The sequence below is a fragment of the Hemitrygon akajei genome, chromosome 3 (assembly GCF_048418815.1).
Source record: "Hemitrygon akajei chromosome 3, sHemAka1.3, whole genome shotgun sequence".
NCBI classification, from domain to species: Eukaryota; Metazoa; Chordata; class Chondrichthyes; order Myliobatiformes; family Dasyatidae; genus Hemitrygon; species Hemitrygon akajei.
In genome coordinates, this window is record NC_133126.1 from 187,426,729 (window position 1) to 187,546,892 (window position 120,164).

A 120,164-nucleotide genomic window follows, 5' to 3' on the forward strand; every position below is an offset into this window, starting at 1 on the left:
ACCACATGGGTTTCCTCCCACAGTCCAAAGCTGTGCAGGTTGGCCAGTTAATTGGTCACATGGTGTAATTGGACATTGCAAACTCATTGGGCTGGAAGGGCCTGTTACTGTCTGCTATCTCTAAAATAAAAATGAAAATCTATTTTTCCTCCCATGAAGGACTGAAGGAGTGCTGCCCTGTCAGAGGTGAAAATTTTTGGATGAGATGTTAAACCCAGGCTCCATCTACTGTTCCACATGGACGCAAAAGAGTGCATGATGCTATTTTTAAGACAAATAGGGCATGGCCCTTGGTATTGTGGCCAATTAACATCATTTTTTAAAAAAAGACTATTTATTATCGTGTTGCTGTTTTGTGGGACATTGCAGTGCTCCTGATTTTATTCATCACCATAGTGACTGCAGTTCAGAAATACACAATGTATTAACAGGCTGAGAAAGGCATCACAGCAATGCAGATTGAACGAGCTGCATGATAATAATCTGTATTTCGGTGCCAGGGGTTTCTGGCAAGCTAACTTTAGCATTCCATTATAGAGCTGGATAAAAATTTGGGCAGCCACAACCTGATTCTGGCCAGTGCTGAGGAGATTAAACCGGCAGTCATCAGCAAGAGGTCACATAGGATGGTACAAAGGTTGGAGAAGATTTTATTGGCTGGGACGACTGTGTGGAGAAACTTTATCATGAAGGTGGGAATGTTAAGTGTGATCTAGAGAAATGAGTTGAAGTCTAATGCAACTCTGGGGGCATTTTACAATGTTGTATGAGATAAACTGTTGAGCAGAATCGTAAGGTACGTACTGTATGTGTAACAGTACCAAGTCCACCCTCATAATATTGCCTGATTCTTTTTTGTCTCATCTTGCCTTCTGATGGAAATCTCAATCATAACCTTGGTACTTGTAGACAAATACTTTACTGTTCTCCAGAGGTGGTCTATCTAACACGGACTGTGTACCCCTTTAAGAATTGTATCATGTGTTCAATGGTTACCTGCAAATTTGCTATGAATGCTTCAGTGTAGATCTGGACAAAATCAGCCCGTTGTGTGGAATTAAACCACAGGAAAGATGTTTTCCCTCATAGCAGATGTTTGTTTAATGAAGAACAATGTCACGTAGCAATCTGATATTATTACAGGGCCAGCAACTCGAGTTCAATTCCCGCTGCTGGCTGTGAGAAACCTGTATGTTCTCCTGTGATCCTGTAGGTTTCCTCCAGGTGCTCTGGTTTTCTCCTATTTTCCAAAGATGTATGGGTCACATGGATGTGATTGGGCGGTGTGAGCTCATTGGGCCAGAAGGGCCTGTTACCGTGCTGTATCTCTAAATTAAAATTAAATGAAACCATTGCTAATTGGAATCAGTATTTCCAGTATCTTGAAATCAGTTACTGAGGCATAACTCTCATTGTATACACTCTGAACTTTACACACACTCGGACCACAGTGCTGATTTGCATTGTTTCTTCTGCTTTATCACCTCTGATCTTGCTGATGTAGATTGACACTTTGTAGAGCAAGACCTTGATTTCAAACTACTTTTGACATACTTTTCCAAATCCTCTGTAGCATCTCCCCTCCCATCCTGACATTACACTAACATATCTGCTTGACTCTAATTGTGGCCTCTTGCAACTCTGGTTTTGATTGGTCTGTCATTGGTGGCTGTGCCTTCAGCTCCAAAATTGCCTGGCCTAGCCTCTCTATCTCCCTCTGATATCTGGATATCTGTCAGTCTCTTAGAGATACAGCACAGTAACGGGTCTTTTGAGTCCAACAAGTCCACACCACTGAACCATGTGACTAATTATCCTACTAACCTGTACGTCTTTGGAATACAGCAGGAAGTCGGCAAACATTCGGGCTCTCACGGCCAGACTATGTAACAGTTTCTTCCCCCAAGCTATCAGACTCCTCAATACCCAGAGCCTGGACTGACACCAACTTACTGCCCTATTGTCTTGTTTATTATTTATTGTAATGCCTGCACTGTTTTGTGCAGTTTATGCAGTCCTGGGTAGGTCTGTAGCCTAGTGTAGTTTTTTTGTGTTGTTTTACGTAGTTCAGTGTAGTTTTTGTACGGTTTCATGTAGCACCATGGTCCTGAAAAACATTGTCTCGTTTTTACTATGTACTGTACCAGCAGTTATGGTCGAAATGACAATAAAAGTGACTTGACTTGAAACCCAAAGGAAACCCAAGTGGTCACGGGGAGAATGTACAAACTTCTTACAGACATCAGCAGAATTAAACCTGGATCACTGGCGCTATAATAGCGTTACGCTGACTGTGATGCTAGCGTGCCTCCCCAGGGTGTTCCTTAAAGCCTGTTCTTCAACGACTGCCTTTGGTCACTGAGCCTGAAACCTGTTGAGGCTCACAGCATTGAAACACCCAAAAGGGATTTTATTACATCAAAGGCTCTACCTGAATTCAACAGTATTGTGGGTTTGAGTCTCTTCCCAGAGTCTTAAGCACAAAATCCAGTTTGTTATTTCCCAAGCAGTACTGTAGGAAAGTTGTGTTGCCACAGGTGACATCTTTTGGTGTAAAATATTACACCATTGCTCAATCTCTGCACAATTTAAAGAAGGGTAGCGGGTTTTTCCCACTGCCTAACCAATCCATTCAATGTCTGCGGCGTCCGAAGATGACAGGAGACCTGTGTGGGAGAGTTTTTAAAGTGGAAGAGCCATTGCGCTGGGGCATTTCCGCCCTCTCGACCTCAGAAGTTTGCCTCCAGTGGTACAAACAAGCACCGTGAACTGGGATCTTCCTTGGATGCAATGGATGGCCGTGACGTCTTCTGTGCCTCGTCATGCCCTTCGCTCTCCACGGAGCGTTGCAGTACCGCCTTGCTGGCCGTTGGATCTCAACCGCCGAATCCGTCAGCGATGGCTTCGCACGCTAGGACAGGCATATCCCTAAAACACCAGGGTATGAGATTCACCGGACACCTTCACCCGGTTTAGCCCGCCTGTCGAAGCAGTCTACTGGGGTGTGGCCGCTGTCGCATGCGAATAGCTGCTTGGAGCCACAGGTGAGAGCAGAGTGTCCGGTGGGGACCAGAGGTGAGTGAGCTGTCCCAGAATGGACATGACAAGCCCCTTCACCAGAGGTGCTACCCCTCCCAGAACACCCCAAACACCCCTAACCAATGCCTACCTCCATGTCACAATTCCAAAGGTGGCAATATAGCTTTTATCAACTCGCTCTTCTACATTCAGAGATTTTCCATATTTCTGCTTTGAAACATTTGGGGTTATGGAAGATGCTGTGTCGAAGTCCCAGAATCACAGCGTTAAACAGAACAGAAACAGGCCATTTGGACCAACTCGTTAGTCCCCAATCTGGTTGCATTTGCCTGCATTTGGCCGACATCTTTTTGAACTTGCCCAATCCGTGCACCTGTCTGTAGCGTAGTGTGGGCCTCTATTAGTCTCAATAGACCATGGATTTGCGCCTTGGAAAGTTTCCAGGGCGCAAGCCTGGGCAAGGGTTTTTTTTGTGGGAGACCGGCAGTTGCCCGAGCTGCAAGTCTCCGTTCTCCACGCCACCGACGTTGTCCAAGGGAGGTGTGGTGAACTAGATATACCTGTCTGACTGCTCCTGTGGCTCCTCCCAAGACCCTGCTGACTACCCCTGTGGCTCCTCCCACAGACCCCTGTATAAAGGCGACTGTGGCCTGCTGCTCTCCCTCATTTTCCCCAGGATGTAGTGTTGTTCTTCAGTCAATAAAAGCCGATATCTCACTTCCTAAGTCTCGGCGTGAGTTATTGATGGTGCATCAGGAGGTGCATTAGGCACCTGTCTAAAAGGCTTTTAAATGTTGTAATTGTTTCTGTCTCTATCACTTCCTCTGGCAGCTCATTTCAGAATCAGGTTTAATATCACCGGCATATGCCATGAAACTTGTTGTTATGTGGCAGCAGTACATTGCAATACAGTACATAATAATAAAAATCTAATTTGCAGTAAGTATATATACACACACACACACACACACACACACACACACACACACACACACACACACACACACACACACACACACAATTACATGTGTAATGAAAAAAGAGAATAAAAAAGTAGTGAGTTAGTGTTCATGGGTTCAAAGTCCATTTAGAAATTGCTGGCAGAGGAGAAGCTTTTCCTGAATTGCTGAGCTTGTGTCTTTACACTTCTGTACCTCCTTCCTGATGGCAGCTTGTTTGTGAGTTTCAACATGCTGTTTGGACAATCTAAACGCTGACCCAGTTAGACTGGAAAGGCATGGTGTTGAGAGTCGGGTGAGGTGAGATTGCTCCGGTTGCCGAATTGATTTGGAGAGGTTGAGAATGGCTTCTCCGGCAGCAAAATCTGGGCCCGGAGCGATTCGCCATGGCGGGGCCCAGTTCCCAGTGCGAGGCACGGACAATTTAAACGCTGGTCCAGATAGTCTGGGATCTCCTCTCTCCGCGATGCTAAGGATTTGAGACTGCCCCCAGGCGCCGTGCTTCCTGTCTGCGAACGGTGGCCACTTCATTAGGTACCTAATAGACTGTTATTGTTGCTGCTGTCGCTGCTTGTGTTGTTCTGCTGGTCCATGTGGACCTGCCACGTCAGTGCCAGAATATATAGTGACACTTGCAGGCTGTCCCCCAAGCACTTCCTTTAGCTGTGTTGGTTGTTAATGCAAACAACTCATTTCACTGTTTGTTTCAACGTCAAAGTGACAAATAGTTGAATCTGAGTCTGAATCTTATTGAGTCATAGATTCATACAGCAGAGAAACAACGCTTTCAGCACACCCCGTGCCTGCGGACCCTTTCGCCTGTTGATATTAATCCCGTTTATCTGTGTCAGGTCTCTGTCCTGCAGTGCCTTGTCTGTCTGAATGTCTCTCTGAAAGTTCCTTAAACATAATAATTTTATCAATTCCACCTATTGCTTCAGCAGCACATTCCAGATATCAGGTGCTCTCTGTTAGTTAGCATTCTGCATCAGAGCTGAAGACACACATTTTAGCGGCCCAGTGACAGTGAAGCTGGTGATTAGCCTCAGCTCAGTAGTAACCCCCTCGCCTCTGTGCTCAGAACACCGAGGCTTCCAGACTCATTTAGGAAACCTGGAGTGTATACTCAGTGGCCGCTTTGTTAGGGGTCTCCGGTACCTAATAAAGTGGCCACTGAGTGTATGTTCGTGGTCTTCTGCTGTTGTAGCCTGTCCATTTCAAGGTTCAGCATGTTCCACGTTCAGAGCTGCTCCTCTGCCCACCACTGTTGTAATGTGTGGTTATTTGAGTTACTGTCACCTTCCTATCATCCTCCTCTGACCTCTCTCATTAACAAGGCATTTTTGCCCACAGAACTGCCATCCACTGGATTTTATTTTGTTTTTTGCGCCATTCTCTGTAAACTCTGGAGACTGTTGTGGGTGAAAATCCCAGGAGATCAGCAGTTTCTGAGATACTCGAACCACCCTGTCTGGCGCCAACAATCATTCCATGGTCAATGTCACTGAGATCACATTTCCGTCCCCATTCTGGTGTTTCATCTGAACAACAACTGAACCTCTTGACCATGTCTGTATGCTTTTATGCAGTGAATTGCTGCCACGTGATTGGCTGATCAGATATTTGTATTAACAAGCAGGTGTACAGGTGTACCTAACGTTTTAGGAACAGGTTCTTTCCCTCCATTATCAGATTTCTGAATGGACAATGAACCCATGAACACTGAACGTATAAAGTGGCCACTGAATGTTTAAAAGCAAGGATGTAATGCTGAGATTTTATGAGGCATTGGTCAGACTGCACTTGGAGTATTGTGAGCAGTTTTGGGCCCCTTATCTAGGAAAGGATAGACTAGTACTGGAGAGGGTCCAGAGGAGGTTTACCAGAATGATCCTGGCAATGAAATGGTTAATGTATGAAGCGTGTTTGATGGCTCTGAGCCTGTAGTCAAGTCAAGTCACTTTCATAAAAAAAACAACTACACTAGACTACAGACCTACCCAGGACTGCATAAAGTGCACAAAACAGGGCAGGCATTACAATAAATAATAAACAGGACAGTAGGGCAAGGTGTCAGTCCAGGCTCTGGGTATTGAGGATTCTGATAGCTTGGGGGAAGAAACTGTTACATAGTCTGGTCGTGAGAGCTCAAATGCTTTGGTGCTTTTTCTATAATAACAACCCCTCTCATCTATGTCAACACCTCTCATCTGCCATTTTTTCTCAACATGCTTTTTACCAGATGGCAGGAGGGAGAAGGACATCTTCAACATCTCCCTGAGCAGCGCCACCATTCCAACGTGCTTCAAGGACGCCACCATCATCCCTGTGCCGAAGAAGTCTTCAGTGTCCTGCCTCAGTGACTACTGTCCCATTACACTCACATCCATCATCATGAAGTGTTTCGAGAGGCTCGTCATGAGGCATATCAAGACCCTGCTGCCCCCCTCACTGTACCCACCGCAGTTTGCATACCATCCCAACTGCTCATCAGACGATGCCATTGCCATCACCCTCCACCTGGCCCTAACCCACCTGGACAAAAAAGACACATACGTTCGGATGCTGTTCATAGACTTCAGTTCAGCATTCAACACAATCATCCCTCAGAAACTGATTGGAAAGCTGAGCCTACTGGGCCTGAACACCTCCCTCTGCAACTGGATCCTAGACTTCCTGACTGTGAGACCTCAGTCAGTCTGGATCGGGAGCAGCATCTCCAACACCATCACACTGAGCACGGGGGCCCCCCAGGGCTGTGTGCTCAGTCCACTGCTGTTCACTCTGCTGACCCATGACTGTGCTGCAACACACAGCTCGAACCACATCATCAAGTTCGCCGATGACACGACTGTGGTGGGTCTCATCAGCAAGAACGATGAGTCAGCTTACAGAGAGGAGGTGCAGCGGCTAACGGACTGGTGCAGAGCCAACAACCTGTCTCTGAATGTAAACAAAACAAAAGAGATGGTTGTTGACTTCAGGAGGGCATGGAGCGACCACTCCCCGCTGAACATCGACAGCTCCTCGGTAGAGATCGTTAAGAGCACCAAATTTCTTGCATCCTGAGCAGCTGCATCACTGACTGGTTTGGAAATTACACCATCTCGGATCGCAAGACCCTGCAGCAGATAGTGAGGTCAGCTGAGAAGATCATTGGGGTCTCTCTTCCCGCCATCACGGACATTTACACTACACGCTGCATCCGCAAAGCAAACAGCATTTTGAAGGACTCCACGCACCCCTGTCCTGTATTCCTGGAGTTTAGAAGAATGACGGGGAATCTCATTGAAACTTAATGCATATTGAAAAACGTAGAAAGAGTGGACATAGAGTGGATGTTTCCTATAGTGTGGGAATCTAGAACCAGAGGGCAGAGCCTCGGAATAGAAGGACATTCCTTTAGAACAGAGATGAAGAGGAATTTCTTTAGCCTGAGAGTGGGGAATCTCTGGACTTCATTACCACAGACGGCTGTGGATTCCAGGTCATTGGGTATATTTAAATTAGAGTTTGATAGGTTCTTGATTAGTAAGGGTATCAAAGGTTACCTGGAGAAGGCAGAAGAATGGGATTAAGAGAGATAATAAATCAACCATGATAGAATAGCGGAGAAGACTCGATGGGCCAAGTGGTTGAATTCTGTTCCTATGTCTTATGGTCCTATATTAAATGAATTCTTCACCTCCAGGTCAATCTGCATCACCTCTTTTGGGGAAATACTGTATGTAATTTTAGCCCTGAGTATCTCTATTTTATAACACTTTCCAGGGTTTTCCTCTTTACTGTGTGGGTGCTGCCCTGGTTTAATTTACCAAAATGCAACATTTTTGCACTTGGCCATCTGCCATTGATTGGCACACTTTCCCAGTTTATAGATTCATGGACTCATTGAGTAATACAGAATAGAAACAGGTCCTTCGGCCCAACTCATCCAAGGTGCCCAGTTAAACCACTCCCATTTGCTTGCTTTTGGCTAATATCCTGCCAAACCTTCCCTATCCATGTTCCTGCCCCAGTGTCTTTTAAATGTTGTTAATATACCTGCCTCAACCACTCCCACTGGCAACTTGTTCTATTTATGTAACATGGAGAAATTGCCCCTCAGGTCCTTTTATAAATCTTTTTCCTCTCGCCTTAAGCGTTTGCCCTCGAGTTTTTGATTCTTTTTTCTTGAGAGAATGATAATATGAAGTTTTAATTCAAGTCTTTCCTAACAGTACAGCTACTGTACAATCTCCAGTGCCAAAATGATTTAAATTGTGAGTTATGTCAAATGAGTTGTTTTATAAAGCCGGCTTACCTGCTGTTTATATCCAGCAGCTACTGCCGATGGACACATTTCTTGGCTGTTAACTAACTGATTACAGTTTCTGGATCCTGCAAAGTTCCCATTGGACTTATAACTGGTGAGTAAGATTTCCAGTGCTAGGTTAGAATCAGAATCAGAATTAATATTACTGACATGCATTGTGAAATTTGTTTTTTTTTGCAGTAGCAGTACAATACATAAAGAACTTAAAATTACAATTATATAAGAAGTGCAAGGAGAGAAAAAAATAATGTGGTAGTGTTCATGGGTCCATTGTCCATTTAGCAATCTGATGGTGGAGGGAAATAAGCTGTTCCTAAAATGTTGAGTGTGTGTCTTCAGGTCCCCGTACCTCTTCACTGAAGATAGCAATGAGAAGAGGTCACATCCCAGGTGACTAGGGTTCTCAATGACAAATGATTCCATCATCAGATGTCCTTGCGAAGAAAATGCTCTGCCCTGAAGAACAAGAAAAATTGTGCTGTGCTGTTTTAAAACTCTACCATTTCGTGATGAGCTTTATTTTTAACTTTAACATCTCGCTGTACTTCAACAGGTAGATAGTCGTCTGGGGTTCATTTTAAAAATAACTTGTCACCACTGTTATATTTGTAACTCCAAGTCATTAAACTAATTGAAAGAAAAAGATGGAAGTCTGAAATGTGAGTCTAATTTCATGTTAACTTTAAAGTGAGGCACACACGTATCACACGGTGGCATGATGAAGTATGCCATTTACGTACTTTTACATATACTCTGTAATGCATTAAAGAATGCTTAATTCAGTGGGAAGAAGACAGCACTAGCGAACAATGTGGGCAATGGTTATATCTTTCAGACAGTTCGCAAAACTACTTCTTTTACTTCTTTCAAATATGATTCTGCCTCTGTTGGAACCTGCGAATTACATTTTGATGTTATGTCTTCAGGCCGTCTGATCCGGTACTTTGTTGACTGAGGGAATTTGTTGTGGGTTTGTACAGACTGTGCGGTCTGGAGACTAAGAAGCCTGGGGTTAGGGTGCGAGACCATGATCGACTCCATTTCTCACCGATCTTGCTTATTAAAGAGTTGGACAAAATTGAGATCAAAAGATGAAAGTGGGAGGTGAGCGGGTGTTCAGCACCGACTGCCTGTATTTGACTGGTCTCTCTCATGTACTTTGATGGTAAATTTATTTTGAACTTTGATTACTAAATTACACAAGACATTGCAGCTGAATGGATTGCAGGGAATTACTAATATTAATTTGACTATACTGAGAATGAATATAAGCTGTTTAATGAAATATCTTCCCTTCCAATGCTGCAGAATTTGGTCATCACTGCTGCAGTGTTGTCGCAGGAGCTTATCAGTATTAAAGCAATTTTTAATTAAACCTTCACATAGTGGCCGTTTACTGCCATCTATAGGTGAAACGCCAGCATTTGAAATGTGAAAGGGAGATGTGGACCATACAAAGCAATTTTAAAAGGCTTGAAATTGACTTATAATCTTTTTATACGATCAAGGATTGACAAAGCCATCTATTCGGGATTCGCTTGGATTTAGCTCTTTATCTCATAAAGCTTGATCAATCTGGACTGATATTGGATTCAGAAGACTTTGTGTTTATAATCTAAATGCTGTTGAACCTCTTTGATGCAGTTAAGCTCATTACTGCAGATTCTGCGGCAGCTGACAAGGTTGGGTGCCAAGTTTTCATTTCAATTACAACTAATCTGTTTTGAAGGAGATGCAGATGAGGTATTAGAGTTGTAGAGGACGCGACATTGCAACCACTTATGTGGTGAATAGGAATATACACTCAGTGGCCACCTCCTGCGCCTCAAGAAGTGGCCACTGAGTGTTTGTTCGTGGTCTTCTGCTGCTGTAGCCCATCCACTTCAAGGTCTGATATGTTGTGCATTCAGAGATGCTCTTCTGCGCACCACTGTTGTATCGTGTGATTATTTGAATTACTGTCGCCTCCCTGTCAGCTTAAACTGGTCTCTCCATTCACCTCTGACCTCTCTTATTAGCAATGCAGTTTTTCCCACAGAACTCCCGCTCATTGGATATTTTTTCCCCCGCAACATTCTCTGTAAACTCTCTAGAGTTGTGCATGAAAATCCCAGGAGATCAGCAGTTTTTGAGATACTCAAACCACCCTGTCTGGCACCAACCATCATTCCACAGTCAAAGTCACTTAGATCACACTTCTTCCCCATTCTGATGTTTGGCCTGAACAGCAACTGAACCTCTTGACCACGTCTGCATGTTTTTATGCCTTGAGTTGCTGCCTTTTGATTGGCATTTGCATGAATGAGCAGATGTAGAGGTGTACCTAAAGTGGCCACGGAGTGTATGCTGTTTCTCCTTCTTGATCCCTCACTATTAGACTGACTGGCTGTTGCTAAATCTGGATGTATATAATTCTTGGAGGTTCCATTCACATGGCCCCTTGTCTCCAACTGCCCTTCCCCACTCTCCCACTAATATCACCAACACATTCAGACTCATGAGGCAATCCCTAGCCACATTCAATGTCAGGGTTACAGAGTCTTCATTACTCGTAGAGCAATTCAGGCCTGACAGTCAAATCGTACCTTCTGCTTCATGCCCAAGATGTTTAAAACAAATGACCAAGAGATATTCAAAAGAACTTTTTTTACAGAACACAAACACTCTATATTTAATGTTGTTCCCTGAGTTTAACAACATGATTTCTAGAGGAGGCCATTTAGACTCTGGAGACTGCTGCACCATTCTTGTGGTCGGAGTAGTGGGAGAGTATTGGGTTCTGTATCCACAAAGCTCCAAACTCAGAAGCAGATTTTAAACCCTGTCCAAGATACTGTAGGTATCTACGGGTACCCTCACTCTAGGGAGGTTGTATTGGATCAATCTACTCTTCAAGGGCTAGCTTACCTCTGTCTACCCACTGTGGCAAGGTCTAGCTGCCAATACCCACTGCTTGAGTGGTGGGTCCCCGTCCCCTACCAAGGAGCTAACAAAGTAGATTTATTTATTTATTGAGAAACAATGCCGGAATAGGCCCTTCTGGCCCTCGAGCCACGTCGCCTGGCAACCCCCCAATTTAATCCTAGCCTAATCATGGGACAATTTACAACGACCGTGTTGGGGAGGAAGCATTAAGAAGAGGGACGCCTCACGTCTTAATAAGCTGGTAAGGAAGGCGGGCTCTGTCGTGGGCAAAGTGCTGGAGAGTTTAACATCGGTAGCTGAGCGAAGGGCGCTGAGTAGGCTATGGTCAATTATGGATAACTCTGAACATCCTCTACATAGCACCATCCAGAGACAGAGAAGCAGTTTCAGCGACAGGTTACTATCGATGCAATGCTCCTCAGACAGGATGAAGAGGTCAATACTCCCCAATGCCATTAGGCTTTACAATTCAACCGCCAGGACTTAAGAACTTTTTAAAGCTATTATTAATGCTTTTTGAGATGGTGATTTAGATGCATATCATATTTTTTTTTACTGAGTTAAGTATTGTATGTAATTAGTTTTGCTACAACAAGTGTATGGGACATTGGAAAAAAGTTGAATTTCCCCATGGGGATGAATAAAGTATCTATCTATCTATCTATCTATCTATCTATCTATCTATCTATCTATCTATCTATCTAACCTACCAATCGGTACGTCTTTGGATGAGGGAGGAAACCGGAGCACCCAGAGGAAACCCATGCAGTCACGGGGAGAGCGTACAAACCCTGAGCAGGCAGTGGCGGGAATTGAACCCAGGTCGCCTGTACTGTAAAGCATTCTGCTAACCACTATGCTACCATGCTGCAAAGATTAAAAATATCTATATTTAATTTTACACATTTAAATTCAGACAAATAATTCTGAACATACATTTAACACCAACAGAGTATGTCTAATTTATAAAAGATTTCTGAATTACAAAGGATTACAAACTACAAAGAATTTCTGAACACAGGTATAGTTCCCAAGATCTAGAAAAACGTATCAACAAGTTTCAGATGAACAGGGTATCCTTTGTAGAAACTGAGGTTTGAGGAGTGAATTCTTGTTCTTTCTGTGTTTGCCTTGTCATTCTAAACAATCCCAAAACTGTGATGGTAATTATACAAATTTGTACTAGATATCACTGCATGTGATGCTTTCCAGACACATCTGCTGGGACAAATGATCTTAAAGCTTCTGGCAGAAGAGATCAATTAATGTTGTGAGGGCTCGCTCCCTGAGTACTCACAATCCCACCTTGTAACCATGTTTCATACACACGAGAAAATCTGCTGATGCTAGAAATCCAAAGTAACACACACAAAATGCTGGAGGAACTCAGCAGGTCAGGCAGCATCGATGGAAGGAAATAAACAGTGTCACTCCCCAACTCTTCCTGCGCTACATTGACGACTGCATTGGTGCTGCTTCCTGCACCCATGCTGAGCTCATCAATTCCATCAACTTTGCCTCCAACTTTTCACACTGCCCTTAAACTTACTTGGTCTTTTCTCGATCTCTCTGTCACTATCTCTAGAGACAGTCTGTACACTGATATATTTTATAAACCCACTGACTCTCACAGCTATCTGGACTATACCTCTTTCCACCTTGTCGCTTGTAAAAATGCCATTCCCTTCTTTCAGTTCTTCAATCTCCACCATTTCTGCTCACAGGATGAGGCTTTTCATTCCAGAACTACCAAAATGTCCTCCTTCTTCAGAGAAAGGGGCTTCCTTTCCTCCACCATCAATGCTGCCCTCACCTGTATCTCTTCCATTTCGTGCACATCTGCCCTCACCCCATCCTCCCACTGCTACACCAGGGATTGGGTTCCTCTGTCCTCACCTATCACCCCACCAGACTCCACATCCAGCACATAATTCTCCATAAGTCCCACCATCTCTGATGGAATCCCACCACTAAGCGCATCTTTCACACCCCCCCCCCCCCCACCGCCACATTCCACTTTCTGCAGGGACTTCCATGCAATTCCTTACTACCTTCCTCCGTGTGTATTCTCATTTAGACTGCGGGTCTTAGAAATTGAACAATTAGGCTCCTTCAGTAGTTTGTAAGGACAATCTCTTTGGATGACCAATTGAAAATCGCAGCATTTAAAACAAAGTATTTCAGAATGCGGTATGAAATGATCGATTTAATAATAAGGTACTTCACACTTAACACTAGGGTTTGCTGTGTTGTGTATTAATTTTGTCCTGCCTTTATAAATCTAATGTTAATAATCTTGAGTATTTCTAACTCTGTGGCAGCCAAGATCCCCACCTGAGTTTGTCCCATATGTCTGAGTTTACCCCATTTCCCTCTCTTCTCACTACTACCATCAGGCGGGTGAGGGGCAGGAGTCTTGGACCCCACACAGCAGTTCCAGTAACAGTCGTTGCCCTACAACCATCAGGCCCCTGGACCAGTGGGGTGGCTCGGATCGCCAGAGTGCTGAGCCGACTCACTTTCAGGGACTCTGCTGCTCATGTTCTCAGTATTATTTATTTACTTTCAAAATTATTGCACAATGGGTGCTTGTTGGTCTTCATAATGTCATGGATTCTATTATTTGTCTTTATTAAATGAGTCACATGGTTGTATATGGTACACATACTTTGATAATAAATTTACTTTGAACATTGAAATTTATATATAGCCAAATTAAATTTAATTGTGGAGTCTCATTCCTAAAAATATCAGATTCTTTTTCTAATGTTTCATGTGTTTGTCCCAACCTCCTTTCTAGTAATCCAATATTTTTCTTTATTTTGATGTTCCTGATTTAATATTGTGTTGATCCTCCTGAATTCACTCGCCTCCTTTTCCCTTCTCGTGTTAACCTCCCAGTTCATGGCTGATTAAGGAGATACCTCGTTGGTTGCCCTGTTCACTCTGCTCCAGGTATCCATCGCAGAGGTATTAAAAGCTCAGGAAGCTTGTGAGAATTTGTTTTTACTTACTTACCCCTCCACTTATCTTCGATTCATCCGCAGACTTTGCCACAAAGCCATCAATTTCATTATCCAAATAATTGACAAACAATGTGAAAAGTAGCAGTCCCAATATTGACCCCTGAGGAACATCACTAGTCACAGGCAGCCAACCAGAAAAGGCCCCTTTTATTCCCACTCGCTGGCTCCTGCCTGTCAGTATCCATGCCAGTATCTTTCCTGTTACCTCATAGGATCTTATCCTGTTAAGCAGCCTCACGTGTGGTACCTTATCAAATGCCTTCTGAAAATCCAAGTTAATGACATCCACTGCCTTTTCCTTGTCCACCCTACCTGTTACTTCCTCAAAGACCTCTAACAGATTTGTCAGGCATGATTTCCCTTTACAGAAACCACGGTGAATTTGACTTATTTTATCATTAGTTTCTAAGGACCCGGAAACCTCATCCTTAATAATAGACTCCAACACTTCCCCACTCTGAGGTGAGGCTAGCTGGCCTATGGTTTCCTTTCTTTGCCTTCCTCTCTTCTTAATGAGTGGAGTGACATTTGCAATCTTCCAGTCCTCTGGGACCATACCAGAGTCAAGTGATTCTTGAAAGATCATGACCAATGCATCTGCCATCTCTTCAGCAACCTCTCTCAGGACTCTGGGATGTAGTCCAACTTGTCCAGGTGACTTATCCACCTTAAGACTTTTCCGTCTGCCCAGCCCTTTTTCCTTTGTAACAGCAATGGCACTCACTCCTGCTCCCTGACACTCATGGACCTCTGGCACACCGCTAGTGTCTTCCACAGTGAAGACAAATGCAAAGTACCCTTTAAGTTCATTTGCCTTTTCTTCCCCCATTACTACCTCACCAGCATCGTTTTCCAGTGGTCCAATATCAACTCTTCACATAACTGAGGGGGGTGGGCTGGTATCACTGGAAGTTTGAGAAATCGATGGTAATGTCCCCCAACCCGCTCACCCTTTTCTGCATTCCCTATCCCCTTTCCCCTCCCTCACCTCACCTCATGTCTCCAATCAACTTCCCAGTTCTCTACTTCATCCCCCCCCTCCAGGTTTCACCTATCACCTGGTGTTTCTCTCTCCCCTCCTCCCACCTTTTAAATCTACTCCTCAGCTTTTTTTCCCCAGTCCTGACGAAGAGTTTTGGCCTGAAACGTCGACTGTACTTTTTTCCATAGATGCTACCTGGCCTGCTGAGTTCCTCCGGCATTTTGTGTCTGTCGCTTGGATTTCCAGCATTTTCTCTTGTTTTTGAGTTTTGCACAGTACTGTATTTGTCAATGTGTATATGACATGGTGTTTTGATACTCTTGCAGAATTTGAGTTACTTTGTGCGCTCTTTGTAAGGTCCAATCATTTGCTGAGTTTTCAGCAACTTATTGATCCAACCCTTTTAAAAATACTAGGGAAGAGAAAGTTGAAGCAAGGTTCCAGTAGTAGCAGAAGATGGGATCAAAGACCAGTACCAAGGAGTTGAGTATTTGAGCTTGCCAATCCTTTGTCTCCCAACACAACAGGGTTGGTCAGTTGTCGGCTATTGTCAGACAGAGTTCTGCGATGTCCCGGCTTTAGTAGAACGGAACTGTGCCATTCCAGTCAACTGCAGCTCCTTCCCACTTGGTGCGAATGGTCATCAGCACTGAAGGGGTCCTCTTCTCGGGATCATCTTCCTTCCCATGCATCCCCTCTTCCCAGTGATGAGAGTGAGTATCTGCAAGATGAGGGGGAGAAAGAATACCATTTGAGAATTCTGTTGGGAGTGTGAGGGAATCAGGACAGAGACACAAAGAGCAATCATTGCTGAGCTCCTCACATTGGGAATGGAATCAACATTGACTGCAAAAAATGAAGTTCCAAGATGTAGTAAAGAAAGAGGAGGAGAGAAAAAAAGGATTGAGCTTTTCATAGAGTTATAATGTCATTGAAAACTACAGCACAGGGACAGGCCCTTCAGTCCATCTAGTCTGAGCCGAACCATTTAAACTGCCTACTCCCATTGACCTGCACCTGGACCATAGCCCTCCTTACCCCTCCCATCCATGTACTATCCAAACTTCTCGTAATCATCGAAATTGAAATTGCATCAAAGTTTTCTCTCATGTCCCCTTAAACATTTTACCTTTTACCCTGAACTCATGACCTCCAGTCCTAGTCTCACCCAACCTGAGTGGAAAAAGCCTGCTTGCATTTACCCTCTCTATACCCCACATAATTTTGTATCCCTCTGTCAATTCTCCCCTCAACCTTCTACGTTCTAGGGAATAAAGTTGTAACCTATTTGACTTTTCCTTATGACCCAGGTCCTCCAGCCCTGGTAACGTCCTTGTAAATTTTCTCTGTACTCTTTCAATCTTATTTACATCCTTCCTGTAGGTAGGTGACCAAAACTGGACACAAAACGTTATTCGTTTTCACACCTATGTCAGGATGTCCTGATGTATTCTGTGGGACTTCATCACGGTCCAGCTCATTGAGTCAGCACAGAAACAGGCCCTTCTAGTCCATGCCGAACTGTTATTCTGCCTCGTCCCATCAACCTGCATCTGGGCCATAGTCCTCCATTCCTATATTTATTCAAACTTCTCTTACATGTTGCACTCAAACCCACATCCATGACTTCCGCTGGTAGCTTATCCGCACTCTCACCACCCTCTGAATGAAGAAGATCCCCTGTAGGTTCCCCTTAAAAATTACACCTTTCAACCTTAACCAATGACTTTTACTTCTAGTCTAACCTAACATCAGTGGAAAAGGACTGCTTGCACTTACCCCAGTATATACCTTTATAATTTTGTATACCTCTAACAAATCACCCCTCAACCTCCTATGGTCCAAGGAATGAAGTCTTAGCCTTATGTAAGTGAAGTACTGAGAGATGTTTGCAACATTATAATGTGGTGAAGTTAATTGATTCTGCTGCATTATTTCTGAATTGCTTCTCCCGTCACTTACACTCTCATCCCCAACTCATAAGTTTATAGGATTGTCAACCTCAATGAGGTCGCATCAACAGCAGAGAGCATGTCCGTTCTGAACTGGTGATGCTGGTTGAAGCATTAACTTTAATAGGGCTCCCCAGCTCTTCAAAACAAAGCTGGAAGATCGTTTATATTCACCTGAGAGGGCTAAAGCAGACCCTGGTCTAATGTTCCATCCAAATTTCATTGTATCGGACAGTGTAGCACTCCCTCTGCACTGACCAGGTCAAGAACTGCTACATCCCTTCAACCACTCCATTCCTGAACCCACCAGAACAACACTAATTATTACAATTCAGTAATACTGTAACCGCTTTGATCACTTTGCACTAAAATGGATTTTAATTATGTTCGAATTGTGTTCTTACGTAAAAAATTGCAGTTGATCTACGTTTAAGATTTTCTTATGAATTCTGCTTATATGATGGTATATATGTAATGCCCTGGTTCACATCTTTACTGTTATGCTGTAGAAATTTCACTTAGCCGCTCTGTAAGAGCTGTCCTGCTCTCAGCTTGTTTGGGCTATTGTTGAAGATAAGGGATGATGTGGGATGTGTGCCATCCAATGAGTGGGAGGTTTGCTTGGTGAGGGACAGTAAGGTTGGGCTTGGGGCTTTGGTTCGAGAGGAGATGAGAGAGAAGACACTGGGGAGAACCAGTTGTAGCATATGATCTGGTGGGAGACCCGTTTGTCCGGGATGGATTGTGAGTGGCGTTCGGAAATGTGGCGTGTGATTTCACGTTGACCGAGGGCCCAGCGCGTCAGTGACAGAGAAGTTCAAGATGATCCCCAACACGTGCATATTTGACTGTTTAATTAGAAGGGGCTCTTTTCTTTTTGTTCTTCTTCGCTAACCCTTCAGTTAAGATTCATAAGTTTATTTCCTTTAATCGTATGCAGGGCACTGTCTGTTATTTCGTGGCACTAATTTGTAACGGGGTAGCAAGTGACACAGCACCCTCACAAACCGGGGTTTGGGGTGGGATTGAGCGCGGCTCAATCTCACGAGTTTGACGAGGCCAGAGATTGCCTTCCCTAGACTTACACAGCCAAGGAAACCAAGGTTGTTTCATATCTGTGATGCTGCTACAAGTACATTCTTTATTGCACCTGTGCATACATATACTTGTGTACAAGACATAGGAGCAGAAATAAGCCATTTGGCCCATCAAGTCTGTTCTCCTCTTCCGTCATGGCTGATTTATTTCCCCTCTCAACCCCATTGTCTTGCCTTCTCCCTGTAACTTTTGACACTCTTATTCATCAAGAACCTATCAATCTCCACTTTAAGTATGCCCAATGACTTGGAATCCACAGCCGAAAATGGAAATGAATTCCACAGATTCACTAACCTCTGGCTAAAGAAATTCCTCCTCATCTTTGTTCTAAAAGGATATCCTTTTATCCTGAGGCTGTGCTCTCTGGTCTGAGTCTCCCCCACTAATGGAAACATTCTCTCCATGTCCACTCTATCTAGGCCTTTCCATATTTGACTGTCTTTAAGGAAATTTCACCCTTGTACTTCAATGAGTATCAAACACTCCTCACTCTTGCAAACCCTCCTCTGGATCCTCTTCAATGTCAGCACATCCTTAGAAATGGGACGCAAAATTGCTCACAGTATCCAAATACGGACTGATGACTTCCTTGTAGAATCTCAGCATTACATCTTTACATAAGCTTGATTCTGTGCTCAGGATCCTGGGTTCAGAATGCAGCCCACCAAGCCAAAGCTAACAAGAGGTTTAAGTTGAATGGAGTAGTCCATACCTATTGTTAGTGTGACCAATTTTGTCTGTGAAGGCTGGCCGGTGTAAAAATACAAGTCAAAGACGTGTTCCATTTTCCAGTTGGACAGCAGCTGTCTCTTTGTGCTGAAGAAGACGCTGAAGGCATTGTTGATGTTACACAACCAGATCGGCAGCTTTGGAGTTTTCAACATGCTTCCTACCTGGAAAAACAAAGTCACCAAGGTCACTCTAAAGCCATTCGACCAAGTGGAAAGATAAGTATACCCTCCCTCTTTTGTATGTTTTACACATTCAATACGGTAGTGTAATGCTTCACTGTACCAGCAATCCATGTCAAATTCCCACTGCAGCCTGTAAGTTCTTCTTGTGACTGTGTGAGCTTCCTCCAGGTTCTCTGGTTTCCTCCCACAGTCCAAAAACGGACCTGTCAGTAGGTTAATTGGTCATTGTGAATTGTTCCGTGATTAGGCTAGGGTTAAATCAGGGGATTCTTGGGTGGCGTGGCTTGAGGGGCCAGTAGGACCTGTTCTGTCCGCACTGTATCTCAATAAATGAATGAAAAATAAATAATAAACACAGTAAGGTACGCGCATGGAACCTGGTTCCATTGATCCATTCAATAAGTACCTGGAAGAGTATTCTTTCTGTTGAGCCGTTCCCTGAAGTGTTGCTGCAAAGGTCACAACTGAAGGTTAATAGCTAGAAGAAATAATTCATATGTCGTTCACAAAGACTGATAAAGCTGTTCTAATGGTGTAGAACTGTCTGTAACCAAGCATAAGGATGACTGGCAAAGCTGTTCTATTGCCAAACAAATGGTGTAGAACGGTTTGTAATCCAAAGGCCTTTCAAGTTCAAGTTTAATATTCATTCAGCCATACAAATGCATACAGCTAATCGAAGCATCATTCCTCTGGGGCCAAGGCTCAAAACACAATACATCCCATCACACACTAGTTACAACAGCACATACAGTTACAAAAAAAATATTAGCCCACGTCCCTCAGTGGCACGGTCTAAAGATCGGTAGTGCATGGGATGTTGTCCCGGAGCCACATTTCTACAAGAACAAGCGCACAGCAGTTCCTCGTCTCGCTCTGATGCACTGCAAATGAATGCAATCTAGCTTGTCGTCCAATGGGTGAACACTGGAGAGCGGCACTGACAGGACGGGCCAGCTCCCAACCCAGCACAGATCCCAGCGTTCCTGCCGGGCCTCTGCTCTCTCCCACACCGCCTTTGGACCAGATCAGATTGGACTTAATTGGGATGAGTAGCGTGTCTAATGGTTTTTGACTGTGTCAACTGAGTCACAGTATCCTACAGCAACGAGGGAGGCAATTTGTCCCATTAAGCACATAGAAGCCTCCAGAAAGACTTAGAAAGAATAGAATATTTATGACATAGATACAGTCCATTTCAATTCATCACGTCTGGACTGGTTGGAGAAGAGCTGGCTCTCCTCCTCTAACCTCCTAAAAGTCGCTCAGGCCACTTCAGTTAATTACAAACAGAATGAGGGTTTATATAACCTCACCCTTTCAGGCAGCGAGTTTCAGACACTCTCCTCCCGCGGAGTGAAAGAAGATCTTCTCACCTCCTCCCCAATCCTCCCACGTTTTAACTTTATGCTCCAAGGTTTTTTACGGCACAGTTAGAAATTGAGAAAGTAAGCCATTTTACTGTAATCTCCCTCTTCATTCCCACTGTGTTCACGGAGGCTGAACACAGACTGGAGCAGGAGTTTCCCAACATTGACCGAGAGGTCCATGGACCCCAGCTTGGGAACCCCCAGGTTAGAGGACCAGCATCTGGGTCACCCACGACCTGACAGCAGGAACATTGAATTCCAGTTCAGAGTTAATTTATTATCCAAGTACAGATACGTCTCCAGTTCCTAGTAACCTGCTCCTCCTCTGTCTCTTTCATTCTCCATCTGATCAGCTCCCCCTCCTCCTGCCCCAGCGCATTTCACCCGGTTCCTTTCCCCTTTTCTTCCTCCACTCATCACCCCCACTCCTCCCACTGATTTCCCTCCCCCACTGATCCTATCTGCCCTTCCCACCTACCTCATTTGCTACCATGCTCTACCTTGCCTTCCCATCAGATTTCATCACCTTCATCCCTTTGTGCCTCCACATATCACCTCCCAATATGTCTATTTCCACCCTTTTTGCCTCCTTCTGCCTATCAACCCTCCTCACCGTGGATCCACCTATCTCCTGACATCCCTTTCCCTCACCTCCTTAAACTTGCTCTCTCCCCTCTGCTCGTTTAGTCCAGATGAAGAATCTCATCCCAAAATGTCAACTGTTCATTTCTCTCCACAGAAGCTGCCTGACCCACTGAATTCCTCTGGTGTTTCGTCTATTGCTACAAATCCCAGCATCCGGAGTCTTTTGTGTCTTTATTTGCAGCATTGAAAAAGGCCAGTGATATGATCCACGTCACATCTCACGAGCTGAGAGTCCAATTGGCCTCTGGTGGTGACTTACCAGTTGTTCAGTATTGAGCATCACAGTAGGGTAGCGGTTAGTGTGATGTTCTACCGCGCCTGTGGTCACCGATCAGAGTTAAATTCCGCTGCTGTCGGCAGGAGTTTGTGCGTTCTCCCTGTGAAGTGTGGATTTCCTGCGGGAGCTCATCCCTCATTCCAAAGCCATACAGTTTAGGGTTCGTAGGTTCTGGGCATCCGAAGTAAAGTGACACTTGCAGGCTGCCCGCAGCACATCCATGGACTGTGTTGGCAGTTGACACAAGACAACGCATTTCACTGTATACTTCGATGTTTTGATGTACGTGTGACAAATAAAGTTAATCCTCAACCTCCTGCCTACACAGGAGATCTGCCATTTATGAATCTGCAGACTTGTGCTTTGAGCTAACCCTGAGATCTCTCAGGCTAGAATCCAACTACTTGAGCCAAGGCAGATAAGACCTGACTCTATGCACTGTCATAGAGACATACAGCATGCCCAAAGACTAACAGGCCCTTCAAGACCATGCTGACCAAGATACCTATCTAAGCTAGCCAGAGTCGCCTGTGGCGAAGAATTCTACAGATTCACTACTCTCTGGCTAAAGAAGTTCCTCCTCATCTTCGTTCTAAAAGGACGCCCCTCTATTCTGAGGCTGTGTCCTCTGGTCTTTGACTCTCCCACCATAGGAAACATCCTCTACACATCCACTCTATCAAGCCCTTTCACCATTCAATAGGTTTCAATGAGGCCATCCCTCATTCTTCTGAATTCCAGTGAATACAGGCCCAGAGCCATCAAACACTATCTTCATATGACAAGCTATTCAATCCTGGAACCATTTTCGTGAACCTTCTTTCAACCCTCTCCAGTTTCGGCACATCCTTTCTAAGATATGGGGCCCAAATTTGCTCACAACACTCTAAGTGAGGCCTCAGCAGTGCTTTATAAAGTCTCAACATTACATCCTTGTTTTTATGTCCTAGTCCTCTTGAAATGAATGCTAACATTGCATTTGCCTTCCTCACCACAGACTCAACCTGCAAATTAACCTTTAGGGAATCCTGCACAAGGACTCCCAAGTCCCTTTGCACCTCAGTTTTTTGTACCTTATCTCCATTTAGAAAATAGTCCACCCTTTCATTTCTTCTACCAAAGTGCATGATCAAGTGCAGGTCTAAGTCCTACTGTAGCCTCTCTACTTCCTCAAAACTACCTGCCCCTCCACCTATCCTCACATCATCTGCAGACTTTGCAACAAAGCCATCAATTGCATCATCCAAATCACTGACAGAAAATGTAAATGTAATCGGTCCCAACACAGACCCCTGTGGAACATTACTGCTCACTGGCAGCCAGCCAGAAAAGGCTCCCTTCTTTCCCTCTCTTTGCCTCCTGCCAATCGACCATTGTTTCATCCATGCTAGAATTTTTCCTGTAACACCATGGGCTTGTAGCTTGTTAAGCAGCCTCATGTGTGGGACCTTGTCAAAGGCTCTCTGAAAATCCAAGTACACAACATCAAGTGATTCTCCTTTAATTACCCTGCTTGTTATTTCTTCAAAGAGTTCCAACAGATTTGTCAGGCAAGGTTTTCCCTTGAGGAAACCATGCTGACTACGGCCTACTTTATCATGTGCTTGCAAGTACCCTGAGACCTCATCCTTAAAAATCAACTCCAACATCTTCCCAACTGGAGTTCAGACTAACTGGCCTATAATTTATTTTCTTCTGACTCTCTTCCTTTTTGAAGAGTGGAGTGATATTTGCAATTTTCCAATCTTCTGGAAGTATTCCAGAGTCTAGTGATTTTTGAAAGATCATTACTAATGCCTCCACAATATCTTCAGCCACCTCTTTCAGGAACTCTGGGGTGTACACCATCTGGTCCAGGTGACTTATCTACCTTCAGACCTTTCAGTTTCCCAAGAACCTTCTCTCTAGTTATGGTAACTTCACTCACTTCATGCCCCCGACACCTGGAACTTCCACCATACTGCTAGTGTCTTCTACAGTGAAGACTGATGTAAAATACTTATTCAGTTCATTCACTATTTCATTCTCCCCCATTACTACCTTTCCAGCATTGTTTTCCAACAGTCCAATATCTACTTTCACCTTTCTTTTACACTTTATGTATCCGAAGAAACTTTTGATATCCTCTTTAATATTATTGGCTAGCTTACTTTCGTATTCCATCTTTACCTTCTTGACATTTTTAGTTGCCTTCTGTTGGTTTTTAAAGGCTTCCCAACCCTCTAACTTCCCACTATTTTTTGCTCTATTAGATGCCCTCTCTTTGGCTTTTATGTTGGATTTGACTTCTCTTGTTCGTCTGCACCTATCTAAGTCTTCCCTATCCATGAATCTGTCCAAGTACTTCTTAAAATATTGCGAATGTACCTGCCTCAATCACCATCTCTGGCAACTCATCCTATATACTGACCATCCTCTGAGTAAAAAAGTTGCCCCTCAGTTTTTTTTAAATCTCTCCCCTCTCACCTTAAATCTACACCCTCTAGTTCTTCATTCTTTAACCCTGGGAAAGGGACTGTGCATATGCCCTCTTTCTCTACCCATCATGATTTTATACACCTCTGTAAGATCATCTCTTGTTCTCCAACACTCCAGTGAGTAAAGTCCCAACATGCTCTACCCCTCTCTGTTGGCTTGAGCTAATAGAATTCATAGGTCAACTGAAGGGGTAGCCAATCACGACCAACGTAAGCAAATAGGGGCCTATATAAATGCGAGCATTCCCAGAGAGAAACACTTAGAACTGCGCACTGAGGACATCGCCTCGACTTTTGATGAAATGTCTGCAAGCTAATTGCCAAGCTCGGTAAACACTGCAAAATCAAACTTCACTGATTATGTTATAACAGGGATAACAAATCTATTTGTCATTGAAAAATGGATTTACTGTTAGACCTGTGGACAATAATTTTGTTCTGTAATCAGGGTCTTGTCTGTTACTGAATTACATCTTCCCGGAGCCACCATTCTGTTACCAAAATGTAGTTTTACTAATTGTCTCATCAACTGAGAATGTAAAAGCTGTATCAAACCTCTTGCTCAAGGAGAGCAGCTTTGACTGGTCTCCTGGTGTAACCAGTTTTAAATAAATCACCCGTTATTTTGAACACCAACTCTGTGTGAACTTTCAGATTGCTCCTACACCCTGTAAATCCCCTTAGCAATTAAAAAAAAAGTTGAAAAAGTACAAGGTAAATTTATTATCAAAGTACACCTCTGTCACCACATGCAACCCTGAGATTCACTTTCTTGTGGGCATACTCAATAAATCCATATTCGAGTAATAACCATAATAGAATCGATGAAATTCTGCCCCAACTTGGGTGTACAACAGACTGAAAATACAGAAAGTTAAAAAAAAAAGCAATACATGAGATGAAGAGTCCTTGAGGTGAGTTTATAGGTTGTGGAAACTGATGGGGCAAGTGAAGTTATCCCTTTTAGTTCAAGATCCTAATGGCTAGGAGGTAATAATTGTTCCTGAGTGTGAGAGGGGTGTGAGCCTTGAGGGTCCAGTTCCTTCTTGCCGATGACAGCACGACCTGGGAGGTGGGCTCTTTGATGGTGGATGCTGCTTTCCTGTGATGGTGCTTTGTGTCGATGTGCTCAATGGTGCAAAGGGTTTTACCAGTGACGCACCAGGCTGTATCCACTACTGGGCCATTCCCAGCTTAATTGCATCCTTCCAGTAAGCAGAGTGACCAAGAGTGAACACAATGTTCCGTCTGCGGTCTCGTCAACATCTTATCCGTTGGGTTGAGGTCAGAATTGTTTCGCAGGTCCTTGGATTGGAGCGGGCTGGGCCTGGAGCCTCTGGCTTATTACTGGTAGTAAGGGCAGGAGGGCAAATACTAGTCGTGGGACCCATAGGCGCAGGAGCTGGTGGGTGAAGTGAGGGCACTATATTTGCCCTTACCGAGACAGCATTCGTGTCAACAGTTCAGTTAATAGCAATAAACCTAGGGATCTGATGACACTACTGTTGTTTAATGAATCACAGGTGGTGATGAGTCAGTGTATGGTAGAAGGATAGGACACCTGGTAGGGTGATGCACCACAACAACTTCTCCCTCAATGCTGGTAAGACTGGGGAGTTGATTGCTGATTTCAGCAAAGGGAGGGAGGCAGAATACAGGCCTGTCTACATTGGAGGATTCTTGAGCACTAAGTTATTTTATTTTTTTATTTAGAAATACAGCACAATAATAGTCCTTCTGCCCCATCGAGCCTGCGCTGCCCATTTAAGGCCAAAATACTAAAAGACGTAGGATCAGAATTAGGCTATTCAGCCCATTGAGTCTGCTCCATCATTCCATTATGGCTGATTTACTATCCCTTTCAAACCCATCCTTCTGCCTTTTCCTCGTAACCTTTGGCACCCTGACTATTCAAGAACCTATCAACCCCTGCTTTAAATATACCCAGTGACGATGGCCTCCACAGACCTCTCAGGCATTGAATTCCACAGATTTACCATTCTCTGGCTGAAGAAGTTCCACCTCATCTCTGTTCTAAAGAGACATGTTTTTGTTCTGAGGCCTTGCCCCCTGGTCCGAGACTCCCCCACTATGGCAACACTTGTGGGATGCCCCCCAGCACATCCTCGGACTGTGTTGGCTTTGATGCATTTCACTGTATTTTTCAATGTTTTGATGCACCTGTGACAAACAAAGCTTATCTTCATCTTTACTATTCTGGTGAGGGGTGTTTGTGTTGGAATGCCCTGAAGTTTGTCCCAGAGTTTTTGGTGCCCTTGGATTACTGGAAGCACTGGCAGAAATCCAGAGACTGTGTACAGTTTCTACTGTGTTGAAGGAAGAGATCAGACATTTAGCATAGCTCTTTTGAGATTGGTTTATGACTGAAACTTGGCACCTGATAACCTCCCTCAGAAAAATGTGAGCATGCACTGCACTATTAAAGATCTGTTGCAATTCTTGAATTAAAAAGGTGCATATGTGACATCCCACAGTTTTGCTGCATAAATAATTCATTAATTACATGCAGAAAGTCTGTCACCAGACTTCCATTGATCCATAAAAGGAATGCATTGCCTCATTAACACATGGCTCTTCAGCTCATTAGCTTCAGGCAACTCGTTCAGCAATCAGTCCCTGTCACACAATAAACTGGAATTTGCTTTGAGTGCCCGGCCTTTCTAAACCATATGCAATGGTGCCTCAAAGTGGGCCAATGCCATGAACTGGTTGTTCATTATACTTTGAAGAATGTCCTGATGAGAATTCATAAGGAAGACCGGAGAAACTTGCTTACTCTGACCAAAAGCAAAACTCTGCAGATGCTGAACATCTGAAATAAAACTGAAGATGACTGAAATGCTCATCAGGTTAGGCAGCATCTGTGAAGGGAGAAAGAGGGTTAATATTTCAGGCTGATAATCTCTCATTAGAGCTTATTCATTGAACACTACAGCACAGAAACAGGCCCTTCAGCCCATCTACTCTGCCTAGTCCCACTGACCTGCACATAGACCATAGATCCTATATTCCTCCCATACATTACTTTCCAAACTTCTTAGATTTTGAAAGTGAACCTACATTGAACACTTCCACTGGAAGCTCATTCCACAATCTCAGCATTCTGAGTGAAGACGTTCCTTGTCACGTTCAACTTAAATACTTCACCCTTAACAGATGATTCTATTTTTAGTCTCACCCACCCTCAATGGAAAGTCTCCTTGCATTTACCTTATCCATACCCCTCATAATTCTGTATACCTCTTTCAAATCTCCCCTCATTCTCCTACGCTTCGGGGAATAAACTCCTAACCTATTCAACTTTTCTCTACAACTCGGGACCTCAAGTCCTGGCAACATCTTTGCAAGTTTTCTCTGCACTCTTTCAGTCTTATTGATAACTTATTTATTCATTGAGTCGTAGAGTGTGGAGTACGCTCTTCCGAGTCACGCAACCCCACAACCCCGATTAACCCTAACCTAATCACAGGACAATTTACAATGACCAATTAACCTGCCCAGTACGTCTTTGGGCTGTGGGAGGAAAGCAGAGGATCCGGAGAATACCCACGCATTCCACTGATCGGACAGAGAGCCTCCAGAACGGTGCTGGAATTGAACTCTTGTACTCTGGAACACCCTGAGTGTAACAGTGTAGCACTCACTGCTACATTATCAAGGCACCTTTCCTGTAGGTATGGGTAGACGATCGGAACTACACACAGTGCTCCAAATTAGGCTCCACCAAAGTCTTATACAATCCCAACATAACATCCCAACTCCTGTACTCAATACTTTTGATTTATGAAGGTCAATGTGTCAAAACTCCCTCTATGGCCTGATCTGCCACTTTAAAGGAATTATGGACCTGTATTCACAGATCCCTCTGTTTTACAACACTCCTCAGTGCTCTTCCACTCACCGTGTGAGTCCTACCCTGGTTTGTCCCACCAAAGTCCAACACTCCACACTTGTCTGCATTACACTCCATCTGCCATTTTTCAGCCCATTCCCTCCAGCTGGCTCAGATCCCACTGAAGATGTTGCTAGCCTTCCTCGCTGTCTACTGCATCCCCAAACGTGGGGTCATCCACAAATTTGCTGATCCAGCATACTACATCATCATCCAGATCGATGATATAGATGACAAGCAACCACAGACCCAGCACTGATCCCTGCTCGTCACAGGCCTCCAGTCAGAGAGGCAGCCATCTTATCTTGCAAAGTCAATGTCTAGTCCAATTTACTGCGTCATCACTGATGCCAAATGACTGGCCCAACCACCCACGCGGGACCTTGTCAAAGTTGTGTCGACCTTTTAGCCTACTCCAAGATCAATCTAACAGCTGCGTATTTAATACTTGAGTAATCTTGCTTGATATTAAGCATTTTTGTTCATTTAAATAATTAATTATTGGTTATATGTATAAGTTCATGAATTACATATGTCATCACATTACAACGTGATGCTGTATGCCTTGCCTAAAGTAAGCACGGAGTGGAACTCACATTTCGGACTGCCATGTCTTCCTTGGAATTAGCTTAATGTTTTGAAGTTACAAAGCATAACACTAACCCTTCCCTCCCACATACCCTTCCATTTTTTTTTCACATACTGTATAATATTTTTAAGCACTTTAGCAGGTTGTTTCTAATAATATATTATGCTTTTAGCACTTTGAAATATCTTATTTTATCCATTTTGCTGACTAAAAGCAAATTGGTAGTTCACTGAAAGAAAGGTCGATTTAGTGGCTCTTGGTTGAGATGGGAATGTAGAGTAAGACTTTTATTCCTTTTAGAGAGCTCAGAAAAACCAGATACCAAGTCAGATTCAGAGTTATTTATCACACGTACTGTTAAATCGAAACATACAGTACTATGCCATAGTCTGAGGCAAATATAGATAGCTAGGGTACACAGTACTGTATCTGTCAATGTGGAGTGGAGAGCCGTAAATCTGGCAGGAGAAAATGTTGGGAATGGTGAGGGTGGAGCGCTGGTGGAGGGGTGTGGGACGGATGGCAGAGAAGGTGTGCCAAGAGTGGGGGGACATGTGGTTGGCGCGGGTGTAGGCACACCCAGTCCTGAGATACCTGACGAGGTCAATCGATTCCAAACAACTGGTTTATTGATCATTATAAAATGTCTCTCTTGTGCTTCCTGCTCCCTCCCCTCTCCCTTTCCCCTTTCCTATCCATGATTCCCCTCTCCCTGCCCCCTTCCCACTTTCAATCTACAATAGAGACTCATATCAGAATCAGGTTTATCAAGTCAAGTCAAGTCAAGTCTTTTTTTGTCATTTCAACCATAACTGCTGGTACAGTACGCAGTGAAAATGAAACAACGTTCCTCCAGGACTATGGTGCTACATGAAACAACACAAAACTTACATATGTCATGATTTCCCTTGTGGAAGCAGTACAGTGCAATACATAAAATTACTACAGTACTGTGCGAAAGTCTTAGGCACCCTAGCAGTATATATGTGCCCAAGACTTTTGCACAGTACTGTATAGAGAAATGCATTATTTGTGTTAACAACCAACACAACCCAAGGGTGTGCTGGGGGCAGCCCGCAAGTGTCGCCACACATCCTGGCCCCAATATCACATGCCCACAATCTTCAGCAGAACAACACAAGCAACAGCAACAAGATAACGAGATCCAAACAAGCACCTTTCCTTCATCCCATCCACCCATCCCCACCGACACACCTCTAGCCCCAACACGTCATTACAGAATCAGTTTTACAACTGTAAAGAGTAAGAAGTTACCTGTGGGAGCTTTTCGTGGTCCAGTTCATGCCTGTTCCAGTAGAGATAACCCACATCACTTCGGGCAAGGATTCCATGTTGTGGATCTTTCAGCAAGGCACCCTGGTCATCATATTGAAGATCTCCATTGAAAACGTTCGGACTGGCTCTACCCGTGAGCATCAGGTTTATAAGAGCCTGGAAAGCAAGAGAAAAGATTCACAAGGATGTTGCCAGGACATGTAAGGAGAAGAGATTTACCAAGATGCTGTCTGGGCTGGAACGTTTCTGTTGAGATGAGAGGTGATCAACTTCCAGTTCCAGGGTGCGAATATCCCTGAAGGTCCAACTGGGCCCAACATTTTGATGCAATCACAAATAAGGCTATACAGCAGTGTGCAAAAGTGTTTGGTACATAGAGATAGATAGGGAGCCCAAGACTTTTGCACAGTACTGTAGTTGTCAACGTGGAGCAGAGAGCGAGTTTGTAAATCTGGTGGGAGCAAAGGATGTTGGGAACAGTGAGGGTGGAGTGCTGCAGGAGGGGTGTGGGAAGGGAGGCAGAGGGGTGCAAGAGATGGAGGGTGGCACGGGTGCAAACGCACCCAGCCCTGAGACAGCAGGCCAGGTAATTTGATTCCAAGCAATTAGTTTATTGATCTTTACAGAATATCTCTCTGCTTCCCGCTTCTCCCCTCTCCCTTCCCCTTTTCCCACCCATGATTCCCCTCTCCCTGCCCCCTTCCCACTCTCACTCCACAACAGAGACCCAGATCAGAGTCAGGATTACCAGCACTCACATGCGTCATGAAACATGTTTTTTTTTGCAGCAGTACAGGGCAGCAATATATAAAGTTACTACAGCACACTACAAAAGTTTTAGGCAATATATTGCCCAGGACTTTTGTACAATACTGTATTTTATTAGGAGTTTGAAGAAATTTGATATGTCACTAACGATCTGGCAAGTTCTTACGGATGCACCCTGGAGAGTATTCTGACTGGTTGTTTCACTGTCTTAGTATGGATGGGCCAATGCACAGCAGACGGACGTAGACTCAGTCAGCTCCGCCATGGGCACTAGCCTCCTACCAATTACACCAGTCTCCTTAAAATCATCCTTCTTGTATTAGCTGTTTCTGCCCTGGGAAAGAAGTCTCTGAAGAAGAAGAAGAAAGCCCTTAACTTCGAGTGGAGTCATCGGGACGCTGTTGTGACACCAGTTTATTAGCAGGCTTTCTTGTTTCTGTGAGGCCGAGTTGCTAGCTCGACGCTCGACCCAGCACGGATGGAAAGCGTGCAAGGGAGCCGGCTGGATTCGAACTCGGGAGCCCTCGCTCCAAAGTCCGGCGCTGATGCCACTACGCCACCAGCCGGCTAAATAGTCTCAGCTGTCCACTTTATCTGTGCCACTTATTATCTTATACACCTTCCCATCTTCCTCCACTCCAAAGAGAAAAGCCCAGCTCATTCAACCTTTCCACATTTCCGATTTCATTAGAAAATGTTATTTTTTTTTAAAAAACTACACCATTTGTTTTCTCAATATTTCAATATTTTTGTATTTTAATATTTTGTCTTCCCAGGTGTCCTGGGTGTAACTCGATGTTTGCTTGGTTGGTAAGGGGATTGAGAGTTATGAGGAGAAGGCAGGATAATAGGGTAAAAAAAAGTCAGCCATGATTCACCTATCACCTTTTCCATTGAGGTTGGGTGAGACTACAACTAGAGGTCGTGGGAGTGTGGAACGAGCTGCTAGCACAAGTGGTGCATGCCAGCTGGATTTCAGTGTTCAAGAGAAGTTTGGATGGTAGGGGTATGGAGGGCTATGGTTCCGGTGCAGGTCAATGGGAGTAGGCAGTTTAAATGATTTGGCAAGGAATAGATGGGCCAAAGGGCCTGATTCTGTGCAGTACTTTTCTCTGACTATGACTGAATGATAGTGCAGGTCAATGGGCCGAATGGCCCAATCCTTCTCCTATTTCTTCTGATCTTGTCTTTATGAACTCCAAGGACATTTGAAGGCAGTACAGCAGGCAGAGCTGCTTCCCCACAGCTCCAAGTGCTGTCCATGTGGAGTCTGCAGGTTTTCCATGTGACCATGTGTATTTTTAACGGTCTAACAAAAGCAGACTGGTAGATTAATGAGCCATTAAAGTCGCAGTGGAGATGAGTGTTAGCATCTGAGCGAGGGGTTTAGGGTGCTGGTGGGAATGGGGGGGGGTCAAATAAATTGGGCTGGGTGGAATGATTGTAAGAAGGGGTGATGTTTAGCATGCACTCAGTGGGCCAAAGGTCCTGTTTCCATGTCATAGCTACATGACCATATTCAATGGGTCCAGCTACTCTGACAGTCCCCAAGCCAGTATGTGGTGGGGGGGCTAAATCTGTGCTGAAGCTGCTTCATTTGGGCACACAGGATTCTGGGAAATGTTGACTGGATGGATACAAGAGGCCTTTTTCTCAGTCTGGACCTTAGGAGTGGACTCTTTTTGAATGAAATAGGGAGATATAAATAGTACACGCATGTTAAAATATTGATACTTACTTGCCGACAAGTGAAATTCCCCAGGCTTAGCTGCAGGAGATGAGAGGTTGTATGGTCCATATCCTTACGAAGCCTGTAATGAACAAAATCATCAGCAGCTCATTAAGCCTCCTCCACAGGAAAGAGTAAGCTCCCTCCACTGTACAATGTTCGCTACATCAATCAGACTGCTTAAGACTGTGAAGCAGCGAATTTTAAAATTAGTGGTGCATTCTTTTTAGTGTCTTTTTTAAGGAAGACATTCATTGCCTCTTACTGATAGCGAGGAAACGTTAAAATGAATCACGATTATATTAAGTATACATGTCACCTGCTCTACTGCCACCAGTTTGTGGCCATTAATGAAAGAAAACCCTAAAAGCACTTGTGAATGTAATGTCCCATGTCTGAAAACTCTACCTACAATGCATCTCCAGGTATCTACTTAGCAAATCTAATCTAGCAAATTTCTACTGATGTACAGTACCATGTGGAGCCCTGTCTGATTGCATCGCTGTCTGGTTTGCAGGCACCAATGCACGGGATGGGAAAAAGCTTCAGTGGGTTGCAGACTCATTCACTTCCTTCATAGGTACAAACTGGCCACCAAGGACATCTTCCAAATGTGGTCCCTCAAGAAGGCAGTGTCCATCATTAAGGGGCCTCACCACCTAGGACATGCTCTCTTCTCATTATTACCATCGGGCACGGGAGGTTGAAGACACAAACTCAAAGTTTTAGGAATGGCTTCTTCTCCACTACCATCAAACTTCTGAACGGTCTATGAACCCATGGACACTACCTGGCCATTCCTCCTTGCACTCTTTAACTTTTTATTGTAACATACAGGAATTTGTTGAGCCTGAACTGTATAGGGGCCAAAAAACAACACATTTCATGACTTTTGTTGTCAGTGAAAATAAACCTGATTCTGATTCAATGTAACATCTTAGGGCACAGGAGTGGTTAAAAACATTTACTCTTTCAACAAGGATTCAGTAATAAACTAGTGTGCTTTTTCCTGTTCTTCTCCATTTCTTGATCGAACAATTTAATCCTTTAGTGCAGAAAACATGCTTGAATTAGTCCACATTGGCAAATCCTTACTTTTCCAGAGTCCTTGAGAAGAGTAAACTGTACAGGAACAGAATGACTCCATGACTTCTTTCGCCTTGAAACTAATCGCAAAGAAAGTCAAAAGTGAGTTGACATTCATACGTGAACTTCACAATTTCATAAACACATTATAATAATGTTCTAACTCTTCCAACTGTGACTCTGCATCTATTCTTCTCCAGTCCTGATGAAGGGTCTGGGCTCAAAATGTTGACTATACTCTTTTCCACAGATGCTGCCTGGCCTGCTGGGCTCCCCCAACATTTTGTGTGTGTTGCTTGGATTACCAGCATCTGCAGATTTTCTCTTGTTTATTATAATGTTTGTAGTAAACGTTCTAAAGTTGTTCGTTTTTCATCCTTTCAGCATTTATCTGGGTGGTGGGGTAGAGATGTGTCTCTACCAAAGGAGGTGTGAAGTGCTCCTTCCCTCTGTATGTCACCCTTGGCCAAGGGTTCCCAAACTTTACAATGCCATAACCCAATACCGTTAAGCAAGTGATCCGTGGACTGCAGGTGGGAAACTTTACTTTATTGTCACCAAACAATTGATACTAGAGCATAAATTATCACAGTGATATTTGTTTCTGCGCTTTGCGCTCCCTGAAGTACAAATCAAAGTAAATATAATAAAAATTTAAATTATAAATCTTAATTAGAAAATAGAAAAGGGAAAGTAAGGTACTGCAACTCAGGTCTGGATATTTGGAAGGTACGGCCCAGATCCGGGTCAGGATCTGTTCAGCAGTCTTATCACAGTTGGAAAGAAGCTGTTCCCAAATCTGGCCGTACGAATCTTCAAGCTCCTGAACCTTCTCCCAGAGGGAAGTGGGACAAAAAGAGTGTTGGCTGGGTGGGTCTTGTCCTTGATTATCCTGGCAGCACTGCTCTGACAGTGTGTGGTGTAAAGTGAGTTGAAGGATGGAAGATTGGTTTGTGTGATGTGCTGGGCTATGCTCACTATCTTCTGCAGCTTCTTCCGGTCTTGGACAGGACAACTTCCATACCAGGTTGTGATGCACCCTAGAAGAATGCTTTCTATGGTGCACCTATAAAAATTAGTGAGGGTTTTAGGGGACAGGCCAAATTTCTTCAGCTTTCTCAGGAAGTAAAGGTGCTGGTGGGCCTTCTTGGCAGTGGACTCTGCTTGGTTAGACCAAGTCAGGTCATTTGTGATATTCACCCCGAGGAACTTAAAGCTTTTGACCTGTTCCACCTGCGCACCACCGATGTAGATGGGGTCATGCGGTCCTCTACTCCTTCTGAAGTCAACAACCAATTCCTTCATCTTGCTGATATTGAGGGATAGGTTATTGTCTTCGCACCATGTCACCAGGTTCTTAATTTCCTCTCTGTACTCAGAATCATCATTACCCAAGATACGGCCTACAATTGTGGTGTCATCAGCAAAACTTATATATTGAGTTCAATGGAAACTCCCCCTGGTGTAACATCTGCTTAGCCCCCCCAACCCCACCACCGTTCAGGGCCACATGAAATCATGGGAGCAGGTGGTGGATGGTCATATGAGCAGCCGGTGCATATCACAGGTCCTGGTTATGCGACCACTGACGTCAGGCAGACAATCTCTGAAGAGTATTGAAAACGGCTGGGGCCACTGATCTTGTAAAGACACTGCCCAGAAGGCAATGGCAAACCACTTCTGTAGAAAAATTTGCTGAGAACAATCATGGTCAAAGACAGACTGAAGACCATGATGCCTACTTCATATGACATGGCACACACTGATGATGATGAGCATTTACCATAATTAAGCTTTTAATTAATTTAAATAGTTCCATGTCTTCTGTAAGATAGCAAGCAGAGAATACTTTAGGGTCAAATTACCTGCTGTTGTTACAAATATCGCAGCTCGACTTTTACTATTTGCCTTCAGGGCTTCGACAGCTTATTGAAACACAATAATAAAAGCATTTCGAAAGCAACCATCAAGCTCTCAGGAGAATCTGAAGTCATTGTTCCAATGCATGAAACAGAACGGCCCGTGTATGTGGGTGGGAGGGAGGGAGGGAGGGAAGTATGGAACCTGATTTGCTGTTGTCGTTTTGTTTCTTGGTATATTTATTGTTATTTATTTACCATCACGGTAACAGGCCCTTCCAGCCCAATGAGGCCACGCTGCACAAAAAACACCCAGGTGACCAGTTAACCTACTCTTTGGGATGTGGGAGGACACGGGAGCACCCAGAAACAATTCATGCGGCCACGGGGAGAACGTACAAACTCCTTACAGTCATCATCAGGAATTGAACCGGGGTGATACGCTAACCGTTATGTGACTGTGCTACCCAGTGTTCTGTTGTTGTTCTGCCCAGCACGGTGGGCGTGCTATGTTAACGCTGGAATGTACGGCAACACTTGCGGTCTGCCCCAGACTCATCCTTCAGTGTGCGGGTTGTTTCCACAAACAATGCACTTCACTGTCTAATTTTATTTATTGGCCATACAATGCAGAGTAGGTCCTTCCAGCCCCTTTGAGCATTGCCACCAAAGCAACCACCCTCCTCAACAAACCTGATTAACCCTAACCTGATCACTGGGTGATTTACCACTTAACTTACCTGGTATATCTTTAGACTGTGGGAGGAAAATGGAGAAAACCCATGAATTCCACAGTGAGGACAATAGAGAGACTCCTTATAGAAGGGGACCAGAATAAGAACATAAAATTGGGAGCAGGAGCAGGCCCATTAAATCTGCTCCGCCATTCAACAAGATCATGGCTGATCTGGCCACGGACTCATCTCCACCTACCTGCCTTTTCCCCATAATCCTTAATTCCCCTACTATGCAAAACATCTATCCAACCTTGTCTTAAATATTTACAGAGGTAGCCTCCATTGCTTTATTGGACAGAGAATTCCACAGATTCACCAATCTCTGGGAATTGGACTCCAAACTCTGAAACGCCCCAAGCTGTAACAGTGTTGTCCTAACCGCTATACATGTGATGAGTGAATCTGAATCTGAAGAAGCACCATTGCCAGTTTGTGCTCCAGAAAGTCCAAAACAGAGCAATGGAATATTGAGAGGATAATCTGCGAAAAGAGGTAAGTAAGGGCACTCTGAAGAACCAAAGGGCCTATTTCTATTGTACTACTCAATGGTTCCAACAAGCTACCCACTGAACCATGGAGCTACAAGAGATTTGTAGATGGTGGAGTTCTGGAGCATCAACCAAGATGCCAACAGTTAAACTTTTGTTGTACTTACACAGTGTATGTGCTCAGTCACAAACTGCTGCAGCTTTGCCTTGTCAGTGAAGTTAAAGAGCTGGAGCTGGGGAGAAATGAGAACAAGGTGTGACTGATTTACAGATAACCTGGAAGGGAGTTAGGTGTCACAGTGGTCAGTGGCAGACTCCCACGTAGAGAAGGAAACACGAGATTATAGAGGAATGCAAACAGAGCATCAGAGGCACGAGCGAGCAACGCCGCGAGACAAATCATTCCATACAAATGCAATGACTATGCTCCAGTGCTAAACGAGAGTCCTCTTTAAATAATCGTAAAATGTGGGAAACCCGTGCCAGTCGAGATTAAACAGAAAGCACAAGTGCTTAACAGGTCTAGTTAAGACAACAATTAGTAAATACAGCTGCTTAAGAAACTGACAAGCCCAATGCTCTCCGGCAAGCCACAGGGCTTGTGACACTAGGGGTAAGTTAGCAAAAGCTGCTGGGAGCAGGATTATCACCAAGGTCTCTTGCCACCCACAAAGTTGTTGAGAGGTGGATGAAATACCAGAGAAATGGGATGTCGCAGCAACACTAGGTCAGTTACTAGTTGATCCATGCTTGAGATGGCATCATTGATGTCTGTGAGGTTCTGGGAACCTTATGTTGTCATGGGCAAAGGATGGAGGTGAATGCAATTGCTCTAAAACTCAGGACAGGCAAAGGGGACAAAACATTTACCGGTAGCTTATATTTTCACTATTATTTCTCTACCTGTGTAGGTATAGAACATCTCCTGATCCTAGCAGGTTCCAATGTCAACAAAATACTTTAACATTAAAGAAACATTGTCACAGGGAATAAATTTAGGTTCACCAACTTGTTAAAGAGATTAGTTTAATAAAAAAACATTTTTGAAAGCAGTTGACTGAGGAATTACATTTGCCAGGAGGTTGGTGTAATTTTCACATTTTTTTAAAAGACGGTATAGTTTGAATAAATCTCTGGTACGGTTACATCTCTCATTCTACCTTGTCAGGACCTTGAACATTATTTGTCCACCTGCACTGTGCTTTCCCTGTTTCTGTATCTGTAACTGTAACATGATACTGAAGTTTGTGAAGAAGTGTGGAAGTGGAGAGAATGTTTTCTATAGTCTAGGACCAGAGGGTAAAACTTTAGAATAGGGTGTCCCTTTAGAACAGAGATGAGGAGGAATTTCATTAGCCAAAGAATGGTAAATCTGTGCAATTCATTCAAGTCATTAGGGTTACTTAAATCAAAGGTCAATAGGTTCATGATTATTAAGGCCTTCAAAGATTAAGGGGAGAAAGGAGAATGGGCTTGAGAGGCATAATAAATCAACCATGATGGAATTGCAGAGTGGACTCGATGGGCTGAATGGCCTAATTCTGCTCCTTTGACTCATGGTCTTATTCTACATACTTTAATTGTTCTTCCTTTTGTACTAACTCAGTGCACTGATGTTTGGAAATGTGCTCAGCTACTCTTTGTAATTCACTTCTCTGGCTTTTACTTATTTCTATATGCTCCACGTCATTGATATTAGTCACCATGTGTGTGCTCAGTGGCCTATTAGATGTACCTGTACACCTGCTCGTAAATGCATATATCTAATCAGCCAATCATTAGGCAGCAACTCATTGCACAAAAGCATACATCCATGGTCAAGAGGTTCAGCTGTTGTTCAAACCAAACATCAGAATGTGAAAGAAATGTGATCCAAGTGACTTTGCCCACATTGGTGTCAGATGGGGTGGCTTGAGTATCTCAGAAACTGTTGATCTCCTGGGATTTTCATGCACAACAGTCACTAGTGTTTACGAAGAATGGTGTGAAAAAACAAAAGGACATGCAGTGAGCACAGTTCTGTGGGTGAAAACGCCTTGTTAAGGAGAGAAGTCAGAGGAGAATGGACAGACTAGTTCAAGCTGACAGGAAGGCGACTGTAACTCAATTAACCGCACGTTAAAACAGTGGTGCGAAAATAGCATCTTTGAACACACAAGACACCAAACCTTGAAGTGGATGGGCTACACAGGAGAACACCATGAATGTACACTCAGTGGCCATTTTATTAGGTATAGGAGGTACATAATAAAGTGGCCACTGAGTGTGTAATGGTGTCTGACATGCCAACTGCAAATTCAAATAAATTATTCTGCTGGAAATGCATTTTGATTACAGGTCAAGTAGAAACAGATTAATCTACACTTCTGGCATCATTGAGAAATTTAATAAAGCACATGAAATATTCCCTGCGGTCCTGTGCTCGTGGGGAAAATAAACACATCTATTTGCCCAATGTGACAGAATTATTGTTCACTTACAGTTTAATTTGTTGACTTTGAAAGAGGCAAATCACAGTCAGCATGCTCCAAGTTTGCAGGCTTTATTTTGTTATTAGAATTCTGCAATTTAAAAGTCGGCTGCCTATCAAGATTGTGGATGGAATATTTCCCTTTGGTTGGGAATCAGTGAAGTGTTGCATTGGATGGGATTTTTATGTGCAAAGAGATTGCCAGATTTAAATGTTCTGCAAGCACAGCTCAGATTGCTGGGCTCTCTCCTGCCACTGCTGATCTACATCTTAACTCAAACGTGCCCCAGGTTTTAGCGCCAAAATTGCTAAGTCACAGAATATTTCGGCAGGGAAGGGTGGTACAGTAGTGTGGTGCTATTACAGTGCCAGCGATCAGTTCAATTCCCACTGCTGTCTGTAAGGAGTTTGTACAATTTGTACTGTTCCGGCCACATAGATGCCATGGTCAATGAAACACATCGGTCCGAGAAAGAACTCAAGTGCCTCTGCTTCCTTAGAAGGCTAAGCAAACTGGAAGTGGGGGTTTCCCCCGATCCTCCGAGTTCCTCCCACTTTCCAAAGACGTTTGGGTTGGTAAGCTGCAGGTAAGCTATGTTGGTGTGGGAAATTTGGCAATACTTACAGGCTGCCCTCAGCACATACTCGACCGTGTTTGTCATTGAAGCATTTCACTGTGTGTTTTCAGATATATTGGACAAATAATGTTACTGCCCGTTACGCCACTGGTGTTTAGGGTCCTCCATCTCTGTCTGTCCATACCATTGCACGCAGAAGTAGAAGGATTCTTCAAAGCTGTTTCCATAATAATTTTTTTGACCAGTCAGGGTTGACAGCCCTGAGCTGAACCTGGAGGGTCCTTGGGCCTCTCTTAGTCTGGCCACTCTTCTCTTTGGCCTGTTTGGCATGGGTGAACCTACCAAGAGTCAAAGCACAAGGCCCATATCTCTCTGTGTTATTGAGGCACGCAAGCCTCCATCCCTACGACAAGGTCGTAGTCCTCTTGGAGGAGCGGACAAATAAAGCTAAACTTTACCTTCAATCTTTGGATCATTTGACCTGTTGTGTCTGTGAGAGATCTATGTGAGAGCAATGCAGCGAATTCCATTCCACTTCCCTCCCCGCACCACCCTGCAAACCACTTCCTTTCAGATACTTATTCAGTTCGCTTTTGAAGAACACATTTGAATTTGCCTCTGCATCTACCAGTGCCAGTGCATTCCTCAAGCAGGTTAACTCCCTGTCATTGAGTCAGACAGCACAGAGGCAGGACCTTTCATCCCCCATGTCCACATTCACCATCAAGGATTAATTTTACATTAGTCATATAAGATGATAAGGGGCATAGATAGAGCGGACAGCCAGCGACATTCCTAGGGTGGAAATGGAGATGCATAATCTTAGGGTGAGTGGAGGAAAATCCAGAGGTGGGTATTTTACTCAGAGTGTGGTAGGTGTGTGTAATGTGCTGCCAGGGGTAGTGGTAGAGGCAGATACATTCCATAAGACCGTGAGACATAGTGGCAGAATTAAGCCATTCTGCCCATCAAGTCTGCTCCACCATTCTATCATAGCTGACTCATTTTCCCTCTCAACCCCTTCCATTTTTTAAAGTTTCATTTTTTACCAAGAGAGTTATGCCACCCCCTCTGCCTACCTGTCTGTCCTTTCAATAGGATGTGTATCCTTGGATGTTAAGCTCCCAACTATGATCTTCTTTCAGACATGACTCTGCGATGCCCACAACATCATACCTGCCAATCTCTAACTGTGCTATGACATCATCTACCTTATCCTGTGACATATATATTATATTAGGGATATTTAAGAGACTCTTAGATGGGCATGGGTTTGATAGAAAAATGGACGGCTATGTGGGAGGGAAGGGTTAGATTGATCGAGTAGGTTAAAAGTTGTGCCAAACTTTTAAGCTACCCTAAGATCAATCTTAGATTGTTGTGCTGTTCTATGTTCTAAAGAAACCAGGTACTAATATCCACAGCTAACAGCTCACTATGTGTTAGAGTATACAGCACAAACTGTACTCTTCCTCTGCATGTTGACTTCGTGGATACAGGAGGTCATTGTAACTCTCCGGCATTACTCTCTTACACCAGCAAACAGAGACAGATTCCTCTTCCAGGAGTTAAGATATCACATACAAATTAAATTAAATCAAAGCTCAAAGTAAATTTATTATCAGAGTACATATCTGTATGTCACCATATACAACCCCGAGATTAATTTATTTACAATCATACTCAATAAATCAATAATAGAATAATGACTGTAATAGGTTCAATGAAAGACTGCACCAACTTGGGTGTTCAACCAATGTGCAAAAGACAATAAACTGTGCAAATATGAAAAAGAAAAAATAATAATAAATAATTAAGCAATAAATATTAAGAACATGAGGTGAAGAATTATGTTGTATGAAAATTTCCATGATGGGGCTGGTGAATTTATCCCCTGTGATTCAGGAGCCTGATGGTTGAGGGTCAATAACTGTTCCTGAACCTGGTAGTGTGAGTCTTGAGGCTCCTGGACCTTCTTCCTGATGGCAGCAGTGAGAAGAGAGCATGCCCTGGGTGGTGGGGTCACTGAGGAAGGATGCTGGTTTCTTGTGACAACACTTCGTGTAGATGTGCTCACTGGTGGGGAGGGCTTTACCCATGATGGACTGGGCCATATCCATACTTTTTGCAGGCTTTTCCAATCAAGGGCGTTGGTGTTTCCAGACCAGGCTGTCATGTAGCCAGTCAATATACCCTCCACTACACATCTATAGAAGTTTGTCAAAGTTTTAAATGTCATGCCTGTATCAATAGTGTTGAGTTGGAGATGGCTGAGAGCTTCAAATTTCTGGATGCAAATATCACCAACAATTTGTTCGGTTCTAGCCACATAGTTGCTATGTCCAAGAAAGCACTCGTATGCTTCTGCTTCCTCAAAAGGCTAAGGACATTTAGATTAGATTAGATTAGCTTTTTTTATATCACATGTACATCGAAACAATGAATCATTTGTGTCAACTGCCAACTCAGTCCAAGGGCGCTTGCTGGGACCAACCAGTGTCACCCTGCTTCTGGCATCAAAATAACTTGCGTACAATTTACTAACCCTAACCACACGTCCTCGGAATGTGGGAGGAAACCGGAGCATCGCTATGTCAGGGACAGCTCCTGTTCAGAGACACTGTCCTTTTATATACTATAATTAAAATAAACACTTGATCTTCCAGTCGTGGCCCTTGCACTTCACTCATCTGCCTGCACTGGACTTTCTCTGTAACTGTAACAGTATATTTGGCATTCTGTTTTCTCCTGCTTTTGTACTACCTCAATGCGGTTATTTAAGATCTATCTATCTAGATGACATGCACATTAAAAGTTTTTCACTGTATCTTGGTGCACGTGACAATAAATAGCAATTCCTCGTTACAATTGCGCTATGTCTTACCTGTTCTGTGTAACTGTCAAATTTGTAATTGATGGCAGGGGCGATATGGCATTCTGTGGTTACCAGGCAAACAAAACTCTGGGCACCTTCCCCTGCTGTCCACAGAATGTCGGACAGTGCAGCTGCCAATGCTTTTCCTTGTTTTTTCTGGCTGACCTCCAGCAGGCTGCGGGCAAATGCAGAAGGTGGGAGGCATCACTGAAAGGAATATGAAAGGCAGTACCGAGGCGTAACGGTTAGTGCAATTGCTTTGCACCGCCAGAGGTCACTAATCAGAGTTCAATTTCCACCGCTATCTCTCAGGAGTTTGTACATTCTCCCCGTGACCACATGGGCTTCCTCTGGGTGCTCTAGTTTCCTTTCACATTCCATAAAACCATAAGACAAAGGAGCAGAATTAGTCTATTCAGCCCATCAAATTGATCCCCACAATCCTGTGTGGCTGGTTTATTATCCCTCTCAACCCCATTCTTCTGTCATTTCCTCATAAGTACTGAAGCCCTTGTTAATCAAGAACCTATCAAACTCCACTTTATATATACCCAATGACTTGGCCTCGATGGTCATTAGTGGCAATAAATTCCACAGATACGTCACCCTCTGGCTAAACAAATTCCTCCTCATCTCTGTTCTTCCTTCTATTCTGAGGATGCGCCCACTGGTCCTAAACTTCCCCGCTATAGGTAGCATCCTCTCCACTGTTGCTCTATCTAGTGGACTCCTTCTCTTCCCTGAGATTTACCAAAGGTTCAGTGCCCCAAGAGTGATGGAAGCATCAAAAATAATCAGCAAGATGTCAGGATTATTTACAGTCAGGGTGAGAAGACATTCTTACCATTTATCATTGGTGTCTTCCACTTCACTATTTCCGGTGAACAGTAAGTGTTTAAGGATGTATGTTTGGACAGCCATCTGGATACATCTTGTACCACCCTGGGAAAAGAATGAATTTATCAAAACATGTCAACCAAAACTATTGCAATTATTTACTATATTGAAATGCTATTGGTCCTTTTAGAAACACTTGAAGTGCAATACTTCAAAGATGTATTCCATCTTGTTGTATGGTCTCTATTAGACTTGTAAGATCCAGTATTTTAAAGACTCAGTATTAAATGGCACCTTCCACACTACAACCTTTATATCTCAGAAAGACACCAGGTGCTTTCATACACAATGACATCTGGGTCACCCAGCATTCTGACCTTTGCGGATTGGGGTGGAATGGTAGTGCAGCAGTTACAGCACCCTCTGTAAGCTCATGGTTTAATTCCCTCTGCTGTCTGTATGGAACCTGTACATTTTTCCTGCATAGGCTCCCTCTGGGAACTGGGAACTGGGTACATCCCAGTGATGTACAGGTTCGGGTTAGTGGGTTGTAGGCATGTTAGCTTGCGGCGACACTTGCTGGCTGCTCCGGCAAAATCTTTGCTGATTTGATGTCAACGATGCGTTTCACTGCAAGTTGACTCCTGATGCAGGGTCTCGCAGGGTCTCAGCCCAAAACGTCGACTGTTTACTCTTTTCCATAGATCCCACCTGGGCTGCTGAGTTCCTCCAGCATTTTGTGTGTGTTTCTTGGATTTCCAGCATCAGCAGATTTTCTCTTGTTTGTGATACTTTTCACTGTATGTTTTAATATACATGTGATAAATAAAAAGCTGATCCAATCTGATCAAGAAATTACCATTTCTATTTCATTGCTAGATCAAGAGCCTGCCGGTAGCACTATGGATTCCAAGGACTACATTGAGTTATGGAAGCATTGAATTACTATGTCCCATAGAGCACTATAGCACATCAACACACTCTTCAACCCTTCCAGATAGGATAAAACAACACTACAGCACAGAACCAGGCCCTTCAGCCCATCTGGATAGGGTGGTAGAACAATACAGAACAGAAAGAGCCCACGCAGCCCAATTTAGCTATGCCAACCCTCAACTGAGCAGTCACACTGGTACCGTTCCCTCACTCTTTAAGATCCAGAGGTGATAGGCTGAGTGAGCCAGGGCTTTTCACTCTGGAGCAATGGAGGGTAGAAGCAATATTCCCTCTAAGGTGTGCACACGTGCTTTCCTCCAAACAACTTCAACTTATGCCCCCTCATATTAACCATTTCCTCCCAAGGAAAGAGTCTCTAGCTGTCCACTCTATTTATGTCTCTTAACATTTTGTACACCTCTATCAAGTCACCTCTCATCCTCCTTTGTTGCAAAGAGAAAAGCCCGAGCTCGCTCAATATTTTATTATAAGGTAGCTCTAAAGAGCCTGTATTCAACTCTCCAGGACAGATGCAGCTCCGGGATAGATGCAGCTCTATAAAACTCTAGTTAGGCCACACTTGGAGCACTGTGTCCTGTTCTGGTCACCTCACTATAGGAAGGATGTGGAAGCATTGGAAAGGGTACAGAGGAGATTTACCAGGATGCTGCCTGGTTTAGAGAGTGTGGATTATGATCAGAGATTAAGGGAGCTAGGGCTTTACTCTTTGGAGAGAAGGAGGATGAGAGGAGACATGATAGAGGTATACAAGATATTAAGAGGAATAGATAGAGTGGACGGCCAGCGCCTCTTCCCCAGGGCACCACTGCTCAGTACAAAAGGACATGGCTTTAAGGTAAGGGGAGGGGAGTTCAAGGGGGATATTAGAGGAAGGTTTTTTACTCAGAGAGTGGTTGGTGTGTGGAATGCACTGCCTGAGTCAGTGGTGGAGGCAGATACACTAGTGAAGTTTAAGAGACTACTAGACAAGTATATGGATGAATTTAAGGTGGGGGGTTATATGGGAGGCAGGGCTTGAAGGTCAGCACAACATTGTGGGCCAAAGGGCCTGTAATGTGCTGTAATATTCTATGTTCTATGTTTTTTTATTAAACAAAATATACTTTATTCAAAAATAAAATTATATACAACAACCATTCAATGACTTTCAATTCTTTACAGTTATTACCATTACTGTTTTAACATTTTCAAAATTCAAAGTTCAATGTTGACATAGGTGAATCAGATGATAAAAGGTAAAGGTAGTGACTTTTTTTCCCAGGGCAAAATGGCAAATATCAGAGAACACCCTTTTAAGGTTAGTGGAGAAAGTTTAGGGGGGGATATCAGAAATAGGTTCTTAACACTGAGAGTGGTGGGTGCATTGAACACTTTGACAAACTTCTATAGATGTGTAGTGGAGAGAATATTAATTGGTTGCATAGCTGCCTGGTATGGGAACACCCATGCCCTTAAATGGAAAATCCTACAAAAAGTAGTGGATAATACCCAGTCCATCACAGGTAAGGCCCTCCCCATCATTGAGCACATCTGCACAAAGTGTTGTCGCAGAAACTCCATCATCGGGCACCCCCACAATCCAGGACATGCCCTCTTTTCACTGCTGCCGCCAGGAAGAAGGTATAAGAGCCTCAGGACCCACACCACCAGGTTCAGGAACAGTTATTTTACCCCTCAACCATCAGCCCTTGAACCACAGGGAAAAACTTTACTTGCCCCTTCATTGAAGTGTTCCCACAACTTCGGTACTCACTTTCAAAGGCTCGATATTTATTCTCATGAACTCGATATTTATTGCTTATTTATTTATTTATTATTAATTCTTTCATTTTGTACTTGCACAGTTTGTTGTCTTTTGCACATGGGTTGAACGTCCAAGTTGGCGCGGTCTTTCATTAATTCTATTATGGTTATTATTCTATTATGGATTTATTGAGTATGCCTGCAAGAATATGGTGGCCTATATGTACTTTGGTATTAAATTTACTTTGAACTTGTGAACTTTTGTTCAATATTCTATGACATAAGCGAAGGGAACCAGGATGATCTGGTCAAGTACTTAAAGTTATAAAAAAGGATTCATTGAATAAACATCAGGGAACTGCTTCCTTTGATGAAGAATGTGCCATCTTAAAATTAGAGCTAGAATATTTGGAGTGGACATCAAGATGTTTCTTTTTCACACGAGGGGAAAGTACATAGATGCATTTATAATCCCAATCTAAGGACAGAGAAGTTGTTCCTTGGCTGTAGATACTAAGGTAGGTGAACAAAATTGAGTTACAGGTCAGTCATTAAACGGCAGAGCAGGCTCAGAGCTCTGAACAATCCTTTCAGCTTTCTCTCACACAACGAGATGGGAACTGCTCTGATGGAGATGGGGGAGGGGGTGATTTTCCAACAAGCTGGCCTTGTGGATCAGATTCTCATGTACAATAAATGCCTGAACATCTAACCATGGATTAAAAAATTGCCATCTTTAAGATATTAACCAGCCAGGACACCAGTCATTGCTCAGGTGTAGAGCTGAAAGTCAGACCATACGGTCTGCTCAATAGGTGGCAGATTTTTTCCCAAGAGCCAGATATCAAGATTCAGAAACCATGCCTTGAGTGGAAAGAAGTATTTTTTGGCACTGACCCTCTCGGCCTCCAAAGCATAGGACAAGTCAGAATTAGGGTCTCGGAATCTGAAGTGAGATTTCCTCCATTCGTAATTGAAAACTTGAAATGTTGTCCCAAACAGAATCTTCCGTAGTGCCTATATTAAAGAGAAAAAGTCATGATGTGACATCTGCAAGAATACTCGAGGGTATTACATAGTTTGTTAAACCTTCTTTCAACTATTAAAATAGAAGCTCAATTCACAGATACAGATGCAATGTATGTGTTAAATTGCCTCCTTCTGTGCAAAGGTTCTATGATGAAAGTAAAGATTCACCTTAGCCTCAAAACGCTGCTTTGACTGAAAAAAAATTCTTCATATAAACACAGAATTACAGAGTAGAATCTCCCACCTGAGTTCCTCGGGACCAAACAGTAATGGATAGATTTCAATCAGTGAGGTTTTTTTGGTGCACATTATGAAATTTGAAATGTTATTTTGAATGTAATATTATACATTGCAAGCAAATAAATACAAAGAAATTTATTAAACTTTTGATCTACCAATATTTGTGCATATGAGCTTCTATTGTATCGAGTTTCCAACACAGAATAAGGCACACAAAATGCTGGAGGAACTCGGCAGGCCAGGCAGCATCTATGGAAAAAAAGTACAGTCGACGTTTCAGGCTGTTTGGCCCATCTGGTCTGTGCTTATCTTTCTGGCCTACAGTCTTCAGTCCTATCAATATGTGGACCTGTTTAGTTATTCCTCACCGTTTGTTTTGCATTATGGAAATGTCAAATACTAGAGGACGACGGTGAGAGGAGTAAAGTTTAAATGATTTTGTTTGCACAGAGAGTTGCGAGTTGAGGAGTGAGAGTTGGCTGGGTTCCACTACCAGGGGAAATGGCGGATGCAGATATGGTAGCGATGCACTATCAATAACTCCAAAAGACTGGAATTAGAGTAAATACCAAAAGGCTTTTATTAGCGGTAAAATGGAGCACGTCCGTGCTGGATGACTGTGGGAGGAGCAGAGACACAATCACTTTTATCCAGGGGTCCGTGGGAGGAGCCACAGAAGCAGTCAGCAGGGGGTGTGTCCAGACAGATATACATGGTTTACCACAGGTAGCAACGTTCACAAGGCAGGCAATGGAAAATAGACCATGTACAGGCAGAGGAGATTTGTTTAAATTGGCAATATGGTCAGAACAAACTTTGTGGGCTGAAGGGCCTTTCTCTCCACCCGCCCCCCCACTCCCGTGTTGCACTGTTCTATGTTCTGTACTCTAATCTAGACAAATCTTCCTCAGAGCAAAGTGTTTGATCCTAAACACAATTCTAATGCAAACTTGCTTTGAACTCACATTAGTTTGATTGTGAAGAATTGTGTCCTTTCAATGTTGCTGATGGTGAACCAGCAACACAACACCTATTGGCTTTTGCGGGATCACTCCTAGCAAGCATACAGTCCAATGGTTGGATTATTTGTGGGAATCATAACTCAAAGGAGGTCATAAAATCTCCGAGCTATTTTGGTAACGTGAAAGACCATCTCTCTCCACTCTCCTGATATTTCCTCATCTCCGTGGGTGCACCTGATATCTTGTCAATAACCACCCTCCCTGCCCAGATTTTCCATATGTGATCCCTGCTTCTTCAGTGATTCAAAGAGATTCAAGGATAAGCTTTATTTGTCACATGTACATTGAAACATACAGCAAAGTGTGTTGTTTTGCATCAAAGATTAACACGTTCCAACAGTGTGCTGAAGGCAGCCCACAAACGTTGCCTTGTTTCCAGCAGAAACAGAGTATGACCATAACTAACTTATATATCTTTAGAATGTGAGATGAAACCAGAGTACCCAGAGATTCAGGATTGGTTAATGCCATTTCCAGTACACAAGTGTAAAGCAGAATGAAATAAATGTTACTCTGGCTCTGATGCAGCGCAAAAAAGCACAATAAGATAAAGAACATAATAATGATATAAAACACAACAAATATAAATGCATAAGATAGCTTATACTGTGTACGTAGATTGATTGTATGTCCATAGAGTGATGCTAGGCACAGGAGTGTCTGTACATAAAGCGACTGACAGGAAATGATAAAGTTATGGTGGTTGGGGTGTAGGTGGAGGTATTAATCATCCTTACTGCTTGGGGAAATAACTGTTTTTCAGTTTGGTTGTCCTGGCATGGATGCTATGTAGTCTTCTCCCTGATGGCAGGGAGGGATAAACAGCCCATGAGCAGGGTGGGTGGGATCCTTAATGATGTGACTGGCCCTTTTCTGGCATCTTTCTGTATACATAACCTTGATGGTGGGTGGGCTGGTGGCTGTGATGAGCTGGTCAGTTTTGGAACACTCCAGTCTGCGGCAGTGGACAGGGAGAATGTACAACCTCTTTACAGACAGGAGAGGTAATTGAACCCCGATCTTACAGTTGGCACTATACAATGTTATGCTAACTACCACACTACCATATTGTCTGCCTTCTCCCTCTCTGGAGCAGAGAACTCATCGGGATCTCGCAATATAGATGAAAAGAAGATTCCAGAAGTACTTGAGGGAAATCAGAGAGCAGGTGCCTCCGCACACATCTTTTCCTTCCAGTAACACCAGCTGATAGAGACCATATGGACATAAATATCCAATATGAGCCACAAGGGAGTCCCCTTGTCGCATCTGAGGGCTACACATCTCGACACCTAATTGTGGTCAGATTGCTCACCAGGGTAAGTTAAACCACAAATCCCAGCATGTATTTGTGACAATTATCCGTAAACATGCATTTCTCGGGAAACTCCTGGATTTAACAATGATTCTGCCATTGAACCAAAGGTGCACTGTTATACACTCATTTGGAATTAGAACTGGAATTGGTTTATTATTGTTCCTCTGTACTTCACTTATCTGCAGTCTCTCTCCGACAGCCTGCCTGTAGCTCCCTTCTACCGATGTGTTTGACCTCAATGTTGCCTATTTTAAACCCAAAGTGCCAAATTTTCTCCCACTTACTCAATCTATCTATATCTTGTTGTAGAGTCCAAATATGCTCCTCGCAACATGCCATTCCACCTATTCTCACGTCACTGGTAAAGTTAAGTACCTCGCCCTTGCTCCCTCCTCCAGCTTACTAATAGAGACAGGGTGTTTGGTGATGGCTCAAGTGCAGAGGGAGAGACACTGAAGCGGATCGAACAATTCACTGGGTTTCTACGTCCCTGCTACGGATTTCTGCAGAACAGAAGGAAAATAATAAACTTTAGGCCAGCAGTACAGTTAACTAAACTGTCAAACTCAAACTAAAAGCTAACGCTGATGCTATGACTCAGAAGCAGTAACTTAATACTAAATAAATTCCACTCAAAAATTGTGATCTTTCCTGGACTAAGGTAAGCAGGAAATGTTGCTGTGCTTTGGTCAAGACTCAACAAGACAGAAGTGAAAGGAAGGAAGTGAAATACAATCATAGTGAAACACTAATTGGCTGGAATGTGCATTCTCACGAGCGTGATTGCTGACCCCATTCAGCTGCCCACCTATGAGGGCACCCAGACTCCGTGGCAGGGTCCACGGTTGTACAAGGGCCCCCCCTCCCTCGGCACAGTTCCAAGTGCCAGAGACCTGTGGCTGCCAGAGGTTCCAGATGAGAGACTGTCTGGGATTTCATGGGCCGGAACTCGAGAATGTTCTTCTGGGCCATACCACTCCCAAGCCACATACCTGCACCAGGACCCTAGCCCTCCATATCCCTACCATCCATGTACCTACCCAGACTTCTCTTAAATGTTGAAATTCAGCTCACATGGACCATTTGTGCTGGCAGCTCATTCCACACTCTCACATCTGTCTGAGTGAAGACATTTCTCCTCATGTTCCTCTTAAACTTTTCACCTTTCACCCTTAACCCATGGCCTCTGGTTGTAGTCCCACCCGACCTCAGTGGAAAAAGCCTGCATGCATTTACCCTATCTATATGCCTCACAATTTTGTATACCTCTATCAGATATCCTCTCAGTCTTCAACATTCTGAAGAATACAGTCCTAATCCCTTCAATCTTTCCTCATAACCCAGGTTCTCCAATTCCAGCAACATCATTGTGAATTTTCTCTGTACACTTTCACATCTCTCCTGTAGGTAGGTGACCGAAACTGCACACAATACTCCAAATTAGGCCTCACCAGTGTTTTATACAATTTCAACATCCCATCTCTTGTACTCAATACATTGATTTATGAAAGCCAATGTGCCAAAAGCTTTCTTTATGACCCTATCTACCTGTGACGCCACTCTCAATGAACTATGTACCTGTATTTCCAGGTCCCTTTGTTCTACCACACTCCTCAGTGCCCTACCATTCACTGGTAAGAGCTACCCTGGATGGTCCCACCGAAGTGCAAAACCTTGCACTTGTCTACATTAAGTTCCATCTGCCATTTGTCAGCCCATTTTTCCAGCTGATGTAGATCCCTCTGCAAGACATCATACCCTTTCTCACTGCCCACGACACCCCCAACCTTGGTATCATCCTCAATTTTGCTGATCCAGTTAATCACATTATCGTTAAGATCATCGATATAGATCACAAACAACAAAGGACCCAGCAGTGATCCCTAAATCACATCACTAGTCACAGGGGTCCAGTCAGAGAGGCAACACTCTACTACCACTCTCTGGCTTCTCCCACAAAGCCCATGTCTAACCCGATTTACTACCTCAATCTGAATGCTGAGTGACTGAACCTCCCATGCATGACCTTGTCAAATCTCTTACAAAAATCCATGTAGACAGCATCCACTACCTTGCCTTCATCCACTTTCTGGGTAACTTCCTCGAAAAAATTTATAAGATTGGTTTGACATGACGTACCACCCACGAAGCCATCCTTAATCAGTCCCTGTCTATCCAGTCCCTTAGAATACCTTCCAATAACTTCCCCACAACTAATGTCAGACACATTGGCCAATAATTTCCTGGTTTCTATTTAGAGCCTTTTTAAGACAGCGGAACAACATTAGCTACCCTAAAGTCCTCCGGTACCTCTTCTGTCACTAAGGGTGTTGTAAATACCTCTGCTAGGGCCCTGGCAATTTCTGCACTTGTCTCCTGCAGGGTCAGAGGAACACCCTTTCTGGCTCTGGGGATTTATCCACCCTGATTTGCTTCAGGGTAGCAAACCCCTCCTCCTCTGTAATCTGTACAAAGTCCATGAAGTTGATGCCGCCTTGCCTCACTTCTATAGACTTTGTGTCCATCTCCTGAGTACAGACAGATGCAAAATATTTATTTAAGATCTCCCTCATCTGATCTGGCTCCACACATGGATTACCATTCTGATCTTCCAGGGAACCAATTTCGTCCCTAGCAATCCTTTTGCTCTTAACATATCTGCAGAATCTGTTAGGATTCTCCTTCACCTTGTCTGCCAGAGTAATTTTGTGCCTTCTTTTAGCCTTCCTGCTTTCTTTCTTAAGGGTTCTCTTGCATTTCTTATACTCCATAAGCACCTCATTTGTTCCTGCCTGCCTATACCTGCTATTCACCTCCTTTTTTCTCTTAACTAGGCCACTTAGATCACATTTCTTCCCCATTCTGGTGTTTCATCTGAACAACAACTGAACCTCTTGACCATGTCTGCATGCTTTTATGCATTGAGTTGCTCCACATGATTGGCTGATTTGACACTTGCATTAACAAGCAGGTGTACAGGTGATGCACCATCAATAACTCACGCTGAGACTTAGGAAGTGAGATATCAGCTTTTATTGACTGGAAGAACAAACAACACTACATCCTGGGGAAAATGAGGGAGATCAGCAGACCACAGTCGCCTTTATACAGGGGTCTGTGGGAGGAGCCACAGGGGTAGTCAGCAGGGTCTGTGGGAGGAGCCACAGGAGCAGTCAGACAGGTATATCTAGTTCACCACAACAGGTGTACCTAATAAAGTGTCTATTGAATGTAGAACTTAGAACTGTACAGCACAGTACAGGCCCTTTGGCCCATAATGTGCTGACCTTTTAACCTACTTCAAGATCAATCTATTCATTCCCTCCTACATAGTCCTCCATTTTTCTTTTATCCATGTGCCTATCTAAAAGACTCTTAAATGTCCCAAATGTCCCAGCATCTATCACCACCCCTGGCAGGACATCCCACAGACGCGCCAGTCTCTGTGTAAAATCCTTTCCTCTGACATCCCCGTCATATCTTCCTCCAATCACCTTATATTGTTGGGACACTCCGCTAGTCACATCTTTCGATGCTGAAACAAACCTGTTCATTTTGACTTCTGTTCTTTCTGTGCATCATCTGTGTTCATCTTGAGCTCCAGCCTTTTCTGTGGCTGAGTGAAAACCCAAACACGTTTCTTCCACAGGTTCTCTGTTTGTAACATCCTCAAAAAACATCGGCAAATTTGTCAAACCATCTATCTTTCACAAAACCATGTTGACTTAGTCCAATTAGGTTTAACTCGTCTCCGTTTCTAGTTCCTCGTCCTTCATTATGGACTCCAGCTTCTCACCAACGATGGATGTGTGGTACTAGACCTAGGACTCTGTCTATACATCTCAGTGAAGCTGCCAACATAACCCCCTACACCCTCTGGACATTCTCTCTTCTCCCCCATCCACATCAGGCAGGAGATACAAAACACTGAAAGCACGTACCACTGGGCTCAAGGACAGCATCTCTCCCACTGTTATCAGACTCTTGAGTGGCGCCCTTGCACTATAAGAAAGGACTCTTGGCCTCACAGTCTACCTCATTATAGCCTTGTACCTTATTGTCGACCTGCAGCGTACTTTCTCTGTAACACTTTATTTTGCTTTTTATTATTGTTCTCCTTTGTGCTACCTCAACACACTGATGTAATGAAATGATCTGTATGGATGGCATATAGAACAAAGTTACTCACTGTACCTTGGTACAATAATAATAATGAGTAAATTTACCAATTTACTTTGGTCTATCATTAGCTGTTGTCTTTTTACAGCTTCTAGTCTTTGATGTAGTATTTTCCTTGACCTCCTTAAGAGCCATGGAGTCATAGGGCCCTACAGCCCAGGAACAGGCCTCAGTGCCGACCTGATCTTCTGCCTGGTCCCACCTGACTGTACCTAGGCCATTGCTCTTGCCTCCATGTACTTATCAAGCATCTCCTAAATGGTGCGATCAAACCTGCACCCACCACATCTGCTGGCAGCCCATTCCACATTCGCACCACTGTCACAGTGAAGCAGATTCCCCCTCAGGTACCCCCTAAATATCTCACCTCTCACCAAAAACCTGCGACCTCTAGTTCGAGACTCACGCAACCCGAGGGGAAAAAGACGGAATGCATTCACTCTGTCTCCCTCATAATCTTGTACACCTGTATAAGACCTCTCATCCTCCAACCTTCCCCGTCCTAAATCACTTATTTAATTTTATCTTATTTTAACGATACAGAGCGCAGTCAGCCTTTCTGGCCCTTCCCGCCTAATCATGGGATGATTTACATTGACCAGTTAACCTACCCGGTATATTTTTGGACTGTGGGAGGGAACCAGAGGACCGGAGAAAACCCACGCATTCTACAGGAAGGATGTACAGACTCCTTACGCAACAGCGCTGGAATTGAACTCCGGGACACCCCGAGTTGTAATAGCGTCGGGCTAACCGCTACTCTGCTGTGGCATACCTTTCCTTTTGTTAACCACAGATGGTTCCTCTGTCTCCGGGGATCCCTCTTTCTAATTGTGATACATTCCTGCTGGGCTTACAACTGTTTAGATCAGGCGTTTCCAACCTTTTTTATGCCATGGGCCAATACCATTAAGCAAAGGGTCTGTGGAGCCCAGGTTGGAAACCCCTGGTTTACATGTTTGCTGTTGCTCATCCACTATCCTGTCCATTAGGGAATCACTTTGCTCGCTTAGGTGTACTCTATAAATACACATTATTGTTGTTGTTGAATGAGAGTCAGAATTATTAATAAGTGTTTCAGTTTGACATGCTCTTCTGTTAATGGGAAACATGAACACCTTTTGTCCAACACCAAACAGTGCAGGCTCTGAGTCACTGCGTCCAGACACAGATTGTGTTCCACCTTTTCTTTGTTGGTACGCTATCCGGTTTCATCCCCAGTTGAGAAACAGGCGGCAGGGAATTGAATTGACTTACCACTGCGTCGTCCAACGTGATGGGAATACCACCTAGGCTGGGAGACACGAGGAACATTTTCGGAATGGAATTGAACGTGACGAGGTGCCCATTAGATTTGGAACCGGTGGACTGAAGAGATCCTGCCCCGTCCTTACTGTCTTCTTCTACTTTCCGACCGTCCTGATATTTCTGTATAAAAAGGAGATTAAAATGTCTGCTAGGCAAGATCATTGACTTTAAAGAACAGTTTACAGAAAACATGGGATCCGACAGATATCTATAATGTGGTTTACATTTTAAATACGTTCTGCTCTTTCTGTATTTATGCACATTATATTCCATAGCTATACTTTAACCTTAAGCTTGCTTTTACACTGTATTATCCTTTATTTTTTAGAATGGGGGAATGTTGTGTTTACATGCTAGTGATAAATTCTACTTTGAACTTTAACACACCGCAGCAAATTCCCAATACATGTATATACATATGGCGAATATAGTTGATCCTGGGTATCAGCAAGAATGTTGTATACTTACATTCTGGCTCTTAGTGACTTCCTCTCGCAGTATATCAATGTAATTCTGTGTTGAACTGCCTGTTATTTTTCTAGCTTGAGATGCATCATTACTTACATCCATGGTCTGGCAGAGGTGTGTGAGATTCTGAGCCTTGGGGAAGAAGGGTTTCAGTTTGACAGACTGCTTTGCTCTCTCCCCTCCCGTCTGATGTCTAGTGTTGATACTGTCAATCTGAAATCACCTGAGCTGCAGACAGTTGAGGAATTACTCATCACCGCTGCTTGGGGGAAAACAATGGGGCTGAATTTATTGGTGACTGTTCTTAGCCAGAAGCAAAATACTGTCAAGAAGCCATGTTGCAGTTGTGAACCAAATTCTGCAGGAATTTCAAAGGTTATTTATCACTAAACCTAACGTTTCTAATTGCCTGTTTTACAAATGATGCAGAACTTGTCCGTACCATTTAATGAGGCAATCAAAGTATTGAAATAAACTGAAATTGCTGAAAGGAGTCATTGTTTCTCTGTGCCCGGGGATTTTACATTGCCGGATAATCTACGCTCCCTCTGCATTGCAGTGTCAAGGTGATGCCGTGTTTTCCCGGATGCCTGCTTTCAGATACGATGTCGCGCAACATCACCTTGCACTCAACATCAGTAAAGCCAAAGAGCTGATTGTGGACGTCAGAAAGGGCAAGATGAGGAGGAGCACACTCCAATCATCACAGAGGGATCAGAAGTGGAGAGAGTTCCTGGGTGTTAATATCTCCGAGGACCTAAACTGGCCCCGACATATCGATGCAGCTATGAAGAAGGCAAGGCAGTGGCTACATTTCATTTGGAGTTTGAGAAGATTAGAGGGCTTAAAAAAACTGGAAAATTGCTACAGCCATACCGTGGAGAGCACTCAGACTGGCTGCATCACCGTCTGGTGTGGGGACGGGGTGGGGGGGGGGGGGTGTGCACAGGATCGAAGTAAACTGCAGAGTTGTAAACGTAGCCAGCTCCATCATGGCGACCAGCCTCTGCAGTATCCAAGATAACTTCAAAAAGATGCCTCAAAAATGGGGTGTCCATCATTAAGGACCCCCATCACCCAGGGCATGCCCTTTTCTCTTTGCTATCATCAGGAAGGAGATACAGAAGCCTGAAGACACACACTCAATGATTCAGGAGCAGCTTCTTCCCCTCAGCCTTCTGAGTTCCGAATGGACATTGAACCCATAATCACTACCTCACTACTTTTTTATTTCTGTTTTTGCACGACTCTTTTAACTATTTAAAAAGTATATATACATACTGTAATTCACAGTTTTTTTCCTATATTTATCATGTATTGCATTGTACTGCTGCCGCAAAGTTTACAGATTTCACGACATATGCCGGTGGTATTAAACCTGATTCTGATTCTGAAGCCGTCTGCCCTTCACTTGTGACATGAAGCATTCCCAGAACACTATCACGAGGTAGGCAGAAGTGAGTTCCATGGGGTCCAGAAGAATATTACTCAGATGGGCAGAACATAGAACATAGCACTGTACAACACAGTAGGCTCTTCAGCCTATAATGTTGTGCCCCCCTTTATCCTACTTCAAGATCAATCTAACCATTCCCTCCTACATAGCCCTCTGATCTTCTTTCATCCATATGCCCATCTAAGAGTTTCTTAACTGTCCCTACTGTATCTGTCTCTACCACCACTCCTGGCAGGGCGTTCCATGCACCCATCACTCTCTATGTAAAAAACCTACTTCTGTCATCCCCCTCTACTTTCCTCTAATCAGCTTAAAGTTATGCCCCCTCGTATTAGCCATTTCCTTCCTGGGAAAATGTCTCTGATTGTCCATTGCTATCCATGGCTCTTATTATCATATTTATCTCTAGCAAGTCAATATGATTGTGACCTGTCCACCTGTCCACCATATTTTATGTTTTGCAACACTCATTACATTTTGGAAGAATATTGAATTGAAGTACAGTATATTGAAGCATCCCTGAGTCATAAAAGGAGATATATAAGTGCAAATCGTCTCTTTCTTGCATATATTCCTCTCCCTCCTTCAGACTGCATCCAAAAAGTACGCTTACTCCCAGAACTTTTCTCGTGTTGTGCTTGCGCAAGGGACATGGAGTCATTCAGGGTGGATGGGCGAAGTGGGGGCTGGGTTGTCTAAATTGATCCATCACCATGCCATGAGAGAGATCTTCAACTCCTTGCCTTATAAACTTGCAAAGTAGGTGTTGTTTTAAATTCACTGCTGCTAGCACAGCATTGTAAGAAGTTTGTACATTCTCCCCGTGACTGCATGGGTTTCCTCCAGGTTCTCCAGTTTCCTCCCACAGTCCAAACACGTACGGGTGTCTTGTGGGCATGCCACGCTGGTGCTGGAAGAACAGTAAAACTTCTGGGCTGCTCCCAACACATCCTTGTACTGATCTGGCTATTAATGCAAACGACACATTTCACTGTACGTTTCAATCTACATGTGACATAGCTAATCTCAACTAATCTAATCAAAATGGAGCAAAATGAACAGTAGACAATCTGGACTGATGATGTAGTGTCCAGCTGAAGACTCTTGACTGGAAATGTCGACTGTCCATTTCTTTTCCACAGATGCTGCCTGACCCTTTGAGTTGCTCCAGCATTTTGTTCTTTTTCACTTGAGGTTCCAGCATCTGCAATCGGCTGTGTCCCCAATAATTTCTTTAAAGAGTTAAACCACAGAATCTGGACATCATCAAGGTCAGTACTTTTTGTCTGTGACTTCCCGCTGCTGCCTATAAGGAGTTTGTACATTCTCCCTGTGACCATGTGGTTTTCTTCCAGGTGCTCTGGTTTCCTCCCACAATCCAAAGGTACACCGGTTGGTAGTTTAATTGGTCATTGTAAATTGTCCTGTGATAGGCTAGGGTTAAATGGGGTATTGCTGGGTGACGTGTCGAAGGGCCGGAAGGGCTTATTCTGAGCTGTATCTCAGTAAATAAATAAATGAAACCACTGGTCTGAGTGATTTCCTCTGCCATTTCAAGATAAAATTAAATTTTAAGCACAGCACGTATTAAGCACAAGCACAACAAAATTTGACAACACGTATCTCCAGGTCCTTAATCAGGCATTGAATTTACCTGTTCACTATGTTAACTGGGAAGCTAGCATACCTCTCAAATGTTGTCATTTACCTTGCTGTTGTTCAGAAAGATTACATCAGCTTCCTGCTTCCTGCAGGAAAGATGCCAACAAGCTTAAAAGGGAACAGAGGAAACTTACATGGATATTGCCAGGATTTGAGGACCCGAGTTGAACAGGTTAGGACTTTATTCCCTGGAATGCAAGAGAGTGAGGGGAGATGTGATAGACACATACTAAACTATGAAGGGTATAGTATAAGGTAAATGCATGCAGGCTTTCCCCCCTCAGGTTGGGTGAGACTACAATTAGAGGTCATAGATTTAGGGTGGAAGGTGAAATGTTTAAGGGGAACCTGAGCAGAAACTTCTTCACTTAGAAGCTGGTTTGAGTGTGAAACTAACTGCCTCTGGAGGTGGTACCAATTAGTTCAATAGTAACATTTGAGAGAGAAGTTTGATAGGTATATGGATGAGAGGGGTATGAAGCACTATGATCTGGATGCAGGCAGATTGGACTAGCAATAGACAAAGCTGGTACGGACTAAGTAGGTTGAAGATCCTGTTTCTATGCTGTAGTACTCCAGGACTCTATGGCAAAATTGGTGTCTGTGGTAATGAATTCCATAGATTCACCACCGTTTGGCCAAGGGAATACCTCCTCATCTCTGACATCCCTTGAGAACATTGGGTATACTTAAAGCAAAGGTTGATAGGTTCTTGATTAGTAAGGGCATCAAAGGTTACAGTGAGAAAGCAGGAGAACGGGATTGAGAGGTATAATAAATCAGCCATGATGGAATGGCAGAGCAGACTTGGTGGGCCGGATGTCTTATTTCTGCTCCTGTGTCTCATGGTCTTATGACTATATATGAAAATAGTAAACTATCCAACAAATTTAAGATGGGCTTGATAAATCACTCTAAACAGGACACTTAACTCCCTTACCTTCACAACGGTGTCCTTGAACTGTAACCTGTAAACAAAGTAAATATTACAATTTAGAATCCAAATCAATTTTGTTAGCAGACATTTGTCATCAGGATGAGCTCTCCACCGTCATCCTGTTGGTAGTAAAGTGCAGGTCAATAACAAAAGAACCAAGTTGAATTCCAGTTAATGGGACAACATTGGGGCCATTGCATTTTGGCCCAATTAAGCAGCTGCCTCAATTAACTGGAGTTTCATGGAAATAATTAAAAAGGCATAAAAAAGACAAACAGAGTAACAAATTATGTATTTAAATGAAATACAGACCAAACTAGAGCACTATCAATACTGCCACAGTACCATAGAACTATGTATTAGTTTTGCCCTGATTTCCTGATGGCCAATTAACCAGAATCTGTGGTATTTAAAACATACAGTAAGTCTACATTTGCCAGGTTTCCACAGGCAGCTTTATATAAACTCTTCTGCCCATCCTTGACAAAGCACCTTGAGAGTTTTCCTTCACTCAAAATGCAAGACTTTTGCACAGTACTGTAGTAATTTTATGTATTGTAATGTACTGCTGCCGCAAAAAAAATATTCATGACATATGTGAGCGATGAGAAACCTAATTCTCATGTGGGTCTCTATTGTGGAGTGAGAGTGGGAAGGATGAAGGGAACGGGAAGGCATTCTGTAGTGATCTATAAACTAATTGTTTGGGATCAAATGACCCTGCCTGGGGTCTCAGGGCTGGGCGTGTCTGCACTGCATCACCCTCCCCCCCAACCCCCGTCCCTGGTACACCTTTTCTGCCACCTGTCCCACAGCCCTCCACCGTCACCATTCACAACATACTGCCAGATTTACAAACTCGCTCTCTGGTCCACGCTGAGGAATCCAGTACTGTGCAAATATTTTAGGCACCCTAGCTATATGTATGTGCCTAAGACTTTTGCACAGTACGGTCATCTCAGGTTGGTGGATAGTGTAGGTTGCTGGAGGTTACAATGGGACATTGATGGGATGCAGAGCTGGGCTGAGAAGTGGCAGGTGGAATCATCGAATCTGCTCCACCATTTGATTATGGCTCATTTATTATCCCTTTCAGACCCATTCTCCTGCCTTCTCCCTTTGACACCCCAACTAATCAAGAATCTATCAAACTCCGCTTTAAATGTCCCCAAAGATCTGGCCTCCTCAGCCATCTGTGGCAATGAATTCACCACTCTCTGGCTAAAGAAATTCCTCCTCATCTCTGTTCTAATAGGATGACCAAGGCGATTCCGTACGGTCCCATTATAGGAAACACCTTTTCCACATCCGCTCTATCAGGACCTTCCAATATTCAATAGGTTTCAATGAGATTCCCTCCTCATTCTTTTTAACTCCAGTGAGTACAGGCCCAGAGCCACTAAATGCTCCTCATACATAAATCTTTTCATCTTGTGAACCTTCTCTGGCCCCTCTCCAATGACAACACATCCCCGCTTAGATAAGCGGCTCCAAACTGCCCACAATACTCCAAGTGCAGTCTGACACTGACATAAATCCTTGGTGCTGTTGTGACGGGTGAACTTTGGGCAGAATACAGGAACTCCCTGTTCCTCTTTAAGTTCTGCCTTGTATCTCTCACAGCTTGGAGTAAAGTTTCACCCAGCATTAAGCAATGCTGAAACTTATCAGTAATTTAATTCCTCTAAAGAGAACCGAGGGCATGAAAGCACAGCCTTTTAAATTATTAGTGCTTCCAAGATCAGGGTTTCCCTTATCTCATGATCTTGTTCATAGTAACGAAACTCTCTACCATTATAATCACAGCACCAGTTATTTCCACTCAGTGGCCACTTTATTAGGTACATCCTGCATTCAGAGAAGCTCTTCTGCACATCACTGTCGTAATGCGTTGCTATTTGATTTACTGTCAGTTTGAACCCGTCTGGTCATTCTCCGCTGACCTCTCTCGTAAATGAGGCTCTTTCGCCCACAAAACTGATGCTCACTGGATGTGTTTGTCGCACCATTCTCTGTGAACTCTAGAGACTGTTATGCATGAAAATCCCAGGAGATCAGTTTCTGAGATACTCAAATCACTCAGTTTCTCACCAACAATCATTCCATGGTCAAAGTCACTTGGATCACATTTCTTCCCCATTCCGATGTTTGGTTTGGAACAACGACTGAACCTCTTGACCATGTCTGCATGCTTTTATGCATTGAGTTGCTGCCACGCGATTGGCTGATTAGCGTTAGCTTTATTAGTCACATGTACATCAATACATCAGATCATACGGTGAACTGTGTTTTCAGCACCAATGGTCAAAGTAGTCTGAGGAAAACACACAAAATGCTGGAGGAACTCAGTAGGCCAGGCTGCATCTATAGAAAAGATTACAGTTGATGCTTCGGGCCAAGACCCTTCAGCAGGACTGGAGAAAAAAAGACTCAGAGTCTCCCTGGCCTGCTGAGTTCCTCCAGCATCTTGTGTGTGTTGCTTGGATTTCCAGCACCTACAGATTTTCTCTTGTTCGTGATTGAACATAGTCTGAGGATTGTGCTGGGCATCCCGCAAGGGCCACCATGGTCTGGTGCCAACATATCATCCCTACGACTTAATAACCCCAATCTGTATGGTTTTGGAAACTGGGAGGAAACTGGAGCACTCAGAGGAAACCCACGCGGTCACGGGGAGAATGTACAAACTCCTTACAGACAGCTGTGGGAATCAAACCCCGATCAATCTTACAGCTGGTGCTGTAAAGCCTTGAACTAACCACTACGCTACTGTGCCATACCTGCATGCTGTACCAAGTTTATTTGTTTCAAGTTCTCAGACCCCCACCCCAGGTTATGTATTGTAACATTTTGTGGACTGTCTCTGTCTGAATGATAGCTCTCCTTTTAGAATTCCTTCCTAAGGAAGTTATCTGCACAATTCTCCTCATTACACTCCAGCAGCCTATACCTTCTCTACTTGCTTAAACTATCCTAGCCCCTCACAAGGCTTCCTCACAACTGAGGAAGCTATTGATCTTCTTATCATCTCAGTTTTGACTGCAGTACATGTCTATCCACCTAAGATTATTATTGATTATAACTAGTTGAGGCCCTAACATCCCACAAGGTACTGTTTGCTAACCTGAAAATGATCCATTTAACCATTTTAGTAGTTTTGAGGAAGTAGAAGATCTACAAAAGGAAAGACAGATTAGGAGAGTGAGCAAAGAAATGGGAGATGGGATACAGTGTTGGGAAATGTATGGTCATGCACTTTGGTAGAAGAAATCAAAAGGTTGACTGTTTTCTAAATAGAGAGAAACTACAAAATACAAAAAAAATGATACACAAAGGGACTTGGGAGTGCTTTCAGCACACATGAAATGCTGGAGGAACTCAGCAGTCCAGGCTGCGTCTATTGAAAAGAGTACAGTCGATGTTTCGGGCAAGACACTCCGGCAGCACTGGAGAAAAAAGGACTTGGGAGTCCTTCTGCAGGATTCCCTGAAGGTTAATTTGCTGGTTGAGTCTGTGGTGAGTAAGACAAATGCAATTCCATCATCATCTTCAAGAGGACTAGAATATAAAAGCAAGGATGTAATGCTGAGACTTTCAAAGCACTGGTGAGGCCTCACTTGTAGTGTTGTCTGAAGTTTTAGGGCCCTTATCTCAGAAAGGATGTGCTGAAACTGGAGAAGATTTGAAGGAAGTTCACAAAAATTATTCCAGGTTTGAATGGCTTGTTATATGAAGAGCATTCGATGATTCTGGGCCCATATTCACTGGAATTCAAAAGAATGAGGGATGACCTTATTGAAACCTATCATATGGTGAAAGGCCTTGATAGAGTGGATGTGGAAAGGATGTTTCCTAGGGTGGGAGAGTCTAAGACCAGGGGACACAGCCTCAGAATTGAGGGGCATCCTTTTAGAACGGAGATGAGGAGGAACTTCTTTATCCAGAGTGTGGTGAATGTGTGGAATTTGTTGCTACAAGGAGCTGTGGAGACCAAGTCTTTATGTATACTTAAAGCAGAAGATGATAGATTCTTGATTGGTCAGGAACTGAAGGGACACGTGGAGAAAGCAAAAGATTGGGGCTGAGAGGAAAATTGGATCAGCCATGATGAAGTGGTGGAGCAAAATTATGAGGGGTATAGATTGGGTAAATGTAAGCAGGCTTCTTCCACTGGGATTGGGTGGGACTAGAACTGGAGATCATGGGTTAAGGGTGAAAGGTGAAATGTGTCAGTGGAACATAAGAGGGATCTGCTCTATTCAGAGATTGTGAGAGTCTGGTTGATGCAGGTTTGATTTCAATGTCTAAGAGAAGTTTGGACAGGTACATAGGTAGGAGGGGTATGGTGGGCTATGATCCTGGTGCAGATTGATGGGATGAGACCAATTAATATTTCAGCACAGATTAGATGTGCCTGTTTCTGTCTGTATTGTTCTATAACTCTATGACTAAGTGAAACCTGCCTTCTTTTGTATTCCCTTCCCCTGGCCACAGTCAAACCAGGGGTTCCCAACCTTTCTTTATGCCATGGGCCAATACCATTAAGCAAGGGGTCCATGGACTCCAGGTTGGGAACCCCTGGTCTAAAGGGTCTCATGTTGAGTGGGCCAGAGTTTCCAAGCAGTTAGAGAAAAGCGGATGGAAAAGGAAACAAATTGCTTTACCCTCGTTGGCTGAAGATCTCTCGCCATTTGCTGAGATTTCTGATCTTGTTGTTGATCACATCCAAGTCTTGCTCACCGAACTCGGGCTCCTGACTGCTCCGCTCCTTATTCATCTGTGAATTACAGAAACCGTCCCCTCAACAAGCAAGATCTCAGTTCCTGTGGTCTGCAGGAACTACCTTGATGTTGGTGAGACAGGCTACTTATTTAACAGAGCGACTGATCAACTAACATCAAGCCAGCTCTCAGAGCGCAGATACTTGATCATATTGTGTTAAATAATTCACTGCTTCTCATAGAATTGCTCCCTTTTCTCTGCCATCACCAAATGAATAGTTAAGAGGAAGGCAGAGATTTTTCATTCACAAGAGATTATCTGGTCTCATCAGGATAAATAATTCACCCAATGAGTCATAGCAGGGAATATTAAAGTTGTGCTCCCGGCACGTTAGCATACCATGTGGGCATGCTTTCTTGGTGTTGCAATCTGCAGCAACATTTGTGGGCTGCCTGCAGTGTATCCTTAGGTTGTTAATACAAATGACATGTTTCAGTCAATTTATTTTATTTAGAGATGCAGTGTGAGCTGGGCCACCAAGCAACCACCGACTTAACCCTAGCCTAATGACAGGACAATTTCCAATGACCAATTAACCTACCAACCGGCACGTCTTTGGACGGTGGGAGGAAACCGAAGCACCTGGAGGAAACCCACGTGCACATGGGAAGAACGTAAATGCTTTCTTATGGAGGACGCTGGAATTGAACTCAGCTCCGATGCTCTGAGCCGTAATTCAAAGATTCAAAAGAGTCAAAGTACATTTACTATCAAGGTATGAAAATAGAATGAAACGCTGAGACTCATCCTTACACTAAACAAAGACCGTGGAACCTGAAGCAGGCATCAGAATCGGAATCAGGTTTAATATCACTGTCATATGTTGTGTAGGACCCCCAACACACCCTCCTCTCATCGTCACCATCAGGAAGGAGGGACCGATGACTAAAGCTGCAGACTCAGCGATTCAGGAATAGCTTCTTCCCATCTGCCACTGGATTTCTAAAAGGCCGTTGAAACCATGAACACTACCTCGATACTGTTTTATTTCTGTTTTGCAATACTTACTTAATTTAACTATTTGATGGAGATATACACAGTATACACTTACTGTAATTCACAGCTCTTCTTCCTCTATTGTCGTGCATTGTGTTATACTGCTGCCGCAAAGTTAGCAAATTTCACAACATTTGCCAGTGATATTAAACCTGATTCTGATTCTGAACGTTGTTATCTTTGGGGCAGCAGTACAATGCAATACGTAACATTAGACACCCAATGCGTGATAAAGAACAAACTGCGCAAATGGGAAAACACATCATGCATTCTGCCTCACTACCGTGGCATCCCTTGTTTCAATGTGCATGGGATAAAAAAATCTGAATCTGAAGTTGGGTTAAAGGTTTATTTCTTGACATCTATAGGAGGGATGGTTCCTAAGGTTGGCATAGCCGGGGGTGGTAGAGGGGATAAGCTCCCACTACCTATAAAGTGCTCCTATTGGCGTGTGACCCTAACAGCCTCTGACAACCAAGTCCAACTCTTGGCCTTCACGTGTGGCTTAGCTATTAGGCCTAGCAGAACCGTTTCTATTGACAAGAGAGGGGGCAAAAGCGGACCACTGGTGCCTCCAAACCAGTCACTTTGGGCAGGTGGGCCTCATCAACCTTGGATGGCAGCCCACCTAGGAGAAGGAAAACTCTGATTTTAAACCTCCGCTGCCTTGCGGCCATACCCACCCATGGGAGAGGCTTTGGGAGTAAACCCCAGGAAGAAATCTGGAGCCGGGGTCCCTAAGACAGTTTGATGTTGTTTACAACTTCACTTTGGAAACCTCTGTAATGACACTGGTGCCAAGCTGTATCGACACTTGACCTTCCCTTTGACTACATCAGTGACGTGCAGAGGGGGAACCCGCTGCATGGGCAACAGCCAGTTCTTCAAATCTTCCCGCCCAGGCTTGTGCCCTGAAGAGGACACAGTCTTCCAGAGGCGCAAACCTGCGATACCCTGGGACTGACGGCTCTCTACCACTATAGGAGGGATATGAATTCAGATCCACTCCAAGGACCTATTCACATAACCTAGGCTTCAGAGGGGTGCCATACCGTTGTAGCGCTGTCTTTTGAAGGAGCCATTACATTGTAGGACCATTTAACTTTCAGGAAGCTATTCTGCGCGGCAGCAGATAGCACCAGTGACCCAGGTTCAGTTCCCACCGCTATCTGTAAGGGATTTGGATGTTCTCACCATGATCGGAGGGGTTTCCTCCCTCTTTCCAAAGGTATACAGCTTAGCAGGTTAATTGGTCACACAGGAATAATTGGGGCATGGGTTCGTTGGGCTGGAAGAACCAGTTTCTGTGCTGTACCTCTAAAGAAGTGAAAATAAAATGCAGAGTTGGAGACAGTTTAGGAACTATACCATAGTTATCAGTGAAACTATAAAGTAATACAGCAAGGAAACAGACCATCTGGCCCATCCAGTCCATGCCAAACAAGATGCCAGTCTAAGCTCGTCCTATTTGTTTGTGTTTCATTCAAATCCTTCTAAATCCTTTATATCCAGTTATGAAGGAAGAAATAAGAGGCATGTTTCAGAGTTGGAGCCTGTTGAGAGAGAGAACAGTGAAAATAGCATTGGAAAAACAGCAATGTGAGAAATAGAGGGAAAAATATAATCTGATCAACATTCCTGGTAAAACTGGAAACATGGCTCTTTAGCACGTGATCACCGATTCACCAGGAACCAAGGGTTCTACGTAGTTCAACGTTGGCCTGCTCACAACAGATTAAGGGGAGAATTGATAGAGGTATACAAAATTATGAGGGGTATAGATAGGGTAAATACAAACAGGCTTTTTCCACCGAAGTTGGGTGGGAGGACAACTAGAGGTCATGGGTTAAGGGTGAAGGTTGAAAATTTTAAGGGGAAACTTCTTTGCTCAGAGGATTGTGTCAATGTTAAACGAGCTGCCAGCGCAAGTGGTGCATGTGAGTTCGATTTCAACATTTTAGAGAAGTTTGGATAGGTACATGGATGGTAGGGCTATGGTCCTGGTGCAGGTTGATTGGACTTGCTAGTTTAAATAGTTCAGCACTGACTAGATGGGCTGAAGGGCCTGTTTCTGTACTGCACTTTTCTATGAGTCTATAGCTGAAGATATAAGAGCCAGCAGACACCAGAATCTGGGAGCAATAAAAAGCAAATGGACGATCTGAGTGACCTTGGTGGCATCTATAGAGGGAAGTGGGCGGACAGTCGATGTTTCAGGTCGAGTCCCTTCATCCGGACTGAAGGAAAAAGAGGAAATGGCCAGTATTAAGAGGTGGCAGGGAAGGTGTGGAGAAGTGCTGGCAAATGATAGGTTTATCTAGGTGGTGGGGAGGGGGGTGTTATAGGCAGGTGAAAAAAAAGAGAGTGGAAATAGAGACAGAAGCTGGGAGGTGATGGGTGAAGCAACAAAGGACAGTAGATGGTAGAATCTGGTCACCTGCCTACAGGAAAGATATCATTAAGTTTAAAAGAGTGCAGAGGAAATCTACAAGAATACTGCTAGGGCTTGAGGACCCGAGTTATCGGTGGAGGTTGAATAAGTTAGGACTCTTGATAGGAGAATGAGGGGAGATCACAGAGAGGTATACAGAATTATGAGGGGCATAGATGGGATGAATGCATACAGACTTCTTCCCTTCAGTTTGGCTGAGACAACAATTAAAGGTCAGGCTTAGGGGGAATGGTGAAATATTTAAAGGGAAGTGGAGGGGAAACTTCTTCATAGAAGCATAAGACCATGAGACATATGAGCAGAAATAGGCCATTTGGCCCATCAAGTCCATGGTAAATTTATTATTAAAATCCATGTATGTTACTATATACAACCCTGCGATTCACTTTCTTGTGGGCAATCACAAGAAACACAATAGAATCAATGGAAGACAGGTTGGACAAAAATCAATGTGCAAAAAAGCAACAAACAGTGCAAATAAAAAAGAAAGAGACAAATAAAGAAATAATAGTAATAGTAATAATAAAAATAAACAATAAATATCAAGAAAATGAGATGAAAAGTCCTTGAAATTGAGTCCATAGGCTATGGGAACAGTTTAGTGATGGGGGAAATGAAGTTGTTATATTACTCCATTCTGCCTTCTCCCCATAACCTCTGGGGTCCGTACTAATCAAGAACCTTTCAACCTCCACTTTAAATATAACTAATGATTAACCTCCATGGCTATCCGTGGCAATAAATTCCACAGATTCGCCACCCTCTGGCTAAAGGAAATCTTTCACTGTGTTCTAAAGGGACATCCTTCTGTTCTGTGACCTCTGGTCCTAGACTAGCCCACTATAGGAAACATGCTCTCCACATCTCCTCTTTCTAAGCCTTTCAATATTCAATAGGTTTCAATGAGATCTCCCTCACTCTTCCAAACTTCTGCGAGCACAGGCCCAGAGTGATCAAATGCTCATTGTACGTTAACCCTTTCATTCATGGGATCATTCTCTTGATCCTTCTTTGCAGCCTGTCCAAGGCAAACACATCCTTTCCCAGATAAGGACCTTCATCATCCAGGACATGCCTTCTTCTCACTACTACCATCAGGAAGAGATACAGGAGCCTGAAAACTTACACTCAATAACATAGGAACAACTCTTTCCCCTCTGCCATCAGATTTCCAGACGGTCCATGTACCTGTGAACTCTACCACACTACTTTGCACTCTTTTTGCCCTGGTTACATTTTTATATATCTTATTGTATCTTTAATTAATACCTTTAGTGCTCTCTATGTATTGCAATGTACTGTTGTTGCAAAACAATGAATTTCATGAGGTAGGAGCTATGTGGCTACTTTCTATCCGTCTGTATTGTATTTTGGGTCATGGTAATTTGTCACATGGGTCATGTCATGGCAGAAGCAAATAAGTATAGTTAAGTATTCACACTATTTATTTATTGTGATACAGTGCAGAATAGGCATTTCTGGACCTTTGAGCTGTGCTGCTGGGCAATCCCCTGATTTAACCCTCGTCTAATTATAGGACAATTTACAATGACCAATTAATCTGTCTTTGGACTGTGGGAGGAAACCGGAGCACCCTGAGGAAACCCACGCGGTCTTGGGGAGAACATACAAACTCCTTACAAGAGGTGGAGGGCTATGTCCTAGACGGTTAGTTTTAGCTTGGTGGAGAGGGAGAGAGATAGGATGATTTATTTTGTTGACCATTTAATTAAGTGAATTTGACGCTAATTACTCTTATTCCACTACATTGCTAATTTAGTTTTGTTAATTTTTAATATCCTTCATCTTTGTTGGTTTCATAATGAAGGATCGAACATACTTTTTTTGACTTGGACCTCAGTTATTTGGAAGTGCATCATTCATCAATTCCCGTACCCAGTGTTTCAGAGGTTTTGGCTTGTTTCGAGGAACCACTATAGATGATATCTGTCAATGGTAATGTTCATAATTCTGATTAAACCACCGTCATACACAGCAGTACCACTGTCACCGGGGTCGGACATGGCCCAAGAACGGAGTGAGAGACACTGTCGTGAGTCGATAGTTCACAGACTTTAATGCAAACAGTGTTACAGGGAAAAGAAAACAATAAACACTAGGCCAAACAGGGCCATTAACAAAAACTGTCAAATGGAAAACGAAGCATACACTGCGGCTGAAAAGAGCAACTAAACATAAGAACGAATAACGCTATTCTTCAGAGTCAGTTGACTCGACAGTCCAATTTCTCAGGCAAGGCTGAATGCAAGCAGGCAGCGAAGCATTGCTGTGTTCAAGTCTCGACAAATACTACGACGGAATGAATGGAGTTAAATACTATCATAATGAAATAATAATTAGCTGACATGTGCATAATGAGCTCAAATACCGTATCTACTGTGCTGCCGAATCCGTGGTTGTGACAACTACATTGTGAGCCTGATTTTTTTTTTCTCTCCTGTTTTCTAATACCAACATTGCAAACAGTAAATAGAAGTAAAACAAGTAAATACTGCAAACACTCCATAGTTCAGGCAGCATCAACAGAAGGAGAAATACAGTTATTATTTCATTTCTGAGAGCCTTCACCCCTGCTGAGTTTTTTCAGTATGTAAATCCTGAAGGCGGGTCTCGGCCCAAAAATGTCGACTGTTTACTCTTTTCCATAGGTGCTGCCTGCCCTGCTGAGTTTCACCAGCATTTTGTGTGTGTTGCTTTGGATTTCCAGCGTCCTGTTTGTGTTTCCAGTATTTTCTGTTTTTATTTCAGATTTGCAGCATTTTTGATTTTCTACTATTGAGAAGTATTTTACAATGATTTAAGACAAAATTTACTGCATTTTCACAGAGCCTGTAAAGAGTGTTCTAAAAGCACAGTGGCATATCAATCAGTTGTCTGCTTGCCTGCGGTTCACTTCCTTACACACTGAGGTCTTATCCTTTTGTTTTTTGTAACCAGGCAACAGTTTGTTTATACCAGAGTGAAATAAAAAGATCCTCTGACTGTTGTTGATGTTGTGTATTGTGATGGCAACTCCTATCAGTGCACAGATCAGGTAAGCATGTAACAAGGAGAAGGTTGTCTTACAGAGAAGAAATTGAGCTGGGAGAAGTTTAACATCTCAAGTCTTAGAGAGTTCTGGGGTGTCTTTATCACAAAGTTCAAAGTAAATTTTGTAATCAAAGTAGATATATGTCACCACGTACAACCTTGAGATTCATTTTCTTGTGGGCATACTCAACAAATCTATAGAGTAATAACGGGAACAGAATCAATGAAAGACCATCCAACTAGGGCGTTCAACCAAAGTGTAGAAGTCAACGAACTATGCAAATGCAAAAAGAAGAAACAGTAATACAAATAAATATCAAGAACAAGAGATGAAAAGTCCTTGAAAATGAACTCATTGCTTGTGGGAACATTTCAATGATGAGACAAGTGAAGTTGAGTGAAGATATCCCTTTGGTTCAAGAGCCTGATGGTTGAGGGGTAGTAACTGTTCCTGAACCTGGTGGCAAGTCCTGGAGCTCTTGTACCTTCTTCCTGATGGCAGCAGCAAGAAGACAGCATACTCTGGGTGGTCACTGATGATGGATGCTGCTTTCATGCGACAGCGTTTCATGTAGATGTGCTCAGTGGTGGGGAGGGCTTTACCTGTGATGGACTGGACAATATCCACTACTTTTTGTAGTATTTTCCATTCAAGGGCATGGGTGTTTCCATACCAGGCTGTGATGCAGCCAGACAATATACTCTCCACTGCACAGTTCATATTGAGTGGCAGGGCAAGTATACTACTTGTATTTTATTATATCGTTCTTATGTTCTTTGCAATTATATGCCCTGAAACTAAGAAGCCATATTCAGTTGAGTATTGTTTCATTCTGGGAGGCGGGTGGAGATGTGTCTTTACTAAAGGAGGTGTAAGGTGCCCCTTCCATCCGCTTACCTGCAGGTCACCCTTAGGCAAGGTGTAGCAGCTGCTTAGCTCCACTCCCCCATCAGTGCCACGTGAAGCCACGGGAACAGGTGGTGGATGGTCGTATGAGCAGCTGGTGCAGGTCACAAGTCCTGGATATGTGACCACTGACAACAGTGGTGCATGCACCCACCGCTCCCTGTGTAAAGAGAAACCTAACTCTAACATCTTCTCTATACTTTCTTCCAATCACCTTAAAATTAGTTCCCCACATGTTAGCCTGGGAAAAAGTCTCTGGCTATCCACTCTACCTATGCCCCTTAGCATCTTGTCCTTTATCAAGTCATCTCTCATCCTCCTTCAGCCCAAGGAGAAAAGCCCTCTCTCACTCAACTTATCCTCATAAGAAATACTCTCTAATCCTGGCAGCATCCTGGTAAATCTCTACACCTTCTCTAAAGTTTCCACATCCTTCCTGTAGTGAGACAACCAGAACCATACGTTATATTCCAAGAGTGGTCTAACCAGGGTTTTATAGAGCTGCAACATTACCTCAGGATCCTACCTCAGGATAGTTGACATCTCAGGCCAAGACCTTGCTTTAAGTGTAGTGTTAGTTCAGTATTAAGTGGTGTCCTGGAAGCATCAGATAATTTATTTGTCTATCCAGAGATACAGCACAGCAACAGACCCTTCCAGCCCAACAAGTCCCCACCACCCAATCACACCCAAATTATCAATAGCTTTCAGAGATCATCTGGCACCAGTGGCTGCATAATCAGGCCTTGTCATATGCACTATCTGCTCATGTGACCATCCACCACCTGCTCTCAAGGCTTCGTGTGACCCTGATCGGGACGGGCTAAGCAGGAGCTACACCTTGCCCGAGGGTGACCTGCAGGCTCATGGTGAGAAGGAACACTCCTTTGTTAGAGAAGCATCTCTACCCCTCAAATATGTTATATTCAAATGTCTGATGAACATAAATATGTTTTTTTCCCCTATGGACAGCTGAACTGCTTTTTACGCTCTCTCCACTCTTGCTATTTGTTTTTTCTTATCAGTCTTATACTTTTTCAATTACAATGCTCTGGAGGAACAGTTGGCATACTGAGTAATTTTGTGCATTTTTTGACTTAATGGTTAAAATGGACTAATAGACCTCTGTGAAGATGGAACCCATTCGTTACCATGGACTGGTCTGCATATGGGGGTACATCAAAGAGCTCGGTATTAATTCAACAGACTTTCCAGCAAGATGCGTAAAAAAAGTTATGAGGGCTATTGGCAGGGTTGAGTAGAGGGGTGGAAATATGCCTCTGCCAAAGGAGGTGTAAGGCGCTCCTTCCCTCTGCTAGCCCACAGGTCACCCTTGGGCAAGGTGTGGCACCTGCTTAGGCCCCTGATCAGGGTTACGTGAAGCCATGAGAGCAGGTGGTGGATGATCCATGAGCACCTGGTGCACATCACAAGTCCTGGTGATGCACCCACTGACACCAGGCAGATAATCTCTGAAGAGTGTTGATAATGTCTGGGGTCACCCATCTTGTAAAGACACTGCCCGGAAGAAGGCAATGGCAAACCACTTCTGCAGAAACATTTGCCAAGAACAATCATGGTCGTGAAGACCGTGATTGCTTACGTCATATGACACAGCAGGTAACGAACAAATGAATACATAGGGTGTTTCCAGGATTAGTGAATCAACAACTAAAGGGCATAGGTTTAGAGTGAGAGGAAAAGAGGGTAAGCTGAGGGGCAACACTTCCACCCGGAAGGTGGTCAGTATGTGGAATGAGCTGCCAGAGGGAATGGTTGAGACAGGTACATTGGCAACTTTTAGAAAACATTTGTACAGGTACATGGATAAGACCATAAGACCATAAAGCATCAGAGCAGAATTAGGCCATTAAGCCAACTGAGTCTGCTCTGTTATTCCATTATGGCTGATCTATTATTCCCCTCAGCCTCATTCTCCTGCCTTCTCCCCATAACACTTTATCCCCCCTTACAAATCAAGAACCTATTAACCTCTAATTTAAATATACCCAATGACTTGGCCTTGACAGGGGTCTATGGCAATGAATTCCACAGATTCACCACCCTCTGGCTAAAGACATTCCTCCTCATCTCTGTTCTAAAGCAATATCCTTCAATTCTGAGACTGTACCCACTAGTCCTAGACTCACCTACTGCAGCAAACATCTTCTCCATATCTGTTCTATCTAGATCTTTCAATTTTCAATAGGGTTTCAGTGAGATACCCCTGCCTCCTCCCCCCCCCCCCATTCTTCTACAGGAAAGGTTTAGAGCAGTGATTCCCAATGGGGGCAGTTCCATGTCCTAAGGGGGCGTTAGGGAAATAGAAGTCGTGGGGGGGGGGGGGTGTTCAAGATTCTTGGTGGGGGAGGCAGTAAACGACATCCTAACTTGAGGCACGAGACCTGACCGATTGTTAGTAGAGCAGGCACTTCCAAAACAAAGGATGAGACACTGGAAAACAGGGAGAAGTATAGCTCTGTGGGTGGTGAGCACTCGTCATGACAATGTGTCTGAAACTCGGCAACCTCATCCGACCTTACCAACCAAAGAGATGTTATTGGGGATGCATAAATTAGTAGCCAGGGTGCCCAACAGTTCCCCTTAACTCGTGGCATGGAACGAGTTCATGCAATTTAACAGTTGGTAAGTCAAGTACACCCTCTCAACTTTCTTTATAGATCAGTGGAAAACAGATTGCACAACAAACATCACTGGCCAGAAGCAAACGGTGAAATAGAACCAATCAGTGAACTTACTGACCCCAAGTATTCCTCTTGAGGTGTTCAAAGTGACTTCGGCCGAGTACCATCTTTGGGGATTATGAGCCCTTATGTGATTGGTCGATTGTGCAGCTTGCTGAACACCAGCTCTATCCTGATTGACACGCAGATTCCAATCTGAATCCTTGTCAACATAATTTTTACTGTTGTGATCATCTTCATCTTCGCCTCACTGTTCTTTTGCCTGCTGCTACCATCTTACTATCCATGCCAACTTGCTGCCGGCATCAACATCCAATAAACATTCCCAGTTTGTGTTATTATGCCCGCAGCCCCCTCTTTTGTGAGAATTGCAAGAGCACTATTGGGTTGGGTCAGGGGGCCCAGGAAATGAGAAGGAGATGTGTGGACTGTCTCGTTCCCCGGCGATGTAAAGCAAGGGGAAATGGCCATTGTCTCTTGGAGACAAATTTGTGGATTGAGATCCTATGCTACGTGAGAGCCCTCGGGCAAAGTGGGCTGGGTGAAGGGGAGAGATTGCATCATCCCCCCAACCTGATTGACATCTACAACCCTGTGAGTCAGGATAAAAGAGGGACTGCAGGAGCAGCCCCCTCAGACGCACCAGAAGACACGCTAGCGATCCCGGAATAGCGGGAAGCCATTTGAAGGAAGCCACGTGCGTTCAGTTCCCTTGCCTGGGAACTGGTGGCTGATACCACAGAAAAAGACTTTGAACTAACAACGGGGAACCAACTCCCCCTGACTCAACGGATTGACATCATAAAAGACCCGGGCAAGTTTAAAACCGTCTCTCTTAAACCAAAAGGCTGCAGCCTGCATGAATTGAGTGAACTTTATATTTCCATCAGACAATACATTATCCCCTAGACAACGCTAGAGCTTATTTCTTATTGATTATTATTATTATACCCGCGCTTTTATTTGACGACATATATTATCTGAATCTTTGTATTAATCTTATTTTTGTGCCCCTTTATCAATAAAGAATTTTTAAAATAGTACCATCAGACTTCAACGGACCTCTCTATCTTTGCTGGTAAGTGACCCAGTTACGGGGTACGTAACAGTGTTAAATTCTATTTTAACTTAGCCCCTATTAATGACGGAGAAATGCATACGGCAAGATCACTATGAGCCTGAAGACGGTGAAGCCTTGAATTGTAATCCTACTAAGAAACAGAAACTACAGAAAGGACGTCAATACAATGTTAGATACCTGGAGTATGGTTTTATTCTGTTTCTGTCAGATCAGTGACATCCCGTGTATTTGTAATACTGTACTGTCTAATGAAGCCATGAAACAATCAATATTGCAGGAACACTTCCATAAAAGACCCACTGAGAAGGCAGCTTATGGTATTTCTCAGTTCCAGAAGATGAAAGAAGCATTTGAAAAACATTGCACACTCGAGTCATTTGCCAAGAACTGTGCACATAGCTTCAAAAGATAGAATTTGGGATACAACTGGATGAATCAACTGTGCGAGCCAACGAGGCTTTGCTAATGGCATATGTAGGGTTTATCAAAAATGGAAAAGTTTATGAAGAAGTTCTCTTTTGTAAAAAGTTAAAAACAAATATCAATGGAGAATCCATCTACAACAAGTTTAAAACATATATTGAGGATGAAAGTAATCTGATTAGGAACATGATTTCTTGTGCAACTGATGGAGCACCATATATGACACATCGCCATGCCTGTTTAATGGCATTTGTGAAAAAAGAACTTCCAAATCTGTTTGCAATCCATTGTGTAATTCATCGTCAACACCTCGCAGTCAAAAACCTCAGCCACTGACTTTTTTCAAGCATGACTCTTGCAATATCTGCTATCAGCAAAATTAAAGCTCATGCATTAAATAGCAGAATATTTTGCCAGTTATGCCAAGATAACTATGAAGAAACTGCAGGTTGAAAATTTCAATTTAATCCAGGCAAAAAGTGCAGTGTCCACTTATATCAGAAAATTGGAAATATATAAGCAAAACCTTGCAGAAGAATATTCTCTCAGTTTCTCAGCATCACAAGTATGCTGCTCTCTTTCACAGACGGTGATTTGCAAGAGTACTGCTGACACCTGCAGTCACTAAGGAAGGATTTTCAGAACTAATTCAAGGATCTGAATAAACTGGAAATTCTGGACTGGGTAATGGACCCATTTCTTTGCAAGGTGGAAGAACAGGAAGAGAGCTTGCAAGAAGAAATCATTGAAATTCAGAATGATGATGATGCAAAAAAGCTTTTCAAAAATGTCAACTCTTGTGGTATGTGGCTACTCTGTCATATGAAATTTCCCGGTTTTTGGAGACGAGCCAAACTGCTCTTCATTGCATTTCCATCCTCCTACCTTGTTCAAGGAGGCTTCAGTTCAGTGAACCATATGTTCACAAAAAGCAGAAATTGTTTGGACATTGTTATTTGTGGGGCCTTAAGGCTTTTGCTGTTACAAGGACTTAAGAACTTTTTAAAAGCTATTATTAATGCTTTTTGAGATAGTGATTTAGATGCATATCATATTTTTTACTGAGTTAAGTATTGTATGTAATTAGTTTTGCTACAACAAGTGAATGGGACATTGGAAAAAAGTTGAATTTCCCCATGGGGATGAATAAAGTATCTATCTATCTATCTATCTATCTATCTATCTATCTATCTATCTATCTATCTATCTATCTATCTATCTATCTATCAACTTGAACCAGATATTTCAATTCTTGCTAAAAACCATCAAGCTCAAGGATCACATTGATATCGAATCTGCTGTACAGTGCACAAGTATTGTGTAAGCTAGGTTTAAGACAAATAAAAAATTAAAGTATAATCATTTTTCTCATGTTAGCATATGGTAGACATGTTTTTACACTATGGGAATGCCAGGAAGTATATTGTGCCTAAGAGTGGCGTTGACAAGTATGAAAGTGCTTTAGGGGGGCATTGGGTTAAAAAGGTTGGGAAACACTGCGTTAAAAAGATATGGACCACATGCGAGCAAATGCGACTTGCTTAGATGGGAATCTTGGTCTGCAGGCGTTGGTTGGACTGAAGGGCCTGTTTTCATACTGTATGTCTCTTTGACTCTGAAGGCACAATGGCTCTGCTCCCATGCTTTTGGTTACTCTGCGTTCTAATTAAAAAATGGTTTGGTTTTAAAATTCTCAACCCTTGTCTTCACCTTTCCCTATATTAACAATTGTCTCCGGACCCCACAACCTCTGTGATAACTGTGCTCCTCCATTGCTGTCCCCGTGCCCCTCGCCAAAACTAATCAGAGTAGGCCATCCCTATAGCTGAAGTGATCCTAAACTCTGGAACACACTCCTCAAACTTCTCCAATTTGCCACCTTCTTTTCCTACTTTCATACTCATTTTAAAACATCTGGTCATCTGCCCCAATATGAAGGGTCTCAGCCCAAAATGTCAACCGTCACTTTCCCTCCATAGACACTGCCTGTGTATCTCTGATCCACAGTGGATCACCTGATCCGCTAAGCTCCTCCAGTGTTTTATGTGTTTCTCCTAATTCCTGCATTTGCAGTCGGCCACATTCCCGTTGTGCCCCCATACCTTTCTTTGCAACTTGGTGTCGCAAATTGCTATATAAATTGAAATTGTTCTTGAGTCTGCACTGTGAGGCTGGTTTGTTTACCTCTCAGTGTCTTTAGGTATGTATAGAACATGGAACATGCAGCACAGTCCACCTTGAGACATAAGGGACCATCTGGCCGTTGAGTCCGCTGGTTTATTTTCCCTTCAACCCTACACTCCTGCCTTCACCCCATAATCTTTAACACTTTTACTAATCAAAAACCTATCAACCTCTACTTTAAATATACCCAATGACTTGGCTTCCACAGCCATTGGTGGCAATGAATTCCACAGATTCAGCACCCTCTGCCTTAAGAAATTCCTCTTCATCTCTGTTCTAAAGGGATGGCCTTCTACTTTGAGGCTGTACCCTGCGGTCCTTGTCTCTCCCAATTGGAAGCACCTTCTCCACGTCCGCTCTGTCTAGGTCTTTCACTGTTCGATAGGTTTCAATGAGATCCCTCTTTATTCTTCTAAAGTCTGGTGTGTATAGGTCCAGAACAATTGAACACTTCTCATATATTAACGCTTTCCTTCCTGAAATCATTCTCATAAACCTCCTTTGGACTCGCTTCAATGCCAGCACATCGTTTCTGGGATATAGGGCGGAAAACTGCTCATGATGCCCCGAGTGTGGTCTTACCAACGTCTTATAAAGCATTACATCCTTGCTTTTATTCTTTACCCAATCTGGCTCACGGCGCTGCGCCGACCTATATAAACCTATTCCACAATCAATCTGCCCTAACCTTTCCTTCTGTACTACACAGAACATAGTCCTCTATTCTTCTTACGTCCAGTGGGACTCAAACCCACAACGTCTGGATTGCTTGATTCAGCATCAACAGAATTCCAACACGATATGCCCTGTGCTGCGGAGCCCAAACCGAGCAGAGTTCCCCAACCTATGAAAGTACTCCTCACCAGGTAAAAACCAAGCCAGCTTATAGGCTGGACTGCAACGTGATTAGAAAAATGTTAAAGTTCAAAGTAAATTTATTGTCAAGGATGTATATGTCACCATATACTACCTTGAGGTTAATTTTCTTGCGGGCATTCAGAGTAGATACAAAGAAACAGAATAGAATCAATGAAAAACTACACACAAAGACTGACAAGCAGCCAATTTGCAAAAGAAAACAAACTACGCAAATATAAAAAAAGCTACTACTACTACGTCGACTCAGGCCTGGGGGGCCAGCGTCAGGCAGAAGCCTGTCAAAGGGCAGATGAACTCCCAGAGAGCCAACGGCCACCTACTGTCTTTGTGAGGAGTAGCGCGCTGTACGGTCTTTTGTTTCGCGCCTTGTAAGGCAAGGCATATAAAAAAACACTTATGTAATATTTAAAACATGTGTTGCAGAGTCCCTGAAAATGAATCCCTAGTTTGTGGAATCAATTCAGTGTTGGAGTGAGTGAAGCTATCCACTCTGGTTCAGGGAGCCTAATGGTTGCAGGGTAATAACTGTTCCAGAACCTGCTGGTGTGGGACTTAAGGCTCATGTACTTCTTTCCCAATAGCATCAGTGAGAAGAGAGCATGGGCTGGATGGTGGGGGTTCTTGATAACGGATATTGCTTTTTTGTGGCAGTGCACCTTGCAGATGTGCTCAGTAGTGGGGAGGGTTTTGCTTGTGATGGACGAGGCTGCATCCAATACTTACTGGAGGTTTTTTTGTTAATGGTGTGCCACGGTTACAATAGAGGAACAACACACACACACACATATACAAGCATACCCACAAACACACACTCACACAAGTATATACACACACACATATACAAACATACTCACAAACACACACACTCACACAAGTATACACACACACACACACACACACACACACACACACACACACACACACACACACACACACACACACACACACACACACACACACACACACACACACACACACACCTACCTGTGAGCAAGCTTCAGTGGAGTGCGCTGTAGGAGACAGGAGTTCCTACTGAATGCTGCTACTGAACAAAGAGCCTGTCCTTTGTTCCTCTTTGCTTGTATGTAACCCTGGCAAACACAGGGATCCACCTCCCACATTGTGACAGAGGAGGGGTTGGGCTGGACTATCGATGTGGACAAAGTTAACCCTGAGTTGCACCTGTGAAAATAAAAGCTGCTCCAAGCGTCTCAGATTCAAGTCCTTTGTCACAAATTTTATGGCAAAAATTTGTAATGTGTCTCCTTGCATCTATCTGAGGTATTTATTTGGATGTGCAGCATACACGGGCTCCTGAGCATTGTCAAGGATCCCTCCCATCCATCCTACAGTCTCTTTGATCCCCTACCATCAGGCAGAAGGTACCATAGCACTAGAACAAAGGCTGTTAGGATGGGAAACAGCTTCTTCCCCCAGGCCGTGAGACTGCTAATCTCCCTGCCACCACCCAAGTGTCATCTTGTATGAAGCACCTGTAGCATTATACTATTTACTTTTCGACTTGGGTCATTAACGCACCTTATTCTCAATGTCAATCTTCTGAAATACATTTTATTGTATGTTAATTTATTTTGGTAATGTTACTTTATGTATTCTGAGTGAATGATATGGACTGTGCTGGTGTGGAGGGACATTATTTTGTTTGGTGGTATGGACGTATACAGCTGAATGGCAATAAACCTGGACTTGGTTCTTATCAGGAGCTGACAACATGAGACTGAAGACCATGATTTAAGAGGAGATTTTCATTCTAACATTATTACACTGTGATTTAATACTTAGCTTGTTTGAGTCACAGGAAGCAATTTCAAGAAACAAATCAAATCAGGGTCCAGATAATCTAATTTTATGTTCACAGAGCAACTAAACTCAGACTTCAGCTGTGATATGATTAATCTGTTGTAATTGAATGCAGCAATGGAGAAGGGCAACATCAGCTTGTAAAGGGTTAAGCAATTACTCCATCTCTTTGCACAATATTGGCTGGCTGGTGGCGTAGTGGCATCAGCGCCGGACTTTGGAGCGAGGGCTCCCGAGTTCGAATCCAGCCGGCTCCCTTGCACGCTTTCCATCCGTGCTGGGTCGAGTGTCGAGCTAGCAACTCGGCCTCACAGAAACAAGAAAGCCTGCTAAAAGAAACGCTGTCACGACGTTGTCCCAATGACTCCACTCGGAGTTAAAGGCTTTCTTCTTCCTTCTTTGCACAATATTGTAGTAATTTTATGCATTGCACGGTACTGATATGGGTTCTTATTCTGGACTGACAGTGAGAACTGGGCAAGGAGAGGAGAATCATGGTTGGGAAAAGGGGAAGGAAGGGGGGAGAGAGTGGGAAGCACCAGATAGACATTCTGTAATGATCAATAAACCCATTGTTTGGAATCACATGACCTTGCCTGGGTGTGTCTGCACCCGCACCACCTCCTGCCCCAGCACTCCTTCTCTGCCACCTGTACCATGCCCCTCCACGGCTCACCACCCTGACCACCTCCTAACCTCCTTTGCTCCCACCAGATGTTCAAACTCACTGCCCGCTCCACATTGACAAATACAGTTTTGTGTGAAAGTCTTATGCCTCCTAGCTATATATAAGTGTCTAAGACTTTTGCAAAGTACTGTATTTAATTGAATTAATTAATTTAGAGATACAGTGTGGAACTGCCCTTGCAGCCCAATGAGCCTCACAGCCTAGCGACCCACCTGTTTAAGACGAGCCTAATCACAGGACAATTTACAATGACCAATTAACCTACCAACCATAAGGAGACCCATAAGGAAAGAAAAGATGAAATATGAAGGGAAGCTAGCCAATCATATAAAAGCTGATACTAAAAGATTTTTTTAAATATATAAAAAGAGAGGTGAGAGTGGATATCAAACCGCTGGAAAATGACACTGGAGATGCAGTAATGGGGGACAAAGAAATGGCCGAGGAACTTACTAAGTACTTTGTGTCAGTTTTCACTGTGGAAGACATAAGCAGTATGCCAGAAATTCAAGAGTGTCAAGGGGGCAGAAGTGATCGCAGTTGCTATTAATAGGCAGAAAGTGCTCGGGAAGCTGAAAGGTCTGAAGGTAAATAAGTCACCTGGACCAGATGGACTACATCCCAGGGTTCTGAAAGAGGTGGCTGGAGAGACTGTGGAGGCATTAGTAATGATATTTCAAGAATCACTAGATTTTAGAATGGTTCCTGAGGACTGGAAAATTGCAAATGTCGCTCCACTCTTTAAGAAGGGAAGGACCAGTTAACCTAACTTCAGTGGTTGGGAAGATGATGGAGTCCATTATTAAGGATGAGGCTTTAGGGTACTTGGAAGCACCTGATCTGAGATCTAGGCCTCATATGGAGCCAGTGATCATTAATGGAGAATGTGTGGAGCAGGTTAAGACCTACAAGTATCTGGGAGTACAGTTAGACGAGAAGCTAGACTGGACTGCCAACACAGATGCCTTGTGCAGGAAGGCACAGAGTCGACTGTACTTCCTAAGAAGGTTGGCGTCATTCAATGTCTGTAGTGAGATGCTGAAGATGTTCTATAGGTCAGTTGTGGAGAGCGCCCTCTTCTTTGTGGTGGCGTGTTGGGGAGGAAGCATTAAGAAGAGGGACGCCTCACGTCTTAATAAGCTGGTAAGGAAGGCGGGCTCTGTCGTGGGCAAAGTACTGGAGAGTTTAACATCGGTAGCTGAGCGAAGGGCGCTGAGTAGGCTACGGTCAATTATGGAAAACTCTGAACATCCTCTACATAGCACCATCCAGAGACAGAGAAGCAGTTTCAGCGACAGGTTACTATCGATGCAATGCTCCTCAGACAGGATGAAGAGGTCAATACTCCCCAATGCCATTAGGAGTGGGGGTTGTTGAAATTGCTTCATTTCACGTTACATGTGACTGATGGAATTGATGGCTTTGTGGCAAAGTTTGCAAATGATACAAACATAAGTGGAGGGGCAAGTAGTGCTGAGGAAGCAGGGAGTCTGCAGAAGGGCTTAGGCAGATTGAGATAATGGGCAAAGAAGTGGCAAATGCAATGTAGTGTAGGGAAGTGTATGGTCCTGCACTTTAGTTGAAGGAATAAAGGTGTGGAATATTTTCTAAACGGGGAGCAACTCCCAAAGTCAGAGGTGCAAACTGTTCTGTTTTGTGTTGCAACTTCTAAACATTAAACTAATTCAAAGGAAGACATGAGAGTCGGGGAATCTGAGCGTCACTTTTAGTCTACTTTAAGTCAGGCGTGCACATAGCATATGGTAGCGTGATGCCACGTGCAATTCATGCATTTTTATATATAGCTTGTAATGAATTATTTAAATGAATGAGAATGCTTAATCAAACAGTATATACAACCCTTCGACTCTCTTCCAAAACCAAGCCATGTTTCGCAAGTAACTGGCTGATTAACGTATCAGAATCTTTCTCAGCTATGTTGCCTACAAAAGCTGTTGTAGTCAGACCTCTGCTGTTGTCACTTTCGCTGTTCCTCCGAGTAGCATGGTTCTTCCTCGATCCAATGTTCTTCCCAACCACAGGCACAGAGGTTGGCACCAACACCTGTTTGCCCTCTGTGTGTTTGGCATGGAGACAGTTGTGGCTTTCAGATGGCTTCATTGCAGGGAATGTGACATGCAAATTGTGAATTGGTCTCCAATCAAGTTGCAGTTGTTTCAGCCAATCACACCCCCACAATGCTGGTCCTTCTGCTTTTACCACATACAAGCTCAATGTGGCTTGTTGGTCGTTATATTTCAAAGTTTCAAAAGGCATTCCCACAGAAGTTATCTTTCTTTCCAATATAAGTTCTTAGTTGGATATCTGCAGGATTCAGTTCAGTATCTTTGAAATGCTGTTCAAACTCATTTTGTGGCATGATTAAAACAGCTGAGCCAATGACCAATTCTATTTTAATTAATTTGCCGTTCGCTTTTTGTATAAGCCATATTGCTCGTCTATTGTTAATTTTCACACTATAAATCTCAATTCTACACAGTCCTCTGCCACTCTCGTCATTATCATGCTATCCATCAACAGCATGCAGATTAGTGCTTTCTTTGAAACTGCAACTTGACATTTTAGCTTTTTCCCTTCCCTGTGCAATTTATTTACCTTTGTTTGCCCGACGTGCTCTTTGCATGCATCCTAATTTGTTGCATTTTCTGCTAGTTTCTCCCTTAAGCCTGCAGGGTTCTGGTGTGTATGAGCCCCTGCTAAAACAATAACATAATTTGTTTGCCCAAGGCAGTTTCTGTTTGGATGTTGCAACTTAGTTCATATTCACTTACATTCCCGATTTCAAGTCATTGTGTCTCTATCTGCAGTTTCCATTGAAACAGCAATTTCAACTAGTGTAAGCTGTGCTTCAGTTAGGAGCCATTCATTCCACAAACTAAATTATCTCCCAGTGCATCACTAAGCCCATTACTGAACTCACAAATCTTCGCCAACTGCTTCAATTCCGCCACGTAAGCTGAAATGGATTCCCTTTCATTTTGATTCTGCTTATGAAACATAAAGCATTCTGTAATCAACAATAGCTTTGGTTCTAAATGTCCCTGCATTGCTTTGACAGTGTCAGTAAAGTTAATTTCTGCTGGCTTGATTGGAGCAATCAAACTTTGAAGCAAGCTGCTCTTCATTGGCTATTTCATTTGCTTCAAAATACTCTTTAATTTTCTCGGTATAAAATCTAGTTGTCTGTTGTGTAATCGAACATGTCTAACTTTCTGATGTAGCCAGCCATTTTTGATTTGTTTTTATTATTATCAGCCGGTACTCACTTGTTATGAACCCACAAATTCTTCCACTTTCTGGTTTAAAAAAACTCGATTGTGTCTGCATGTGTCCATATACAGACTGCACAGGACTGATAGAACATAGAACAGTACAACACAGGACCAGGCTATTCAGCCCACAATGTCATGCTAAATCAGCTAAAAAGCAAATCAAAAACAACCAAACACTAACCCCTCCTCCTCCCTACACCCGGTCCATATCCTTCCATCTTCTTTACATCCATGTGCTTATCCAATTTTCTCTTAAAAGCCTCCAATGTATTTGCCTCTACCGCCATACCAGGTAGTGCATTCCAAGCATCCACCATTCTCTGAGTAAATAACTTACTCCTCACACCCCCCCCCCCGTGAACCTACCCCCTCGCACCTTCAATGCATGCCCTCTGGTATTAGACATTCCAACCCTGCAAACAGACACTCCCTGTGCACCCAACCTCTGCAACTCCTAGTCTTGGGAGCCTCTATCAGATCTCCCCTCAGCCTCCAGAGAAAACGGTCCAGGTCTACCCAAGTTTCTGCACATGCCCTCTAAACCAGGTAACATCGTAGTAAACGTCTTCCTCACCCTCTCCAAGACCTCAACGTCCTTCCTATAGTGGGGCAACCAGAACCGTACGTAATACTCCAGATGTGGACTAACTAGAGCTTTATAAAGTTGCAACATAATTGAACTCAGTACCTCGACTAATAAAAGCAAGCATTCCATAAGCCTTCTTAACCACCTTATCAACCCATGTAGCTGCTGTCAAGGAGCTGTGAACTTGGATTCCAAGATCTCTCTGCTCAGCAATGCTGTTAAAGACCTTTCCCCTAACAGTGTACTGTCTCCTTGCATTTGCCCTACTGGGGAGCAACACCTCACATTTATCTGGTTAAACTCCATCTGCCATTTCTCTGCCCATATCTGCTACTGATCTATATTGTGCTGTACTCTTTGCCAGACTTCTGCATTATCCACAACTCCACCAGCCTTGGTAACATCCACAAATTCACTAACCCACCCATCTACATTTTCATCCAGGTCATTTATATACATTACAAACAGCAGAGGTCCCAGCACAGATCCCTGCGGCACTCGGCTAGTTACAGACCTGCAGCTCGAATAAGTCCCTTTAACCACCACCCTCTGTCTTCTATGCACAAGACAGATCTGAATCCAAACAGTTTATTCACAGCAGACCCCATGCGTCTTAATCTTCCAGGTTAGCCTCCCATGGGGAACTTTGTTAAATGACTTACCAAAATCCACGTAGACAACATCCTCCGCCCTATCCTCATCAATCTCTTTCATCACCTTGTCAAAAAACACCATCAAGTTGGTAAGGCACAACCTGCCACGCACAAGGCCGTGCAGGCTCTCCCTAATTAGGCCATGGGTTTCCAAATGCTCGTATATCCTATCCCCAAGGATTTTCTCCAGCGATTTCCCTACAAGTGATGTGAGAATCACTGTGATGAAACAATGAAATGATGCTGGGAATGAAAGGGTTAACATATGAGGGCATTTGTAGGTTCTAGGCCACTAGGGTTTAGAAGAATGGTGACGGGAACTCATTGATCCTATAGCAGGAGAGTCTACGACCAGAAGGCACAGCCTCAGAATAGAAGGACATCCCTTTAGGACAGAGCCATAAAGTCGTAGAATTCAACTGCCCAAATCAGGCCATTCAGCCCATCTAGACCATGTCAAGCTATTAATTTGGCCCGATTGGCTCGTGCAATCAACTTTTGAAATTAAACATACATTCACCTCCTCCGCTGGCAGCTCGTTCTACACTCTCACCATGAGATGAGGAGCTTCTTTAGCCAGAGGGTGGTGAATCTATGGAATTCATTGCCACAGATGGCTGTGGATGCCAGGTCATTAAGTATATTTAAAGCGGAGGTTGATTGGTTCTTGATTAGTCAGGGATTCAAAGGCAGGAAAGTGTGTTGAGAGGGATAATAATTCAGCCATGATAGAATGGCAGAACAGACTTGATGGGCTGAATGGCTGAATTCCCAAACAGGGACTCATAACTTTTATCTGTCTATAAAAATATGAGAAAGTGACACAGCCTTTTGTGTTTGTAACACTTCCTTCCTCATTGCCTGCTGTATCCTGTATGTAAACCTGATATGAAAATTATCAGGAGAATCTGATTGTGGAAGAGTTAATTCCCAAATCAACAAATACACATCAGAAATTTAAATTTGGTACTGTGGAGTATAAACATATGTCTTGAATCATTAATGATCTCTCATAGTCTTGGCCTGAAACGTCAAGGTTGTGTGCTTAGCCCCCTGCTCTGTTCACTTTACACTTATGACTGCGAGGCTGAGCACAGCTCCAATGCCATATTGAAGTTTGCTGATGACACCACAGTCTTAGGCTGAATCAAAGATGGTGATGGATCAGCATACGAGAGGGAGATTGAAAAATCTGGTTGAATGATGCCACACCAACAACCTCTCGCTCAGAGTCAGCAAAACCAATGAGCTGATTAGTGACGACAGAAGGAAACCAGAGGTCCGTGAGTCAGCCTCGCATTAGGGGGTTGGCGGGGGACAAGGTGACTCCTCGGCGTAATCGTTTCAGGGGATCTGTCTGGGACCAGCACGCAAATGCCATTGCAAAGAAGGCATGATATACCTCTGCAATATACACACAAAACGCTGGAGGAACTCAGCAGGCCAGACAGCATCTGTGGAAAAGAATATAGTCGACATTTCGGGCCGAGACTCTTCGGCAGAAACTCTGTTTACTTATATTTATTACTTTCACAGTCTGTCTTGTTTTACACTTTAGTTGTTTGTCAGTCTTTGTGTGTAGGTTTTCATTGTTTCTTCTGTACTGTGAATGCCTGCAAGAAAATGAATCCCTAGGTTGTATATGGTGGTATATAAATGTTACATTGATAGATTCTGCCAGACTTGCTGAGTTCCTCCAACATTTTGTGTGTGTTACTCAATAATCTCTCATGTCGGTGCGCTAACTTTGACTCCCAGTCACCACCATGTGGTCTGTTAATAAATTACAGGTTATTTTTCAAAATTGCCACTTTGAAGTCAGAATCAGAATCAGGTTTATTATCACCAGCATGTGTCGTGAAATTTGTTAACTTCGCAGCAGCAGTTCAATGCAACACATGATGATTTAGAAAGAAAAAATAAATAAATCAGTAAATCAGTTACAGTAAGTATATGTGTATAGTAAATAGATTAAAAACCGTGCAAAAGCAGAAACAATATATATTAAAAAAGTGAGGTGGAGTTCAAGGGTTCAATGTCCATTTAAGAATGGTGTGGCAGAGGGGAAGAAGCTGCTCCTGAATCGCTGAGTGTGTGCCATCAGGCTTCTGTACCTCCTACCTGATGGTAACAGTGAGAAGAGGGCATGTTCTGGGTGAGGGGATCCTTAATGATGGATGCTAACTTTCTGAGACATGGCTCCTTGACGATGTCTTGGACACTGTGGAGACCAGCACCCACGATGGAGATGACTAATTATACAATTTTCTGTGCTCTTTTTCAGTCCTGTGCAGTGGCCTGTCAGAATGCTCTTCATGGTACGCCTATAGAATCTTTTGAGTGTTTTAGGTGACAAACCAAATCTCTTCAAACTTTGAATGAAATGTAGCCGCTGTCTTGTCTTCTTTTTTAGCTGCATCGATATGTTGGGACCAGTTTAGATCATTGGAGATCTTGACACCTAGGAATTTGTAACTGCTCACTCTCTTCACTTCTGATCCCTCTATGAGGATTGGTTTGAGTTCCCTTTTCTTACCATTCCTGAAGTCCACAATCAGCTCTTACTGATGTTGAGTGCAAGGCTGTTGCTGTGACACAACTTAACTAGCTGGTATATCTCGCTCCTGTACACCCTCTCACCTCCATCTGAGATTCTACCAACAAGGTTGTATCTTCAGCAACATTCGCAAAAACAAAGGAGCTGGTTGTGGATTACAGGAGGAATGGAGACAGGCTAGCCTCTATTGACATCAATGGATCTGGGGTTGAGAGGGTGAACAGCTTTAAATTTCCTGGCATAAACATCACGTGGTCTGTACATACCGGCTGTGTGGTGAAAAGGCACAAGAACGCCTCTTTCACCTCAGACGGTTGAAGTTTGGTATGGGCCCCCAAATCCTAAAAACTTTCTACAGGGGCACAACTGAGAGCATCCTGACTGACTGCATCACTGCCTGGTATGGGAACTGTACTTCCCTCAATCGCAGGACTTTGCAGAGAGTGGAACAGACAGCTCAACCACAAAACTGTTCCAGCTGCTACCATCCGGGAAACAGTACCGCAGCATAAAAGCCAGGACCAACAGGCTCCGGGACAGCTTCTTCCACCAGGCCGTCAGACTGCTTAGGTCATGCTGACACAACTGTATTTCTATGTTATATTGACTATCCTGTTGTACATAATATTTACTATAAATGACTATAATTGAACATTGCATATTCAAACAGAGACGTAACGTAAAGATTTTTACTCCTCATGTATATGAAGGATGTAAGTAATAAAGTCAATTCAATTCAAATTTATAGATGGCATTTGATCACATGGGTATAGATGGTATTTGATCACATGGGTATAGAGGGAGTAGATCAGTGGGTTAAGCTCACACTACTGAGGTGCACCAGTGTTGATTGTCAGCAAGGAGGAGATATTATCACTAATCCACACAGTTTGTGGTCATCTGGTTAGGAAGTCGAGGATCCAATTGCAGAGGGAGATACAAAGGCCCAGGATCTGTTGCTTATTGATCAGGACTGTGGGAATGATGGTGTTAAGTGCTGAGCTATTGTCCTGATAATCTAAGACCTGTGAAGAACCGTTGAGATTGTGTGAGTCGTAGACCTATTGTGGCGATAGGAAAATTGCAGTGAGGCAGGAGTTCATTCTAGCCATCACCGATCTCTCAAAGCATCTCACCACCATAGATATGAGTGCTGTTGGGCGATAGTCATTAAGGCAGCTCACACTACTCTCCTTAGGCACTGGTACAATTGTTGCCTTTTTAAAGCAGGTGGGAACTTCTGCCCGTAGCAGTGAGAGGTTGAAAATGTCCTTGAATACTCCCGCCAGTTGGTTGGCACAAGTTTTCAGAACCTTACCAGATACTCCATTGGGACCTGCTGCCTTGCAAGGGTCATAGCGCCACTGGGTGCAGCAGGGATCTTCACAGCTATAGTTAAATTCTCTGGTGGCATTCTCATCCAGACTCGAAGGTGAATCCCTGAGTACCGACTCAAAGCAGTCCTGTAGGTGCTCCTGTGCTTCCCTTGTCCGTACCTTCTGGGTTCTCACTGCTGGTGCTGCAGTACTCAGGGGGCAGACGTACAGCCAGAATCGGAATTTCCAAAGTGTGGGGTGAGACAGCACAGTAACCACCCTTGACCTCAGTGTAACAGTGGTCCAGTGCGATGCTTCCTCTGGTATACAGGTGACTTGTTGATGATAATTGTTTTGTGACTTTTTCAAGCTGGCCTGGTTAAAATCGCCCAAACTGACGGTAAAGGCGTTAGGGTGTGCTTTCATGCGTTGTTCAAATCGTGGGGAGGCCTACCGCGCCTCCAGCTGCCTCCTGAGACGCCGCCGCCGCGGCTTGCCCCGGTTCCGCTGCGTCGCACCGGGCCGCGGCCGGCCGCTGTGAGACGGGGGGTGGGGGGGGGGGGGGGCGGGTGTTGCAGCCCCTGCCAGATCTGCTTCCTGGAGCTGCCCTGCTGGAGAGCCACAGCTTCACCACCGAGGTCGAGCGTTGCCCCCGGCACGTCCACACGGGCCCCCCAGCAGGTCCAGGCCAATGACGCGGGACTCCATGATGTTGGCAATCCGCACCTGGTGCTCCACCGTGTTTTTCCCCTCTACAATGCACAGCCTCCTCTTCCCTCGCATCGCCGCACAGTGCCCAGTGACCATAGCCAGCAGGACCAGCGTCGTCGTCCTTCCAGACGGGGATGGCTGGCCCGTGCTGGGGAGGACACCGGGTTAGATAATGGTGATGGTTGACCATCCACACGGTTTCTAATGTCCTTCACCACGCAGTCAATGTATAAACCTTGCTCGTCACCCAAACGGCCTGCCCAGAGAGGTGACAGTGGAGGTCTCGGGGAGGGCCACCCACTTGATGTTTCCCGATGGCCGTGCTGGGCTCTGGTGTGGTGCTGGTTCAGGGCAGTCCCGGGCCGAATGGCCTGCCTCACCACAGCGGTGCAGGGAATGCCCCGTGGCACGCGGCACTGGTCGGACCTGTCTCACGGGCTCCTCCTCGTCGGTGTCCTCCTCCACCTCGCTCGCCAGGCAATGCTGGAACGCCTCAGGAGGGTAAAATTGCTCCTGCCCTCTCCGCCTCGTCCAGCGATGACGGTGATATCGGGTGGACATGCTGCCGAAGGTGATCCTGCGTCAGCGCCTTTACAAAGGTGTGGCGGCCAGGCTCTTCCTGGGCCCCGGGAGGGAACTGGGGGGGGGGGGGTGTGGGGTGGCAGGGGGTAGCCATGCTGAGCACAGCCGTGTAAATCTGCTGTGAACGCCTCCAGGCTTTCTACCACACGGCTGCCCAGCTCATTGCTTCCTCCAGTGGCCTCAGCCCGAAACGCTGCTCCAGTGCCGCTACGAGGCCTCTGTAGTCACACTGCTGAGCCGACATTAGCTCGAATGGGGCCCACAGGGCATCCCCCTCCAGCGCCAGGACAAGGTGCACCAATGTCTTGCCATGCGGCAGGTTTGAATTGTGCCAAGCAAGGCTCCAGATGGCCAGTGCCATTGTATCAGGTGGACCTTGTAGCACAAATTGCTGAGGCCTGTTGGTCTTCCTCTTGCCCTGGTAACATTGGCGATGCCCACCATAATGTCCGTCCTCCCATGGCTGTGACGTCTTGGGTTCCATGACCCAATGAGGGAGGCGAGTGATGCACCTTGCTCTTTCCCCCGGGTTGGGGGACTGGGTACGCTTACTCCATCGTGGTTTCCTGGGAAGGCACGATACTCAGTTCTCAGGCTTCCCCTCCAGGTGGGCATCCCATCTTCAGGAGCCCGGCCCGGAGGAGCAAGGGAGGCGTATTGCTTGGTCCCTCCGCGTTTTAAGGTGCTCCACCCGACATCATAGCTCTTCAATCTTACCGTCAATTCCTAATCCCACTCCTGACACCAATGCGACGAGCATTCAGTCCATGATGACAGACGAGGGAAGCTCGTTTAGCTCATCCACAGGTTTTATTGTGGCAAGCACAAAAACAGACCGGGCACTGTGACCCAGGGAGTGGACCCACCCAGTCACATACACAAACATCCCACCCTGCAAAAACTCATTTCAGGGAGGTAGCACCCCTGCCCCCCAAATCCCATATACCACCCCCCCCCAGTCGGCATCCAAGGGTGTATGTAATACTTCGTTTAGTGATTTTGTCTAATCTGTAAACCAAGTTGGGTATATGCAGAAAATGTGACATTAAAATATGTACTTATATCATAATATCATGGAGTCATTTTTTTATTCTATTACAACTTTAAGCAAGTCTCCAGGGAGTTTTTGCCTCATCACGTAGGACATCAATAGAGTAGCTCCTTAGCAGCTAGCCAGCTAGTTTAAATAACATTAGCTATGCTAATGAACGAATGACACCTGTTAAACTCACCACAACATGTCTTTTACAGTCATTTAACCCACCACGGGCAATAGAAAAGTCACTGTTGCAAACAGTGCAGCGAGCAACACTGTCATTATTTTTTACCCCTATTAGGCAGGGGTACAGTTTAGTGTAGTCTGGGGTGAAGTACGTTTTATATTTTCTTTATTTGGACCACTCTGCCATGGCGCTGCAGGACACTAAACTGAACTGATGGACAATGAAAGAGAGAGAGAGGTCGACTGTAAAGCCCGCCCACAGAGAAAACTGATAGGTCTACTTAGCACGAAGAGAGACCAATCAGGATGCTCCCTCTCGCTCTTGCTCTTCCTCTTCCTCTCCCTCTCCTTCTTTCTCTCTACCTCCCTCTGCCTCTCCCTCTCAGAAAAATTGATTTCCGGGATATTGAATATATTTTGCAGGAATCAGGGAGCCGCTGTCAATATGCGGGAGACTCCCGGATCTTCCGGGAGAGGTGGGATGTCTGCGTACTGACGGGGGAGGTGATTATTACACACCCCGGTTACAGTCAGGGGGACCCACAAACACACAAGCAAATAACTGTATAACCCAAGCTAAAATGTAACAATAAATGAACTGGAACATCCCACCATAATCCCACAAACCCAGTTTAACACAAGAACAATAAATAGTGCTGGCCACTCGGAATGCTGGGGTGTGCTGCCGACCACGCTCCCTGAGCACCACAATATGTATGTCCCAGGACTTTTCCACAATCCTGTGTCCGTCAACTATCTTTTAAATGTTGTTAATTGAGGAGAAGGCAAGGAAGTGGAGTTGAAGGGGAGTAATAAATCCGCCATGATAAAATGGTAGAGCAGACTTGATGGCCTGTTTCTTCTTTACGCTTTATGGTTATTGTCGTCTTCATGACTTTTTCTGGCAGCTTTTTCCATTAATGCACTTGCCTCTGTGTGAGGAAGCTGTCACTCAGCTTCGTGTGACAAGTCTTTCCCCATTCACCTTAAAACCAAGTCTTGTCCTCGTCCTATTTTGTATCTTCTTTTATTTTTATGATATCCTCCAGCCCCCTTAACCCCTCCGAGATACTTGGTTTCCACCAATTCTAACCCACATTCCCTTCAGTTCCTCCAAGTAATGTGTCCACCGCAGTCACCCATGCCTTTGGTTGTCAAAGTCTGATGATCTGGAAACCCAACCCTTTGCTTCCCTCTCCTTCTGCTGGGTGGAGAAACGGTGGATGGAGTTTAATCCCGATGAGTGTGCGGTGTTGCACATTGGGAAGTCAAAAGCAAGAGGAAGATAAGTAGTAAATGGCAGGACTCCTAGAAGCCTTGTGCTGCAGAGGGATCTTGGGGTATATGTTCTTAGCTCCCTGAAAGTGACAAATGGATAGAATGGTATGTAACACTCAGCTCTATCAACCCACGTTCGTCTAGGGGAAACCGTCGGCTGCCCGCCAAACTGTGTCTCACGTTTGCTTAGATGCACCCCGGAACAAACCCACAACGCGAAATATCAGTCAGTACACAATGTACGTTTAAACGATTACACTTTATAAATTTTACTGTGACTATGGGGTTAGTAGAGAAACAAAAATATAAAATAAAAAGGCGCCAAGAATAGAGATTATACAGTTTGTGCGCACGTTGGAGCTCACGCAGTATCCTCGATCTACCATTCAATTTCCTCCAAACTCCACGATCCCCCGGACTGGGACCAACCACGGTGGTTGACCAGAGCGCTTCCCGCACGTCCTCCCTCTTCGCCTCTCCTCGCCGAACTTCCCTCGCACCAACCCTGGTTTCCACACATACAGATAGAATAACAAGACTCCCATTGGTTAGTCCCCCTGTCATCAGCAGCTATAACCCAAACGTTTCAGCTACAGAAAACATTACCTCATAGTTAACATTACAGAGAAGCCATTTTATTATTAGCAGTTAACAGTTAACATTACAGTTAATATTACTGAGAACCCTACAGGTATATGACATGTCTCCTCTAGTGCCAAGAGGAGGCCACCCTCTTATATTCCGTCTTGGTAGCTGTCATCCTGATGACATGAATATTGACATCTTCTTCCAATAAAAAAATTATTCCCTCCCCCTCCCCTCTTTTTCTATTCTCCACTCTGGCCTCTTACCTCTTCTCACCTGCCTCCCCTGGGTCCCCTCCTCCTCCCCCCCCACCCAACTTTTTATTCTGGCGTCTTCCTTTTCAGTCCTGAAGAAGGGTCTTGACCTGAAACATTGTTTATTCATTTCCACAGATGCTACCTGACCTGCTGAGCTCCTCCAGCATTTTGTGTGTTTTGCAGGAAACACTATGTGCAGTTCTGGTAGTGACATTATCAGTAGGCTTTAGAGAGGCTGCAGAAGAGATTTACCAGAACGTTGTCTGGACTGGAGTTTACTGGTGCTAACGAGAAACTGGACTAACATGAATTGTTTTCTATGGAACACTGGAGGTTGAGGAGTGACCTGATAGGAGTATATAACACTATTGGAGGCATAGTCAGAGGATGTAGACAGGGTGGAAGATAGGTGAAGTCTATTTCTTGGAGGTAGAAATGTCAAACAGGGCAGAGGGTAGAGTTTTAAAGTGAGAGTTTTAAGGTGAGGATAGTTGTAAGGCACTTTTTTTTCACATGAACGAGGGTCTACAGACTTCTGCAGATGTACCATGGAGAGCATTCTAACTGGCTGCATCACCGTCTGGTATGGGGGTGGGGGTTGCTACTGCACAGGGTCATAAAAGGTACAGAATAAAATTAGTCCGCTTTGTCAAGGGTACTAGCCTCTGTAGCATCCAAGACATCTTCAAGGAGCGGTGCCTCAGAAAGGTGTCATCCCTCATTAAGGACCCTCACCACCCCAGGCATGCCATCTTCTCATTGTTTCTGTCAGGACAGAGGGACAGAAGCCTGAAGGCACACACTCAGCGATTCAGGAACAGCTTCTTCCGCTCTACCATCCAATTCCTAAATGAGTATTGAACCCATGAACATGACCTCAATATTTTTTCTGTTTTTGCTCTATTTTAATTTAATGCACAAATATGTACTTACTGTAATTCATTTATTTATTTTTTGCTATATTTCTCATTATACTGCTGCTGCTTAGTTAACAAATTTCATGATAAATGCTGGCGATATTAAATTTGATTTTGATTCTGATGTGCTGGCATTGGAGAGGGTCCAGAAGAGGTACATGGGAATGACACCAAGAATGAAAGGGTTAATGTAAGAGGAGTGTTTGCTGGCTCTGGGCCTGTACTCACTGGAGTTTAGAAGAATGAGGAGGGGATCTCATTGAAACCTATCAAATATTGAAAGGCCTAGATAAAGTGGCTGTGGAGAGGATGGTTTCTATAGTGGGGGAGTCCAAGACCAGAGGGCACAGCCTTGAAATACAAGGCTGTGGGGATGAGGATGACGATAAATTTCTTTAGCCAAAGGGTGGTGAATCTGTGGAATTCATTGCCACAGATGTGTGTGGAGGCTAAGCCATTGGGTTTGGGGTTGGGAGGGATAATAAGTCAACCATCATGGAATGCTGGGGCAGAATCAATGGGCCGAATGGCTCAGTTCTGCTCCATTGTCTTAAGGTCTACACGTGCCAAGCTGAGTAACATTTAGCCATGCTGAGTAATACTAGCAACAAATAATCTGCTGGAGGAACTCAATGGGTGGAGTCAAGACAGTCACAGCACCTTTAGGTGCCATGGGTTGATGACGTAAAGACTGCTTCATTTTCCAGCTTCCTTATCAATGGCCCCATGGAAAGACAGAGCACTGGCCCATACCTACAATGCAGCCTGGGGAGGAAATGTGGGAGCAAGGACAGTTCATTCTCTAACCATCTCCATCTACACCTTAATCTAGCATGGAATCAATGGGCTGAAAGTTCTCCTTCTGTTATAGCCAGGCCACACTATCTCATATAACACAAGAAAATGATGGAGACACAGCAGATCCGCAATATCTCCTGATGTGGGTTTGTTAAATCTCCTGGGCTAAGGACTGCCAATATTTTAAGTTCAGTAGGTTAAAGCAAGTTCGAATTTAAAAATCTCAACAATTAGATACGTTACGGAGAGATCAAAGTCCATGGTCCTCCCTACTAATCTCCGTCCTAGCCTATATCCCTGCAAGTGGCAGGAGTGCTACCCCTGCCCATTCACCTCCAGTCATTCTAGATGAGGCAATACTTCACCTGCAGGTCTGTTGGGGATTATCTACTGTATCCGGTGCTCTTGGTGCTGTCTCCTCTACATTGGAGAGACTTGAAGTAGATTGGGGGAATGCTTTGTCAAGCACCTTTGTGTCATCCACAAGAAGCAGGTTTTCCTGATGGCCAACTATTTTAATTTCGATCCCCATTCCTGTTCTGACATGTCTGTCCATGGCCTCCTCTGCTGCCATGCAGCAACACCTCATATTCCATTTGAGTAGTTTCCAACTTGACGGCATGATCATCGATTTCTCTGCCTTCCTTCCCACTTTTTCCATTCCCTATTCTGGTTACCCTCTTACCCCTTCTCTTCTCCTCGCCTGCCCATTACCTCCCTCTGGTGCCCCTCCTCCTTCCCTTTCTCACCTTGGAGCTTCTCACTTCAACCCCGCCCCCCCACCTTTTATTCCCCCCCCCCCCCCTCACCTGGCATCACCTATCACCTTCTAGCTTGTAGTCATTCCCCTCCTCCCCCTTTCTAATGCTGGGTTCTTCTCTCTTCCTTTCCAGTCTTGAAGAAGGGTCTCGGACCAAACTATTGACTGTTTATTGCCCTCCACAGATGCTGCTTGACCTGCTGAGTTCTTACAGCATTTTGTGCGTGTTTCTATGGTTGGGTACATTTATCCTTGCTGAGTATATCTATCTATCTAATGGCGCGTGGCCAAGTGGTTAAGGCTTTGGGCTAGTGATCTGAAGGTCGTTAGTTCAAGCCTCAGCCAAGGCAGTGTGTGTGTCCTTGAGCAAGGCACTTTACCACACACTGCTCCTGCATGTTTATAGCCCAGTGGCGGTGGTTGGTGCAGTAAGGACAAGACAAGATAATGAGCTGGCAGATCTATAAACTCCACTTCGCTCTCTCTGTCTCATTCTGGGCAGCTTGTCTGTAAATCAATCCCTTTCCAGCCTTCCTACTGCTCTTTGCATTTGGAGCTCGGAATAAAGACATAAATTTTACAGTTCAAGTTCAACATACATTTATTGTCAAAGTATATATACTTTATACAACCTTGAGATATGCCTTACAGGCAGCCACAAAACAAAGAAACCCCAAAAGATTCAAGGTTCAAAATCTTTATTGTCATTCTAACCGTACATCAGCTCTGCAGGGCAGAATGAGACAGCGTTTCCCAGGAGCAGTGCAATCATAACATAACAAACGCAACACTAAATAATAAACATAACAATAAATAGTAAAACACAACAGCCACATGTCAGTTAAAAAAAGTTATAAGTGTCCAGTGCAAGTTAAAGTGTCCCAAGCAGAGTCAGGTAGAGCAGCTATTTAGCAGTCTGACTGCCTGTGGGAGAAAGCTGTTTAGTAGCCTTGTGGTTTTAGTTTTGATGCTCCTGTAATGTTTACCTGATGGCAGAAGAACAAACAGTTCATGGAGAGGGTGTGAGGGGTCTTTAATGATGTACCGTGTCTTCTGGAGGCATCGGCTCTGAAAGACTGTCAGACACCCAATGCACAGAGAGAAAAAGAATCGTACAAACAGGAGAAATAATCAAATAGCTTCAGAACTGAAGTTTTACAAAAGACATGAAGCCAGGCAACACTGTAGCTGCAGCAGGCCACAGGATCAGTTCATCACGAGCTGAGTTAATGTCAAGGGAGCACAGATGTGAAGCCAGGCATAAAACCATAAGATATAGTAGCAGAATTAGGCCATTTGGCCCATCGAGTCTGCTCCACCATATTGCTGTGGCTGGAGCAGGCCACAGGATCAGTTCATCACGAGCTGAGTTAATGTCAAGGGAGCACAGATGTGAAGCCAGGCACAAAACCATAAGATATAGTAGCAGAATTAGGCCATTTGGCCCATCGAGTCTGCTCCACCATATTGCTGTGGCTGGAGCAGGCCACAGGATCAGTTCATCACGAGCTGAGTTAATGTCAAGGGAGTACAGATGTGAAGCCAGGCACAAAACCATAAGATATAGTAGCAGAATTAGGCCATTTGGCCCATCGAGTCTGCTCCACCATATTGCTGTGGCTGGAGCAGGCCACAGGATCAGTTCATCACGAGCTGAGTTAATGTCAAGGGAGCACAGATGTGAAGCCAGGCACAAAACCATAAGATATAGTAGCAGAATTAGGCCATTTGGCCCATCGAGTCTGCTCCACCATATTGCTGTGGCTGGAGCAGGCCACAGGATCAGTTCATCACGAGCTGAGTTAATGTCAAGGGAGCACAGGTGTGAAGCCAGGCACAAAACCATAAGATATAGTAGCAGAATTAGGCCATTTGGCCCATCGAGTCTGCTCCACCATATTGCTGTGGCTGGAGCAGGCCACAGGCTCAGTTCAGTGCAGAGATGAGTAAACATCATGAAGCAGCGACCAGGCCCACCCCTCGCCTCCAGTCCTGACACCCCGACCTTTTCAATCTGGCCTGGCACTTAAATTGTGCAAACACTCAGTCGTTCCTCATTCTCGGACAGCTCTGGGGCCTGGACCCACCACCACGATTCGGCCCGTTCCCGATTTTCCCAATTCAGCCCGATGCTTAATCGATCAAACATCGTGTCGTTCCTCATTCTCGGACAGCTCTGGGGCCTGGACCCACCACCACGATTCGGCCCGTTCCCGATTTTCCCAATTCAGCCCGATGCTTAATCATATAACCATATAACAATCACAGCACGGAAACAGGCCATTCTGGCCCTCCTAGTCCGTGCCGAACTCTTAATCTCACCTAGTCCCACCTACCCGCACTCAGCCCATAACCCTCCACTCCTTTCCTATCCATATACCTATCCAATTTTACCTTAAATGACACAACTGAACTGGCCTCTACTACTTCTACAGGAAGCTCATTCCACACAGCTATCACTCTCTGAGTAAAGAAATACCCCCTCGTGTTTCCCTTAAACTTTTGCCCCCTAACTCTCAAATCATGTCCTCTCGTTTGAATCTCCCCTACTCTCAATGGAAACAGCCTATTCACGTCAACTCTATCTATCCCTCTCAACATTTTAAATACCTCGATCAAATCCCCCCTCAACCTTCTACGCTCCAATGAATAGAGACCTAACTTGTTCAACCTTTCTCTGTAACTTAAGTGCTGAAACCCAGGTAACATCCTAGTAAATCGTCTCTGCACTCTCTCTAATTTATTGATATCTTTCCTATAATTCGGTGACCAGAACTGTACACAATATTCCAAATTTGGCCTTACCAATGCCTTGTACAATTTTAACATTACATCCCAACTTCTGTACTCAATGCTCTGATTTATAAAGGCCAGCGTTCCAAAAGCCTTCTTCACCACCCTATCTACATGAGACTCCACCTTCAGGGAACTATGCACTGTTATTCCTAGATCTCTCTGTTCCACTGCATTCCTCAATGCCCTACCATTTACCCTGTATGTTCTATTTGGATTATTCCTGCCAAAATGTAGAACCTCACACTTCTCAGCATTAAACTCCATCTGCCAACGTTCAGCCCATTCTTCTAACCGGCATAAATCTCCCTGCAAGCTTTGAAAACCCACCTCATTATCCACAACACCTCCTACCTTAGTATCATCAGCATACTTACTAATCCAATTTACCACCCCATCATCCAGATCATTTATGTATATTACAAACAACATTGGGCCCAAAACAGATCCCTGAGGCACCCCGCTAGTCACCGGCCTCCATCCCGATAAACAATTATCCACCACTACTCTCTGGCATCTCCCATCTAGCCACTGTTGAATCCATTTTATTACTCCAGCATTAATACCTAACGACTGAACCTTCTTAACTAACCTTCCATGTGGAACTTTGTCAAAGGCCTTGCTGAAGTCCATATAGACTACATCCACTGCCTTACCCTCGTCAACATTCCAAAATCGATCAAACATCGTGTCGTTCCTCATTCTCGGACAGCTCTGGGGCCTGGACGCCATCACCACAATTCGGCCAGTACCCAATGTTTCCAACTCAGCCCGGCATTTAAATCGATCAGGCATCAGGACTTCCCTTGCTGCTGCCTCCGCTTGCCTCCACCACGCCTCACCTTTGCCTCTGCCTCCGTCTCCTTCTCGGCTCACCCAGCCTCGCCTCTGCACAGCTCTCCATTGTTACCAGTGATCGTTATTCACAAAGCATTATTAATAAGGTGTTTAGTAGCTTTCCTGGTCTTGTACTTTGCTGCTAGTAATTAGTCACTGAGCATCGTCAACGCCATCTTAAACCAGACTTTAAACTGCATTGTCTGATTGTCAGGTGCCCACAAGAGGAAGAGAAGTAAAACAGTCAGTGTTTTAATAACCAGTCAGTAGTCCGTGATCATCATTGCAGTTCTGAGAGGCATAGAGAAGGTAGACAGAGTTTTTCCCAGGGTGGAAATGGCAAAGACCAGAGGTTTACACTGAGAGAGGGAAATTTTAAAGGAATATTCTGTGGCGATGTTTTTTTTTACACAAAGAATGGCGGGTGTCTGGAACATGAGGGGTAATTGTGGAAGCCATACAAAAGCAAAGTTTAAGAGGCATTTAGATAGGCAAATGAGCAGACAAATTAATTTAATTTAATTTATTTAATTACACCGCAGACCTGCCCTTCTGGACCACCAGGCCGTGCTGCCCAGCAACCCGCTGATTTAACCCTGGCCTAATCACTGAACAATTTACAATGACCAATTAACCTATTGACCAATACGTCTTTGGACTGTATTCGTTTAGATTGGCATTATTGTCAGCATGGATGTTGGGAACTGAAGGACCTTTTCCTGTACTGTACCGTTCTAGAATTGACTTTTACACCAAAAAAATTCAGATATTACAACAAAAAAAAATCTAAAAGCAGCAAGGTTTATCATGATACTACTGATAAGACCATAAGAGAGGAGCAGAATTAGGCCATTCAGCCAATCAAGTTTGCTCCGCCATTCCATCATGGCTGATCCCAGATTCCACTCAAATCCATACACCTACCTTCTCGCCATATCCTTTGATGCCCTGATGGATTAGGAAAAGATCAACTGCCTTAAATATACCTACGGACTTGGTCTCTCCCACAGTCTGTGGAAGAGCATTTCACAGATTCACTGCTCTCTGATCTGTTATTAAAAGCTGGTGACCAGCCAGTGTCAGGCAAATCTCAGGCAATCCCGTTCATTTGGATGAGGTCTATGATCTAAATTGAAAGGGTAAATTAGCAAATCTTTTTTGTTTCTTTTTACTTCTCTGCATAATTCTCCTTCTAATTAATTAAATGATAAAATGTTCTTTTCATATGTTTATTCAAACACAATTTAAGTAATTTTCAGCTATAGGTAGAACTGAGGGTAAAATTGTTCCTTCGGATGCAAACAACTTCTGAGCTCTTCTAAATTGTGATCTGACAATTTTGGCCAGATGACCAACCAAGTTTCATTTGCTCTGCCTATAGAGCAGGCCCGAAGGCTGGAGCCCGGAGCAGGAAAGCGGATCTAAAATATAACCGTCATACTTTCCGAAACTAAAACAGAATATGCTGGAAATTTTCTAAAAAAATTGAGTTCACCAGGAGAGAAAGAGAGAGCATTAATATTTCATCACAACTTTTATGGAAAAGGCATTGATCTGAGCTAAGTGGCAAGGCCACATTGACGGTGAGCTAGGTGTTCTAAAGAAAGAATATTTATTCTTACTTGTTTACAGATACAGCGTGGCACAATGAATCAACAAGCCAATTGCACTCTTGTGATCAATTAATCCTCTGTGTGTTTCTGGAATGTGGGAGGAAACCCATGCAGTCACAGGGAGAACGCACAAACTCTTTGTGGACAGCGGCAGGAATCGAATCCTGGACGCTGGTGCTGTAAATCATTACGTTAACTATTGCTACCGTGTAGCCCCCAATATGCCAGAGGCGAAATGTGGATGCATTTACCTTCCTGACCTGAGAAGCTGCCTACACTGATGGTGTACAATGGTGCAGGCAAGCACGGCTGCAACAGTTCAAACCAACACACATGAAATGCTGGAGGAGCTCAGCAAGCCAGGCAGCTCCTATGGAAGTGAATATTAAAAAGTCGACGTTTCGGACGAAGCCCCTTCTTCAGGACTGAAAAGGAAGGGGGAATATGCCAGAATAAAAAGGTGGAGGGAGGGGAAGGAGGGTAGCTAGAGGTGATAGGTGAAGCCAGGTGTGTGGGAAAGGTAAAGGGTTGGAGAGGATGGAATCTGATTGGAGAGGAGAGTGGACCATAGGAGAAAGGGAAGGAGAAGGGGGGGGGGTGATAGGCAGGTGAGAAGAGATAGAAGGACAGAGTGAGGAGCAGAAGAGGGGAGGGGTGAGGGAATTTTTTATATTGGAAGGAGAATTTGATGTTCATGCCATCAGATTGGAGGCTACCTGGATGGAATTGAAGGTGTTGCTCCTCTACCTAGAGGGTGGCCTCATCTTGGCACAAGAGGCCGAGGCTATGGAGTGACATGTCAGAACAGGAATGGGAATTAGAACTAAAATGTTTGGCCACCAGGAGGTTCCGCTTACAGTTCAAGTCCTACCGAAGTGGTGGGAAAATCATTTTTATTCTCATAATTGTTTAGTGTTGTTCTTTTTGTTGCATGTCACACTAACAGACCACAGCAAATTCCTAATACATGTAAATGTGTAAGGTGAATAAAGTTGAGCCTCCTCCTCCTTCATGAAGGGAAATTAAATAAAGTGAATTAAAACATGCAAGTTTTACAACAGAAAGTATCTAAAAGCAGCAATGCTGATCACGATCCTGCTGGTCTGTTATTAAAAGCTGGTGACCAGCCAAGATTGGGCAACCCCATTCATTTGGATGAGTTCCATGACCTAAATTGAAAGTTGATATTAGCAAGTCTCTTTTGTTTATTTTTACTTCTCTTTATATTTCTGTTTATAATTAGTTAAGTGGTTAAATGTATATATCAATGTTTATTGAAAATAATTTAAGTCAGTTTCAGCTGTCTTTGAATGTTTCTGATAATACAATTCTGTGCTTCACTCTCCTCTCCTATCAGATTCCTTCTTCTTCAGCCCTTTACCTCCTCCACCTATCACCTCCCAGCTTCTTAGTTCATCCCCTCCTCTCCCACCCAACCACCTTTCAGCTCACCTGGTCTGATCTATCACTTGCTGTGGTGAACTAGATATACCTGTCTGGACTGCTCCTGTGCCCCCCTCCCACAGACCCCCTGCTGACTGCTCCTGTGGCTCCTCCCACAGACCCCCTGCTGACTCCTCCCACAGACCCCCTGCTGACTGCTCCTGTGGCTCCTCCCACAGACCCCCTGCTGACTCCTCCCACAGACCCCCTGCTGACTGCTCCTGTGGCTCCTCCCACAGACCCCCTGCTGACTCCTCCTGTGGCTCCTCCCACAGACCCCCTGCTGACTGCTCCTGTGGCTCCTCCCACAGACCCCCTGCTGACTCCTCCTGTGGCTCCTCCCACAGACCCCCCGCTGACTGCTCCTGTGGCTCCTCCCACAGACCCTGCTGACTGCTCCTGTGGCTCCTCCCACAGACCCCTGCTGACTGCTCCTGTGGCTCCTCCCACAGACCCCTGCTGACTGCTCCTGTGGCTCCTCCCACAGACCCCCTGTCTGGACTGCTCCTGTGGCTCCTCCCACTGACCCCTGCTGACTGCTCCTGTGGCTCCTCCCACAGACCCCTGCTGACTGCTCCTGTGGCTCCTCCCACAGACCCCCTGCTGACTGCTCCTGTGGCTCCTCCCACAGACCCCCTGCTGACTCCTCCTGTGGCTCCTCCCACAGACCCCCTGCTGACTGCTCCTGTGGCTCCTCCCACAGACCCCCTGCTGACTCCTCCTGTGGCTCCTCCCACAGACCCCCCGCTGACTGCTCCTGTGGCTCCTCCCACAGACCCCCTGCTGACTGCTCCTGTGGCTCCTCCCACAGACCCCCTGCTGACTCCTCCTGTGGCTCCTCCCACAGACCCCCCGCTGACTGCTCCTGTGGCTCCTCCCACAGACCCCCTGCTGACTGCTCCTGTGGCTCCTCCCACAGACCCCCTGCTGACTGTTCCTGTGGCTCCTCCCACTGACCCCTGCTGACTCCTCCTGTGGCTCCTCCCACAGACCCTGCTGACTGCTCCTGTGGCTCCTCCCACAGACCCCCTGCTGACTCCTCCTGTGGCTCCTCCCACAGACCCCTGCTGACTCCTCCTGTGGCTCCTCCCACAGACCCCTGCTGACTCCTCCTGTGGCTCCTCCCACAGACCCCCTGCTGACTGCTCCTGTGGCTCCTCCCACAGACCCCTGCTGACTGCTCCTGTGGCTCCTCCCACAGACCGCTGCTGACTCCTCCTGTGGCTCCTCCCACAGACCCTGCTGACTGCTCCTGTGGCTCCTCCCACAGACCCCCTGCTGACTCCTCCTGTGGCTCCTCCCACAGACCCCTGCTGACTGCTCCTGTGGCTCCTCCCACAGACCCCCTGCTGACTGCTCCTGTGGCTCCTCCCACAGACCCCCTGCTGACTGCTCCTGTGGCTCCTCCCACAGACCCCTGCTGACTCCTCCTGTGGCTCCTCCCACAGACCCTGCTGACTGCTCCTGTGGCTCCTCCCACAGACCCCTGCTGACTGCTCCTGTGGCTCCTCCCACAGACCCCCGCTGACTGCTCCTGTGGCTCCTCCCACAGACCCCCTGCTGACTGCTCCTGTGGCTCCTCCCACAGACCCGCTGCTGACTGCTCCTGTGGCTCCGCCCACAGACCCCCGCTGACTGCTCCTGTGGCTCCTCCCACAGACCCCTGCTGACTGCTCCTGTGGCTCCTCCCACAGACCCCCTGCTGACTGTTCCTGTGGCTCCTCCCACAGACCCCTGCTGACTGCTCCTGTGGCTCCTCCCACAGACCCCTGCTGACTGCTCCTGTGGCTCCTCCCACAGACCCCCTGCTGACTGCTCCTGTGGCTCCTCCCACAGACCCCTGCTGACTGCTCCTGTGGCTCCTCCCACAGACCCCGCTGACTGCTCCTGTGGCTCCTCCCACAGACCCCCTGCTGACTGCTCCTGTGGCTCCTCCCACAGACCCTGCTGACTGCTCCTGTGGCTCCTCCCACAGACCCTGCTGACTGCTCCTGTGGCTCCTCCCACAGACCCCTGCTGACTGCTCCTGTGGCTCCTCCCACAGACCCCTGCTGACTCCTCCTGTGGCTCCTCCCACAGACCCCCGCTGACTCCTCCTGTGGCTCCTCCCACAGACCCCCGCTGACTGCTCCTGTGGCTCCTCCCACAGACCCCTGCTGACTGCTCCTGTGGCTCCTCCCACAGACCCCTGCTGACTCCTCCTGTGGCTCCTCCCACAGACCCCCGCTGACTGCTCCTGTGGCTCCTCCCACAGACCCCTGTCTGGACTGCTCCTGTGGCTCCTCCCACAGACCCCCGCTGACTGCTCCTGTGGCTCCTCCCACAGACCCCTGCTGACTGCTCCTGTGGCTCCTCCCACAGACCCCCGCTGACTGCTTCTGTGACTCCTCCCACAGACCCCTGCTGACTGCTCCTGTGGCTCCTCCCACAGACCCCTGTCTGGACTGCTCCTGTGGCTCCTCCCACAGACCCCCGCTGACTGCTCCTGTGGCTCCTCCCACAGACCCCTGCTGACTGCTCCTGTGGCTCCTCCCACAGACCCCCTGCTGACTGCTCCTGTGGCTCCTCCCACAGACCCCCTGCTGACTGTTCCTGTGGCTCCGCCCACAGACCCCTGCTGACTGCTCCTGTGGCTCCTCCCACTGACCCCTGCTGACTGCTCCTGTGGCTCCTCCCACAGACCCCTGCTGACTGCTCCTGTGGCTCCTCCCACAGACCCCTGCTGACTGCTCCTGTGGCTCCTCCCACAGACCCCGCTGACTGCTCCTGTGGCTCCTCCCACAGACCCCCCGCTGACTGCTCCTGTGGCTCCTCCCACAGACCCCCCGCTGACTGCTCCTGTGGCTCCTCCCACAGACCCCCGCTGACTGCTCCTGTGGCTCCTCCCACAGACCCCCTGCTGACTCCTCCTGTGGCTCCTCCCACAGACCCCCGCTGACTCCTCCTGTGGCTCCTCCCACAGACCCCCTGCTGACTCCTCCTGTGGCTCCTCCCACAGACCCCCCGCTGACTGCTCCTGTGGCTCCTCCCACAGACCCCCTGCTGACTGTTCCTGTGGCTCCTCCCACAGACCCTGCTGACTGCTCCTGTGGCTCCTCCCACAGACCCCCTGCTGACTGCTCCTGTGGCTCCTCCCACAGACCCCCTGCTGACTCCTCCTGTGGCTCCTCCCACAGACCCCCTGCTGACTGCTCCTGTGGCTCCTCCCACAGACCCTGCTGACTGCTCCTGTGGCTCCTCCCACAGACCCCTGCTGACTGCTCCTGTGGCTCCTCCCACAGACCCCCGCTGACTGCTCCTGTGGCTCCTCCCACAGACCCCCTGCTGACTGCTCCTGTGGCTCCTCCCACAGACCCCCTGCTGACTGCTCCTGTGGCTCCGCCCACAGACCCCCGCTGACTGCTCCCGTGACTCCTCCCACAGACCCCTGCTGACTGCTCCTGTGGCTCCTCCCACAGACCCCCTGCTGACTGCTCCTGTGGCTCCTCCCACAGACCCCCTGCTGACTGCTCCTGTGGCTCCGCCCACAGACCCCCGCTGACTGCTCCCGTGACTCCTCCCACAGACCCCTGCTGACTGCTCCTGTGGCTCCTCCCACAGACCCCCGCTGACTCCTCCTGTGGCTCCTCCCACAGACCCCTGCTGACTGCTCCTGTGGCTCCTCCCACAGACTCCTGCTGACTGCTCCTGTGGCTCCTCCCACAGACCCCCTGCTGACAGCTCCTGTGGCTCCTCCCACAGACCCCTGCTGACTGCTCCTGTGGCTCCTCCCACAGACTCCTGCTGACTGCTCCTGTGGCTCCTCCCACAGACCGCTGCTGACTGCTCCTGTGGCTCCTCCCACAGACCCCTGCTGACTGCTCCTGTGGCTCCTCCCACAGACCCCTGCTGACTGCTCCTGTGGCTCCTCCCACAGACCCCTGCTGACTGCTCCTGTGGCTCCTCCCACAGACCCCTGCTGACTGCTCCTGTGGCTCCTCCCACAGACCCCCTGCTGACTGCTCCTGTGGCTCCTCCCACAGACCCCTGCTGACTGCTCCTGTGGCTCCTCCCACAGACCCCTGCTGACTGCTCCTGTGGCTCCTCCCACAGACCCCCGCTGACTGCTCCTGTGGCTCCTCCCACAGACCCCTGCTGACTGCTCCTGTGGCTCCTCCCACAGACCCCTGCTGACTGCTCCTGTGGCTCCTCCCACAGACCCCCCACTGACTGCTCCTGTGGCTCCTCCCACAGACCCCCTGCTGACTGCTCCTGTGGCTCCTCCCACAGACCCCTGCTGACTGCTCCTGTGGCTCCTCCCACAGACCCCTGCTGACTGCTCCTGTGGCTCCTCCCACAGACCCCCTGCTGACTGCTCCTGTGGCTCCTCCCACAGACCCCTGCTGACTGCTCCTGTGGCTCCTCCCACAGACCCCCTGCTGACTGCTCCTGTGGCTCCTCCCACAGACCCCCTGCTGACTGCTCCTGTGGCTCCTCCCACAGACCCCTGCTGACTGCTCCTGTGGCTCCTCCCACAGACCCCTGCTGACTGCTCCTGTGGCTCCTCCCACAGACCCCTGCTGACTGCTCCTGTGGCTCCTCCCACAGACCCCCTGCTGACTGCTCCTGTGGCTCCTCCCACAGACCCCTGCTGACTGCTCCTGTGGCTCCTCCCACAGACCCCCTGCTGACTGCTCCTGTGGCTCCTCCCACAGACCCCCTGCTGACTGTTCCTGTGGCTCCGCCCACAGACCCCTGCTGACTGCTCCTGTGGCTCCTCCCACTGACCCCTGCTGACTGCTCCTGTGGCCCCTCCCACAGACCCCTGCTGACTGTTCCTGTGGCTCCTCCCACAGACCCCCCGCTGACTGCTCCTGTGGCTCCTCCCACAGACCCCCTGCTGACTGCTCCTGTGGCTCCTCCCACAGACCCCCTGCTGACTGCTCCTGTGGCTCCTCCCACAGACCCCTGCTGACTGCTCCTGTGGCTCCTCCCACAGACCCCTGCTGACTGCTCCTGTGGCTCCTCCCACAGACCCCCTGCTGTCTGCTCCTGTGGCTCCTCCCACAGACCCCCTGCTGACTGCTCCTGTGGCTCCTCCCACAGACCCCCTGCTGACTGCTCCTGTGGCTCCTCCCACAGACCCTGCTGACTGCTCCTGTGGCTCCTCCCACAGACCCCCTGCTGACTGCTCCTGTGGCTCCTCCCACAGACCCCTGCTGACTGCTCCTGTGGCTCCTCCCACAGACCCCCTGCTGACTGCTCCTGTGGCTCCTCCCACAGACCCCCTGCTGACTGCTCCTGTGGCTCCTCCCACAGACCCTGCTGACTGCTCCTGTGGCTCCTCCCACAGACCCCCTGCTGACTGCTCCTGTGGCTCCTCCCACAGACCCTGCTGACTGCTCCTGTGGCTCCTCCCACAGACCCCCTGCTGACAGCTCCTGTGGCTCCTCCCACAGACCCCTGCTGACTGCTCCTGTGACTCCTCCCACAGACCCCTGTATAAAGGTGATTGAGGCCTGAGCCCGGCCTCATTCTCCAGGATGTTGTGTTGTTCATTCTTCCAGTCAATAAAAGCCGATACCTCGCTTCCTACGTCTCAGCGTGAGTTATTGATGGTGCATCAATTGCCATCTTGTACTCCTTCAACTCCCCCCATCTAGTAGTCTGCCCTCTTCCTCTCCACCCGTACTGTAAGGTTTTCAATGTCTCTCGCTACCTATGACGATAATAAAGCAAATCAGAAAACTGTTTTGCATGCTATCCCTTCAACCCATCAGTACATCAGGTTCGAGGTAGGTCGAGGTGGTATGGCAGTTCTGTGCATCAAGACGTTGTACCACAGTGGAATATAACCAAGTAATCTACGTTCCTCCATGCCTACCTTTGTAGGTTTTAATTCACTCATTACCTCAAACTTAGACATGTGATCACATCGATGTTCGCAGATTTTAGGACCTACTTTCAAAATCACATGTGGATTTCATTTTGCCTCCCCCTCCCCCTTAATGGGCCCTCTGCTTTTCCTCATACTGTTGGAAAAGTAAATGATGCCTTCATCTCAGCTACAGAATTCCCTCCCTCTGGAATTCTATGTCACTCATCTTTAAACTCGGCTTGTGTAACATTGTGTTAGTTCTGCATTGCCGCTGTTTTCCCTTGTTCTACCTCAGTGCACGGTGTAATGATTTGATCTGTGTGAACAGTACGTGAGACAAGCTTCTCACTGAATCTCAGCAGATGTGACAGTAATAAACTGATCTACAGAAAGGATTGCCTTGCAGGCTACCCACACAGATCATTTCATCACATGGGTACGCTGAGGTCAAGGCAGACTGAAGTGGGACAGCCACATAAACTGTGCTGAAAGGGTTCAATGTTTAATAAGGTCTTTGGCAGAAAAGACGAGGGGACACGTGAGAGATGACACTGAGCTGGAGGATTATTGGGACGGGGAGAGAGAGAGAGAGAGCTGATCTCGTGCATAAACCAGAAGTTGAATCATCGCTAAATTTACGACTGTTGGACCATTGTGTTAATTCAGAATCAGGTTTAATATCACTGGCATACGTCGTGAAATTTGTTGTTATGTGGTGGCAGTACATTGCAATACGTAACAATAAAAATCGTAAATTACGGTATGAAGTATAGTAGTAGTCTCTCGAAGTCCGAGGAAGACAAATGTGTTGCGCAGTTAACGTCTGTGGGCACTGTCCAAGGGCCGCCTACGTGCAGGTTTGCAACTGCAACTCAGTGGTCACCTCCACCTGTTGGTTCGCTGCTCTCCCATCGCTGTAGGACTTTTGTAGAGAGAAAGAAGACGAAGATGCACAACACAAGGACCTGAGCGTGAAAGATATTATAGTGAAAAAGCCTTAGCACGGAGACAGTCCCACTCTCTCGGCCTCGGAGATCAGGACCCACTGGCATGAAGATCGTTACACATGGTGGCCTCTTCGGCTGCAGGAGTTGCCGGACAATAGATTGATGAAGTCCTCCCTATTGACCGCCTACGGTACTCCGGCTCCAGATTTCTTCTCAGGGTTTGCTCCCGCAGCTTTTCCCATGATTGGGTGTGGCCGCAAGGCAGCCGAGGTTTTAAAATCCGAGTTTTCCTTCTCCTAGGTGGGCAGTCGACCAGGACGTACGAGCCCCACCTGCCCGAAAATGTTAAATTAAATAAGTAGTGCAAAAGGAGAAAAAAAACAATAGTGAGGTAGTGTTCATGGGTTCAAGGTTCATCTGATGGCAGAGGGGAAGAAGCTGTTCCTGAATTGCTGAGTGTGTGCCATCTGGCTCCTGTACCTCCTACCTGATGGTAACAATGAGAAGAGGGCAGGTCCTGGGTTATGTTTTGTAACTTCAAAACATTAAAATAATTGAAAGGAAGACATGGGAGTCCGAAATGTGAGTGATGGCTATTATGGTAATTCGTTTGAATATTGTAACTTAGGAAATTTATTTCTTTATTCTATCCCTGGAAGTACAGGAAAGGCCGCTATATTTTAGCCTGAAAAGATATTTTGTTATGACGGATGCAAATTATAGTTTATAACAAATCTTATAAGGCTTATACAGCTTTGTCAATATTGCAGCCTTTGGTATTGTTGCAGAGCTGTTGGGAAAGAGGGTGAGGGTTTGGAGGATGGTGATCAATTAGATCATTTATCTCACTGGACAGTGCTTTCAAAGGGCTAGCATAAGATGATGGGCCAAATGACCAACTTCTGCACTGTGAGATTTTCAATATTTTTGAAGTAAAATTAGATTGAAAACTTGATTTTCTGTAACTTGATGAGCCAGCTGTACAATCAGTGTTCAATTCCCGCCACTGTCTGTAAGGAGTTTGTACGTTCTCCCTGTGAAGGGGATATATTGGTAATTACATTAGGGGAATTTAAGAATCACAATTAGGCACATGGATGATAGAAAGATGGAGGGCTATGTGAGGGAGAAGAGTTAGATTGATCTTAGAGGAGGTTAAAAGGTCAGCACAACATTATGGGCTGAAGGGTCTGTCCTGTGCTGTAATGTCTATGTTCTGGTTCCCTCTCACATTCCAAAGGGTTAGGATTAGTAGGTTGTGGGCATCCTTTTGGTGCTGGAAGCAAGCTGACGCTTGTGGGGTGCCCCCAGCATATCCTCGGGCCGCGTTGGTCGTTGATGCCAATGACAAATTCCACAGTATGTTCCAATGTACAAATAAAACAAATCTTCAATCTTTTTATCTTTGAACATCAGAAAATAACTCCAAATGGGTTTTAGGCAAAAGGCACGTAGAAAAGTAATATTGATCTTTCATTGCTGATGGTAAAAACATACACTCAGTAGCCACTTTATTAGGTACACTGGTACAGTACTTTTGTTCCTTAATGTAAATATCTCATCAGCCAATCATGTGGCAGACACTCAATGCATAAAAGCAACATGGAAAAGAGGTTCGTTTGTTGTTCAGACCAAACATCAGAATGGGGAAAAAATGTGATCTAAGCGACTTTGACTGTGGAGTGATTGTTGGTGCCATTATTTGATTGCCTCAGAAACTGCTGATTTCCTGGGACTTTCACACACAATGTTCTCTAGAGTTTATAGAGAATAGTGTGAAAGGCCCCTGAAAAGTTCTGTTGGTGAAATGCCTGGCTAATGAGAGAGGTCAGAGGAGAATGGCCAGACTGGTTCAAGCTGACAGTAATTCAAATAACCACACGTTACAACAGCGGTGTGCAGAAGAGCATCTCTGAAGGCTCAACATGTTGAATGGGCTACGGCAGCAGAAGACTACGGACTTACAGAAATACACTCAGTGGTCACACCAGTACCTGATAAAGTGTCGACTGAGTAAATTTGTATTGGGGGGTAGATTTATGCTTTGGAGATGTTTTGTATGGATTAATAACGGTGTTATCTTGTGGCTTTGCCATAGCCCATGAGGACAGTTTCCTCTGCAAGTTCTGGGAAGTGGTGGGGGGTGGCACTTGGCCGTGATGACCCAGGAGTTGGGGGGTGTTCCTTCCTGCACAAAGAATCCATGAGTTTGCCCTTCTTTGGTAGGTGATTTAACTTCTCAAAACCACCACCGATGATTTATGTTGTCTTTTCTTTGAGGGTCACTGGACACTGTCCTGGGAATGGAGGAGTGTCCGTGTGTGTGTGTGGGCAGGAGGGAGGGAGGAAGGGGGCTTGGTTTACATTATTGATTTGTTACTCGTTGTGTTGCGTTTTGTGTTGCTCTGGCAAGTATCGTGGGCGTGCCATGTTTGCACCGGAAGCATGGTGACACTTGCCGGCCGCCTCCTGGTTGTGGAGGTTGTTAACACAAACGACATACTGTATCTCACAGGAGGTTTTAATGCACATGTGGTAAATAAATGAATCTGAATCCAATCCCATGACCCGGATTCCAAAACACTGATTCCTCTGCAAACGTTGCCCATAGCACCACCATCGCTGTGTCGTCACCTTTGTCTCTCTCCATTGCAGAGCAGACATCCAATACACAGAGGCTCGGTGTATGAGGGAGTCATTGGCGGAAGTCCCATTTGTTAGTATTCTTTAGAATATTGTGGCAGAAACTAAATATTCTTTGTGCAGGCGACACAGTAGTATAGCGGTTAGCACTACACTTTACAGTAAAGGCAATCCAGGTTCAATTCCTGTCGCCGTCTGTAAGGAGCTTGGAGCTTGTACATTCTCCCTGTGAACCAAATGAGTTTCCTTCCACCGTCCAAAGACGTACCAGTTGGTAGGTTAATTGGTCATTGTGAACTGTCCTGTGATTAGGCTAGGGTTAAATTGGGGGATTATTGAGCAGCGTGGCTCAAAGGGCTGGAAGGGCCTATGTCTCTATGTCACTGTGTCTCAATAAAATATTAAAAAAATCACAGAACCACAATTTCCACAAAACTGCAATGTAGGCAGGTAGGTGGATGTCCTAACAGTTAAGAGAAATTAGGATAGGTACTTGGGTGGGAGGTGTTTGGAGGGATATGCTCCAGGTACAGGTGGATGGGAATAGGCAGAAGATCAGGCAGGCATGGACTAGATGGGCCGAAGGACTTGCTTCAACATTGTAATACTTTGAGCCCACAGGTGTGAAGCAAATAGGCTCTTTCTGAAATTTATGGTACTTACTGTCTCGTTCAACATTTCACATCCTTTCACTTGCTTTTAACAGTCATTGGCACAGCCTGTCTATAAGAATCTAACAGCAAATTCATCATTTTCATCTATAAACAACACTAAATTGAAGGATAGAGGCAAGAAACTGCAGATGCTGGCAAATGAAATATATAAAAAAAAGTACCAGAATCCCTCAGCAGGTCAGACAGCACCTGCGGAGCAAAATAGAGCTTCCTTGACACTTCAGCAGAACTACTTTTTATTACTGACGCAAAAACCATTTGCTAAAGTCCAAATCATAAACTGAAGAGAGTTAGCAGATGCTGGAGAGATTGAGCAACGCACGCAACACGTTGGAGGAAATTGGCAACTCAGACAGCATCTATGGAGGGGAATAACCAGTCGGTGCTTCAGGCCGAGGTTTTTCCTCAGGACTGGAGAGGAAGGAGGCAAAAGCTGGAATCAGAGGGTGTGGGAGGGGGAGGAGTGGAAGCTGGCTGGTGATAGTTGAGATCAGCTGAAGGAGTTGGTGGATGGGGGAGAGGAATGAAGTAAGAATTTGTAGGAGATAGGTGGATGAGGTCAGGAGCTGAAGAGAAAGGAATTGAACAGACCAGTCGCCCGTGGAACAAAGGAAAGGAGGAGGGGAACCAGAGGGAGGTGAGAAGAAACACCTCCCCATCCATACACCTTCCCTCTCATCTGGTCTCACCTATCATCTGTCAACTTCTACTCCTCCTCCCCTGCACCATCTTATTCTGTCTTCTGCCCCCTTCCTTTGAAGAAGTTCTTGGCCTGAAATGAGGACTGTTTATTCCCCTCTACAGATACTGCCTGACCTGCTGAGTTTCTCCAGCACTTTGTGTGGGTTGATTAAATGCAAGTGGCGAGTTATACTGTTGCAGGTTTCTGCCGCTATGGTTTCATTACATGTTGTTAATTTATATTTATTACGTTTGCCACCGGGACATTTTTGAAACAATTCTGCTCAGAGTCGGGACCTATCCTTGTTTCTGGCGATGTCACAAGGGTAGGAAAACAGCCGTACTCAGACTTGCAAAACTGTCCTTAAGAACCAGGCTCTTGAATCAGAGTCGACAGCTTCACTCATCCCAGCACCGAACCAACTCACTCTACCACTCGTGTTCTCGATATTTATTGCTTATTTATTATTATCACTTTCTCTTTGCTTTCATTTTTGTATTTGCACAGTTTGTTGTCTTTCGCACATTGATTGTTTGAACGGCTTTACGGTGAGCAGTTTTTCATTGGTTCTATTGAATTTTCCTTGTATTTACTGTGAATGCCCACAAGAAAATGAATCTCAGGATTGTATATGGTGGCATTAATGTACTCTGATAATAAATTCACTTTGAATTTTGAACTTTTTGTCTGTGGTCAAGTCTCCCAGAACTCGGGAAGTGGTTTAATCTCTCCCTTCCCCTTCAGTTTTTTGGAGGGGGAGGGAGAGCAGTGACATGTCTTGGCACATAGTGTTACCAATGACACAGGAAGGAAAAGCAAGGAGGTCCTGAAGAGGGATCTTAGAGAGACAGGCAGAAAGCTGAGAAGGGGAGTTATTTCTGGATTGCTACCTGTGCCACGTGTCAGTGAGGATAGAAACAGGATGATTCGGCAGATTAATGCATGGCTGAGAAGCAGGGCTTCAAGTTCTTCTTTTATTGGGATCTCTTCTGGGGGAGGTATGACCTGTACAAAAGGGACGGGTTGCACCTGAACCCTAGGGGGATTCAATATTCAAACCCCAGTGTTTGTTAGAGCAGTTGGGGAGGGTTTAAACTAATTTGGCAGGGGGTTGGGAACCAGAGTGAAGGGACTCGGGATAGGACGGAGGGTAAAAAAGCAAAGATAGCGTGCAGTCAGACTTTCAGGAAGGGCAGGCAGATGATAGGACAAAATTGCAGCCAGCAGGGTGAATATCTCAGTGCATTAGGGATGCAGAATCAAAAAGAATAGCAAATGCAGTACTCAAAGTGTTATACCTCAGTGCACAGAGTGTAAGAAATATGGTTGATGATCTTGTTGCACTATTGCTGATTGTCAGGTATGATGTTGTGGCCATCACTGAATTGTGGCTGAAGGATGGTTATAGTTGGGAGCTGAATGTCCAAGGTTAGGGATAGGAAGGTAGGCAGAGGGGGTGGTGTGGCTCTGCTGGTAAAGAATGGCATCAAATCTGGAGAAAGATGTGACATTGGATCAGAAGATGTTGAATCCTTGTGGTTGAGTTAAGAAACTGCAAAGGAAAAAGGACCCTGTTGGCAGTTATATACAGGCCTCCCAACAGTAGCTGGAATGTGGACCACAGATTAGAAAAGGAAATAGAAAAGGTGTGTCATAAGGGCAATCCTATGATAGTCATGGGAGATTTTACCATGTAGGTAGATTGGGAAAATCAGGTTGGAAACAGATCTCAAGAGAGCTAATTCATTGAATGCCTATGAGATGGCTTTTTAGACCTTAATGCAAAGGGACTTGGGAGTCCTTGTGTAGAATATTCTAAAGGCTAACTTGCAGGTTGAGTCAGTGGTGAGGAAGGCAAATGCAATGTTAGCATTCATTTCAAGAGGTCCAGAATACAAGAGCAGATATATGATGCTGAGGCTTTATAAGGCACTGGTGAGGCCTCACCTTGAGTATAGTTTTGGGCTCATTGTCTAAGAAAAGATAAGCTGGCATTGGAGAGGGTTCAAAGGAGGTTCACAAGGAAGATTCCAGGAATGAAAGGGTTATCATACGAGGAACGTTTGATGGCTCTGGGCCTGTACTCGCTGGAATTTAGAAGGATGAAGGGGGATCTCATTGAAACCTTTGGAAAGTTGAAAAAGGAGAAAGGAGAAAGGAGAAAATTTCAAAAGTTGAGGCAAGTATTGGGTAGGTCATGGCAGCTGAGATCGGCCCCGTGGTTTGTTCATCCTGCAGCATGTGGAAAATCAGGAATACTTCCAGTGTCCCTGACGACTATGTGTGCAGGAAGTGTGTCCAGCTGCAGCTTCTGGCAGACCGCATTGAGCGTCTGGAGCTGCGATTGGATTCATACTGGAGCATCTGCGACGCTGAGAAAGTCGTGAATAGCACTTTCAGTGAGTTGGCCATACTGCAGGTAAAGGCTACACAGGCAGAAAGGGAAGGGGTGGCCACTAGACAGCGGAGCAGTAGGCAGGTAGTGCAGGAGTCCCCTGAGGTCATCTCCCTCCTAAACAGATATACTGTTTTGGATACTGTTGGGGGAGAAGTCTCATCAGGGGAAGGCAGCAGCAGCCGAGTTCATTGCACCATGGGTGGCTCTGCGGCACAGGAGGAAAGGAAAAGGAGTGGGAGAGCTATAGAGATAGGGGATTCGATTGTAAGGGGAGTAGATAGGTGTTTCTGCGGCCGCAAACGAGACTTCAGGATGGTATGTTGTCTCCCTGGTGCAAGGGTCAAGGGTGTCTCTGAGCAGCTGCAGGACATTCTGGAATGGGAGGGTGAACAGCCAGTGGTCGTGGTGCACATAGGTACCAACAATATAGGTAAAAAACGGGATGAGGTCCTACAAGGTGAATTTAGGGAGTTAGGAGATAAACTAAAAAGTAGGACCACAAAGGTAATAATCTCTGGATTACTACCAGTGCCACATGCTAGTGAGAGTAGAAATAGGAGGATATTTCAGATATCTGGCTTGAAAAATGGTGCAATGGGGAGGCATTCAAATTTCTGGGGCATTGGAACCAGTTCTGGGGGAGGTGGGACCGGTATAAACAGGACGGTCTGCACCTGGGCAGAACTGGAACCAATGTCCTAGGGGGAGCATTTGCTACTGCTGTTCAGGAGGCTTTAAACTAATGTGGCAGGAGGATGGGAACAAGTGCAGAGAGACAGAGGGGTGTAAAATGAGGGTAGAAGCAAAAAGTAGTAAGGTGAAAAGTAAAAGTGGCAGGCAGGCAAATCCAGGGCAAAAAGCAAAAAGAGCCACTTTTCAACATAATTGTATAAGGGCTAAGCGTGTTGTAAAAACAAGCCTGAAGGCTTTGTGTGACAATGCGAGGAGCATTCGTAACAAGGTGGATGAATTGAATGTGCAGATAGTTATTAATGAATATGATATATTTGCGATCACAGAGACATGGCTCCAGGGTGACCAAGGATGGGAGCTCACCATCCAGGGATATTCAATATTCAGGAGGGATAGACAGGAAAGAAAAGGAGGTGGGGTAGCATTGCTGGTTAGAGAGGAGATTAACGCAATAGAAAGGAAGGACATTAGCCTGGAGGATGTGGAATCGATATGGGTAGAGCTGCATAACACTAAGGGGCAGAAAACGCTGGTGGGAGTTGTGTATAGGCCACCTAACAGCAGTAGTGAGGTTGGGGATGGCATTAAACAGGAAATTAGAAATGCGTGCAAAAAAGGAACAGTAGTTATAATGGGTGACTTCAATCTACATATAGATTGGGTGAACCAAATTGGTAAGGGTGCTGAGGAAGAGGATTTCTTGGAATGTATGCGGGATGGTTTTCTGAACCAACATGTTGAGGAACCAACTAGAGAGTAGGCCATTCTAGATTGGGTATTGAGCAATGAGGAAGGGTTAGTTAGCAATCTTGTCGTGCGAGGCCCCTTGGGTAAGAGTGACCATAATATGGTGGAATTCTTCATTAAGATGGAGAGTGACATAGTTAATTCAGAAACAAAGGTTCTGAACTTAAAGAAGGGTAACTTTGAAGGTATGAGACGTGAATTAGCTAAGATAGACTGGCAAATGATGCTTAAAGGGTTGATGGTGGATATGCAATGGCAAGCATTTAAGGATCGCATGGATGAACTACAACAATTGTTCATCCCAGTTTGGCAAAAGAATAAACCAGGGAAGGTAGTGCACCCGTGGCTGACAAGGGAAATTAGGGATAGTATCAAGTCCAAAGAAAAAGCATATAAATTAGCAAAAAAAAGCGGCACACTTGAGGACTGGGAGAAATTCAGAGACCAGCAGAGGAGGACAAAGGGCTTAATTAGGAAAGGGAAAAAAGATTATGAAAGAAAGCTGGCATGGAACATAAAAACTGACTGTAAAAGCTTTTATAGATACGTGAAAAGAAAAAGATCGGTTAAGACAAATGTAGGTCCTTTACAGTCAGAAACAGGTGAATTGATCATAGGGAACAAAGACATGGCAGACCAATTGAATAACTACTTTGGTTCTGTCTTCACTAAGGACATAAATAATCTTCCGGAAATAGTAAGGGACCGAGGGTCTAGTGAGATGGAGGAACTGAGGGAAATACATGTTAGTAGGGAAGTGGTGTTAGGTAAATTGAAGGGATTAAAGGCAGATAAATCCCCAGGGCCAGATGGTCTGTATCACAGAGCGCTTAAGGAAGTAGCCCAAGAAATAGTGGATGCATTAGTGATAATTTTTCAAAACTCCTTAGATTCTGGATTAGTTCCTGAGGATTGGAGGGTGGCTAATGTAACCCCACTTTTTAAAAAAGGAGGGAGAGAGAAACCGGGGAATTATAGACCGGTTAGTCTGACATCGGTGGTGGAGAAAATGCTAGAGTCGGTTATCAAAGATGTGATAACAGCACATTTGGAAAGAAGTGAAATCATCGGACAAAGTCAGCATGGATTTGTGAAAGGAAAATCATGTCTGACAAATCTTATAGAATTTTTTGAAGATGTAACTAGTAGAGTGGATAGGGGAGAGCCAGTGGATGTGGTATATTTAGATTTTCAAAAGGGCTTTGACAAGGTCCCAAACAGGAGATTAGTGTGCAAACTGAAAGCACATGGTATTGGGGGTATGGTATTGATGTGGATAGAGAATTGGTTGGCAGACAGGAAGCAAAGAGTGGGAGTAAATGGGACCTTTTCAGAATGGCAGGCAGTGACTAGTGGGGTACCGCAAGGCTCAGTGCTGGGACCCCAGTTGTTTACAATATATATTAATGATTTAGACAAGGGAATTAAATGCAGCATCTCCAAGTTTGCAGATGACACGAAGCTGGGTGGCGGTGTTAGCTGTGAGGAGGATGCTAAGAGGATGCAGGGTGACTTGGATAGGTTAGGTGAGTGGGCAAATTCATGGCAGATGCAATTTAATGTGGATAAATGTGAGGTTATCCACTTTGGTTGCAAGAACAGGAAAACAGATTATCATCTGAACGGTGGCCGATTAGGAAAAGGGGAGGTGCAACGAGACCTGGGTGTCATTGTACACCAGTCATTGAAGGTGGGCATGCAGGTACAGCAGGCAGTGAAAAAGGCAAATGGTATGTTGGCATTCATAGCAAAAGGATTTGAGTACAGGAGCAGGGAGGTTCTACTGCAGTTGTACAAGGCCTTGGTGAGACCGCACCTAGAATATTGTGT

General features: G+C 45.0%; 1 protein-coding gene across 1 annotated transcript; it reads right to left on the reverse strand.

Annotated features, from left to right (window-relative positions):
- Window positions 1-15,270: 15,270 nt before the first annotated feature.
- Window positions 15,271-64,300, reverse strand: mindy4b (MINDY family member 4B). Its single transcript, XM_073038904.1, has 12 exons — window positions 64,188-64,300; window positions 59,527-59,554; window positions 54,950-55,120; window positions 46,802-46,921; window positions 43,212-43,309; window positions 42,377-42,542; window positions 36,612-36,677; window positions 33,370-33,440; window positions 32,284-32,356; window positions 29,757-29,933; window positions 19,009-19,189; window positions 15,271-15,967 (listed from the first exon to the last, which is right to left on the reverse strand). The coding sequence occupies exons 1-12, from the start codon at window positions 64,298-64,300 to the stop codon at window positions 15,825-15,827; spliced, it is 1,407 nt and encodes a 468-aa protein (XP_072895005.1). The 3' UTR covers window positions 15,271-15,824.
- Between the last annotated feature and the right edge of the window lie 55,864 nt (window positions 64,301-120,164).

What these genes read in the sequence shown, in the direction of transcription:
- mindy4b (XM_073038904.1), bottom strand. Translation starts at nt 64,300, where the DNA reads ATGAATAAGGAGCGGAGCAGTCAGGAGCCCGAGTTCGGTGAGCAAGAC. An exon ending in TTGACAGTTACACAGAACAG is followed by an intron (nt 36,678 to 42,376) that starts GTAAGACATAGC and finishes ATTTCTCCCCAG; the next exon opens with CTCCAGCTCTTTAACTTCAC. An exon ending in GGAATTTCACTTGTCGGCAA is followed by an intron (nt 29,934 to 32,283) that starts GTAAGTATCAAT and finishes CTTGCTTTCCAG; the next exon opens with GCTCTTATAAACCTGATGCT.